General features: G+C 43.8%; 3 protein-coding genes across 10 annotated transcripts; all 3 read right to left on the minus strand.

The window, feature by feature from the left end:
• Positions 1-43294: 43294 nt before the first annotated feature.
• ccser2b (coiled-coil serine-rich protein 2b) lies at positions 43295-106886 on the minus strand. 7 transcript variants are annotated; one of them, XM_046872660.1, is made up of 13 exons: positions 106685-106886; positions 95934-97278; positions 94750-94952; positions 85943-86042; positions 73743-73836; positions 73452-73608; positions 70675-70752; positions 66891-66977; positions 65606-65707; positions 50442-50518; positions 49314-49353; positions 46641-46965; positions 43295-46598 (listed from the first exon to the last, which is right to left on the minus strand). In XM_046872660.1, the coding sequence occupies exons 2-13, from the start codon at positions 97240-97242 to the stop codon at positions 46270-46272; spliced, it is 2901 nt and encodes a 966-aa protein (XP_046728616.1). In that variant the 5' UTR covers positions 97243-97278; positions 106685-106886; the 3' UTR covers positions 43295-46269. The 7 variants fall into 7 exon arrangements, with proteins under 7 accessions (XP_046728616.1, XP_046728614.1, XP_046728615.1 ...); XM_046872658.1 differs by having other exon boundaries at positions 43295-46965; XM_046872659.1 differs by lacking the exon at positions 106685-106886 and adding an exon at positions 103211-103248 and having other exon boundaries at positions 43295-46965.
• A 365-nt stretch (positions 106887-107251) lies between these two features.
• On the minus strand, positions 107252-118751 carry si:ch211-207i20.2 (uncharacterized protein LOC568537 homolog). Its single transcript, XM_046872683.1, has 5 exons — positions 118092-118751; positions 117493-117661; positions 112730-112788; positions 111716-111818; positions 107252-108428 (listed from the first exon to the last, which is right to left on the minus strand). The coding sequence occupies exons 1-5, from the start codon at positions 118281-118283 to the stop codon at positions 107425-107427; spliced, it is 1527 nt and encodes a 508-aa protein (XP_046728639.1). The 5' UTR covers positions 118284-118751; the 3' UTR covers positions 107252-107424.
• Positions 118752-119084: 333 nt separating this feature from the next.
• LOC124400866 (phenylethanolamine N-methyltransferase) lies at positions 119085-121258 on the minus strand. 2 transcript variants are annotated; one of them, XM_046872693.1, is made up of 4 exons: positions 121136-121258; positions 120779-120985; positions 120297-120504; positions 119085-119726 (listed from the first exon to the last, which is right to left on the minus strand). In XM_046872693.1, the coding sequence occupies exons 2-4, from the start codon at positions 120951-120953 to the stop codon at positions 119288-119290; spliced, it is 822 nt and encodes a 273-aa protein (XP_046728649.1). In that variant the 5' UTR covers positions 120954-120985; positions 121136-121258; the 3' UTR covers positions 119085-119287. The 2 variants fall into 2 exon arrangements, with proteins under 2 accessions (XP_046728649.1, XP_046728648.1); XM_046872692.1 differs by having other exon boundaries at positions 120779-121252.
• Positions 121259-133806: the final 12548 nt, after the last annotated feature.

The raw sequence follows: 133806 nt of genomic DNA on the forward strand, positions 1-133806 counted from the left end.
GGGTTACTGAGTGTTACTGAGTTACAGTGTTACTGAGTTACAGTGTTACTGAGTTACAGGGTTACTGAGTGTTACTGAGGTACAGTGTTACTGAGTTACAGGGTTACTGAGTGTTACTAAGTTACAGTGTTTCTGAGTTACAATGTTTCTGAGTTACAGTGTTATTGAGTGTTACTGAGTTACAGTGTTTCTGAGTTACAGGGTTACTAAATGTTACTAAGTTACAGTGTAACTGATTTACAGTGTTTCTGAGTTACAGGGTTACTGAGTATTACTGAGTTACAGTGTTTCTGAGTTACAGGGTTACTAAATGTTACTAAGTTACAGTGTAACTGATTTACAGTGTTTCTGAGTTACAGGGTTACTGAGTGTTACTGAGTTTAAGTGTTTCTGAGTTACAGTGTTTCTGAGTTACAGTGTTACTGAGTGTTACTGAGTTAAAATTTTACAGAGTTACAGTGTTACTGAGTTACAGTGTTAAGGTTTCTGTGGCTCACCCTGTGAGCGGAGATCCCAACAGGGACAGGGCTTTCCTTCTAAACGGGGCTCTCATAGGGCTGCGCCCGCCGAGCATCCATAAACAAAATCTAGGCCCAAATCGATGGTGCCGGCCAACCTGAGGGTGGTCCTCTCCTGGAACAAACTGGCGGTGGTGAAGCGGCTCTGTCAACCAGAGCACCCTGCATCAAAGGGGGCGTCTACACCTTGTGCGGTGCCCGTACCTCCTCATCACCACCAGGAGGCCAGGCTGTTAGCTCTGCCACGGGATGTGCTTTGGAGCGCAGCCTCCTTCTGTCGGGTGCTTCCCACCATTTCCGCCCAAGAAATCGCTGGGGATGTCGGGACCCGCCACCTCTCTCCAAAGGCTCCTACAGCTGCGGGGCACTGCCCCAGCCGTTTTGAGAGGGTTAGTTACGACCCTGATCAGGTGTCTTGACTCGGGAGGCCAGGTTGGTAGCCCTGCCACAGGACGTGCTTTGGGGCACAACCTCCCTCCATCCCGCCCGAGAGATCGCTGCAGATGGAGGAGACCCGCTGCCTCTCACGAGGCCCTAAGCGGCTGCAGGGCACTGCTCCAGCTGCACTAAGAAGGTCTGGGGACAGCCCCGAGGGTTTGGTTCCCCGAACGGATGCCTTGGCACAGGAGGCCATGCTGTTAGCCCTGCCACAAGATGTGCTTTGGGGCACAGCCTCAGTCCAGTGGATGTCTCCCTCCATTCCCACCCGAGCAATTGGAGCAGTTGGAGGAGACCCGGACCTCTCAGAAGGTTCCATTGGCTGCAGGGCACTGCTCCAGCCACTCTGCGAGGGTCAGAGGCCAGCTTTGAGAGGCTGGTTCCCTTGAGGGATTTCCTGGCAGCTTGGGAAGAGCTGCCAGATGCATCTCAGTGGGTCCTCAGAAGCTAATGTCGCTACCATCGCTCAGCCGTTTTGTAGCTTCCTGGTTTATGCGACATCGCACACCGATGACGTTAAGACTTGCCTATTAGCCGGATTTTACACGTGATTCAGAGCGTGGACAATGCTGGGGCATTCCCAAAGCATTTTGATGCAGCTTGAGTTCCTGAAAGGGAACTGAGTGTTACTAAGTTACAGTGTTTTTGAGTGTTACTGAGTTATAGTGTTACTGAGTTACAGTGTTTTTGAGTGTAACTGAGTTATAGTGTTACTGAGTTACAGTGTTTCTGAGTGTTACTGAGTTACAGTGTTACTGTGTTACTGAGTTAATGGTGCTATAGTTTTACTGAGTATTGTAATTACATTGTACATTGTAAATTCAAGTACATTGTTATTACACTGTTAACAGTGTTACACTAATACAGCAACAGAATACAGGGATACAGTGTTACAATGTTAAAGTGTTATGGTAGTCTGAAAGAAAAATGAATGAATCTCTCAGCATGAATATCACTGAAAAAATGGAAAATAATATCCTACAAAATATTCAGAAAAATAATTGTCAAATTTCTTATTAAAGCACCACATTCACATCATTCAAAATATTTAAAAAGTATTATAAGTATAATAAAAAAATTATTTATATACTGATGATTGTTTATCTACTCCAACATCTTTAGATCTTGGTGTTTTTGATCATTTAAAATCATGTACATTGTGTTTTTGTTTTTTTTTGTCTGTGTAAACATCTGGAAATAGTAACAAACTAAATCTTTAGAAATTTGAAGATGTTTTGTGGAATTTATTTACAAGCCCTAGGTTACAGGAGTTAACTAAACTGGACCTGACTGGACTGAATGGTAGATGGATTGTGTCTGAGAGATTTGTGAGAACAGATTGTCAAAATGTCCAGGTCCAGATATAGTTTCAGTGAGGAAAATCCCAGTAAGACAGAAGTTCATAAAGACTTCACCAGGAGCTTCTTCTGTATCTATTTATTTATTGCACTGCAGTTATTTTACAATTACGAACCTCCTCAGCATTTTTCAACCAGTTACTGTGACAACACTAAACCCAACATCATTTTTCCCACAATATGAGTTCAAGCGAAGATCAGCAGAGCTCTAATGTACTTTGTGTTTTTTTGTTCTCATACACAGTGAGTTTTAGTTCTTTAGGTTACATAAATTCCAGGTGACTGTACTACCTGAAGAGTTTCATACTAAAAGAAGAACTAATTGTAAAAAAGGTTTTTCCAACACTTGTTCCACGTATTGTGCAGAAGAAACCCCTCCTTCTCCTTCTGCACCTCTGACAGCTCAATTCTCACTTGAAGTCATTTTCGATTTCTTTCACCTTCTTTTACCTGTGAAGTGTAAGCATGGGTTTCAGCTTCTTTCTGATCGACCATCCTGACCCCATCAGGTCTGGAGTACACAATTCATTGTACATTATCAGAGGTATGAATATTATTAAGCAAACTATAAAGAGAGAAAAAAAGTAATAAAGAGAGAAAATACTGAGGTTGAACTGATAATTACATTTAAAATGGATTTATTAATAAGGCTGAGTGTAATAATAATCAGAGGGAGAAGAGGAATGTGTGTGTGTGTGTGTGTGTGTGTGTGTGTGTGTGTCTGTGTGTGTTTTAAATATTGGTAGTTGAATTCTAACTTGATTTTATGTCATGATGATTTGGGGTCATAATTTGCGTCATTGCACAGAAATGAAAAGCTTTTTGGAGGAAATGAATGTTGATGCTTTTACGCACACGCTGTAATAATCATCTGATTCAATTAACAAATCAAAATTGATTTTCAGCTCTTTTAATATGTCATTACATAATTTAATCATTGTCTCATTTAACTTCAACTGACCCCTATACTTACACTTTAAAAAAGGATGTGTGTGTGTGTGTGTGTGTGTGTGTGTGTGTGTGTGTGTGTGTGTGTGTGTGTGTGTTGGGGAGGAGAAGAGGTAGTAAGTGGTGTTTTGGGGTAGGGGTTTGTTTGTTTGGGGAGGAGTGTTGGGGTAAGGAGAGGTATGTTTGTGTGGAGGAGCTGGTATAAATGGGTTGTTGGGGTATAAATAGCAGTGTTGGGGTATAAGGGGGTGTTGGTATAGAAATGGGGTTGTTGTGGTATAAAGGGGGTGTTGTGGTAGAAATGGGGTGTTGGGGTGTTGGTGCTGATTTCGGGTAATATAGAAAACAATAGTGAACTTGAGGGGAACAAATGTCAAACTTGTGAGAAAATAATCCAAAACTGTAACAAACTGCTGCCATGAATAAAATCCAACCATGAAACTTTTCTACTTTTCTTTTGAATTGTGCAGGAAATTTTTGGGTGACTCGGTTTCAGGGTCAGTATTTTAAATTAAAGGTCTGATCTGCTGGTGATGGAGTTCCTCTAAACTTCTTTATAAACCAAGTGTAAAAAGAAGAGTGTGAAAGTGAAACTTCAATAAAAAAAATTAAATAATATTTATATAAAAAAAGGATCTTTAGGAAAAAAAAAATCTATAGGAAAAAATGTATGCAGCTGAAATCCAAACAGCAGCAGTTTTGGGGAAACATCTCAATCCTGTAAACACACAGCACTGTGTTTTTAAAAAAAAACAAGAGAAAATGTCAGCACACATCTGAGCTGATACTCAAACTCTAATCAGCGTCTTTTAATGCAGTCAGGATGAATTTGACCTCCCGGGTGGCTCAGAGCCCTCGCGCAGGGCAACCTGACGCATTTATATTATAATTGCATCCAATTGAAATCGTGTCTTTCTGTGCTGTTCATTCAAGCGGCTGAAAAATTGTAAAGGTCAGTTTTAATTCTAAATCAGAGGAAACACTGTGTTTGAACTTTCCCAGGCCTCTGACCAACCTGGTGACCTGCAGGGGTGAGTGCTGCCGATGGTTTACATTGAAAATAGATTTTTATTTAAAATATATATCACCTTGGAAATTGCATTGTTTTTATTTTAAACTTATTTCTAACGTTTCCTTGTGTCTTCCTGTGAAGGTCATGTGTAAGGAGGTGATCAGGAGGTTATAGAGCTACATCTACATCACAGATAAATCCTGATCATGCCAGTAATTCATTTCAGCACCATGTTCCTGTGGGATTACCTTCTAGTTTGGATAATTTTAAAAAATGACAGAATTGAATCAGTTGAATGATGTTTTTTTTTACTACTGATGTGTTTCTCTCATTTACTCATGATGATGTTTTATGATGTTGTCATTCTTATTCATGTTTTTTTCTCCTTTTTTAGTCTTGAGTGTTTTCTACTATATATATGACCTTGAGCATGTCCTTTAAAACTCACAGATCGGAGACCCCCGTGGCGGTTGATGTACAAGACCACCGATGTGTTGTCCACATGGTCCAGCACGTGGTGACCTCTCATGTTTTGTAGGAAGTGTTTGAGTGTCGTAAGCACAGCCATCATCTCTAGGCAGTTTATGTGCCATGAACAATGTAGCTTGTCCCACCGACCTTGGGCGGAGTGGCCAGTCATGACTGCTCCCCACCCCGTGAGGGATGCGTCTTTCGCTAGCGTTACGTGACGGCATGGCGCTCCCAGGATGAGACAGGAACACGTGTTCCCTCCATATATCCAAGGTTCAAAGAGCTTGCCTTTATAATTTTGATAGTACAGAGTGGGCTGCCCCCTAGAGAGAACCTTCTGTCCCTGAGCCACCACTGGAGGGGGCTCATATGGAGGAAGCCAAGCGGAATCACGTTGGATGCTGCCGCCATGAGACCCAGCAGCCTCTGTAACTGCCTTACAGTGAGTGGTTGGCCTTCTCTCACTCTCCCGACTGCTGTGAGAATGGCTGCAATCCGGGCGGGAGACAATACTGCCCACAGCACGGCCAAGTCGCATACCATGCCCAAAAAGGTGGCATCTGAGGTGATCACCTGAAGCTCTGATCCAGCTAATACCAACCAATTGTTGATATAGTTCACAATGCGGATGCCCTGAAGCCGAAGCAGGGCTAGAGCCACATTCATGCACTTTGTGAATGTGTGGGGAAGAGTGCCAAGCCAAAGGAAAGGACCTGAGTTTGGTAAGATTCGCCCCCGAAAGCAAACCTCGGGAACCTCCTGTGAGCAGGAAGGATGGCTATGTGGAAATCGGCGTTCCTTCGATCTATCGTGACAAACCATTCCTCTGACATGATCTGTGACACGCCAAGTGGGGGGTAAGAATCCTTAACCAGAGCCTCATGAGTGAGCGAGTTCAAGGAGCGTGGATCTAGGATCGGCCTCAATCCGCCATCCTTCTTCAGAACAACGAAGCACTGGCCATATTAGCCCGATTCTCTGACTGACGAAGGAACCAATTCGATGGCCTCTTGCCTCAGGAAGGTGTGTACTACTTGCTCCTGGACCAGAGCCTTCTCGGGTCCCACCAGGGTGGGACACAACCCGTTGAACCGGGAAGGAAAGGACCCAAACTGAATCAAGCAGTTCCTTTCTATCGTATGCAGGACCCACCAAGATGCGTCTTTCTCGAGGCTGAAGCGGTGCCTTGCAGCAGCTGAGGCCTCCTGAGAGGCGGAGGGTGTCCTCTGTCCGCAGCGATCTGTTGGGTGGGATAGAGGGAGACACCTGCCTTAGGAGAGGTTGTGCCAAAGCACGTCCTGTGACAGGGCTGACAACCTGGCCTCCCGAGCCAAGACACCTGATCGGGTAACCAACCTCTCCAAAGCCGGTTACTAACCCTCTCAGAACGGCTGGAGTGGTGCCCTGCAGCAGTTGGAGCCTCCGGAGAGGCAGCGGGTCACTGCCATCCGCAGCGAACTCTCAGGTGGAGATGGGGGGAAGCACCCACCGGAGAAAGGCTGCGGTCCAAGGCATATCCCTTGGCGGAGCTAACAGCCTGGCCTCCTGGTGTTGACAAGGAGGTACGGGCACCACTCAAGGTGTAGACCATCCCCCTCGATGCAGGGTGCTTTTGTTGACAGGGCCACTTCACCAATGCCCATTTGTTCGAGGAAAGAACCACTATCAGGTTGGCTGACACAATCAATTTGGGCCTAGATTTCTGTTTCTGAGATTCGCGACGCCCAGCCCCAGCCCCAGCTGAGGCTGTGCCCACCGAGCAGCCCCATGAGAGCGATGGGGAAGTACCACTTAAACGCCACCGTGGTCTCCTGAACCTGTCGGCAAATGCCCTTACCTACAGCACCACCTGAACAGGCCAGGAGGGAGCATTTAGAAGGAAAGCCCTGACCCTGTCTTAGCAACCCTTAGCGTTAGGTTGTAACCCTAATCTTCAGGCCCAGAGCTGAATCCCATGCCATCTTGTCATAGCAGGTCAGCCTGTTATGCCTGCAACACATTAATTGTGAACTGACCTGTCGCCATGTAAGCCCTACCTACTAGAGCCAAAGTGTCATTCGTAGGCAAAACCAGAGTGTTTTGCAATGCCTTACATGGGAAGAGATGCCTTACCTCTGCCATTGTCTATTCAATCCTGGGCATCTCCCTATAGCCGCACTCTCTGAACTCTAGCATAGTCACATATAGCGATGCGGGGGCAGGTACAGGCCGCATATGGGGTCTCCAAGGACCTAGACACCTCGGTGTGTAGGCCGGGAAAAAAGCAGTAGGCCCTGGGGTGAAGGCTGTGCCACGGGATGCAGGAAACGCTCATCCAGCTTGCTGGGAACGCGTTGCTTTCGCTACTATTCGGCTAAGCTATCTCTAGCTTACTACCCGCATCACTACCTTCAGGAGCTCCTCGAACAGCACAGGCTGTGAGGAGTCCGTGGGCTCACTAGCATCCGAAAAGGAAGAAATCCGGACCACCGCGTTACACACGGAGGAAGAAGGAACCGCCAAAGCGGTGCTTTCCCTGGGAGCTCGGCCCAGCAGGAGAGGTTGAAGAGGAGTCATCCATCTCTATGCCTTCTGCTAGGTTAGCCTACGAGCCACACAACCTTTGGTGCCACTTCACCTTGGCAAAAGCGGGACCTGAGCCTCAAGGGAGAGCGCTCACTTGGGAGGGCGCTCTCTGGGAGAGAAAAATCCTAACAGTTGACTCTCGAGAGAGCCGACTAAGCAGACTGATTTCTACATTTAAAATATAAATGTGTCATTTAAATATTTCTGTAAGGCTGATTTGGGAAAATGTCCATAAGAGATAATGTGAGAATGAACAGAGGTCAGTGGAGTAAAGAGATGAGACAGATGTGAACAGATGTAGATACATAGATGTTGTTGAAGTTCAGAATCAAAGTGAGAACTAATTTCCTGTTCTAAAAGTAGAAGATGTCACTTTTAGTCCTCTGATATTTAAAGTTATCAGATATATAAAGTTATCTGATTTACTACAGTGGAGGTCTCAATTTTATCAGACACAGCAACAGTGAAGAAGCAGCCAATTTCACAAGATGGCGGCTGAAGGCAGGAGTGGGTCATTGGGCTTCACTCATGCCCTTTGTATTTTACAGTTTTTTTTTATGCTATTAAGTGCTTGGATCTACAACTTTTCTGTGCATAATAAGGGCAATTTGGTTGGTCCGAATGATGGTGAACACACTAAACATTATTATTTTGGACATGGACATGCCATGTCTTCATTTTATCTGGGCATTTAAAAGTCTGTGCAGGAATGACAGAAACAGCACTATCAGGTCAATATTACGTCAAGATAGAGCGCACGCATCCAAAGTAATAATGGTGCTGATACTTTTGGCTGGAGATGTGCATCTGAACCCAGGCCCCATGCTTGATCGCTGGGCTAGCTCTGTGGAGGTAACGCCTGACCCAGGTGAATACGTGCAGGTGATACCGCCCCTGATTGCATCAGCGCCTCACGCAGCGGAGCTGGAGGAAATGTTGACTCAGTGCCAGGAGCTGCCGGAGCAGCGTCATGCAGGGAAGCGGAGTGCATCCGAGCCCCGTATGAGGACATCGGGCTGTGTACACACCGGTGAGTCACCCTGCCTGACAGATACCCATCCGAGGACTGAACCGGGGGATTCTACGGGTGTTGGGTCCGGTGAGAGTTTTCTCATTCGCCCAGGTGACAGAGCAGCGGCGTTAGTTACAGCGGAGCGTGTAAACCTTTGTGAATCTGGGGAAACAATCAACATACTGCAAACATGCTCGGGTGGCTCAGAAAGTCGTGCTGCACAGAAAATTAAGATTTATCCACTCTTTCAATCTGTTAATCATGCCCAGGTGCTTTGGGATGTTAAATGCAAGCCTAAGGGAATATTAGGCGGGCAGTTAAACATACGCAGCCTGATCCCTAAACGTGATCAGGTCTCAGCACTTCTTCTGGATTCAAACTTGGATTACCTCTGTTTAACGGAATCGTGGCTTCATAGTAACATTCCAACTAATATGATTGACATCGCTGGGTATCAATGTTTTAGAAAGGACAGAATAACAGGCAAGGGGGGGGAGTATTAATATACATCAAAGACTAATTTAAATGTCACTTAATTGAACTGAATACCCCTCTGGAAAGTTTAGCCCTAAATGTAATCCTTTCGCCTACTATGAATTTTAATATCTCTGTCCTCTATAATCCACCTTCTCATAATGTTAAGTTTTATGATGAATTAAATGTTATAGTTAAACAACTGGACTTTTATAGAGAGACAGTATGGTATGGTGACTATAATATTAACTGGTCTGATAAAAACTGTAAACATAAACTCAAAGCACTTATGACAAAATACAACTATCAACAAATATTTGTAGGACCCACAAGAATAACAAGGCACACCAAGACCCTCATTGATTTAGCATTTACAAATAGACTTGAACGAATAATGAAGATTTATAATTTGATTACTGGACTCTCGGACCACAACATGACTTTGACTGTTAGGAAACTGACGAAGAAGCGCCTGCAGTACTTTGGTAAACCTGTTCATGAAAAAATACAGTTTATTGTTCCGAAAAGTAGAATTATGCAATTTGAAAGAGAGCTTAAAAATATAAACTGGGAACTAATTATGTCACTAGATGATGTAGAGGAGTGTTGTAATTCTATGACCACATCTATTACAAATCTAATGGAAAAATTTACAAAGCAAATAAAACCTAAACAAAAAGATTTTACGGTGCCCTGGATAAATAATGAAATACATAACCTTATGAAAAAATGAGATTTAGCTCTGAAAACATCTTTAAGATCTAAACTTAATACCGATCTCCTGACTTACAGAAGTTTTAGGAACAAGGTTGTATCTGAGCTGCGAAAAGCAAAAGTGACATATTACACTCATTTAATTTATAGTGCTAAAGGCAACAATAATTCACTTTGGAGGCATTTAAATAATCTGACTAATAAATCAAATAAACACAAAAAGATTACAGAACTTACCATTAATAGAAATAGTATAACCGATTGTGCCACTATGGCTGATGAATTTAATTCATATTTTTTACAATCTGTTGAAGAACTAACAAAAGAATTCCAGCTTGTCAATCCTCTCAATTATCCATTGAGAGCAACCTCAACAGATTCCTTTTATATTAAAGAGGTTTTGGATATAAAAGTTGCAGAAATAATTAATAAACTTCCAAATTCTAAGTCTGATGACATTTTTAGGATGAACAGTTGTTTTCTTAAAAAGTATAAGGATGTTCTTGTCAAACCATTGACCCACCTTGTTAATATTTCTATAAGAAACAGTACATTTTCCAGTGCATGGAAACAAGGTATAATTATTCCTGTGTTCAAAAGTGGTAGCCAAGACTCAATGAGTAACTATCGCCCTATATCGATTTTACCAGTCTTATCTAAAATTATTGAAAACGTTGTAGTAGTGCAACTGAGTGACCATTTAGAAGCCAGACAGCTACTCCATCCTCACCAGTTTTGGTTTAGACCAGGTTATTCAACAGAAATAGCAAACTGCTGTTTAATTGAAAAAGTAAAAAACAAGGGTCATGTGGTGGGGGTGTCAGAAAGTTAGGGTTATAGGATCCAAGGCAGATGCAAAAGGAGCAGGGGAGAAAGGCTGTGCAGAGCTGAATCGGGAAGCCGATTCAGGAGTCGATTCAGGAGTCGATTCCGGAGCCGATTCAGAGCCGATTCAGAGAGCCGATTCAGAGAGCCGATTCAGAGAGCCGATGTGCGCGAAGGGTGAGGATTCCGAGCCGGAAACCAGAGCGCGTTCAGCGCGAGCCGAACCGGAACACGCCCAGCGCGAGCAGAGCAGAGCAGAGCAGAGCCGAGCCGGAAACCGGAACACGCCCAGCGCGAGCAGAGCAGAGCAGAGCCGAGCCGAGCCGAGCCGAGCCGAACCGGAAACCGGAGCGCGTTCAGCGCGAGCAGAGCAGAGCAGAGCCGAGCCGAACCGGAAACCGGAGCGCGTTCAGCGCGAGCCGGAAACCGAAGGACAGAATGTTCAGGTCAGAGACAACGAAACAAACAAAAGAACAAACAAACAAAACAGAATACGCTGGAGAGTGCTCAGGGCAAGCCTAAAGACAATCTGGCACTGACTGGAGGATTCAGGCGTCCTTATAAGTGCCAGAAAATCATACACCAAATCCGTGCAGCTGGTTGGGAGTGGGCGTTTCCTCTGTGGTTGAGGCGGTAATACCTGAAGTGCTCAAGCGGGCTGACAGTACCCCCCCGCCCAGGGCGGCCCCGGACGCCCCAACAGGCTGCCCCGGGTGGGCCCGATGAAAGCCAGCAATCAGGTCAGGGTCCAGGATAAAGCGGGAGGGGACCCAGGAGCGCTCCTCAGGACCATAGCCCTCCCAATCCACAAGGTACTGAAGGCCCCGCCACGACGACGGGAGCGGAGCAGGCGGCGACGGTGTAGGCAGGACCCCAGCAATGACCCGGGCGGGCGGAGGGGCCTGGCGGAGGGCACCAGGAGCAGGCCTGAACGGGTCGAACCCTAGACACATGAAACGTAGGGTGGACCCGAGCGCCCTGGGGAGCCTGAGCCGGAGGGCCACGGATTAATAACCTTGGAAATGGGGAAGGGGCCGATAAAGCGCGGGCGAGCTTCCGACAGGTGGCCTTAAGGGAAGGTCCCAGTGAGAGCCACACACGTTGCCCGGCACGGTAGCGGGGCTAGGCACCGCCACGGTTGGCCCCTGGCAAAGCCTTATGCCATTCTTGAGCAGGGCTGCTCGGGCCGTCCTCCAGCCTCGACGGCAGCGACGAAAGAAAAGGCGGCAGAAGGAACGGCGGACCGGGGTTCCTGGTTGGAGAAAATCGGCGGCAGAAAACCGTGGACCACCTGGAAGGCGCAAGTCCTGTGGCAGCAGTGGGAAGAGTGTTATGGGCATACTCAATCCATAAAAGTTTGTCCGACCAGGAGGAGGGTTCCCGACTGCAAAGGAGGCGGAGACCGGTCTCAAGATCCTGGTTGAGCCTCTCGGTCTGTCCGTTCGTCTGGGGGTGAAACCCAGATGAGAGGCTGGTCGAGATGCCCAGGAGGCGGCAGAACTCCCTCCAAAACTGCGCCGAGAATTGGGGTCCGCGGTCCGAGACGATATCTCTGGGGAAACCATGGAGGCGGAATATGTGCTGGAGGGCCAGCTTGGCGGTTTCCTTGGCAGACGGCAGCTTGGGCAGAGCGATGAAGTGGCCCATCTTAGAAAATCGATCAATGACCGTCATGACAACCGTGTTGCCACTGGAAATGGGCAGCCCGGTAGCGAAGTCCATGGCGATGTGCGACCACGGGCGTTTCGGGATAGGAAGGGGCGAAGAAGACCATGGGGCGGCCACGAGGGTTCTTGTGTTGGGCACAGTCGGGGCAGGCGCGACAAAGTCCCGGTGTCCTTTACTACAGAAGGCCACCAGAAGCGTGCCTTGACCAGAGACAAGGTGCGAGGCTGACCGGGTGACAGAAGAACAGGGAGTTGTGACACCACTGAAGAACTCCAGGCGGAGACCCTCGGGGACGAACAGGAGACCAGTAGGGCAACCCTCAGGGACAGGGCCCCTGTCTTGGGCATTCTTGACCCGCTCCTCCAAAGCGAGACTAAGGGTGTGGACCGACACAGACTTGGCAAGGATGGTCTCTGGGCATGGCTCCTCCTCCTCCAGGGCATGAACCCTAGAGGCGCATCAGGCTTGACATTCCGGCTCCCAGGCCGGTACGAAGAGAGAACCGGAAGCGGCCAAAGAAAAGGCCCCATCTAGCCTGTCGGGGGTTGAGTCGTTTAGCCGATTGGAGGTACTCAAGGTTGCGATGATCCGTCCAGACCAGAAAGGGACCTCCGCACCCTCCAACCAATGGCGCCATTCCTCCAAGGCCAGTTTGACAGCCAGGAGCTCCCTCTCACCCACCGGGTAGTTACGTTCAGAGGAGCTAAGGCGCCTGGAAAAAAAAGCGCAAGGATGCAGGCGGTTATCCTCAGGGCAGACCTGGGAGAGCACTGCCCCCACCCCCACACCGGAGGCGTCAACTTCAACCACGAACTGCCGAGCCGGGTCAGGAAAGATGAGGATGGGCGCCTCCGTGAATCGCCGCTTAAGCTCCAGAAAAGCCTCCTCAGCCTCAGGGCCCCAGAAGAACGAGCGGAGGGAAGACGTCAGGAGGTGGAGGGGCGCCGCCACCGAACTATAGCCCTTTACGAAGCGGCGATAAAAATTGGCGAAGCCAAGAACCTTTGTAAATGGCGGCGGAGGTGGGGTCGGCCAGTCCCGGATAGCCTGGACCCTGGCAGGGTCCATCCGGATATTACCGGCGGAAAGCAGGTATCCCAGGAACGAGGTTTGTGAGGTGTGGAACTCACATTTCTCAGGTTTAACATAAAGCCCGTTCTTGAGAAGTCTCTCCAAGACCTGACGCACCTGCGGATGTGTTCGTCCATGGAACGGGAGAAGATCAGGATATCATCCAGGTAGACAAACACAAACGTATTAAGCATGTCACGGAGGACCTCGTTGACCAGAGCCTGAAAGACGGCCGGAGCGTTGGTTAGGCGAGCGGCATGACGAGGTACTCGTAATGACCAGCTGGGGTATTGAAGGCGGTCTTCCATTCATCCCCTCCTGATACGCACCAGGTGGTATGCGTTGCGTAGATCCAGCTTAGTGAAGATCGTGGCACCATGCAGGAGTTCGAACGCCGAGGCCATAAGCGGCAAGGGTAACGGTTCCGGATAGTGATCGCATTAAGACCCGGTAGTCAATACATGGGCGTAGGGACTTATCCTTCTTTTCGACAAAGAAGAAACCCGCACCAGCCGGGGAGGAGGATGGTCGGATGATCCCTGCTGCCAGAGACTCCTGGATATACTGGTTCATGCTAGTCCTCTCCGGGGCCGATAACTGATACAGGCGCCCCTAGGGGACTGGCTCCGGGATGCAGGTCGATGGCACAGTCGGTGCCGGTGGGGAGGCAGGGAGGTAGCCAAGGCCTTACTGAACACGCGCGCAAGGCCATGATAGACCTCAGGAACCGACGCCATATCGGAGTGCTCGGGAGTGACAGCCGGCAGTGGCTTGGGTGGAGGAAGAGCAAGACAGTGGCCGAAGCAATGCACACCCCAATCAAGAATACGCCTGTCATCCAATCAACACGTGGGTTGTGTTTCCGAAGCCAAGGGAACCCGAGCATAATGGGGGCTTGGGGAGAGGAGATGACCAGGAAGGAAAGCCACTCCCGATGTTGTTCCCCCACTGACATGAGCAGAGGCCTAGTGCGGTGCGTGGCCCGGCCCAAAAGGCTGCCGTCCAGGGCTCTGATCAGCAGAGCTTCAGGCAGGGGCTCCATGGGAACCAGCAGCTGCTGGGCAAGCTTGAGGTCGATGAACTCGGCATCAGCCCCGGAGTCGACGAAGGCAGCCAACTCCGTGCCATCGGGGCCAACCTGGAGGTGGACCAAGATAGTGGGTTTGGAGGGAGCGGGGGAAGCGCGGCTCGTGGGTGCTCCCTCCATTACCGACGAGCCTTGCCTTTTACTGGGCAGGATGCGGCCATGTGCCCTTTACCTCCGCAGTAGAGGCAAAGACCTAGAGACCGACGTTTTTCCTTCTCAGCGGGGGTCAGGTGGTGGCGTCCTATCTCCATGGCCTGTGGCGGAGAGAAAGAACGGGTGCCAGAACCCGAAACACGAGGAGGGGAACCGCTCGCAGTTAAAGGACTGTGAGGACCTAGGCTCTGAGTTGGGTAACCACGCTCCCGGCGGCGTTCCCTTATGCGCCGATCGATGCGTGTAGCCAGGGAGATCAGCGAGTCCAGATCCCGGGGTGGATCACGAGCGGCAAGTTCGTCCTTAACAGCAGAGGAGAGGCCCTGGAGGAAAGTGTCATAAAGCGCGATGCGATCCCATCCGCTGTCAGTGGCCTGGGTCCGAACTCAGCCGCGTACTCCGCAACAGGCGTTGCCCTGTGCGGCCGAGACCAGGGAGCGGGCGGCATCTTGGCGTGGCGTAGACGTGCCGAAGACCTTCCGGAGTTCCGCAGAAAAGCCGGCGAACGATCCGCAGTTGGGTGATCGGCTTTCCCACTCCGCAGTGGCCCACCTTAGGGCTCGGCCTGACAGGAGGGAAATGACGTAGGCCACCTTGGAGCGCTCTGTACCGAATTGAGAGGGTTGCATGCTAAAAATCAGGTCGCACTGCATAATAAATGAACGGCAGGAGTCAGGGTCGCCCGAAAACCGGGCTGGCTGCGCGAGCTGAGGCTCACGCATGGCTGAAGGGACGATAGGAGGAGCAGGGGCCTGCCGGGCCGGAGCAGCAGATGATGATGGCGGCAAAGCACCTGTGGTGAGCCGGTCGCCAAAACGCAGCGCAAAAATCCCATGATTTCCTGCACGCCAGTAGAGAGGTTCTGGATTTGTTGCTCCTGCGCCGCTTGTTGGCGAGCCAAGGCCGTTAAAGCGGCGCTAGAGGCAGGTACATCCACGGGATCCATGTTGGCCAGATTGTTCTGTCAGAAAGTTAGGGTTATAGGATCCAAGGCAGATGCAAAAGGAGCAGGGAGAAAGGCTGTGCAGAGCTGAATCGGGAAGCCGATTCAGGAGTCGATTCAGGAGTCGATTCCGGGAGCCGATTCGGGAGCCGATTCAGAGAGCCGATTCAGAGAGCCGATTCAGAGAGCCGATGTGCGCGAAGGGTGAGGATTCGAGCGGAAACCAGAGCGCGTTCAGCGCGAGCCGGAAACCAGAGCGCGTTCAGCGCGAGCAGAGCAGAGCAGAGCAGAGCCGAGCCGAAACCGGAACACGTCCAGCGCGAGCAGAGCAGAGCAGAGCCGAGCCGAGCCGAGCCGAGCCGGGAACCGAAGCGCGTTCAGCGCGAGCAGAGCAGAGCAGAGCAGAGCCGAGCCGGAAACCAGAGCGCGTTCAGCGCGAGCCGGAAACCGAAGGACAGAATGTTCAGGTCAGAGACAACGAAACAAACAAAAGAACAAACAAACAAAACAGAATACGCTGGAGAGTGCTCAGGGCAAGCCTAAAGACAATCTGGCACTGACTGGAGGATTCAGGCGTCCTTATAAGTGCCAGAAAATCATACACCAAATCCGTGCAGCTGGTTGGGAGTGGGCGTTTCCTCTGTGGTTGAGGCGGTAATACCTGAAGTGCTCAAGCGGGCTGACAGGGGGCTGTATTTATTGACCTTAAAAAGGCATTTGATATGGTCAATCATAGTTTGCTTTTATCTAAAATGTTAAATTTTAATTTTTCAAATGAGGCAGTGTTGTGGTTTACATCTTACCTCCAGTCTAGAGTACAGTGTGTTAAAGTTGATCAAAACATATCCACACTCTCAAACATAAAAATGGGCATTCCGCAGGGTTCTATACTTGGCCCCATGCTGTTTAGTCTTTTTATAAATGACTTGCCCCTGCACTGCGGATGATGCAGTTATTTATGCACCTGCCAAGTCACCTGAGCAGGCTGCAGCTGTATTGTCTACTAGTATGTTTGACATCCAACAATGGCTCATCCAAAATCAACTAGTTTAAAATCTCACAAAAACAGTTTCTATGTGCTTTTCCATTAAAAAACTCGATTTAAAAGGAAGATTTAATATTAATATACAAAATAAAGAAATTAATCCAGTTACAGAATTCAAATATCTAGGGTTGGTTTTAGATCCTCAACTAAAATTTGATAAGCGCATAAAGAACATTTTAAAAACAATACAAAGTAATCTCAATTGTTTTAAATGAATTAGAAGTTTTATACGGCACCAGGCAGCCCTGCTGTACATGCATGCTATGAATTTTTCTCATATATCTTACTGCATGACAGCATGGGCTCAAGCCCTCCTACTGCAACCAAATGCATACGTTCTGTATACAACAGAGCAATAAAAATTATGGACAAAAAACCAATTCGACACCATCACTGTACCATAAGAAATATAAGAAATTAAGAAATATAAATTAATGAATTTTGAGAGTTTTAGCAGTTTTTTGCTTTCTTAAATTAATTTACAAGTGCATTAATCATTTAGTACCTGAGCCACTAAGTTCATTTATTGAGAGACAGAGCAGCACTCGAGTCACTAGGGTTTTACAAATCATGACTGTAAAATCCCATACTGTAGGACCAGTTTTGGTCAGACTACCTTCTCTGTGAAGAGCTCCAAACTCTGGAACTCATTACCATCTGACATTAAGACTATACCAAAGAGGAAAGATTTCAGCAATTATCTTAGAGAAGCAATTATTACTGCTCATCAGTCTGGGAAGGATTATAAACCATTTCCAAACCATTTAAAGTCCATCATTCTACAGTGAGGAACATTAAAGAACATTAAACACATGTACAGCTGATATCTGGAATTCTGTCAGCCAGGAGACTGTTACATTGAAGAATTAATGGTTTTCTCTCAAAACAAATCAAAATATCATAAATAAAAATTCCCATTCTCAAACTCACAACAATGCAGCTGCGAAACAAGTTAGAATCCAGATGAACTGCTGCTCTTCCTCCTGCCTCGGAGACTTCAGGCTTTTACTCCTTACTACAGTTACTAATGATTTTCTCTGGTGGCCTTGATGTACTGATTAGACCTTAAAGTTCAAAACAAACAGGTTCACACATTTGCTGGTTCTTTGGGACCAAACAGTCACACAGGACAGTGTGAGATTCCCCGAGTTCACCTGGAGTCCTCGTCGCTTTAAAACTTCCACATTTACACTTACTCTCAAGATTTCTGGCTTTGATCCCATTCAGCAGTCTAATAATAGACCTCAACTAATCTTACATTATCATGCAGATCTCCATTCATGCAGAATTAAATCAGCACTAAAAAGCTGTGTGAAGTCTCAGTCTTAAGCTCATTTCACAGCATCATGTAGCTATGTGGTCATGTGACTGTGCTGTAATTCAACATGGGCATGTCAGAGGCACATCGAACTTCAGATCCTGCATCGTACTGCATCAGTGTGTGTTTTACTTCTCTAACATTAAACACAGTTGTCAGTCTTCCCAGGAGTGGATACATCAGACTGCTCTGTTCAGTCTATTTATAATTGTATTATCGTGAACCTTTACATTATCCAATGAAACAGAGGCCTGTAGAGTCTGAAATGTGGGTTTTTTTTGCAATTTCTCTGAACATTAAACATTGACTTTACTGATTGATCCACACCTGGAAATATTTACCATGTATTTTATTAATCTTGAATGTTTTCCTCTGGTGAATAATGTACAGTACATTTACAGACTTTAGATTTCCCCATTTGATGGGCAGCAACAATTGTTTCTGTAAGATCATTTCTAATGTGTTTCCTCTTTGGTATTGTATTAACACACACCTGAATGCTTCAGAACAGCAAACTACTAAAAGTTAGTTTTTTCTTGAGGTGGTCACAGCTGCTAATGATCACTTACTCAAGGGCATTTGGAGAACCTGGCTGATACTTAAGACTCTTAAACCCTATAGAAGCAATAAAAGTGTAGAGTTTTTCACACATGGTTTCTAGATTTTGGGTTTATTTTGTAAAATAAATAATGTAATGTAAGATGTGATGTGTTGTTAATCTGAGGTTGTGACCTAATTTGAAGACCTGCTAATAATTTGGTTTAACTGTTTTTTTTAATTATTTTATTTATTTATTTATATCTGATGAGAAACACTGCTGTATCGCCTCTTTAAATAATAAATATATTACTAATGTAACGTGGAATTGAACAAATCTGCTTTTTAACTTTTTTATAATAAATGAAAAACTTTACCACAGTTTCTGGAGTTTAAATTGTTGGTTTCTCAGCAGACCACCGAGCTTCATCCCTGATCCTCCCAGTGTGTTCCCACTCAGATCCAGCTCTCTCAGCTGTGAGGGGTTTAAACTCAGAGCTGATGCCAGAGCAGCACAACCTTCACTTCTCATCCTGCTCTTATTTAACCTGGAAACAGAGAGAGAGAAAACAAGTAAGCTTTTGTTTTAACATTGTATTTGTTATTTTGAATAAAAGCTGTACAGGTAAATCTCATGGGTAAATTTTATTGTGTATGACTAGGGACAGGAATTGTCCATATCATGTTATTTGTTTAAATTGAAGTAGTTTGTATGTAAATTGTATTGTGTTTAGAGCCCAACCAGGGACAGGAGTTAAAAATTAGCATTTGCTATAAACTTTTTATGCAGCATTTCAGTGACAAGTTTGCTTTGACACTATGTATGTTTGCATTGTCCCTGTCAAATAAATAAAATGAAATGAAATGAAATGAAGTTGAATGATTTATTTTACTTAAAAAAATTATAGAATGTCTCCCTTCTGACACACACACACACACACAAACAAACAATAGTGATTCTCCTTCTAGAAAAAGCTGAAATCCTGCTGAAATGTCATAAAGTAGATGATTACTGCTGCAGAATAAAACTCCAATTATCTGTATATTCTTTATTTCCCTAAAGAGTTGTAAGAGTGGGAATATCATAAAGTCAGTCAGTATTACTGTAATTCCTCTCTCTAACTGTGGAGATAAAGCACTTGGCTCCAGGTGGCCATGTTCATGCTGCTTTGGGTAACAAGCTCCATATGGAAGCGTAGGTGTGCTGGAGCTCTGAGCACGAGCTTTTATAGACCTTAAAGTTCAAAACAAACAGGTTCACACATTTGCTGGTTCTTTGGGACCAAACAGTCACACAGGACAGTGTGAGATTCCCCGAGTTCACCTGGAGTCCTCGTCGCTTTAAAACTTCCACATTTACACTTACTCTCAAGATTTCTGGCTTTGATCCCATTCAGCAGTCTAATAATAGACCTCAACTAATCTTACATTATCATGCAGATCTCCATTCATGCAGAATTAAATCAGCACTAAAAAGCTGTGTGAAGTCTCAGTCTTAAGCTCATTTCACAGCATCATGTAGCTATGTGGTCATGTGACTGTGCTGTAATTCAACATGGGCATGTCAGAGGCACATCGAACTTCAGATCCTGCATCGTACTGCATCAGTGTGTGTTTTACTTCTCTAACATTAAACACATGTACAGCTGATATCTGGAATTCTGTCAGCCAGGGAGACTGTTACATTGAAGAATTAATGGTTTTCTCTCAAAACAAATCAAAATATCATAAATAAAAATTCCCATTCTCAAACTCACAACAATGCAGCTGCCGAAACAAGTTAGAATCCAGATGAACTGCTGCTCTTCCTCCTGCCTCGGAGACTTCAGGCTTTTACTCCTTACTACAGTTACTAATGATTTTCTCTGGTGGCCTTGATGTACTGATTAGACCTTAAAGCTGAACCTGATACACTAATCTCTTCTCTTCTCTTGGTATTTCTCACTCTTATTGTACGTTTCCACCACTACTGCACAATGTGTCCATCAGTCCTCAGACCTCTTAGCCACACATAATCTCTCCTTCATGGTCAGAAGGTTCAGTAACATGTGCAGCTCTTCATTCAGCTGCGTGTGTACAGATATCAGCACAAAGCAGCTTTACACAGATCCGAATGTAGACTTAGATCCTCACTGAACAAGCTGCAGGCGACTTGATGAGAAGATACGAGGATGACACCGTGACTTAAAAGCAACCTTCCACTTCTGGGTAAATCGTTACAGTGTACAGGTGTAGAGAAGGAAAGGAGGACTAAGTGGGTTTACAGAATGTTCTTCAGTTTTCTGAGGAGATTATGTTTATATAAAGTGTTTTGGAGAAGTGTGCATTTTAGGGCATCATGTGGAACTATCCACTGCAGCAGAGAGTTAAGGATGGAGAAGTACCATCTGGATGGATCTGATCTGAAGAGTGAAAGAAGCATCAGCAGAACACATAGAACTTAACCGAGTGTAGATTCTGAACATCTCTAATAGCGTTAATATCATGTAGTCATGTTTTTAAAATTAGGAAAGAACTGGGTTTTATTTATGACGTTAGTCAGAAAATCTTATAAAAATGTTTTTTCTTCTTCTCAGACTACATCTTCTTTTGAGTGGTCAATAAAAATTCTCCAATTTAAATCTGTACTTGTTTTAAAGATGCTAAACCCTTTGTTGTAACTTTACAACCCTGGACCAGACTATGTGTGTGAGAAGAGCTCAGCTTCAGTTTTGAATTTCATTCAACTCTTATTTGACAATAAGTATATTTTCTCTGATTTTATATTTATTTGTGTAATACACTCTGGAGTTATAAATGTCTTATATAACATTTTGTTTTTGAGTTTTTTGATTATTGTTAAATTTTAAATAAAATTGATGTATTATGTGAATGACTGTGTGCTGTGTCTAAATATTGCACCAGTGCTCCTGGAACTAGAACCTTTAAAAACTTGACTTAGACAGAATCTGAGACATGCACAAACATGGAGGACAAACATGGAGGCAGTAGGACATGACTGAAAGGTAAAGAAGTGTGTTTTCACACGTATCTGAATACTCAAGTCAGCATGTAGATAGGTTGTGGGATTGTTTGGGGCGGGGCTTATAATCACAGGTTTGTTGTCACATTGATTTTCTCCGGAGCTTTTGCGTACATCCATACGCCTTTTTCAGAATATGGTCAACGCTATAGTAGATTTTTGTGTTACAGGTACACTGTTGAAAAACAACTCTTTTTGGATGCTCAGTATGTGCTGGAAATCCTGAAGATCATCTTGTATGAGTTTTAGCTACGAAGACTAGAGAGATGTGCATTTTTCATGATGTTTTTCACGCCAAGCTCTCGTACCACAAACTGAGCCAGTGCCGGAGCTCCAGTGCTGCAAAGATTTAGTTTTATGTAACACACACCATCTCAGCCATTTCTCCAGCATCATGAACATAGAAACATAGTAGTAATTTACTTCTTTACTTTTATGAGTTGAGACAAAAAGAAACATTTGAAAGATAGTTCCGGGAAATAAAAATGTTTTTAGAAAAGAGTCAAATTAACAAATGTATTTCTGAGCGATCATTATGGATCTTCCTCATCTAATAATATATATCCATATATTTACCGGTTACTAGTGTAACTGTTGCCACGGTAGCAGCATATGTAGGGTGGGGGACAGGGGGGAAGGGTTGGGGGTTCTTACCTTCCTCCTTTGCTTTCTTCCTTCTTTGCTTTTTTCTGACTCCCTCACTCCTGTACATGGTGTGTGACCCTCCAGCTCCCCCTAGTGAGTCTGCAGCACTCTGAAACACAGACCTTTAGAAGGATTAGAAAATGTCACTGCATTTGTAATGAGTTTAGAGAATTAGGCCTTGTCGTCCATTCGCAGGTTGGTTACCACGGCAACTCCAGTTTCTGTGTAATCACAACATCAAGACCTTCTGCTGGAGAGAAGTGCGACGTCAGGAGAAGGATTTAATGATGAAGTAACCACATTTCTACTATAAATAGTGACTCAAAAATACAATATTAAATAAAACTCATGACTTTATAAAGCATTAATAATCAAATGTATATTTCTTTAAAATGATAAACACTGCTATATATAAGTTACATGGAAAGTTTTATCTAGAGTATATTTTTATATTTATTTATAGATATTTTTATCCTGCATTTCATTTACAGACTTCTAAATAAATGTGTTATAAATTAACCTTCTCCTTATGAGGTTTCAAGTCTGACTTTATTTTTGAATAATGTTTATATGTGTCAGGGAGCACCCTGCGTCTTCGCCCGCACCAGCCCCACCCGCATGGAGCTGCTCGCCTGATTACTAACGCGGTGCACCTGATCTCCATCAACCACGCACATATAAGCAGCCTATCTTCACTTCCACTTCGTCCGTTATTGTTTTCTCACGTCACGCTGTCTGCATCGCCATTCTCCAGCTGCTGCCAGCGCCCCGTGGATTTACTATACACAGACTGCTATTATATTCACAGGACTGCACCGCTTCATTGTATGTATGGTTTTTTCCTGAGATCTTCATTAAAGACTTGTAGTGCATCTACTTCGGCTTCCCCCTCATTCTCCGCATCACAATATGATTATTGATATATGATTTATAGGATTTTCCACATTTATCCTCCTCTTTCTGTTCTCACTCACACAGACAGAACACACAGGCTGATGTGTACAGAAGAAAGTTTAAAGTTCTCCATGCTGAGAATGAGCATTACCTCTGACACTGGAGACTCCTTTCACACATATTAAAAATCTCTTTATTGAAGAAATGACAGAACGTGTTGCAGCTGCACTTCTCTATAATAAAGAATTAATGAAGACCATTCTACAGATGTGTGCATGTAACAGACAGATGTGTGATGATATGTGAGTCTCCAAATCTGGGATCTTCCTCCTAATCCCCATCCTCCAAAAACTCATAACCTCCACTTGGTTCTTTCTCTCACGTACCAGGTATCTGATGTTGGTCGTTGGGGTTGCTTGGCAACAGCACACAACACTTAGAAGCATTGGCTTGTGTGCTGTGTGGAGAAGAGTTTGTGTTAGCGGGTTCCTCTGTGGCCAGACCTTGAGGCCAAGGATCCTCTCCTTGCTAATGACCACTTCTCAATAGAGCCTTCAAGCTCAGCCCTGGAGTCTCACTGTGTTCACCATAATTGCACCATTATGCTCTGGCATGCTGTGGATGAAAAAATGCCAAATCAAAGACTAAACCTGCTGAAGATACCTGAAGATCATCTGTGTGCATGAGATCTATTTTTCATCAGACCCAAAAAAACACAAATCCCCAAAACATCACAAGAAATATTTATAGATTATAATCCCACAGACAGCTTTAGGATGAACAGGTTTTTGGACACGGATATATTCAGTATATACAGTATATTTGTTTATTGCCCAGCAAACAAAAAAAATAAACACTGAATGTTCATATTATCAGCTGCTGTGATAATACACATCAGTGTGTAATAACCCGAACCCTAACCATTAAATCATTTTTGTGTTTTAAAAATTCCACTTTTTCCATCGCAGGTGAAATATTTCAATGTACTTTCTCTAAAAAATTTAAAAAATGTTGTTTCAGCCTGACAATGTTCCTGTACACAAATCACAAAAATGAATACATGATGTGCTGAGGTTGGAGTGAAAGATCTTGAGTCCTGACCTTCTCAACACCTAAACACCTTCTAGATGAACTGGAACCCTGACTGAACCCCAGAGCTCCTCAGAGAGGCCTGATCTATACAAGATCTTCATCCTCATTCAGTTCATTCCCTCTTACACCTCAAATCCCCCAAAATCCTCAAATAGACATTTTAATATTTACAAAAAGTCTTCAGATTGTTATCAGATACACAAAATTCATTTCTTCTGTGTGTTTTCTTTCTCACGCTGGTGTCTGTCTGATGTATGGTTGAAACTGTGCTTTAATTATCTGCCATTTATTTTCCCTCAGCTTTCATAACTCTCACCCAGAGAAAGGTCGAGGCTCTTCATCTGAGCTGCCTTTAAAGCAAATCACTGATACATGAGACGACAAACAAGGTGAAGTTAAATTCCAGCCTTTTATTCAGCGCCAATCTCACTGCTGTCACTCAGGACTAATCTGAAACCTGCACACACACACACACACACACACACACACACACACTCACAAACACACACACAAACACACACAAACACACACAAACACACACACACACACACACACACACACACACACACACACACACACACGCTGCAGTAAAACCTCAAAGTTCTGTTCACAAGTACAGTATAAATTGTAAGACTATAATTTTCATCCCAGACAGTAATAAATATTTCTGAATGTAGTAATAAAAGTAATACATTTTTCTGAATCCTGAACATGTGCTGAAACACTGACAAATGATTATTCAAAGTTAAAGGTACTGAATGGTGTCAGTCAGAAGTCAGACAGAAGTCAGTGTAGCAGTGAACAGTTCACCTGTACAGGTTTCTGCAGGGGTAGAGAGAGAGAGAGAGAGAGAGAGAGAGATGCAGATCCACAGGTTTTAGTGTCCAAAATATAATAATTATAACCTGAAATTGACACTTTTAAGTACCTTTAGTTCCTGTTCAGTAGAACTCTGATCTACAGGACTGTAATGAGAGTACCTGTAGTTCAGTACTTTTCTTCCCTGCGGCTGTTTGAGACACCTCCATCACAGAGAGGCCTACAGCTTCTATCAGTGAGGTGTGTGTGTGTGTGTGTGTGTGTGTGTGTGTGTGTGTGTGTGTGTGAGAGAGAGAGATAGAGAGAGAGGTTATATTTTATGAGAATGCAGGTGGATGCTGCTGCATTGCGTTAATGGCGTCAGCTGCTGTTTGTGCTGTAGATCTAATCATGGATGAGACTCTGATTCAAATCAGACTCTATTATATCAGTGGTTATATATTATCAGACATTTCTATAGACATGTTTAGTTAAAAAGCAAGATCAAATCCTTTTAGTAGCAAAGAGAGAGAGAGAGAGAGAGAGAGAGAGAGAGAGAGCAGGTGTTAAGGAGACGCAGGAGGAGATGATGGAGGTGTGAATGTTAATGTATGTCTCTCTTTATGGTGCACCATCTGGTCCGAGTCGCATGTTACGTCCTTCTCTACAAACATCCCAGACCTGCTGTCACTTTATACAGCTTATTTTGTTCTCCATGTACTTGCTCTCTCTCTCTCTCTCTCTCTCTCTCTCTCACACACACACACACACACACACACACACACACACACACACACACATATATATAAAGTAATAAATAAAACATGCTCCACTTTAGTATGAAAATATAAAAAATAAGATGTAATAAACACTGCTGTGCTGTTAAATGAAACTAATGAGTTTCTTCTGGTTACCATCCTAAAGTGAATTATTTTCTCAACACAGCAGGTTGAATGTTGTGTTTTTGAAGGTGCTGAAACACTGATGCTGCAGAACATCAGTATGTGGACAACTTTGCATGTGACCTTGAGCTGCTGTGGGATCTGCTGGAGTCTGATCTGTAACAGCTTTGTTTTCAGGTAAAGTTCATGGATAACTATGAAGTGGAGCTCATGGGAAAAAGGTTTAAAAACATCTGCTTTACAAAAAACTTTACTATACAATGAATTTTACATGTAAACCAGTTCCTGTAAATGAGTCGTTACTATAGCAACAGTAACATTTTAGATGAGTCCATTAAAATAAATCTGTCAGAGCTGCTGCTAGAGAATTATTCAAAACCTTCTGACGAATCACAATCCAGGATTCTGTGGAATGTCCTGCAGATCCTACACAGGTCACACATTTTGCTGAAACCCAACACTGCAGCAGCTTTGTAAACTTCCTCAACAAATATCAGAGCTATAATTCCTCCTCAGCAGGTCCTTCAGGCTCCACAGCGCTCTGCTTCTGAACCAAAGCTTCTGTTGTGTTGTGTTGCATTCTAATCCTCATTAACACACAGACAGAGTGTGTGTTAACTGATACACAGTGGAGAGTGTAGGAGCTGGCCAGCCCTGATTAAACCGTGTCCAAACCTGACCATGCTGGTGATGAGGAACAAGAGGAACTGGAGGAGCAGGAGGAACAGACGCCTGTCTGAAGGCCACAAGTCCGTCACTGTGGACTCTAACTGTGTGAACACCTGGACCTCTCTCATCACACTGCCAAGTCTGTAAGTGAACCTCTTTAATAACTCCAGCAGAGGTCCATGTTACAAATAAGCTGTCACCTTCTGACCAGCAGGATCACAGTTTGCCTTCTCCATCAGAAAAGCGCTCATGTGACACACTCGTTTATCACCTCGCATGATAATGCGCTTAGTGAACACCTTCACTCCGCCCAAGTCCACCAGATAATCACCCAAATACTATAATCAATGATATCAATCACCATTAGTTTCCACTCTCTCACACACACATGCATACACACACAACACACACACACACACACACACACACACACACACACACACACACACAACAACATACACACAGCAAAAAAACACTAACAACTCAAATTGATAATCATATCTGTTTCATCTTCTAAATGTCTGTGTATTAAGTAATGATCATTACATATTGTGTGTACTGTATCACTGTGTGTATTACTGTGTGTATCACTGTGTGTATTACTGTATCACTGTGTGTATTACTGTGTGTATCACTGTGTGTATTACTGTGTGTATTACTGTGTGTATCACTGTGTGTATTACTGTATCACTGTGTGTATTACTGTGTGTATCACTGTGTGTATTACTGTGTGTATTACTGTGTGTATTACTGTGTGTATTACTGTATCACTGTGTGTATTACTGTGTGTATTACTGTGTATCACTGTGTATCACTGTGTGTATTACTGTATCACTGTGTGTATTACTGTGTGTATCACTGTGTGTATTACTGTATCACTGTGTGTATTACTGTGTGTATTACTGTGTGTATTACTGTATCACTGTGTGTATTACTGTGTGTATTACTGTGTGTATCACTGTGTGTATTACTGTGTGTATCACTGTGTGTATTACTGTATCACTGTGTGTATTACTGTATCACTGTGTGTATTACTGTGTGTATTACTGTATCACTGTGTGTATTACTGTATCACTGTGTGTATCACTGTGTGTATCACTGTGTGTATTACTGTATCACTGTGTGTATTACTGTATCACTGTGTGTATTACTGTATCACTGTGTGTATTACTGTGTGTATCACTGTGTGTATTACTGTGTGTATTACTGTGTGTATCACTGTGTGTATCACTGTGTGTATTACTGTGTGTATCACTGTGTGTATTACTGTATCACTGTGTGTATTACTGTGTGTATTACTGTGTGTATTACTGTATCACTGTGTGTATCACTGTGTGTGTATTACTGTGTATCACTGTGTGTATTACTGTGTGTATCACTGTGTGTATTACTGTGTGTTTCACTGTGTGTATTACTGTATCACTGTGTGTATTACTGTGTGTATTACTGTATCACTGTGTGTATCACTGTGTGCATTACTGTGTGTATCACTGTGTGTATTACTGTATCACTGTGTGTTTTACTGTGTGTATCACTGTGTGTATCACTGTGTGTATCACTGTGTGTACTGTATCACTGTGTATTACTGTATCACTGTGTGTATTACTGTATCACTGTGTGTATTACTGTGTGTATCACTGTGTGTACTGTATCACTGTGTGTATTACTGTATCACTGTGTGTATTACTGTATCACTGTGTGTATTACTGTGTGTATCACTGTGTGTACTGTATCACTGTGTGCCTGAACAACTACCGCCCTGTAGCACTGACACCCATTGTCATGAAGTGCTTTGAGCGGCTGGTCCTGGCACACCTGAAGGACTCTCTGCCAACCACATTTGACTCCCACCAGTTTGCCTACCGAAGCAATAGAAGCACAGAAGATGCAGTTTCCATGGCATTGCACTCTGTGCTCACACACTTGGACAATAAGAACACCTATGCACGTATGCTGTTTGTTGACTTCAGCTCAGCATTCAATACCATCATTCCATCCAAGCTAATATGCAAACTCCTAGATCTGGGCATTAACACCTCCACCTGCAACTGGGTCATGGACTTTCTGACCAAAAGACCCCAGCAGGTTCGATCTGGCTCCATTTGCTCCAACACCATCACACTCAACACTGGTGTACCACAGGGCTGTGTGCTGAGCCCTTCCTCTACTCCCTCTTCACCTCCGACTGCAGGCCTGTGAATGGATCTAAGTCCATCATCAAGTTTGCAGATGACACTACCGTGATTGGTCTCATCACCAACAATGATGAGACTGCCTACAGGGAGGAGATCCAGCACCTAGCCACATGGTGCAACAACAATAACCTGCTCCTTAACACCTCCAAGACAAAGGAGCTTATTGTGGACTTCAGGAAGGAGGCAAGAGGTACACATGACACCACCCACATCAACGGGATGGCTGTTGAGCGTGTCTCCAGTTTCAAGTTCCTGGGGATCCACATCTCGGCAGACCTGTCTTGGAACATCAACACCTCCAGCCTGGTCAAGAAGGCTCACCAGCGTCTCTTTTTCCTGAGGACACTTAAAAAAAATCAGCTCTCCTCGGATATCCTGGTGAACTTCTACCGCTGCGCAGTAGAGAGCATCCTGACCAGCTGTGTCACAGTCTGGTATGGAGCTGCTCTGCTGCAGAGCGTAAGGCACTGCAGCGGGTGGTGAAAACTGCCCAGCGCATCACAGGGACTCCACTCCCAGCCATGGAGGACATCCAAAAGAAACGCTGTCTGCGTCGAGCTCGCAGCATTCTTAAGGACTCCTCTCATCCCGCCCACAGACTGTTCACTCTTCTGCCCTCTGGCAGGCGTTTCAGGTGCCTCCGGACCAGGACCAGCAGACTAAAGAACAGCTTTTTTCCTAGAGCTGTCTCTTTAGTGAACTCTGACACTCACTGATACACTACTACATTCCCCCCACACCTCACACTCTTTGCTAATGGACTCTGAACAAAAACTTATGCTCACCAAGACACTGATCATTTCTCACCTCACACTTTGTTGTTGCATGGACTGTTTACACAAACCTTGCTCATTTGCACACTGCTCTTTTTTTTTATTGCTGCTCACCATAAACTTATCACCACTGTACATATACCTGTCCTCTGTTTATAGTTACAGCAATATTATTATGTCCACCGCTCACATCCTTCTGTAAATCTCTGTGTATAGTAATAGGCATCTGTATAGCATGTTCATAATACATTTATATATATACATCTGTATATTATTGTTCATAGTACATATATACTCATCTGTAATTATATTTATATTTATAGTACATATATATATATACACTACTCTGTATATTGTGTTTTACATATATAACATATATTCATCTGTATACAACATTTATAGTACATATTCATCTTTTAATTACTGTTTATAGTCTTTATTTTATTTAACTGTAAATTCATGTTAAATCTATATATCCTGCACTTGCTGTTATTGCACTCTGGTTAGACCCAAACTGCATTTCATTGCATTGTACTTGTACATGTGTAATGACAATAAAGTTGAATCTAATCTAATCTAATTACTGTGTGTATCACTGTGTGTGTATCACTGTGTGTATTACTGTATCACTGTGTGTATTACTGTGTGTATCACTGTGTGTGTATTACTGTGTGTATTACTGTATCACTGTGTGTATTACTGTGTGTATCACTGTGTGTGTATTAGTGTGTGTATTACTGAATCACTGTGTGTATTACTGTGTGTATCACTGTGTGTGTATTAATGTGTATTACTGTATCACTGTGTGTATCACTGTGTGTATCACGGTGTGTATCACTGTGTGTATTACTGTGTGTATCACTGTGTGTGTATTAGTGTGTATTACTGTGTGTATTACTGTATCACTGTGTGTATTACTGTGTGTATCACTGTGTGTGTATTACTGTGTGTATTACTGTATCACTGTGTGTATTACTGTATCACTGTGTGTATTACTGTGTGTATCACTGTGTGTGTATTAATGTGTATTACTGTATCACTGTGTGTATCACTGTGTGTATCACTGTGTGTATCACTGTGTGTATCACTGTGAGTGTATTAGTGTGTATTACTGTGTGTATTACTGTATCACTGTGTGTATCACTGTGTGTATCAGTGTATCACTGTGTGTATTACTGTGTGTATCACTGTGTGTGTATTACTGTGTGTATTACTGTGTGTATTACTGTATCACTGTGTGTATTACTGTGTGTATTAATGTATTACTGTATCACTGTGTATTACTGTGTATCACTGTGTGTGTATTACTGTGTGTATTACTGTATCACTGTGTGTATTACTGTGTGTATCACTGTGTGTATTAGTGTGTATTACTGTATCACTGTGTGTATCACGGTGTGTGTATTAATGTGTGTATTACTGTATCACTGTGTATTACTGTGTGTATCACTGTGTGTATTACTGTGTGTATTACTGTATCACTGTGTGTATTACTGTGTGTATCACTGTGTGTGTATTACTGTGTGTATTACTGTATCACTGTGTGTATTACTGTGTGTATCACTGTGTGTGTATTAATGTGTATTACTGTATCACTGTGTGTATCACTGTGTGTATGACTGTGTGTATGACTGTGTGTATCACTGTGTGTATTAGTGTATTACTGTATCACTGTGTGTATCACGGTGTGTATCACTGTGTGTATTAGTGTATCACTGTACGTATTACTGTGTGTATCACTGTGTGTATATTACTGTGTGTATTACTGTATCACTGTGTGTATTACTGTGTATCACTTTGTGTATTACTGTGTGTATTACTGTATCACTGTGTGTATTACTGTGTATCACTGTGTGTGTATTACTGTGTATTACTGTATCACTGTGTGTATCACTGTGTGTATGACTGTGTGTATGACTGTGTGTATCACTGTGTGTGTATTAGTGTGTATTACTGTATCACTGTGTGTATCACGGTGTGTATCACTGTGTGTATTAGTGTATCACTGCACGTATTACTGTGTATCACTGTGTGTATATTACTGTGTGTATTACTGTATCACTGTGTGTATTACTGTGTATCACTTTGTGTATTACTGTATTACTGTGTATTACTGTATCACTGTGTGTATTACTGTGTATCACTGTGTGTGTATTACTGTGTATTACTGTATCACTGTGTGTATCACTGTGTGTATTACTGTGTGTATCACTGTGTGTGTATTAGTGTGTATTACTGTATCACTGTGTGTATCATGGTGTGTGTATTACTGTGTGTATTACTGTATCACTGTGTGTATCACTGTGTGTATATTACTGTGTGTATTACTGTATCACTGTGTGTATTACTGTGTGTATCACTGTGTGTATTACTGTGTGTATTACTGTATCACTGTGTGTATTACTGTGTGTATCACTGTGTGTATTACTGTATCACTGTGTGTATCACTGTGTGTATCACTGTGTGTATCACTGTGTGTATTACTGTGTGTATTACTGTATCACTGTGTGTATTACTGTGTGTATTACTGTATCACTGTGTGTATTACTGTATCACTGTGTGTATTACTGTGTGTATCACTGTGTGTATTAGTGTGTATTACTGTATCACTGTGTGTATTACTGTATCACTGTGTGTATCACTGTGTGTATTACTGTGTGTATTACTGTGTGTATCACTGTGTGTGTATTATGGTGTGTATTACTGTATCACTGTGTGTATTACTGTGTGTGTATTACTGTGTGTATTACTGTGTATCACTGTGTGTGTATCACTGTGTGTATTACTGTGTGTATCACTTTGTGTATTACTGTGTGTATTACTGTATCACTGTGTGTATTACTGTATCACTGTGTGTGTATTCCTGTGTATTACTGTATCACTGTGTGTATCACTGTGTGTATTACTGTGTGTATCACTGTGTGTGTATTAGTGTGTATTACTGTATCACTGTGTGTATCACTGTGTGTGTATTACTGTGTGTATTACTGTATCACTGTGTGTATTACTGTGTGTATCACTGTGTGTGTATTTTGGGGTGTATTACTGTATCACTGTGTGTATTACTGTGTGTATCACTGTGTGTGTATTACTGTGTGTATTACTGTATTACTGTGTGTATTACTGTGTATCACTGTGTGTGTATCACTGTGTGTATTACTGTGTGTATTACTGTCTGTGTGTATTACTGTGTATCACTGTGTATTAGTGTATTACTGTATCACTGTGTGTATCACTGTGTGTATTACTGTGTATCACTGTGTGTGTATTAGTGTGTATTACTGTATCACTGTGTATCACTGTGTGTATTACTGTGTGTATTACTGTATCACTGTGTGTATTACTGTGTGTATCACTGTGTGTATTTTGGGGTGTATTACTGTATCACTGTGTATTACTGTGTGTATCACTGTGTATTACTGTGTGTATTACTGTATTACTGTGTGTATTACTGTATCACTGTGTGTGTATCACTGTGTGTGTGTGTATTACTGTGTATCACTGTGTGTATTAGTGTGGATATTCCACTGTGTGTACTGTATTACTGTGTGTGTATTACTGTGTGTAACTATGTGTGTGTATCACTGTGGGTATTCCACTGTGTGTACTGTATCACTGTGTGTATTACTGTGTGTAGCTCTGTGTGTGTATCACTGTGTGTGTGTGTGTGTGTATCACTGTGTGTGTATTACTGTGTGTACTGTATCACTGTGTGTACTATATCACTGTGTGTGGATAACTGTGTACTGTACCACTGTGTGTATCACTGTGATAGTGTATTATGTGTGCATCACTGCATGTGTATTAGTGTGTATTACTGTGTGTATTACTGTATCACTGTGTGTATCACTGTATTACTGTATCAGTGTATCACTGTGTGTATTACTGTGTGTATTACTGTGTGTATTACTGTATCACTGTGTGTATTACTGTGTGTATTATTGTATCACTGTGTGTATTACTGTGTGTATCACTGTGTGTGTATTACTGTATCACTGTGTGTATTACTGTGTGTATCACTGTGTGTGTATTAGTGTGTATTACTGTATCACTGTGTGTATCACTGTGTGTAGTACTGTGTATTACTGTATCACTGTGTGTATTACTGTGTGTATCACTGTGTGTGTATTACTGTGTGTATTACTGTATCACTGTGTGTATTACTGTGTGTAGCACTGTGTGTGTATTACTGTGTGTATTACTGTATCACTGTGTGTATTACTGTGTGTATCACTGTGTGTGTATTAATGTGTATTACTGTATCACTGTGTGTATCACTGTGTGTATCACTGTGTGTATCACTGTGTGTGTATTAGTGTGTATTACTGTATCACTGTGTGTATCACGGTGTGTGTATTACTGTGTGTATTACTGTATCACTGTGTGTATTACTGTGTGTATCACTTTGTGTATTACTGTGTGTATTACTGTATCACTGTGTGTATCACTGTGTGTATATTACTGTGTGTATTACTGTATCACTGTGTGTATTACTGTGTGTATCACTTTGTGTATTACTGTGTGTATTACTGTATCACTGTGTGTATCACTGTGTATATTACTGTGTGTGTATTACTGTATCACTGTGTGTGTATCACTGTGTGTATCACTGTGTGTATTAGTGTGTATTACTGTATCACTGTGTGTATCACTGTGTGTATTACTGTGTGTATTACTGTATCACTGTGTGTATTACTGTGTGTATCACTGTGTGTATTACTGTGTGTATTACTGTATCACTTCATGTGTATTACTGTGTGTATCACTGTGTGTGTGTATCACTGCATGTTTATTACTGTGTGTATCAATGCATGTGTATTACTGTGTGTATTACTGTGTGTATCACTGTGTATCAATGTGTGTATCACTGTGTGTTTATCACTGTGTGTGTATTACTGTGAGTATCACTTAATGTGTATTACTGTGTGTATCACTGTGTGTGTATCACTGCATGTGTATTACTGTGTATCACTGTGTGTGTATTATAGTGTGTATTACAGTGTGTATTACAGTGTGTATCACTGTGTGTGTATTACTGAGTGTGTGTATTACAGTGTGTGTTATAGTGTGTATTATAATGTGTGCTATAGTGCATATTGTATTGTGTGTATTATATTGTGTATTAAAGTGTGTGTATTATAATGTGTATTATAGTGTGTGTATTGTATTGTGTATTAAAGTGTCTGTATTATAGTGGGAATTATATTGTGTGTATTACAGTGTGTATTATAGTGTGTGTATTACAGTGTGTATTGTAGCGTGTGTATTATAGTGTGTATTACAGTGTGTATTACAGTGTGTATTATAGTGTGTGTATTACAGTGTATTATAGTGTGTGCATTACAGTGTGTATTATAGTATGTGTATTACAGTGTGTATTATATTGTGTGTATTATAGTGTGTATTATAGTGTGTGTATTGTAGTGTGTGTATTACAATGTGTGTTATAGTGTGTATTATAGTGTGTATTATAGTGTGTGTATTACAGTGTGTATTATAGTGTGTGCATTACATTGTGTATTATAGTTTGTGTATTATAGTGTGTATTATAGTGTGTGTAATCGTGTAATTTTTGTGATTTTGTAGCAAAAGAAGATCAGCTGCTGGATAAGCAAACAGTATAAATATTAATAACCTGTTATTTGTGCTAGTTACTAAAAAATAGTAACTAGTTACAGTTACTCGTTACTTCATTCAAAAAGTCACTCCATTACTTTGTTGATTATTTACACTAAAAAGTAATGCGTTACTGTTAAAAGTACCTTTTTAGTTCCTTTTTTAAAGAACGTTCTTTATTGTTCCCATTAAAGCCCTTTTATGCGTTATGATCTACAAACACAAAACTGACTTAAACACAGAGTCATTTTTAAACACTATTTTATTAAAGTCAGAGCAGCACACACTGAATATATCACAAGGATTTCTGAAATAAATAACAAAACAAGCTGAATAATATATTCACAATCAAACACTAAAGTGGCTTCTGCTGTTGTGTTGAGCTCTTAAACATGTTCCTTTCACAGCTGAAGTATGAAAACTATCAACAATGTAGAACAGAACACCGGGTTAGCGCATAGCTTCTAGCTTCTCAGGCATGGAGTTCCTGGAGGAGCTTCAACAGATTGGAGTTGATGTTTATTGCAGTAGATACGAGCTTCGAACCAGAAAGACACAGCTTACATTTGACTGAAAATTTTTTGTCTTTATACTCAACTAAAGTGAAATAATTAACATATTTCCACTTTGAGAAACTCGTCTTGCTCTTGCCTCGACTCGCCATTACTGCCGCACAGACCTGAATAAACGGAGACACGCCCACAGTGCGTCTTCTTCGTGTTTACAGAGGGTAATCCGGTAATCCACCAATCCTACAATGCGTCTCTGCTGTAAGCAGGTCAGACTGTGATCTACACTTCAGCCCAAATTCATTCATTTAAAAAAGTAACGGGTAACGCACCATATGGTAACAGTAACGAAGTTACTTTATTTTTAAAAGTAACGCATTACAGTATTAGCTACTGTAAAAAGTAACGCGTTACCGGTAACGCGTGCGTTACTGCCCAACACTGCCTGTTAGTATAAAATCTTTTGTTCTGACATCCTGAAAGTTTTACTGATAACATCAACTGAAGTTATTATGATTATGATTATTATTATTATTGTTATTACTATTATATTGTTTAGAAATTAATTGTTTATAGTAATAATGAACTATAATTAAACTTTTGTCACATGTATGATTTCTCTCTTCACAACGATGAACGATGATGTGACGCAATCACTGGAAGAGCCGTTCATGTTTTTAGCACAATTTCCTTTTCTCGAAATGCTGCATGTCATTATTATATGTGTGTTTCAGAGCGATTGAGCTGAACGTAAGCTACGTGATTAGACTTGATTAGATTAGGCTTTGCAATGGAGAGAGAAACTGGTCATTTTCACTTTTCATGCTCTGAGGATGAACTCCACGGATCTGCTATTAGCTAAAACAGATAGTCCTGTTACTCTCGCACACACACACACACACACACACACACACACACACACACACACACACACACATCATACAATTTCACACAGTATCACAGATTGCTTCCAGATTTTAAAGGAAAATGTGTTTGAGTTGTTTTTTTTCCTGATAGTAATCATTATTATTATTAGTATTATTATTGATATTAATATTATTATTATTACTGTTATTATTATCCACTGAACATCAGCCTCTGAGCCACATAAATATAAAATACTCCAGATGGAATTTACATTTACATTCTCTCTTACTGCTGCAGATCTATTTACAAATCTCACAAAGTTCCTGTTGTCTCATGACGTGTAAGAACCTACAGAAAGTCTAAAATAATCCATGTGTGTGATGTGTATAATAGTGTGATGTTTGAGGATCATATAAACGTGTGGAAGTTTTTTAATCTTTCTGTTTTACTTCCCTTATTCATATTTATGTTCTCTTCCATTGTTTCTTTTTTTGTTAATTTTGTATTTTCTTTTCTTATTTATTTGTATATTTAATTTTCCTGTGTGTGTGTGTGTGTGTGTGTGTGTGTGTGTGTGTGTGTGTGTGTGTGTGCGTATTTTAAAGTTGATTACAGCTTGATTTTCACTTCATAGTTAAAGAACAAAAAAGTTGTTTATAGCATGTTTATGTCAGGTTTATGTCAGTTTTCTGAATGTAATCTCACACTGCTCTTAATGTGAGTGAACATCAGTCACGAGTGAAATCTGTAGATGTTTGATATAAATAATCTGCAGGGATGCAGAATGATGGAGCAGATCTGTCAGGAAATCCTGTGGAAAGATTACAACATCTGCTCTGCATGCTCAGGTTTCCAGCTGCAAAAATAAATAAATAAATAAATAAATAAATAAATAAATAAATAAATAAATAAAAAACAGGACTAGTAGCTGCAGAAATATGATGTTGGACAGACAAACAATCATTCTGTGAAAAATCACAGTTCAGTTCATGATTACGGATGCACAGCATATGTACCAATCATCAAGTGTACTTGACAAGAAAATGGAATCTTCACCAGGTAGTATGTTTTAATTCAAATATCAGTGATGATGATTCACATCATCTCCTGGAGTTTTTTTTTTTTTTTAGAACCAGCTGAAGATCCAGAGTTTTCATCGCCATCCTGTGAATTTTACACTTTTATAAACTCAAGCAGAAAAAGTGTCAAGTTTTTCGGCTACATAGACTTTGGAGTTTGGAGAAGACGCCACAGGCTGCACTCTTTCATGGATATAAGGTGTTTTTCCTCTGCTCACTTTAATCAAACACTGACTCTCCTTCTCCAGATAAAGTATTATTTTAGCAGGCATGCTGGATTTCAGCATGTTGAAGTTACTGTTTGCCTTTTGAACCACACATTGTCACTTTTTATTTTACTGCGTGTTCTGCTTGTGTGAAAGACGGAATACTGGTGGTAAAGAAATGTTCCAATTTTACACTTGGCATGGCTCTTTGACCTGCTGATTGATGTTCCTGCAGCTACAGAGAACAGGAATTATTTATGTCAGATTGGATGACCAGCAGTGATCTCACCCTGAAACTGTTAGAGCAGCTCAGTACAGGCTACAAATCAGGAGCAAAATGTTCCGGCAGGACTGAAGTCATCATGGAGCACAATGTCATCACTGAACAACGCATGGTGTGTGTGTGTGTGTGTGTGTGTGTGTGTGTGTGTGTGTGTGTGTGTAAATATAAGTGTATGTGTGTGTGTGTGTGTATATGTGTGTGTGTGTGTGTGTGTGTGTGTGTGTGTGTGTGTGTGTGTGTGTGTGTGTGTGTGTGTGTGCATGTGAGTGTGTATATGTATCTGAGTGTGTGTGTATGTGTGTGTGTGTATGTGAGTGTGTGTGTGTATATGTGTGTGTGTATATATGTATGTGAGTGTGTGTATATGTGTGTGTGTGTGTGTGTGTGTGTGTGTGTGTGTGTGTGTGTGTATAGCTTTGTGAGTTACACTCAGAAGCTCAGAAATGGTCACTAAAATGTGACTAATTGGGATGTTTTTCGAGAATAATTATCAGTAGGTCTTCAGAGGATCCTCTTGATGAATGAGAATGAATTTAAAACAGGCGAGTTCTGTATTAATGTATGAACATCGATGCAGGCGCCATCATCTGCATCATTAGCCTCAGTAATTTTGGCTTAAAGTAGAGCACAGTGTTGAATTTTTTATTTATTTCATGGAGCTGGACGTCTGCACTTGTTATTATAGTGCACAGTTTTGTGTCTTTATCTGATTCAACTGCAGGCTGAATAATTATTTTCCTACTCACACACAATTATACTGCATCAGCTGCACCTGAGCCAGTTTCAGTTATATATTAATACCTACAAGGGCTTTGCTTCAGGCAGATGCAGCATCAGATGAAGGATGAGAACTTTCAGGACTCAGAAATTGTGTATGGTTTAGACACAGAATCATTAATTGAAATGAAATTAATGCTTCCAGGGTGGAAAAGCTGGAGTATAGGTTGACAAAGATCTCCAGAACCAGACAGAATTCCCCCAGAAGTTAGCTGTGAATTGGGGTCCCGGTCTATTATATGTCCAGGGGGAGAGGACAGATAGTTACGGCAGGTGAGAGAATGTGCTCAGGTTGGGGAGGTCCCCTCCACCAGGGGAGTGTAGTCGGGAGAGGGTATTCGGTTTGATGCTCTTGGACCCTGGACAGTAGGCTAAGGAAAAGTTGAAACGGCCAAAGAAAAACCCAGAGTGGGCCTGATGGAGGTTCAGGTGTTTGGCCGACTGCAGAGACTCCAGATTGCCGCGATCCGTCCAAAACAAACCATGAATGGCACCTTGGTCCTCTCAAGCCAATGACGCCACTCCTTCAAGGCCAGCTTGACTGTCAGGAAAAAGGAGGTAGTGGTGACGTGAAATTCGCATTTCATAAGCCTGGCATACAGGCCGTCCCAAAGAAGGCATTGGATCAGGTTCCGGACATGGTGGACATGTTCTTCCTGGGTGCAAAAGAAAATGAAGATTTTATCAAGGCATACGAATTAAAAGCAGATGAGCATCTCCCATAAAATATCACTGACCAGAGCCTGGAACACTGCCGGAGCATTTGGTCAGACCGAACGGCATTACCAAATACTCATAATGTCCGGACAAGGTGTTAAATGCAGTCTTCCACTCATCTCCCTCCCGAATGCAAACAAGTTGGTAGGCATTCCTCAGGTCCAACTTCGTGGAAATTGAGACCCACTGGAGGAGCTCGAATGCAAAAGCCACGCGTGGGAGGGTATAGCAGTTCTTTACAGTAATGGTGTCTTCTCCATGTTAAAGAACCCAGCCTCAGCAGGGGAGGAAGAAGGGCAAATAATACCAGCAGAGAGAGACTCCTAAATATACTGGTTCACGGTCTCCTGCTCAAGTCCAGACAAATAGTACAAAATGTCCACAGGGGGGAGAGGTTCCAGGCAGTAAGCCAGTGGCCAGTGTGGTGGCAGGGAGGATGTTTTGACCTTGCTACAGATGGCACTCAGGTCATGGTAGACCCCAGGGGATAGAGCTGAGATCAGGTTGAGGCTCATTATGTGGTGTGACAGATGCAGGGCCTGTTGGGGAGAGGCAGTGGGTCTGGCAGGGCACCCCCATTCTAAGACTCGCCCATTGTTCCAATCTAGAGGGGGGTTGTGTTTCCGGGGGCAGGAAAAATTAAGCATGACACGAGCATGGGGTGAGGGGATGAGCAGGAATAAGACTCTTTTGGTGTTTGGAGATGGTAACAAGCACTGGCTTGGTATGGCAAAACGCCTGGTAGCGGGTGTGCCTGTCTAAGGCTCAGACCTGCAGGGGGATAGGCAGCAGCTCAGTCTCGATGCTGTGCATTTTGGCCAGATTATTCTGTCAGGGACTGGTTGGAGGGACCCAAATGCAGGACACAGACTGAGAGCTTAATAAGAGTCTTTAATAAGCCAACTGGGGAAAAACCAGGTGAATAGATTCAGAACACAAGCCAAAAACAACAGTGCAGATCCCAACAAACAATTCCAGAACAAAAACCCAAAAAGTTTAAAAACACAGTTAAATAGTCCGAACATGCAGCATAGGAGACCAGGCAAAAACACAGCACAAAAAAAGGCACAAAACTGAAAAAAATGGCAGAGCAAGTAAAAAGAGAGTCTCAAGCCAGAAAAAAACGTCCTTAAAGCCAAGCAGGGAACAGGGAAAAAAGGCTGGAAAATCTCAGCAACAATCTGAGCAGACTGATGAGATAATCTGGTAGAGAGGGAAAGTTTTTCGAGTCCTTAAATACCGGACAGCGTGAGAAAAAAATCAAAATGGCTCCGACCTGGAAGTGCACGCTGTGAACCCAGAAGACCGTGACAGAAGAAGAACGTATGCACCATTCTGTCAGAAAAACACCACGGGCATCGTAGATCACATGAGAAACCTCTCAAACCTGTTCGGCATGATAAAAATCTAACATTGCATTTTTATACATATAAAAACTGTTATTACTCATGACAGTTTCATAACTGCTAAAGCATCTGTTCTTTTTCCTGTGAAGGGTTTTAAGATGATTGACTGCTAGCCACGCCCACTTATATACTGGAAGTTGAATTTAAACTAGAACAGAACAATACAGTCCAAACAATACAGAATTCACACTTTTGATCCAAATCGTATTTGATGCTTAGTTTATCATTCTGTAGTCCGGGAACATCTGCTGGAGTTTAAGTGTTGTTCCTCAGTGCACCTGTGTAACTCCAGCTGAGGTGATGAATTCATCAATAAAGCAGTTCTGGACTGATTGAATGCACATCTATGAGGCAGCTGAAGCTGCTGCATGACTGAACTCCAGAATGAGTGGAATCATGGAAGACTGAAGTTCAGATTAGATGAAGAAGCTCAACAATAGAACATTGTTTACAGACTGGACATCAGAAGAAGACTGCAGACTCACCAACACCAAGCATTCAGGCTAATTATAAATGATTTATTTTTCATCTTTTGATTCATCATTTGAACTTTTCTGGAGTTTTATCTTCTGTGGTCTTCAGATAGAATTCAATAAAATCATTTTATTAATAGTTTCAGAGATCAGAAGGTGGATTCCATTCAACATCTGCAAGTTTGTGCATGAAAGAAAGAGGGATGGGAATGAAAGAAAGAGGGATGGGAATGGGCATTTAATCACACACACACACACACACTGCAGACCTCTCATTAAACACAGAGACTGTTACACACTCATACACACTGATTCATATCAACTTTTTTAAGGACTTGTAGTGTGTAGGAAAAATTCTGGTGTAGAAGGTGAACGTAGAAATGAAAGATTGGTGATTGGAGCAGACTTTAATGGGCATGTAGGTGAAGGGAACAGAGGTGATGAGGAGGTGATGGTAGGTATGGCTTTAAGGAGAGGAATGTGGAAGGGCAGATGGTGGTAGATTTTGCTAAAAGGATGGAAATGGCAGTGGTGAACACGTATTTTAAGAAGAAGGAGGATCATAGGGTGACGTATAGGAGTGGAGGAAGGTGCAAACAGGTGGATTATGTTCTGTGTAGGAGATGCAACCTGAAGGAGATTGGATACTGTAAGTTGTTGGCTGGGGACAGTGTAGCTAGACAGAATCGGATGGTGGGCTGTAGGATGGTTTTGGAGGTGAAGAAGAAGAGGAGGAGGAGAGTGAGGACTGAAAGAAGAATAAGATGGTGGAATCTGAAGGAGGAAGACTGTAGTGTGAGGTTCAGGGAAGAGGTGCTGGATGATTGGAAAACTACTGCAGGAGTGATGAGGAAGACAGATAGAAAAGTACTTGGTGTGACATCTGGAAATAGAAAGGAAGACAAGGAGACATGGTGGTGGAATGAGGAAGTGCAGGAGAGCAGAAGAAGAAAGAGATGCGGCAGCAGGTGAAGAGGGATGTGGCGAAAGCCAAGGAAAAGGCAAACCAGGAGCTGTATGAGAAGTTAAACACTGAGGAAGGAGAAAAGGATTTGTAGCAATTGGCCAGGCAGAGGAACCGAGCTGGGAAGGATGTGCTGCAAGTTAGAGCAATAAAGGATGGAGAGGAAATGTGTTGACTAGTGAGGAGAGTGTGTTGAGAAGATGGAGGGAGTATTTTGAGCAGCTGATGAATGAAGAAAATGAGAGAGAGAAGGTTGGATGGTGTGGAGATAGTAAAGCAGGAAGTGGATAGGATCATTAAGGAGGAAGTAAGAGCAGCGATTAAGAGGATGAAGAGTGGAAAGTCGGTTGGACCAGATGACATACCAGTAGAAGCGTGGAGATGTTTATTAGAGATGCAGTGGAGTTTTTAACCAGATTGTTTAACAGGATTTTGGAAGGTGAGAAGATGCCTGAGGAATGAAGAAGGAGTGTGCTGGTACTGATCTTTAAGAATAAGGGAGATGTGCAGACCTGCAGTAACTACAGGGGAATTAAGTTGATCAGTCACACCATGAAGTTCTGGGAAAGAGTAGTGGAAGCCAGGCTGAGAGAAGAGGTGTCCATCTGTGAGCAACAGTATGGTTTCATGCCGAGGAAGAGCACCACAGACGCATTATTATCTTTGAGGATGTTGATGGAGAAGTATAGAGAAGGACAGAAGGAGTTGCATTGTGTGTTTGTGGATTTAGAGAAAGCGTACGACAGGGTGGAGAGAGGAGTTGTGGTATTGTATGAGGAAGTCTGGTGTGTCAGAGAAGTATGTGAGGGTGGTGCAGGACATGTATGAGGACAGTGTGACAGCAGTGAAGTGTGCAGTAGGTACAACAGACTGGTTCAAGGTGGAGGTTGGACTGCATCAAGGATCGGCTCTGATAATGAGCAGGAGGATGAGGAGAAGTCAGTAGGAAGGTCAAGGTTGAATTTTGATCAACTTCATGGTAAAGTTCCAGCACTTTTAACGCTTTAGAAGAGAAAAAAAATCTTGCAGTTGATGTACAGAAAAAAAATAAGCTTGTGAGTTTCCAATGGCAACGATTGACCTCGAGCCCTGCTGGAGAAGGTGCTGATGAAGGTTCATGTGACCTTCACATGTGGGTTCCTGTGATTACACACACTTCACATGTCTCCAACACACACACGCACACGCACACACACACACACACACACACACACACACACACACAAAAGAAGCATGTCTGAATCCGAAAGTTTTGTTTCTGTCTTTATTCGGAGACAGGGATCAGGACACAGAAGCAAAAAGAAAAAAAGCGCTTTGTTTCTCATCCATCTCTGGGTGTGATGATGATGAGTACCTAAAGTACCGCTTTCATCCCGGATCTTCCCTCATTTAGCACACAGCAATAATGAGACTTAATTAACATTTAATAAATTAAGTACAATTCATCCATCGTACATTACAGTGCAAATTCATCTGGTTTGTAGATCTGCATGTTCTATTATTGCACAAAGTTCAGCTCCAGTGTAAAAAAACCAAAACCAAAACAAAACAATCAACACAAAGAAACACAAAAACATTCTAAAGGTTATAAAGAAGACGTGGTTCTGATGATGATGAAATATTGACCAGGGAATTTTAACACTCAGACAAGCTGAAGGAATCACGACCCAAACATCAGACGAGCTTCAGAGGGAAACATGAGCAACTTTTCAGATTCATAACCAAAACCTTTATAATTCAGTCTGTGCACACACACACACACACACACAGAGGAGAGACCACACCTTTATGTCCTGCTCTCAGACAGTAGAAATCAGATGACACTAATACTGACTCATGGTTTTGCGGTTGTGCGTATTTGTTGAAATTAGGTGTTATAAGTGTGTAATAAGTGTGTTATAAGTGTGTAATGAGTGTGTTATGAGTGTGTATGAGACAGTACAGTGAGGAGTTAGTGTGCGATATGAACACGGTTGTACAGCGCAGTGTTCCTCACGATTGCAGCCAACAAACACGCGATGCAAAAATGATAAAAAGTCCACATACAGGATTCTTCATATTCATCTGCGTGTGTGTTGGTTTTCTAAAACTTCGTTTAATTTTCATATGAAAAAATGAAGAGAACCAAACACCTGATCAGCAGCTGAGACACACGAGTCCTCTCACACACACACACACACACACACACACACACACACGGATCTGTGGGCGGAGCTGAACTCAGAAGCGAATGATGAAATGCAGAGTTCGTTAGTGACGTCGTCTGAAATATTTTCTCTCCAAAATCAGCAGTTTCTGATACACAGACTCCAAAATGTGAAACATCCAAACATTAATGAGGAACTTTTACTCGACGCTCTTCTACACCTCACACGTTAATAACCATCTCAAGGGTGTGCAGTTTGAGAAAGTTAATCTGTGACAGGGCTGCGTGATGTGACCTTCCTGAAGGTCACCAGTTCCCCAAACAGCATGGTCCAGTTTTATTCCTCCTGTAACTCGTTTATACTCAACCACATGCTGGAATTTATTCAGGAACATTACATTTCTTATCCATTTCTACGTTAAACGTGGCACATCGGCAAAATGTCAGTTACGTTATAGCAGCTATAAACGCTCATTTCCTCTCCAGGTCTCAAAATAATTTAATAAGAAAAAAAATAGCATCAGATTCTCATGTAAGTGAAAAACTGTAAACACTCCTCTGTCCTGAGGTCCTACAGAACAACCAGACAAAATCATTTAGCAGCAGCATCACGATAATAAACTTAAAAAAAAGGTTTGAAATGAAAATTAGAATAAAAATCATCGTTTATGTTTTCAGTCAGTTAGAAATCTCACTGAATTGCTTCCTCTAAATCTTCAAACTGACTGTGTCTGTGTGTGTGTGCTTACTTACTGTAGTTCTACAATTCACTTATTCACTCTGAATACACACACACACACACACACACACACACACAGTGCTGTAGTGTTACACATATCATGTACTCCAGGAAGCTCTAAGTACTAAATAAAATTTTGCATAGAAACTTGGAAGTTGTGTGTAGTGTGTGTATAAAGAGAGAGAAAGAGAGAGAAAGAGTGTGTGTGTGTGTGTGTGTGTGTGAGGGGGCGCAGTTCAGTTCAGCTCCACTGTGAATCATTAAACAGATCGCATATGGTGGGCGTGGCCTCAAAGATGATGGCTCGGCCCCTCCCACAGGTCATTAGAGGTGACTGAATAAATTATAAAGGGTCAAAAAGATGATCTGGCTTTTACACACACACACACACACACACACACACACACACACACACACACACACACACACACACACAGCTCTGAAGCTGATCTGAAAGAACCTCTCCTCTCATCCATTCTGAATAAACTACAGATGAAGAAACATCTGATGTTATGATGAAGAAGGTGGACATTTTGGAATAGATCATGTGCATCACTAAGATCATAATGAAGCAACAATCTGAGTGAACACACACTCGTTTAAAAAACGAAAGGAGTGAAAGTTTCTGCAGAACAAAACAAAAACTATGCTGATTTATCACTCACTCATTACACACTTCGTCTTGCTTTCCTCCACTAGACTGAGAAACACACACACACACACACACACACACACACACACACACACACACACAGCAGGTATATATTAGATTAATTTGGAAGTTGAAGCGCTCCGCCCGTCTGCATGGTGCTGCTGCGTGGTGATGAAAGAGCAGCATTGTGTTATGGAAAATTTTGGAATCTTCTGGATTGTCATCAGGGTCTTCTTCCTTTTCTACAGGAATCAGAACTGTAATTTACTTTATTACTGCTGTGAAGATTTCAAGGCAATAACAGGATTGTCATCACCAAGAGGAAATCTGCCCTTTATGAGCTCATGATTGGACAGTGTCACGGTGATTGACAGGTCATTGTTTAAAGCCCCTCCCACTCGAACTCCAACAGCCAATTACACTCTCTAGACTCCAGAACACATCAAGACCTGAACTTGTGATTCCCCTACTTTAGAGTATGTAGAGGAACTGCTAATGCAGAGGGATTTGCCCTCGCCGGTGTGTTTGTGTGTAGAATCTAGAGTCACACACACGTCAGGTAAATCTGAGCTCAGAGATCAGCAGTGTTTGGAGCGAATCCCATGTGAGAAACACCATGGAGTGTGGAGCCTAGTGTTCTGAACTGATCTGTAAAGGAGGAGAAGTCGAGCAGAAAAAATGGAAAGGGTTAATGGCTCTTTGGCTTTGGGAGGCGAGAGTTACAGGCATTGGATGGATCTTTAGATCGGCCTGAGCTGATCTCATCTCTAGGAGCTGAGCTGGTTCTGAAGCCAGAGCTGTGTGGTGATGGAGTTAAGCTAGACTGAGATACTGAGCTGATGCAGGGCAGGCCACGGGATGGAGGGGGCAGATGTCTGGTCTTAGATGGACCACTGAAACCTGGGTTAGAAACAAATGCCCCTTGAACTCCTCTACCTAAGCTGACCTGCTCACCTCCTCTCGTTTTTATGAGAACAGGAGCTTTTTTGTCTCTGCTGAATGTCTGAAGGTCCCTGGACTGTGGATTCGTCCTCCTCAGCGGGACACAGTTACTAAACTGAACCCTGGGGTTGTGTGGTTCATTAATTTGGAGACGGGTGTTTAGAAGGAGGAGAAGATTATCTGAATTCAGAGTGTTGGAGGATAAAGAGGCAGCAGTGGCACTAACAGCAGGTGCAGTCGAGGGCACAGAGGGAGGAAGCGTGGCATTACAGGAGGCAGAATCGGGTAAAACTACAGTGCAGGACTGGGGCTTCACTGGACCATCACCAGGCTGGACGTCCACACTGGGGTCACTGAGGGCCTCTGAAAGGGTTTGGTGGGAAGATCTTGCCAACTTGTAGTGATTGCTGGCCTTGGGCTGGAAAGGCTGTAGTATCTGAGGCTAATGGAGAGGAAAAAACAGAAGTATTATGAATAGAAATGTTTATTTTATATTGAAATTATTAAATCACAACATTATTTCTTAGCAGATTCAATTTCAGAATAAAGTCTTTACAGAAAACCAAAACATTCATCTAAAGAAAAAGCTGTTCCTGTTTGATCTTTTTTTTCTTGCACTGGGAAATAAACCCCCCATTAAATCTAAACAGTATCTTAGCAAAATGGCTAAAAGAAGAAGTGTTTAGTGTTTTGGTGTAACTGCAGACACTGTGCTTCAGATCGTGACCAGGACATGAGCTCTGTGCTGCCATGTTTATTCTGCAGTTTATTTACAACAAATAGCAGATTTCTCTTACACACTTCTACTTACATTTTATTAATGCGTACAGCACCGAGAGATTTGTACAAAAAGCAATAACACGTCACTCCTGATTTCACAGAGACTTCAAAGAAGAAGCACAATCCACAAAACGGCCGATTCCCAGAGAGAAACTCAAAAACGCCGCAGCTACTAACAGTGATGTGGGTTTTCACGTGAGGGTACGAGGTCGCAATGAAAAGCTCTGCACTCAGCTCACCTCTACTGCTGAAACGTTACGAATACGACACCAGTTTCGAGCTATGGCAGTTTGACGGAGCGAGGGAATGAGCGAGGGTTGAGAGAGAGACTGAAGGAAGACTGGTGCTCTTGCACAAAGATACACCAGCAGCAGTTCAGGAGCCGAGCACATGCGCAGGCGTGAGTCCATCTGTCATGGAGCCTCAAAGAGAATTATTCTGTGTGATGCTCTGGTCGGCGGTGGATGGCTCTCCGGGTGCTATTGTGGAGTGGCGCTTTTGATGCGAGTTCTGCTTTTCACACAGCCTTTCTTTAAGGTCTGCCTGATGTCTAAAGAGACCCTGTTTCACTCTCTACTACACCGAGAGACATTCGAGCGTGAAATGGCACTGAACTGAATCGGAATGATATCATATCATGATCTTAGTGGACTGTTGGACAGTCAAGTTGAGGTTTCTGGCTCCCAAGTGGCAGAAGAACAGACAGAGCAGACCAGAGAAGTGGAGTTTTTCAGCTCACAGCGCCACCTGCTGGATTTTACCTGCATTAACGTCTTCCATATAAACAACACAATGGTATTTTAACAATGCGCAACCCCATTTATTTTTCTCACCCTCCTCTCCAACAGTCAATATTTGTCTCTGACCTTAGGCTAGAACCTTATCTATTCTATATCCACAAACAAAGATTCAAAACATCAGGGATTTGTTCACATAGAGAGTCTGAGACTCCTCACAGAACGTTTTTACTTCCAGGACTCAAAGCAATGAAGCAAAGACCACCTCATAGTAGAACCTCTTAAATGATGAATGAAGTTGTGTAATTTTAGGAGTGATCAAGAGAGAGAGAGACAGAGAGAGAGAGAGAGAGAGAGATGTGAAGAAGGAAGTTTAATAGAGAAACTCATTGATATCTTCCAAAATTCAACCTTCTCCATGCGGTATATTCAGGGACACACCCACCTGACAGCTGCATGTTAATCTCCATTTAAATCATTATGATACAAACTGACAGAGAAACTTGAATAATGACCATGTGGTCTCTCAGGAAATCTCCACACACTTTCAGTAATAATTAGAATAAGAATACAAATGCAGAATCGGGTCCCAGTTCACGGTGTGTGTTTGAGGTGTGTTTTAGCAGAGCGAGACCTCATTATTAACACACAGAAACAAAATGAAGATACTGGGATGAGAACAGAATCTCTCTCAGTTTCTACTATTAGATGTCTACAGACCACATTTACACACACGTCTAATCACGTCTCCACACATCCACGTTAGAATACAGAGATAATATCCGCACGTGCAAAATTATCCGACAAGTCACACAATGAACACAATGAACACAATGAACACACACACACACACACACACACACACACACACACACACACACAGACACACAGACACACACACATCACACTGCTCCTGTGACTGCCAGCCTCAGGGTTTATACAGTGTTAATGTTAGGACTAAAGACAAAAGAGAAAGAAACAAGAAAGAAGTCAGAAAAAGAAATACAAGTTACAAATACAGAGAGAGAGAGAGAGAGAGAGAGAGAGAGAGAGAGAGAGAGAGAGACACAGACAGAATGGCAGACAGACAGGGAGGTACTGGGAAAAAGAACTAACAGAGAGACAGACAGACAGACAGACAGACAGACAGACAGACAGACAGAGAGACAATAAGACAGAGAGACAATAAGACAGAGAGACAGACAGACAGATGGTGAGACAGACAGACAATGAGACAGACAGGGAGGGGGTATTTTAGAGTAAAGTACTGTACCACGCTGTATCTGTGAAGTAATGCACTAACTCCTCCACTCCTGAGCCAGGGGCAGTGTGGGAGAGGCAAAAGGAGAGACAAGGAGAGGAGAGCTCAGTCAGTCTCTCTCACACACACACACACACACACACACACACACACACACACACACACACACACACCAAACCGTGAGGATTTAGTGGAGCTCGAGGCGTCGCTTACAAACTCAGAGGCTTCATGCACTTCATGCCAGCGAGGAAAACACAAACATCACAACAGATGCAGAGAAACAGGCAGAAGGTTAACCAGACTCTCACATCCCAGCTCCAGTGTGTGGGAAGATCTAACACACTGAGATAATGTGTGTGTGTGTGTGTGTGTGTGTGTGTGTGTGTGTGTGTGTGTATTGGGCCACAGGAAATGAGAACACTTCCATCCTCACAGACAGAATCATACATGAGAGCTGATATCAGGTTTAGTGTTCCTGCTACTGCTGTTGCTCTTAAACATGAACACACAGTCTGTAATGAGTGTGTGTGTGTGTGTGTGTGTGTGTGTGTGTGTGTGTGTGTGTGTGAGCTCCTTCTGTCTCACATCATGTTACTCTTATCCCAGACAGAGATGAAGGATGATGTGAGTTTTTATTCATGTCTCCAATTATTATTTTATAAAAGCTGTCATGGCTGCCATTTTTCTCTGTTTACTTTCTGACAAAGAAATGATGTCTGGTCACAGGTGATAATGGAAGGTGCAGGTAAAATAATCCAGGTGTGTATCAGAGAGATAGAGAGAACGAGAGTGAGAGAGAGAGAGAGAGAGAAGAGAGTAAATGTGTTTCAGTAAGAATGAGGATAAAAGTTAAATAATCACTGCATTATTAACAAAGGTGTGTGTCCTCATTATACTGAGCCGAGAGACGACGACAGAAAATAAACAAAGTAAGGCATTAGAGATGGAGTGATAAGAGAAAATGAGAGCTGGAAAAGGGGAGAGAGGGAGAGAGGGAAAGGTGTTGAGAGATGGAGAGAAAGAAAAGGGGAGAAAGATAAAGGTGGAGCGGGGGAGCGAGGGAGCAGGCGTGGTCATGTGAATCTTTGAGATGGGGCAGATGCAGGGGCAGTTCGGTGAGAGGGTTTGAGTCAGACTCACTCCGTTTGTAGTGGAGCGGCACACACACTCGACCCGTCCCCTGCTGCATCCGCCTCGGAGAGAGGAGGAGGAAAATCCTGTACAGAGATACAGAGATACACACTGACCCACTTTCTCTCTCTCACACACACACACACACACACACACACACACACGACCCGTCCCCTGCTGCATCCGCCTCAGAGAGAGAGGAGGAGGAAAATCCTGTACAGAGATACAGAGATACACACTGACCCACTATCTCTCACACACACACACACACACACACACACACATACACACACACACACACACACACGGACACACACTCGACCCATCCCCTGCTGCATCCGCCTCGGAGAGAGAGGAGAAAAATCCTGTACAGGGATACAGAGATACACACTGACCCACTATCTCTCTCACACACACACACACACACCTGTACAGAGATACACACTGACCCACTTTCTCTCTCTCTCACATACACACACACACACACACACACACACACACACACACACACACACACAGCTCTCTCCACTGTAATGTGTTGCATTAATGAGAACTGAGTTCCTGTTATCAGTTACATTACAGCAGATATAAACTCTCATCCCCTCAGCGTCTCCTCACTCTCACTACTGAAGTTAAGAAGAAACCCAATGTGACGGCACTGATGTAACATCAGGGTTAAAGTTGTAAGGAGTTAAAGCTTATGATTGCAACACTATCAGCACGGCATTGTGGGTAATGTGTAGAACTGTGAACATGAAAAATTAATTATAAATAAACCTATAATGCTGCTGAAGGTTCAGGAGGGATCATTGCATTTAATCCAGTAGGTTTATTCATCTACAATAAACACTTGATCCTGATCAGGATCTCGGAGGATCTGGAGTCTATCCTGGGAACCTTACACATGGAGGCTTCAGGACTGTGTTCCATGTTCTTCATGCACAGTGAGATTATTATCATCCAGTGCAAAACAAAATCAGTTTCAGCCACTTCAACCTCATAATTCCCATAATGTATTTATATATATATATATATATATATTTATATATAAAATACTATAATAATATTTATAATTTCACCATTTATTTTTATTAATTAACAAAATGGAAAGTAAATAAACAGAAGTTAAATCCAGAATCAAATCAATATTTTGTTTTACACTTTACCTGCTAAACAGCATCAGTTCCTCTATCTACACTTACACACAGTTTTGATGGAACTCAGCAGGCAGGTTGAGATCAGAACTTTGTGAAGGCCAAAACAATCACTTCCTGGATACCTTGTTCTTCTCTGCACTGAAGATCGTTCTTAATAAGTATTAAATTAGCTGTATGTTTGAGGTCATTGTCCTGCTGCAGAATGAATTCGGGGCTAATCAGACACCTCACTGATAGCACTGCAGGCAATCACTTCTGGGCAGACCTCTCCAAACATGATGGGTGTACCTGATGGCTCTGCTGGACATCTTCTGAAGTGAACACATGTTTTTCATCTGCTACATAAACCACACCACACCTGGTCCTACAGAATCCCTGACTTTGTGCAAGTGTTCAGTGTCTGTGTACTGTGTGTGTGTCAGTGTACAGCGCATGTGTGTGTAGAGTGTTTGTGCATGCGTGCAGGTGCGTGAAAGTGTCAGTGTACAAAGCGTGTGTGTGCATGCGTGTGTGTAAGTGTACAGTGTGTGTCAGTGTACAGAGCGCGTGTGCATGCGTGTGTGTAAGTGTACAGTGTGTGTCAGTGTACAGAGCGTGTGTGTGTATGCGTGTGTGTCAGTGTACAGTGTGTGTGTCAGTGTACAGAGCATGTGTGTGTAGAGTGTACAGTGTGTGTCAGTGTACAGAGCGTGTGTGTGCATGCGTGTGTGTAAGTGTAGTGTGTGTCAGTGTACAGAGAGTGTGTGTGCATGCGTGTGTGTAAGTGTACAGTGTGTGTCAGTGTACAGAGCGTGTGTGTGCATGCGTGTGTAAGTGTACAGTGTGTGTCAGTGTACAGGCGTGTGTGTGCATGTGTGTAAGTGTACAGTGTGTGTGTCAGTGTACAGAGCATGTGTGTGTAAGTGTACAGTGTGTGTGTCAGTGTACAGAGCGTGTGTGTGCATGCGTGTGTGTAAGTGTAGTGTGTGTCAGTGTACAGAGCGTGTGTGTGCATGCGTGTGTGTAAGTGTACAGTGTGTGTCAGTGTACAGAGCGTGTGTGTGCATGCGTGTGTGTAAGTGTACAGTGTGTGTCAGTGTACAGAGTGTGTGTGTGTGCATGCGTGTGTGTAAGTGTACAGTGTGTGTGTCAGTGTACAGAGCATGTGTGTGTAGAGTGTTTGTGCGTGCATGTGCGTGTAAGTGTACAGTGTGTGTCAGTGTACAGAGCGTGTGTGCATGCGTGTGTGTAAGTGTACAGTGTATGTCAGTGTACAGAGCGTGTGTGTGCATGCGTGTGTGTAAGTGTACAGTGTGTGTCAGTGTACAGAGCGTGTGCATGCGTGTGTGTAAGTGTAGAGAGCGTGTGTGTGCATGCGTGTGTGTAAGTGTACAGTGTGTGTCAGTGTACAGAGCGTGTGTGTGCATGCGTGTGTGTAAGTGTACAGTGTGTGTCAGTGTACAGAGCGTGTCTGTGCATGCGTGTGTATAAGTGTACAGTGTGTGTCAGTGTACAGAGCGTGTGTGCATGCATGTGTGTAAGTGTACAGTGTACAGTGTGTGTGTGCGTGTGTGTGTAAGAGTACAGTGTGTGTGTGCGTGCATGTGCGTGTAAGTGTAGTGTGTGTCAGTGTACAGAGCGTGTGTGTGCGTGCGTGCGTGTGTGTAAGTGTACAGTGTGTGTTTCAGTGTACAGAGCGTGTGTATAGTGCAGTGTAGAGTGTAGACTGTGTGTGAGTGTAGTGTGTGTGTATGTGTGTGCGCAAGTGTACAGTGTGTGTGTACTGTGTGTGCCAGTGTACAGAGCGTGTTTGTGCGTGCATGTGTGTGTAAGTGTACAGTGTGTGTGTCAGTGTACAGAGCATGTGTGTGTGTGCGTGCGTGTAAGTGTACAGTGTGTGTACTGTGTGTGTGTCAGTGTACAGAGCGTGTGTGTGAGTGTACAGAGCATGTGTACTGTGTGTGTGTGTGTGTGTGTAAGAGTACAGTGTGTGTGCGTGCGTGTGTCTGTAAGTGTACAGTGTATGTGTAAGTGTACAGTGTGTGTGTACTGTGTGTGTATCAGTGTACAGAGCGTGTGTGTGAGTGTACAGTGTGTGTGTGTGTCAGTGTACAGAGCGTGTGTGTGTGTGTACAGTGTGTGTGTAAGTGTACAGTGTGTGTGCAAGTGTACAGTGTGTAGTTTATTTCTATTGCGCTTTTCACAACAGACATTGTCTCAAAGCAGCTTTTCAGAGTTTAACAGTTAAGATGAATGGTGTGTGTTTATCCCTGATGAGCACCATGTAGACTGTGGCGAGGAAAAACTCCCTTAGATGTTATGAGGAAGAAACCTTGTGTTTGTGTGTGTGTAAGTGTACAGTGTGTGTGTGTAAGTGTACAGTGTGTGTGTGTGTCTGTGTGTAAGTGTACAGTGTGTGTGTGTGTGTGTGTGTATGTGCAAGTGTACAGTGTGTGTGTGTGTGAGTGTGTGTGTGTGTATGTGTGTGGGGACCTCCTTGGGAAATCTTCCCAGGAGGGATCTCCTCTTACAGGCAGGGGAAACCCTGGTCCATGTGCCTCAGGTGCCTGCGGCTCCCTCATGACCTGTCGTTGTGCAGGCATTCTGCCCTTCTTCTTTCCTAGCCCCCAAACCAGGAGAAGCAAAATCGACATAATTCCACAGGAGTTCGTGGAGGGAGTCGGAGCAGCTGTTTGTTTGCTATGGCCCTCATAGGAAAGGTTTTCTGGCTAATAAGCAGACGCTCAGCAGATGGATTGTGGATGCCATTTCTTCGTGTTATGAGTCCTCTGGTCTTCCCCACTTCCTTCGGAGTCAAGGCTCATTCCATGGGGTATAGCGGCCTCTACGGCCTGGTCCGTTGGAGTTTCGCTCCAGGACATTGTAACGCTGTGAGCTGGTCCACGCTTAGACTTTGTCAGGTTCTATCTCGACATCAGAGCCACTCCCGGCTCCTCTGTCCTGCATGCCGGTTGTGCTCAGGCGTTTTTGATGCAGCTCGAGTTCCTGAAACGAAACCCTTACCTTCTCCTATTCCAGAAGCTAATGTCGCTACCATCACTCACCCATTTTATAGCATCCTTGTTTACGCGACGTCGCCCGCCAATGATGTCACAACTTGCCTATTGGCCAGATTTTACACGTGATTCAGAGCGTGAACAATGCAATCGTTCCCAAAGCATTTTCAATGCAGCTCTCATTCCCTCAGGGAACTAGAATGACATACGTAACCTAGTGACGTTCACAGAGATAATACCATGTAAAATCATCCACTGGAGGTCAGCAGCTCTTTTTGGTAACGGTGGTTTGTACAGTGTCTCCACTCTAGTTTAATATAAGCATTAAAACCCAAAATACTTCTCCATGTCTACCCTCCCATTCAGCTTTTTTTATTCAAAACCTTAACACAGCTTTCCCGACACTGACCCAAAGTCCATCTTCCCTTCGCCCCGGCACTCCAGGAGGGGGCCTTCACGCCTGTTGAGGTCAGGAGCGATGTTCAGCTGGGGAAAGGGTACATTCTCTGCAGGACCAGCCTCTGTGTGTTGATAGTCCATCTGCTGAACACGCTCCTCTGATGTTAGTGCAACTCTCCAGCAGTGTAGGAGCTGATTGACAACACGCAGGGACCTTAGTCTCATACGCGCTGCCAAGTCCTCTGCCCTGGTCAAGTCTGACCCTGTGATGTTCACAAGCTTCCGGAGCATCACAATGCCTGAGGAGATTAGAGTTCTGGACAGTGCAGAAACTGTCACACTGGAGATGTCCAGTCACCCGCCGTACACCAGAGGCTCCTCCAGAAACCAGTGTAGTGTTCGATAGCCTTCTGTTCTGTTTCTTAAAAACGTTCCAGATTTTAAAAAGTCCACGGTAAAACATTGGTAATCCAGAGATGTCCAGCATTTTTGTGTCCATTAAAAACAAGGCTCTGTCCAGCCCCAGTCCTTCTACTGTGCGTAATAATCCACTGGCTGCTGCTCTCCATACTAAGTCTCTGGGTCCAGTGAGAAGTCTCTGAATGAACTGGAGGCAGAACGCTGCAGCTCTGCTGGACAGCTGGACCAACCTGTGCCCTCCTTCCTCTTTCAGCAGATGGAGAACCCCCTGTAGGACATCTTTGGGACTAACCGTTTCCACCTGCTCAGTTTGCCTTTCACATGCTCTACAGAACCTTCCCAGTTTTTATGTAAAAACTCATTGCTCCCCAGGTAGACACCCAAATATTTAAAGCCACCTCTTTTCCATGCTGAGCCTCCTGGCAATGAAGGTCGCCCACCTCCCCACTCCCCAACTAAAATGGCTTCACTTTTACTCCAATTGGCCTTGGCAGAAGTCCTTTAAAATGTTTAAAAGAGGTTCAATCGCCAGAGAGTACAACATACCTGATAGGGAACAGCCAATTCCTCTATACACTGTAAAAGAAGCACAAAAACCACAGTTAACCTTGAACCCAAAGCTTTCCAGCACCTTCCACGAGTATTCATGCTCAACCCGGTCAAAAGCTTTTTCCTGGTCTAGGAAAATCAGACCAGTCTTAAAGCCCAATAGCCTGGAGATGTCCAAAATGTCCCGAATTAGGTATATGTTGTCAAATATCGACCTGCCAGGCACACAGTACATCTGGTCATGGTGAATGATCTCCATCACCGTTGTCAATCTCGATGCTAATGCTTTTGACAGCAGCTTGCGGTCAGTGCACAGTAGTGACACTGGGCGGCAGTTCTTCAGGTGGGTCAGGTCTCCCTTTTTTGTCAGCAGGGTCAGGAAGGCTCTCCTGCAGCTCACTGGTAGATGACCATCTCTGACACTGTCCTGTAGGACCTCCAGCACATCCTGCCCTATTACTGCCCAGAATGCCTTTAAAAACTCCACAGGGAGACCATCTATACCTGGTGCCTGCCCATTCTCCATGCCCTGGAGAGCCTTCTAAAGCTCAGACAGTGTCCCGTCCAGTGACCACATTTAAAACATTTTATTTCTGAATCAGTGGAAACAAAGATGTTGTAGTCAAGCCCATCGATCCTGAACTTAAAGGCCACATTTAGTTCCTCAAAACCCTCATTCAGAACCATAAACAACATCCGCCTAAAAGACTCCAAGTGCTTAACTAGTGAGGACTTACAGGCGAACGGGATTTTCTTTATGGGGGAGACGGTTTGCCCGTACTGAGACAGCTCTATAAGAATCGCCTCATCACTAATAAAAGGAGGGACATTTGACAGCAACACCTTTTTTTAGCAGAAGAACTGAGGGGAGAAACCAGTACACACTCATTATTAATAGCAATTCCTTTTGGATCAGTTTAATTACTTTCTCAATACTGTTGAACACACACACACACACACACACACACACACACACACACCTCTACACTCGCCCACACACCGTGCCAGCGAGTCAAACTCTCACACAGCCTCGTGATTGGAGAAGCCATGCTGAATACTCACTCTCACACACACACACACACACACACACACACACACACACACACACACACACACACATGCCCGCACACACAGGCACGAAAGTATACACTTACGCGCACAGACACACACACAAGATATTTCCTAAATGTTTAAGGAGAAAAATTGCGATTAAACATTGAAAAAGTGAAACATTTGGCAACACACCAACCGCTCTCGAGCAGAGAGAGAGAAAGAGAAAGAGAGAGAGAGAGAGAGAGAGAGAGAGAATGAGAGAGAGAGAGAGAGAGAGAGAGAGAGAGAGAGAGAGAGAGAGAGAGAGATATGACCAGGATATTGTATATTGTGTATTTGTGTGATTGATCCTCTGTGTGTGGAGGAATTAATTCAGTGTTCATTTATCTTCTAAGTTTATTTCTCAGAGCTGCAGTCTCACAACACATTGATGGACACAATGCCTCACACACACACACACACACACACACACACACACACATACACACACACACACACACACACACACACACACACACACACACACACAGAGCAGAAGTGTCTGTAAGAGGAGAAGTATTTGGATACAAGAGAATTATTAGGAAAAATCTGTGAGCAGGCGATAATAAACACTCCAGACCTTACCAGGTCAAGGACATGTGTGTGTGTGTGTCTGTGTGAGGAAGAGAGAGAGAAAGAGCGAGAGAGCGAGAGAGAAAAATAGTTTGCTTGTAAAATGAAGAGAACTTCTAGAGAAGAAGAAAAAACATCTTCGCTTGTTCAAAACAATGTGAACCACCCCATGGGTAAGGGTTATGGTAAGGTTAAGAGTTGGGTTTAGGGCTAAAGTCAGGGTTAGGTTTAAGGTTAGACTTAGGGTCAGGGTAAGGTTAAGAGTTGGGTTTAGGGTAAGGGTAAGGTTTGGGGTTAGGGTAAGGTTAAGAGTTGGGGTTAGGGTAAGGGTTAGGTTTAGGTTTGGGGTTAGGGTAAGGTTAAGAATTGGGGTTAGGGTAAGGTTAGGTTTAGGTGTTAGGGTAAGAGTTAGGTTTAGGGTTAGGGTAAGGGTAAGTTTAAGAGTTAGGGTTAGGGTAAGGTTAAAAGTTGGGGTTAGGGTAAGGGTTAGGTTTAGGTGTTAGGGTAAGAGTTAGGTTTAGGGTAAGGTTAAAAGTTAGGGTTAGGTTTAGGTTTGGGGTTAGGGTAAGGTTAAGAGTTGGGGTTAGGGTAAGGGTTAGGTTTAGGTTTGGGGTTAGGGTAAGGTTAAGAGTTGGGGTTTCGGTGAGGTTAGGTTTGGGGTTAGGGTAAGGTTAAGAGTTGGGGTTAGGGTAAGGGTTAGGTTTAGGTTTGGGGTTAGGTAAGGTTAAGAGTTGGGGTTAGGGTAAGGGTTAGGTTTGGGGTTAGGGTAAGGTTAAGAGTTGGGGTTAGGGTAAGGTTAAGAATTGGGGTTAGGGTAAGAGTTAGGTTTAGGGTAAGGTTAAGAGTTGGGGTTAGGGTAAGGTTAAGAGTTGGGGTTAGGGTAAGGGTTAGGTTTAGGTTTGGGGTTAGGGTAAGGTTAAGAGTTGGGGTTAGGGTAAAAGTTGGGTTTGGGGTCAGGGTAAGGTTAAGAGTTGGGGTTAGAGTAAGGGTTGGGTTTAGGGTTAGGTAAGGTTAAGAGTTGGGGTTAGATTTAGCGTAAGGGTTAGGTTTAGGGAAGGTTAAGAGTTGGTGTAAGGTTAGGTTTAGGGTAAGGGTAAGTTTAAGAGTTAGGGTTAGGTTTAGGGTTAGGTTCAGGGTAAGGTTAAGAGTTGGGGTTAGGGTAAGGGTTAGGTTTAGGGTAAGGTTAAGAGTTGGGGTTAGGGTAAGGGTAAGGTTAGGTTTGGGGTTAGGTAAGGTTAAGAATTGGGGTAAGGGTTAGGTTTAGGATAAGGTTTAGAGTAAGGTTAAGAGTTGGGGTAAGGGTTAGGTTTAGGTTAAGGGTTAGGTTTAGGGTTAGACTTAGAGTCAGGATAAGGTTAAGAGTTGGGATTAGGGTTAGGTTTAGGGTAAGGGTTAGGTTTAGGGTAAGGTTAAGAGTTTGGGTTAGGGTTAGGGTTCAGTAAAATGCAGAAGTCCAAAAGGTTCTGACTCTCCTTCACACCATGCTCTATACAGCAGAGTTCACTGAACTAACACACACACACACACACACACACACACACACACACACACAATATAATTAATTCAAAACACACACACGTTCAAACAATGATTTCGTTACCTCCAATTAAATATTTGTAGTTAAAGTAGTTCTAAAGGCAGAGTCAGAGCTCCATATAAACATTGAGATGAGACTGTGTGCTGATCAGCTGCTTTTCTGTTCTCTGTACTGAAGGACGAGTAAAACCACTAACCAGTAATAAATGTGATCATTACAGCTGAATCTATTCCTTCAGAAATCCATTAGTCGTGCTGATTTCTTTTAACACAGCATTTTCTCACTCATTATTTTAGTGCTTATTTCAATGATTTTATTTAGTGTATGTTTCATCATTTTCTATTCTAAAGGCGTTGGTCGGGACAATACTGAAAAACGATGGGTTACTTAACGTAATCCCGGGTTCTTTGATAACAGAGTGAGGTGTTTCACTATGGGAATCGCTTTGGGCGTGACCAACTACGGAAGCTCTTATGACACCACGTCTGTCTTGACAGACAGGTCGACCTGAGATCAGGCTCCGCCCCACCTTTATCCCTCAGGTCGACCCCTCCTAACATCATTGCAGCGAGATTTCTTCCGTCCCGTGCAAGGAGGAAGTGCTGGTGAAACACCTCACTCTGTTATCAAAGAACCGGGATTACGTTAAGTAACCCATCGTTCTTTTTCTAACTTCGCTCGGTGTTTCACTATGGGAGATATAGACTGCTCCCGGATTGCACAAGCCAATCACATGGGCTCAGAGCATCTGGCACTCAGCACCGCATGTGCCAAGGATGACTCAGACACATCTAGTCTATAAAACCGCACAAAGGTGTGTGGCGTAGCCCAGCCAGCCGCCGCACAAATTTCCTGAACAGAAACTCCCTTAAGTAGGGCCCATGATGTCGCCATCCCTCTAGTAGAGTGGGCCCTCAGACCCGCAGGTGCCTGAGAACCACAGCATACATACGCTATAGATATAGCCTCCACAATCCAGCGGGACAGCCGTTGTCGAGACAACGGCTTCCCTTTGTGAGGGGTAGCCCAAGACACAAACAGCTGGTCAGATTTTCTGAAACCCGCTGTTCTCTTGACATACGTATGGAGGGCCCGCACTGGGCACAAGGAACCCAATTCCTCCTCCTCCTGAGGTGGGTGGAAAGCCGAAAGTTCCGTAACGGGACATCTATAAGAAGAATCCACCACTTTAGGTACAAACGCCGGGTTAGGGCGAAAGGAAACTTTCGTGAGCCCAGGGGCAAACTGTAAACAGGACGGACTGACAGACAGGGCTTGCAGCTCGCTCACACGCTTAGCAGTCACTAGAGCCACAAGCAGCGCCGTTTTAAGAGAAAGAAATTTCAGCCCTATGCCATCCACCGGCTCGAAGGGGTGATGAGAAAGGGCTTCCAAAACCAAAGATAGGTCCCACTGAGGCACTAACCGCCGAGACACCGGCCTCTTACGGCGTGCACCTTTCATAAACCGGCTAATCAAAGGGTGCTGACCCGCAGGTTCGTTATTAAACCCGACATGACACGCAGCAATAGAAAAAGCTTTCCCTTTATCCAGCAAATCCTGGAGAAAGCACAAGATGTCCTTCACAGAACACTGGAAGGAGACAATATGACCACGGCCACACCACTCCTCAAAAACTCGCCATTTATTGTCATAAAGTGTGCGAGTAGACGAGGCTCTGGCACTCTGGATAGTGTGTATAACCGATTGGGGTAAACCTGCCACACTCAAGTTCCACCTCTCACGGGCCAGGCCCAGAGAGCAATCCTGTCCGGGTGCGGATGATGAATCTCTCCGCCCGCCTGGGACAGAAGGTCCCTCCGTGAAGGGAGCGGCCACGTTTGATCTGACAGTATCTGAACTATTTCTGCAATCCAGTGTCTGGACGCCCAAAGTGGAGCTATCAGAATCAGTGACAAGCTGAGTTCTCTGACCCTGGCCAGGGTGGGGGAAATCAAGCTCAGTGGAGGGAAAGCGTAGAGAAGAACGTTTGGCCACGGGTGGGCTAACGCATCCACACCCAACGGTGCATCCTCGTCTCTTAGAGAAAAGAACAGAGGACACTGAGCGTTTTCTCGCGGGCGTGAGATCTCGGCAGCCCGGCCGTATCTCTGCCATATCTGCTCCACCACCTGGGTGTGCAGTTTCCATTCCCCGTACAGGGGGTTTCCCCTGGACAACAGATCCGCACCCTTGTTCCATATGCCTGGAACATGAGTCGCTCTGATGGACAAAAACCTTGTGTCGCACCACATTATCAGTTTCCTCGCCAACTGATGCAGCTGGAGGGAGCGCACACCTCCCTGCCGGTTGATGTACGCGACCACTGTGGAATTGTCTGTTTTCACCAACACATGTCGGCCCTTTATGAAAGGCAGAAAATGTTTCAGCGCTAGAAATACTGCCAACAACTCCAAGTAGTTTATATGTCTCGGGATTAGCTGTGGAGGCCAAACGCCGTTCACAGCTCTGCCCATAAGGGTTGCACCCCAGCCCGCCAAAGACGCGTCCGTCGTCATAGTAACCCTCGACGACACCGCCCCCAAGGGAATCCCCGACCGAAGTGTCGCGGGGCATCCCCATTGGCGGAGCATGCGTTATTTTGACCAGCCGATTGAGATGACGTCGGGGACATAAGCGCAACCGCGCGAAATATCTCTGAAAATCTCTCGTCATGAGAAGTCCCAGACGCACCACAGAAATCACTGAAGCCATTAAACCCAGCATTCGTAGGCACACTCGGAACAGGACCATAGTCCCGCCCAGCAGGGCGACACTGAATGAGAGATGCGATTCTTCTCTCTGTCAGCGTGACTCGATAGGAGAGGGAATCTATACTGAGCCCTAGATATTCCGCGCACTGCGCGGGACAAAAGCAGCTCTTTTCCTGTTTATCCTGAAACACAGGTTGCAGAGATGTGTGACTACGCTCTCCGCATCTCTGATCGCCTGCTCTCTTGACGAGGAGCATATCAGATAATCGTCTATATAAGACAAAATCCGAATCGCGCTGTTTCTCAACGGCAAAAGTGCCACCTCCACACACTTGCTGAAAGTCCTCGGAGCGAGAGACAGTCCGAACGGAATGGTTTGAAACTCGTAGGCAGTGCTTCTGTGCGCAAACCTCAAATATTTTCTGTGTGACGGGTAAACGTCTATGTGAAAATACGCGTCTGATAGATCGATCGTCACAAACCAATCGTTTGGACGGATCGACCGACAGAGTGCTTTGTGTGTCAACATTCTGAATGAATATTTTCTCAGGTGCTTGTTTAACACACGCAAATCCAAGATCGGACGAAGAGATGCGCTTCCTCTCTTCGGGATCACAAAGTACCGGGAGTAAAAACCCTGACGGCTTTCTGCCTCCGGGACAACTCTGATTGCCCTTTGCTCAAAAGAGAGTCGATCTCGGTAGCTAGGACGCGAGCCGACTCCCCTTCGGCCACCGAGACCAACACACCGTTGAATCTGGGTGGTTTCATTGCAAATGGAAGCCTGTATCCCCGTGAAATCGTGCTTAAGACCCAGGAAAGGAACAGCGCATGCGCGCCACTTGACGAGGCGCGCCGAAAGAGAACCCCCGCGTACACAACTCCGGTCGCGCGTTGATGATGTCACAACCGTCGCCGCGTTGGGCTCCACTGGCAGAGCGAGCGCGCCCTCCAGTGGCAAAACTGGGGGGGTGCACGCTGAATTCTCGGGATTTTCGCACACTATCGCCCTCGGCTGAACGCCTGGATGCGAAAGTGCCACATTTATTGTGTTTTTTATTTTTGAACACATCGCCCTCAGCTCGTGGCTTGGATGCGATGATGCATTCTTTATTGCGCAATCGTCTGAACTGACGTGCGAGTGAACAAATGTCGGGAGTGCTTGGTGACACTGAACATTTTCCCTTATTCCTCGAAACCGAGGAAAAACTATAGAGGAAGCCCTTACGGAACTTAGAACCGGGCTGTGTTCTCTTCTACTTTTCTTCGCCAGCGGAGAAAGGAGGATAGGAGAACATTCACGTGTCAGGTCACACGCTTCTTCTTCCGCTCCTCGGGGTGGGGCGGACGGTTTTTAGCCGCCACGGCCGCAAATGAATGCTTTCCCCACGGTACCGAGCCATCCGATCTCGGACGTTGACCAGCTTGCTGTCCGCCGAGAGCCGATCTCGTGTTCCTCACGTTCATCGGTCTCCCTCGCAGCCGCGGCTTATGAGGCAAACAGAGGTTGAATGCTTCGTCCTCCTGTTTCCTGAGAGTGCTGGTTTCTCTCATCTTCTCTAGAGCTGGACCGAACAGACCTTTAGCGTGGTCGTAGGCAGCATCCATGACTTCCGCTTTCTGTGTGTCACCCAAGCCTGACAGGTTAAGCCACAACCTGACACAGCCAAGCCCATTACGCGGCCGCAGCCCTGAACTGCGCCTCGTGAAGAGCGGAGAATTAGGTCGTTCACCACACAGATCTCGTCCCAAAGTACCGGGTTAGGTACTCCCGTGTCGAGCTGTCGTCCCATTTCCTCTAAAATCTCCGCCTGGTACGCGGACAGCAAAGTCACCACGTTTAGCGAGCACACTGACTGCGCTGTGTATTTATACATCCTCTGATGGATGGACGCCGTCAATCTCTCGATTTTCCCAGGCAGCGCAATTTGAGAGGAGGCAGATATGGAACGCCGATTCGGATGGAGGTGATAAGCCACCGAAGGCTCCACAGCTGGGGGTCTGGCCAACCCCAGCTCCTCCATCCCTTGAATCTCCAGCTTGGAGCACCCTTTTGCGGGAAGCTTGCTCTTGAAGGGGCTAGACCAGTAACGAGACATCTCCTTCATGCAAGCTGGCACGGCGGGCAGGAGCTGTCTAGCGGCGGGTTGAGCAGGCGGCAGCCTTTTCCCGTCGTAAAGGTCTCTCACCGCTCCCTCCGCGTCCTGGGCAGCGGGCCAAGCTAGTCCTAGCTTCGCCGCGGCTCGTTTGCATACCTCGTGCAGGTTACCTTCAGCCTGTGAGGTTGCATCGCCCGCGCTCTGGGGTCTCGACTGTTGGGCCGGGAAGGGACCACTGTCGTCCTCATCCTCGTCCTCCATATCCAAGTCGAGGAGGTCTGAGTTCGCATCCGCGTCCTCGTCGCACGGTCGTTCCTCATCCTCCGCGAGGAGGTTATCAAACAGAGGCGGCATGACCGGCGATTCGGCCTCCATCAGGTCCGCCCAGCTCGTGGTAGCTCGCGGCTGATGTTCGACGGCCGTAGACCTCGCGGCGGCGCCGGACAGACACGGGTCCTGTTGGTTAGCCACCGCTACTCTCAGCCGTCTCTCCAAATGTTTCACCGGCATCTACGCGCAGTGAGCGCATGCTTGCGGGTCCGCGAGCGACGTTTGAGCGTGCTTCGGGCCCATGCACGTGATGCACATCGGGTGAGGGTCCCTGCCCGAGATGGTTGCTCCACATGATGATGGACACGGGCGGATACAACCTCCTGATCTTCGACTCATTCCCTTTGGTGGGGGGGATGATCGTCGACATGGCTGAGTACGGGGTTAATATTAGACTCGTCACAACACGTTAGTCTGCCGATGTTCGCAGGGTAGTTAGCCCTCTGAAGGCTTCACCTTGACGCGCTAAGCCTGTAATAGCCTGACGCTACTACGTCCCTACCGTGTAACTTAATACACAGCAGGTTGGAAATAGGAATAGCTCGCCTCGACGCGGACGCTATTCCGTGATGTCGCTCAGCACGATTCCGTACGACTGACCTCGCGTTCGGTGGCGGAATCCAATGACGGCCCGCAGGATGAACAGTTAAACGAAACCAGCCGAGAACTGGAAGTGCTGAGAGAGCTTAGTGTAGTCCCTCACGGGAAGAAAGCGCGAATGATGTTAGGAGGGGTCGACCTGAGGGATAAAGGTGGGGCGGAGCCTGATCTCAGGTCGACCTGTCTGTCAAGACAGACGTGGTGTCATAAGAGCTTCCGTAGTTGGTCACGCCCAAAGCAATTTCCATAGTGAAACACCGAGCGAAGTTAGAAAAAGAACCCAAATTCTTCTGCTAATAAAGTAAAGCTCAGAACCCGAGTCTGAACACCATGACCCTTCCTCACGTGATTCTGGGAGCTGTGTTTGTGTGTAGATTATTCATTTATATGATACACACAACATCTTCATATCAGTATATTCACAAGTCAGAATAAACTTCCATCCAGAAAATATTGTGCAGTGTTATAAAACATTTGATTTTTCACTCATCAGCATTTTCCATGGATCTATGACATGACGTGTCTGTGAACTGGGCGGAGCTTTTGGTCCTCTTCCATTGTGATAATTTGAGACCATGGGGGGAAATGCAGTGACACAATAATGTTATAGATATATTCTGAACATTCTGAAGCAATGTTCAGAGCAGTGAGCAGTGTGAAATCTCTCTCTGAGGGAAGTAAAGACGGTTTAGAAACGGTGGACTCACATTCTGCGCTCTCCATGGAGTCTGAGTGCTTTTATCCTGATGCTCTTGTCTCTGCAGCTCCCCCTGCTGGCAGATGCACGGAGTCACCTGCACTTTAGCTGCCTGGACACAAAGAAAAAAACATTAAAGGAGGGAATTTCCAGTGTCAGCACTTTATAACAGTCAGGTGTAAAGCAAAAATGTATTACATGTAAATATTATATTATTAATATTAAATAAATATATATATATATATATATATATATATATATATATATATATATATATATATATATATATATTTAATATTAAATAATAAATATATAAACACAAAAATCCAGTACATTTAAAAGTAACCATAAATGAAATAATAATACAAATCATGTCTCTGTAATAAATAGAAACTGTGAAATTGAGGATACATTGCTGTAAGATTTTTTATGCTGTTACAGGAAAAAAATGAACATGTTGAAAGTCACTAATTTTCTTGTGATACAAGTTTTTCCTCCCTCTCACCTCTCTCCCTCTCTCTCACTCACACACACACACACACACACACACACACACACACACACACTCTCACACACACACACATACACATATATGAGTGTGAGAGTGTGTGAGTGAGAGAGAGGGAGAGAGGAGAGAGAGAGAGAGAGAGAGAGAGAGAGAGAGAAAGAAATAGAGAGAGAAAGAGTGAGAGAGAGAGAGAGAGAGAGAGAGAGAGAGAGAGAGGGAAAATCAGACAGATCTACCTGAAGAGAGCGATGTGGCAGCACTTTAGTCTGTTCAGCTTTCTCACTTTATGACCTGTTCATACTCTTCAACCACATCAGCTTCCAAATATTCCACACTGATATCACAGTCAGCTCCATCACACCCATCACCTCAAACATCGTTACCTAGCTGAGCTGATCTGAGCTGAATTGCATTATGGGATGTGGAGTCCATTTGCTCCTGTCTCACTACATCTACATGGATTCATCATCATCATCATTATCATCATGATGGTGGAAAAGGAAAGCTGAGTAAGGGAAGACATTCTGCTGTTCAGAGCCTGAAGGTTGAATATTGAAATCAATTCTCTTTTTAAACTCCACTGCACTGCAAAAACAACATCCTCCTCAGACACCAGACACTCAACCACAAAGTTCTGACAGGAATAAGAGTACAAACCACCCACATCCACACCTGAACCTAGAAACCTTAACCCTGTTGTCAGAAATTCATTACTAACAAATAAATCGATCAATCAATCCTGATCATAAGTATGAGTCTGTTAGAGGTGAGAAGTGAAATCCCATACCAGCCGCTGAGTGAGTTTAGAAATCAGTACATCTTTCCCTCTGAGCTCTTCTCTTAGCTTCTGCACCTCCTTCAAGAGCTCATTCACCTGGAACACCATCACACACACAGTTAGTTTGCCTTCACAAAATCCACACATTTATCATTGTGAGTTAGATCTTTAATGCTCCTCACTTCTTCACACCATTTTTTTCCATTAGCACCTGATGGTGGTGCTTTTAAACTCAAATACACACATGGCCAAAAGAATCAGATAATAAATCATCAAAACCAAACAGAATTCAATTGAAATGTAAAGTGTTCAGAAGAGAGATGGGTTAGGGTTAGGGTAATGCTTAAACAATTAAAACACCATCATTACGATTATGACCTGATCTGAACTCTGATTAGTACAGAGCAGTGTAAAGGGCAGTGTAAAGGGCAGTGTGAAGGGCAGTTTAAAGGGCAGTGTGAAGGGCAATGTGAAAGGCAATGTGAAAGGCAGTGTAAAGGGGAAGTGTAGAGGGCAGTGTAAAGAGCAGTGTAGAGGGCAGTGTAGAGGGCAGTGTGAAAGGCAGTGTAGATGGCAGTGTAAAAGGCAGTGTGAAAGGCAGTGTAGGGGGCAGTGTGAAGGGCAGTGTAGAGGGCAGTGTAAAGGGAAGTGTAAAGAGCAGTGTGAAATGAGTGTGAAAGGCAGTGTAGAGGGCAGTGTGAAGGGAAGTGTAGAGGGCAGTGAAGGGCAGTGTAGAGGGCAGTGTAGAGGGCAGTGTGAAGGAAGTGTAAAGAGCAGTGTGAAATGAGTGTGAAAGGCAGTGTAGGGGCAGTGTGAAGGGAAGTGTAGAGGGCAGTGTAAAGGGCAGTGTGAAGGGAAGTGTAAAGGGAAGTGTAAAGGGAAGTGTAAAGAGCAGTGTAGAGGCAGTGTGAAGGGCAGTGTAAAGGGCAGTGTAAAGGGCAGTGTAAGTCAAGTCAAGTCAAGTCAAGTGGCTTTTATTGTCATTTTTACTATACACAGTGGTACACAGTACACAGTAAAAACGAAACAACGTTCCTCCGAAACCCTGGTGCTACACTAAACAACAAAACAACATAAAGTGCATCGAGTGCAGCCTGGTGCAAACAGTGCAAACAAAAGAACAGTACAGACAGACAGAGTGCAGACAGACAACAAAAGACAAGACAAAAGACAAAAACCAAGTATAGCGCCGACTAGTAAACCTACTGTATACTTAAATATACAGTACTGTGTGAGGAGAATGTAAAATACTATACCCAGGAGAAAGTACAAACAGAACAGAGCAATGTAGTGCAAAAAAACAGCAGCAAGGAGGTGCAAAGACAGCATGTAAACATTATACTGTAGTATAAAAGGTGCAAAAACAGCATGTAAACATTATACTGAATATAAGGTGCGAGTATAAATAATAATAAATAGATAAATGGTGGTGGAGTGGATCGAGATGAGTGATGATTGTGTTTAGTCCAGGTTGTACAGTTCAGTAACAGTAACACACAGTGAGTGTGTGTGTGTGTGTGTGTGTGTGTAAGTGAGTGTGTGTGAGTTCTGTTCAGTTCTTTGTGTTGAGAAGCCTGATGGCTTGTGGAAAGAAACTGTTACACAGTCTTGTTGTGACGGCCGAATGCTTGAACCGTTTTCCTGATGGTAGGAGGGTGAAGTATGTGTGTGAGGTGTGTGTGATCGTCCACAATGCTGTGTGCTTTGCGGATGCAGCGTGTGGTGTAAATGTCCATGATAGAGGGGAGAGAGACTCCGATGATCTTCTCAGCTGTCCTCACTATCCTCTGTAGGGTCTTGCGATCCGAGACGGTGCAATTCCCAAACCAGGCAGTGATGCAGCTGCTCAGGATGCTCTCAATGGTCCCTCTGTAGAACATGGACAGGATGGGGGAGGAGATGGGCTTTCCTCAGCCTTCTCAGGAAGTAGAGACGCTGCTGGGCTTTCTTGGTGATGGAGCTGGTGTTAAGTGACCAGGTGAGGTTGTCCGCCAGATGAACACCAAGGAATTTGGTGCTCTTGACGATCTCCACAGAGGATCCATCGATAATCAGTGGAGATTGGTCGCTCTGTGCTCGCCTGAAGTCCACAACCATCTCTTTCGTTTTGTCCACGTTCAGAGACAGGTTGTTTGCTCCACACCAGGCAGTTAACCGTTGCACCTCTTCTCTATATGCTGACTCATCGTTCTTGCTGATTAGACCCACCACGGTCGTGTCATCAGCAAACTTGATGATATGATTGAGCTGTGCGTTGGTGCACAGTCGTGAGTCAGCAGAGTGAACAGCAGTGGACTGAGCACACAGCCTGAGGGGCTCCAGTGCTCAGTGTGGTGGTGCTGGAGATGCTGTTCCCGATCCGGACTGCCTGAGGTCTCCCAGTCAGGAAATCCAGGATCCAGTTGCAGAGAGAGGTGTTCAGGCCCAGAAGGTTCAGCTTCTCGATCAGGTGCTGAGGAATGATTGTGTTGAATGCTGAGCTGAAATCAATGAACAGCATTCGTACATATGAGTCCTTGTTATCCAGGTGGGTGAGGGCCAGATGGAGGGTTGTGGAGATGGCATCGTCCGTGGAACGGTTTGGACGACACGCAAACTGCATGGGTCCAGGGAGGGTGGAAGCTGTGTCTTGATGTGCCTCATGACAAGCCTCTCGAAGCACTTCATCACGATGGGAGTGAGCGACGGGACGATAGTCATTGAGGCAGGAGACAGTCGATTTCTTTGGCACAGGAACGATGGTCGTTGTCTTGAGGCACGTGGGAACAACATTACTGCTCAGGGAGATGTTGAAGATGTCAGGGAAGACATCTGCTAGTTGTTCTGCACATTCCCTGAGCACTCTGCCAGGAATGTTGTCAGGTCCAGCAGACTTCCGTGGGTTAACTCTGCATAGAGTTTTCCTCACTTCAGCTGTGGTTAGACAGAGCACCTGGTCAGTGGGAGGAGGGATGGTCTTCCTCGCCACCACATTGTTCTGTACCTCAAACCGGGCGTAGAAGTCGTTCAGCGCATCTGGGAGGGAGGCGTCACGGTCACAAGCAGGTGATGTGATCTTGTAATTCGTGATCGCCTGGATGCCCTGCCACATGCGCCGGGTGTCTCCACTGTCCTGGAAGTGGTCGTGGATTTTCTTCGCGTGCGCGCGCTTTGCCTCTTTGATAGCACGAGACAGTTTGGCCCTTGCTGTTTTTAAAGCCGCCTTGTCCCCTGTTCTGAAGGCAGAGTCTCTTTGTTTCAACAGCGCACGCACAGGGCAGTGTGAAGGGCAGTGAGAAGGGAAGTGAGAAGGGAAGTGTAAAGGGTAGTGTAAAGGGCAGTGTAAAGGGAAGTGTTAGGGGAAGTGTGAAGGGCAGTGTGAAGGGCAGTGTAAAGGGAAGTGAAAAGGGCAGTGCGAAGGGAAGTGTAAAGGGCAGTGCGAAGGGTAAAGGGCAGTGCGAAGGGCAGTGTAAAGGGCAGTGTAACACAAAGGACACTCTTCTCCCTCAGTGTTGAAGAGAGTGTCTCAGTTTGGAGATATTCTTATATAATTCATCACCCCTGGGTGTGTTGATGTTAGCAGTAAAAATGAAATGTCAGTGTGTTTTTTTTTACACACACACACACCCACACACACACCCACACACACACACACACACACACACACACTATTCCCTTCCGGGTGGAGCTTATCCATGTAAAAGAGGATGGGGAATATTGCTCCTAAAGCTCCTGTATGTAAACACTCAATATTTACACTTTATATTTATGTTTTAAATATTCAGCACAGAATTATTCAAACCCAAACACTTACTTGTTGATCGCTCGGCTCTTCAGAGGACGGACTGGACACTGACGGCTCAGTTTCACCAACTGATCCATCTTCTTCAATCTACAAAGACCAGAATGAACACACCCACACACACACACACACACAATATGAGCGTAATTCTGCAAAACAATTCACCCTGAACACTTCCAGTCGAACCTGCAGCAACTCTCACTTGGGATGTAATTAAACCTTCTCCAGCAGTTGTTTATGGTGCAATAAAGGAACTAAATAACAAAATGGAAATAAACAGTGCAAGAAACAATGCAGCACAGCTCTTGCCTTAATTATGACATGCAAATAAAGAGTCGATTCTTCACCCTGCTTAATTAAGGAATTAATCTGGCCGAGAAAGCGGAACATTAACAAGCTCACACATTGCTGCCCAAATCAGTATTCTGGTCTTTCTGAAGTCTCGAGTCCTAATCATAACCATCATGCCACACAATAACAAAATGACCTGACCACTCAATGTTTGAGGAAGCAGCTGCCTGTGCAGAATGCTGATGAGAAAATTCAGAGGCTTTTTGTAAATGAGGAGAAAATACCATCTATCCCAACAGTCCTGAATGGCTTTAGGTAGATTTTTTTTTAAATCCAAGATGAAATCTGTCAACGTGTATTTAGCTCTTGCTTCTGGTAATTTAATGAAACATACATTAACTACATTATAAACAGATGTCAGGAATTTATGCTCCCAGGTAGCGTTTCATAGTATTCTATAACCCCAATTCCAAAAAAGGAACACTGTAAAATGTAAATGTGGTAAAAAAGGTCAAATTTAATATTGGATGTTTGTGATCTTCTGCATTTATAACAGTCATGATTCTGTAAGGAAAATCCCTGCATGGGCTCATTAACACCTCAGAATTCATGTCATCAATGCAGGTTAAATCTCTATCATGCAAAGAAGAAGACATGCGTGAACATGATCCAGAAACACCGTTATCTTCTCTGGGCCAAAACTCATTTCAAATGTACTGAGCCAAAGTGGAAATTGGTAAGATTGTACAACAAGACAAAGAGCCGAAGCGCACGTCTGAGTTCTGTAAGTGTTATTTACAAACACACATCTGGAGTGTCATCTTAAATATAAAGTTATATCTATAATATAAAGTTTACGTGCTTCCACACTTTTTACAGTCAGTGCTATTATTATTATTATTATTGATATTATTATTATTATTATTAATATTATTATAAATTATGTAGGTGAGGAATCTTTTAAATGTCGTCTAAAACTAATTCTGGCAAAAAAAAAAAGGAAACGATTATTTAGATCAAAATGTTAAATTATTTGAAATGGCTCTTTAATACAATGTAGCAGTTGATATTCGATTGTTCACAGAGAGACATTTTTCACAAGGTGCTGCACATTAAACCACAGAGCAGAACTAAAGCAACATCGTCTCTCTAATTACACAGTGTCTAGAACTTGCGTCTGCAACAAAGAGATATTAGCATGTTGTCTTTCGGCGCACAGCGTCTCGTCTCTTTAAGGAAATAGGCAGCTTTTCTATCACAGATATTGACTTTTCCCTGTAATAGGATGGGAGGATGATGTGTTACTATGTACCTGGTTTGAAAATTGTCCCCGTGATTGCTGAGCTTTGAGGAGAGCCAACATGATTTGTGTTTTGTTGCAGCTCTTTCTCTGATGTGTGCTGGAAATGAGAGTTTTACACAGACTCACTGAGCCTGAAAAGCCACATTGTACTTTGAAGGCATGTAAAAAACATGAATGACAGATGTAGAAAAAGCTCCAAACCCTAAATTGTAAATCAAAACAGATGTGTAGGAGATGTGAAGAACAGAATTCTGAATATGAAAAACAATGCAGAAGTGAATAAAGATCATTAATTCTGAATTCTGATCCTAATCACTGAATCCAAAACAAAGGTGAGAAGTGTCTGCTGTGTGATTTTACTAACAAGCTGATGGCACTGGTGAACCTTCGTAATATATACAGAAACAACAAGAAAAGAACTAGAAGAAATTTGGAGGTGTTAGTGGAGATGTGGACGGTAAGGAGAAATGTGGAGGTGGTAGTGGAGATGTGGCTCTTCTCTGTTCTGGCAACGAGGTGGTGGAATGAACTTCCCCTAGATGTCCGTACAGCAGAGTCCCTGACTATTTTCAAACGACGACTGAAAACCTACCTCTTCCTGAAATACCTAAATTAGCACTTTCCAAGTTTGTAGAATTCGATTTATATTTATATTAAGTTTGTAATCTTGCGTACCAGTGTAGATTTATTAATTACTAGAGACTCAAAGCACTTTTGTACGTCGCTCTGGATAAGGGCGTCTGCTAAATGCCACAAATGTAAATGTAAATGTAAATGGACAGTGAGGAGAAATGTGGAGGTGGTAGTGGAGATGTGGACGGTGAGGAGAAATGTGGAGGTGGTAGTGGAGATGTGGACAGTGAGGAGAAATGTGGAGGTGGTAGTGGAGATGTGGACAGTGAGGAGAAATGTGGAGGTGGTAGTGGAGATGTGGACAGTGAGGAGACTCTGCTCTGGAGCTTAACTAAAAGTGAACTCTGAACGCAACACTGAAGACTCCTTCCTTTACACATCCTGTGAGGGAGCTGTTGCTATAGAAACGATAACATATCGGGAGAAGTGCATTAATATAAACCTGCAGGACAGTCAGAGCTGATGTTCGAGAAAATTAATCAACACCTTCTGAACAATCACATCTGTGTGTGTGTGTGTGTGTGTGTGTGTGTGTGTGTGTGTGTGTGTGTAAGAGAGAGACCTGCAGTAGTGTCCTCAGATGAAACAGCTGTTCTTTGACAGATGTACAGTCCTGGGTCATGTGCCTCAGTATCAGCTCATCCAAAAACAAGTGTCCCGATTCTCTCACACTCAAACCCAGTGTGTGACTGTTACCATACACCCCTAGATCTCCGTCTCTGTCCATCAAACACAGACACACACACACACACACACACACACGCACACATACACACAGTGAGTGAGATAGCGAGGGTGAGAGGGAGAGAGAGAGAGAGAGAGAGAGAGAGAGAGAGAGAGAAAATAAATTTACCTTTCCCTTTCCTCACAGTGTAGCTGCTCTGTTCTTCCTCTGCACTGCTGTCTCTTTATCCACGGCCAGAAATTACGTTCCGATTGATCAACATCTGTAATGCAGAGAGCAGCTGTATAAACAGTGTGTGAGAAGAAGAGACTAACACCTACATCACGACACCACCTACACATCACATCACTACACCACCTACACATCACATCACTACACCACCTACACATCACTGAACTACACATCACTACACCACTTACACATCACTACACCACCTACACATCACATCACTACACCACCTACACATCGCTACACCACCTACATCAATACACCACCTACACACCACTACACATCACTACACCACTTACACATCACTACACCACTACACATCACTGCACCACCTACACATCACTACACCACCTACACATCACTACACCACCTACACATCACTACACTACACATCACTACACCACCTACACATCACTACACCACCTACACATCACTGCAAACCCTACATCACTACACCACCTACACATCACTACACCACCTACACATCACTACACTACACATCACTACCACCTACACATCACATCACTACACCACCTACACATCACTACACATCACTGCAAACCCTACATCACTACACCACCTACACATCACTACACTACACATCGCTACACCACCTACACATCACTACACTACACATCACTACACTACACATCACTACACTACACATCACTGCACCACCTACACATCACTGCACCACCTACACATCACTACACCACCTACACATCTCTACACTACACATCACTACACCACCTACACATCGCTACACCACCTACACATCACTACACCACCTACACATCGCTACACCACCTACATCAATACACCACCTACACACCACTACACATTACTACACCACCTACACACCACTACACATTACTACACCACCTACATCACTACACCACCTACATCAATACACCACCTACATCACATCACTACACCACCTACACATCACTACACTACACATCACTACACCACCTACACATCACTACACCACCTACACATCACTACACATCACTACACTACACATCACTACACCTACACATCACTACACTACACATCACTACACCACCTACACATCACTACACCACACATCACTACACCACCTACACATCACTACACCACTTACACATCACTACACCACCTACACATCACTACACCACCTACACATCACTACACCACCTACATCACTACACTACACATCACTACACCACCTACATCACTACACCACCTACACATCACTACACCACCTACACATCACTACACCACTACATCACTACACATCACATCACTACACACCTACACATCAGTGCAAACCCTACATCACTACACCACCTACACATCATCACTACACCACCTACACATCACTACACCACCTACACATCACATCACTACACCACCTACACATCACATCACTACACCACACTACACATCACTACACCACCTACATCACTACACCACCTACACATCACTACACCACCTACACATCACTACACCACTTACACATCACTACACCACCTACACATCACTACACCACCTACACACCACTACATTACTACACCACCTACACATTACTACACCACATACACATCACTACACCACCTACATCAATACACCACACATCACTACACCACACATCACTACACTACACATCACTGCACCACCTACATCACTGCACCACCTACACATCACTGCACCACCTACATCACTACACCACCTGCACATCACTACACACCTACACATCACTACACCACCTACACACATCACTACACCTACATCAATACACCACCTACACACCACTACACATTACTACACCACATACAAATCACTACACCACCTAAACATTAAGACACCACACATCGCTACACCACCTACATCACTACACCACCTGCACATCACTACACACCTACATCACTACACCACCTGCACATCACTACACCACTACACATCACACCACCTACATCACTACACACCACCTACACATCACTGCAAACCCTACATCACTACCACCTACACATCTCTACACCACCTACACATCACTACACTACACATCACTGCACCACCTACACATCACTACACCACCTACACTACACATCACTGCACCACCTACACATCACTACACCACCTACACATCACTACACCACCTGCACATCACTACACCACTACACATCACTACACCACCTACACATCACTACACTACACATCACTACACCACACATCACTGCACCACCTACACATCACTACACCACCTACACATCACTACACCACCTGCACATCACTACACTACACATCACTGCAAACCCTACATCACTACACCACCTACACATCACTACACCACCTACACATCTCTACACCACACATCACTACACCACCTACACATCACTACACCACCTACACATCACTACACCACCTACACACTACACATCACTACACCACACTACACATCACTACCACCTACACATCACCACACCACCTACATCACTACACTACACATCGCTACACCACCTACACATCACTACACCACCTACACATCATCACTACACCACACATCACTACACTACACATCACTGCAAACCTACATCACTACACTACACCACCTACACATCTCTACACTACACATCACTACACCACCTACACATCACTACACCACCTACACATCACTACACCACATCACTACACCACATACACATCACTACACCACCTACACATCACATCACTACACCTACACATCATCACTACACCACTACACATTACTACACCACATCACTACACCACACACATCACTACACCACCTACATCACATCACTACACCTACACATCACTACACCACATCACTACACCACTACATCACTACACCACCCACACATCACTACACCATCTACACATCTCTACACTACACATCACTACACCACCACATCACTACACCACCTACATCAATACACCACCCACACATCACTACATCACTACACCACATACACATCACTACACTACACATCGCTACACCACCTACACATCACTACACCACCTACACATCTCTACACTACATCACTACACCACCTACATCACTACACCACTACACATCACTACACCACCTACATCAATACACCACCTACACATCACATCACTACACCACATACAAATCACTACACCACACATCGCTACACCACCTACACATCACTACACCACCTAAACATCAATACACATCACTACACTACAATACACATCACTACACCACCTACACATCACTACACCACCCACACATCACTACACTACACATCACTACACCACCTACACATCACTACACCACCTACACATCACTACACCACCTACATCACTACACCACTACATCACTACACCACCTACACATCACTACACCTACATCACTACACATCGCTACACCACCTACACACATCACTACACCTACACATCAGTACACCACCTACATCACTACACACATCACTACACACCTACATCACTGCAAACCCTACATCACTACACATCACTACACCACCTACACATCACTACACTACACATCACTACACCACCTACACATCACTACACCACCTACACATCGCTACACCACCTACACATCACTACACCACCTACACACTACACCACCTACACATTACTACACCACATACAAATCACTACACCACACTACACATCACTACACCACCTCACATCACTACACCACCTACATCAATACACATCACTACACCTACACATCACTACATCACTACACCACTACACACACATCACTACACTACACATCACTGCACCACCTACACATCACTACACCACCTACACATCACTACACCACATCACTACACCACCTACACATCACTACACATCACTACATCACTACACCACTACACATCACTGCAAACCCTACATCACTACACCACCTACACACATCACTACCACCTACACATCACTACACCACCTACACATCACTACACCACCTACACACTACACCACACTACACATCACTACACCACCTACACATCACTACACTACACATCACTGCACTACATCACTACACCACCTACACATCACTGCACCACCTACATCAATACACCACCTACACCACTACATCACTACACCACCTACATCACTACACTACACATCACACCACACATCACTACACCACCTACATCACTACACCACCTACACATCACCACCTACATCACTGCACCACCTACACATCACTACACCACCTAAACATCAATACACATCACTACACTACAATACACATCAGTACACCACCTACATCACACCACCTACACTACACCACATACACATCACTACACCACCTACACATCACTACAACACCTACATCACTACACATCACTACACCACCTACACATCACTACAACACCTACATCATCACTACACCACCTAAACATCAATACACATCACTACACCACCTACACATCACTACACCACCACACATCACTACACCACACACATCACTACTACACATCACTACACTACACACACCACCTACACATCACTACACTACACACATCACTACACCACCTACATCACTACACCATACACCACCTACACACCACTACACACCACACATCACTACACACCACCTACACCTCACTACACCACCACATCACTACACCACCTACACATCACTACACACACATCACTACACCACCTACATCACTACACCACCTACACATCACTGCACCACCTACATCACTACACCACCTACACATCACAACACCAACTTCACATCACTACACCACACCACCTACATCACTACACCACCTACACATCACTACACCACCTACATCATACACCACCTACACATCACTACACCACCTACACATCACTACACCACACATCACTACACCACACACATCACTACACCACACCACCTACACTACACCACCTACACCACTACACCACCTACATATCACTACACCACCTAAACATCAATACACATCACTACACCACACACATCACTACATCACCACACCACCTACACATCACTACACCACCACACATCACTACACTACACATCACTACACTACACCACCTACACCACCTACACATCACCTACACATCACTACACTACACATCACTGCAAACCCTACATCACTACACCACCTACACATCTCTACACTACACATCACACTACACCACCACCACATCACTACACCACCTACATCACTACACCACCTACACCTCACTACACCACCTACACATCCCTACACCACCTACACATCACTACACACACATCACTACACCACCTACACCTCACTACACCACCTACACACATCACTACACCACCTACATCACTACACCACCACACATCACTACACCACCTACACATCACAACACCAACTTCACATCACTACACCACACATCACTACACCACCTACACATCACTACACCACATCACACATCACTACACTACACACCTACACATCACTACACCACCTACACATCACTACACCACCTCACATCACTACACTACACCACCACACATCACTACTACACCACCTACACATCACTACACACACATCACTACACCACCTACACATCACTACACCACCTACACATCTCTACACTACACATCACTACACCACCTACACATCACTACACCACCTACACATCACTACACCACCTACACATACACTACACATCACTACATCACTACACCACACATCACTACACCACCTACATCATCACTACACCACCACCTACACATCACTACACTACACATCACATCACTACACACCTACATCACTACACCACCTACACATCACTACATCACTACACCTACACATCACATCACTACACCACCTACATCAATACACCACCTACATCAATACACCACCTACACACCACTACACATCGCTACACCACCACATCAATACACCACCTACATCACTACACCACCTACACATCACTACACCACCTACACATCACTACACTACAACACCTACATCACTACACCACCTACACCTCACTACACCACCACACATCACTACACCACCACACATCACTACACCACCTACACCACCACACACATCACTACACCACCACACATCACTACACCACCTACACATCCTACACCACCTACACATCACTACACCACCTACATCGCTACACCACCTACATCAATACACCACCTACACTACACATTACTACACCACATACAAATCCTACACTACACATCACTACACCACCTACATCACTACACCACCTACACATCTCTACACTACACATCACTACACCACCTACACATCACTACACCACCTACATCGCTACACCACCTACATCAATACACCACCTACACACCACTACACATTACTACACCACATACAAATCCCTACACTACACATTACTACACCACCCACACATCACTACACCACCTAAACATCAATACACATCACTACACTACACACATCACTACACCACCTACACATCGCTACACCACCTACATCAATACACCACCTACACCACCACTACACATTACTACACCACATACAAATCACTACACCACACATCACTGCACCACCTACACATCACTACACCACCTACATCACTGCACCACCTACATCATCACTACACTACACACATCACTGCAAACCCTACATCACTACACCACCTGCACATCACTACAATACACATCAGTACACCACCTACACATCACTGCACCACCTACACCACTACACTACACACTACACCACACCACACATCACTACACCACCCACACATCACTACACATCACTGCAAACCTACATCACTACACACTACACCACCTACATCACTACACCACCTACACATCACACCACCACCTACATCACTACACCACACATCACTACACCACCTACACATCACTACACCACCTACATCGCTACACCACCTACACTACATCACTACACCACCCACACATCACTACACTACACACATCACTACACACTACACATCACTACACTACACACCTACATCACTACACACATCACTACACATCACTACACATCACTACACCACCTACACATCACTACACCTACACATCATCACTACACCACCTACACATCACTACACCACCTACACATCACCACACCACACATCACACCACTACACCACACATCACTACACCACCTACACATCACACTACACCACCTACACATCACTACACCACTACACATCACTACACCACCTACACATTACTACACCACATCACTACACATCACACTACACATCACTACACCACCTACATCACTACACCACCTACACATCACTACACATCACACCACCACACACATCACTACACCACCTACACATCACTACACCATCTACACATCTCTACACTACACATCACTACACCACCCACACATCACTACACTACACATCGCTACACCACCTACACATCACACATCACTACACACATCACTACATCACTACACCACCTACACATCACTACACCACTACACCACATCGCTACACCACCTACATCAATACACCACCTACACATCACCACCTACACATTACTACACCACATACACATCACTACATCACTACACTACACCACACATCACACACCACCTACACATCACTACACCACCTACATCAATACACATCACTACACTACAATACACATCACTACAATACACATCACTACACTACACATCACTACACCACCTACATCAATACACCACCTACACACCACTACACATTACTACACCACATACAAATCCTACACTACACATCGCTACACCACCTACACATCACTACACCACCTACACATCAATACACCACCTACACATCACTACACTACACATCACTGCAAACCCTACATCACTACACCACCTACACATCACTACAATACACATCAGTACACCACCTACACATCACTACACCACCTACACATCACTACACCACATCACTGCAAACCCTACATCACTACACCACCCACACATCACTACACCACACAACACTACAACACCTACACCTCACTACACCACCTACATCACTACACCACACTACACACCACATCACTACCACCTACACACCACCACATCACTACACCACACATTACTACACCACACATCACTACACCACCACACATCACTACACCACCTACACATCTCTACACTACATCACTACACCACCACCTACACATCACTACACCACCTACACATCACTACACCACCACATCAATACACCACTACACATTACTACACCACATACAAATCCCTACACTACACACATCACACCACCTACACATCACTACACCACCTACATCAATACACATCACTACACACACATCACTACACCACCCACATCACTACACCACCCACACATCACTACACCACATCACTACCACCTACACATCACTACACCACCTCACATCACTACACCACCTACACATCTACACCACCTACACATCATACACCACCTACACACCACTACATTACTACACCACATACAAATCCTACACTACACATCACTACACACACATCACTACATCACTACACCACCTACACACCACTACACCACATCACTACACCACACATCGCTACACCACCTACACATCACTACACCACCTACACATCACTACACTACACATCACTACACCTACATCACTACACCACCACATCACTACACACACACCTACATCACTACACCACCCACATCACTACACCACCACACATCACTACACTACACATCACTGCAAACCCTACATCACTACACCACCACATCACTACACCACCTACATCATCACTACACCACCTACATCAATACACATCACTACACCACACACATCACTACACCACCACACATCACTACACCACCACACATCACTACACCACCCACACATCACTACACACCTACATCACTACACCACCACACATCACACACCACCTACATCAATACACATCACTACATCACCTACATCACTACACCACCTACACATCAATACACCACCACATCACTACATCACTACACCACACATCACTACACCACCACCACATCACTACACCACCTACATCACACCACCTACACACACTACACCACTACACCACACTACACTACACATCACACTACACCACATCACTACACCACACTACACATCACCACACCACCTACATCGCTACACCACCTACACATCACTACACACCACACATCACTACACCACCTACATCACTACACCACCTACATCACTACACTACACATCACTACACATCACATCACTACACACCACTACATCACTACACCACCTACACATCTCTACACCACCTACACTACACATCACTACACCACCTACACATCACTACACCACCTACACATCGCTACACCACCTACATCAATACACCACCTACACACATCACTACACACATCACTACACCATCACTACACCACCTACACATCACACATCACTACACCACCTACACATCACTACACTACAATACACATCACTACACATCACTACACCACACATCACACACCACCTACACATCACTACACCACCTACACATCACTACACCACTACATCACTGCAAACCCTACATCACTACACCACCTACACATCACTACACCACTACACATCACTACACCACCTACACATCACTACACCACCCACACATCACTACACACACACCTACATCACTACACTACACATCACTACACCACCTACACATCACTACACCACCTACATCAATACACCACCTACACATCACTACACCACATCACTACACCACTACACCACCACCTACACATCACTACACCACCTACATCACTACACCACATCGCTACACCACCTACACATCACTACACCACCTACACACATCACTACATCACTACACATCACTACACCACCTACACATCACTACACCACCTACACATCGCTACATCACCTACATCAATACACCACCTACATCACTACACTACACATTACACCACCTACACATCACTACACTACACATCACTACACCACCCACATCACTACACTACACCACACATCACTACACCACCTACACATCACTACACCACCACCACACATCACTACACACCTACATCACTACACCACCTACACACCACTACACACACATCACTACACCACATACACATCACTACACCACACATCGCTACACCACCTACATCATCACTACACCACCTACACATCAATACACATCACTACACTACAATACACATCACTACACCACCTACACATCACTACACCACCTACACACATCACTACACCACACCACCTACACCACCACATCACTACACCACACATCACTACACCACCCACACATCACTACACCACATCACTACACATCACTACACCACCACTACACCACATCGCTACACCACCTACACATCGCTACACCACCTACATCAATACACACCACCTACATCACTACACCACCTGCATCACTACACCACCTACACATCACTACACCACACATCACTACACCACCCACATCACTACACTACACACACACACACACACATCACTACACCACCTACACATCACTACATCACCTACATCAATACACCACCTACTTATCACTACACTACACATCACTACACCACCTACACATCACTACACCACCTACACATCGCTACACTACACATCACTACACCACCTACACATCACTACACCACCTACACTACACCACCACACATCACTACCACACATCACTACACCACATACACCACCTACACACACTACACCACACTACACCACCTACACATCACACTACACATCGCTACACCACCTACACATCACACACCACCTACACATCGCTACACCACACATCACTACACCACCTACTTATCACTACACCACACATTACTACACCACCTACACACATCACTACACCACCTACACATAACTACACCACCTACACACATCACTACACCACCTACATCACTACACCACCTACACATCACTACACTACACACATCACTACACACCACCTACACTCACTACACCACACATCACTACACCACACTACACATCACTACACCACCTACATCAATACACCACCTACTTATCACTACACCACACATCACTACACCACCCACACATCACTACACATCACACCACCTACACTACACATCACTACACCACCCACACATCACTACACCACCTACACATCGCTACATCACCTACATCAATACACCACCTACACATCACTACACACATCACTACACCACCTACACATCACTACACCACCTACATCACTACACTACACACATCGCTACACCACCACACATCACTACACCACCTACATCACTACACCACCTACACATCACTACACTGCACACCACTACACCACCTACACATCACTACACCACCTACACATCACTACACTACACATCGCTACACCACCTACACATCATACACCACCTACATCACTACACCACCTAACACATCACTACACTACACATCACTACACCACCTACACCTCACTACACCACCTACACCTCACTACACCACACATCGCTACACCACCAGCTACATCACTACACCACCTACATCATCACTACACCACCTACATCACTACACCACCTACATCACTACCACCTACATCACTACACATCACTACACTACACACCACTACACATCACTACACCACCTACACATCACTACACCACCACATCACTACATCACTACACCACCCACACATCACTACACCACCTACACATCACTACACCACCTACACATTACTACACCACCTACACATAACTACACCACCTACACATCACTACACCACCTACACATCACTACACCACCTACACATCACTACACTACACATCACTACACCACCTACACATCACTACACTACCTACACATCACTACACTACACATCACTACACCACCTACACATCACTACACCACCTACACATCACTACACTACACATTACTACACCACCTACATCGCTACACCACCTACACCACCTACACATCACTACACCACCTAAACATCACTACACTACACATCGCTACACCACCAGCTACATCACTACACCACCTACACATCACTACACCACCTACATCACTACACCACCTACACATGCAGGATCACAGCTGGCCTTCTGAGCTGATCTGCACTACACCTGAGGAGGATCCCAGCTAAATCTGCAGACAGTTGTATGATGGAACCTACCACTCTGGAGAGAGACATCTTCAGGCAAGTCCACATCCAGCATGAGATCATCCTCCTCCAGATCACAAGAGTCTAAGTTGTCCAAATTATTGAGAATGTCCTGGTGGAAAAGAAAAGAGAATGAGACGAGTGAAAAAATGGATCTCCCTCTGTGCTCCTTCAGATCTGTACAGCTCTAAATGTGCACACAAAAGCCACATCAAAGTTTTATTACTCCAACAAAAAGAAATACAGTGGAACCTCGGGTTACGAACGCCCCGGCATACGTATAATTCAGGTTACGAATCGCAGTTCATCAAAATTTTTGCCCCTGGTTACGAACAATATATCGATACGAACGCCGCCACCAAAAATCGCAGGCAAGTTGGTTGTTTTTGCTCTATCCACGCAGCTCGTCACATCAGTTAGCGTCCTGTGTCCCTAGCGAGAGCATCGTGTTACTTATCCGCTTGAACTTTTCCCGGCAGCAGCGTAACAACTCGTTAGTTGATGCTCGTGGAATGATGAGATGGACAACATTAGCCGATGCATAACCACTTTACTTGTTTTTATGAAGATAGATTAGCAGGGTTACAGTCTTTTCCGAAGTACAATACCCATAATGAATTTCACTCTGGACTTCAATACCAACTGATAGTAGCCTTAAAGAAACAGCTCTCATTTTCCCTCTAATGCAACAATTGTCTCAGCGTTCGTGTTAATAACACTGTCTTTAATATTCTATAATATAATATATAATAATATATAATAATATAATATAATAAGATTCTCCTTCCAAACAATAACTCTCCCTCCTCCCCTTCTACGAACGCCGCCTCCTGCAGCGAGTCTTCTCAAAGGAAAGTACCGGTAAAGATCTTTTCCTCTTTTGTATGTTTTTATGTGGTATGATTTTAATATAACATGTTAAAAGTAAATAATATTAGTGAATATTGGCTTTATTTTTATTTAAGTAATATTTTGGTTGTCCAGAACGAATTGCCGAAGTTTCTGTTCATTATTATGGGGAAATTTGTATCGGGATACAAACTTTTCAGGTTACGAATAAAGTACCGGAACGAATTAAATTCGTAACCAGAGGTTCCACTGTACATATATACAGTTTTGTTCAACAATAATAATTAATGCAAAGCCTCTTTATAAATGCTGCACCTATGCTGAGGAGCCCATGGTGTTTAAGAAAGATGTTTAGACTCGGAGAGAGCGAGTACTCGAGCCGTGCTGAGGAACCCGCTGTAGGTTTGACTGGAGTGCAGTAAAGCATGGAGATGGAGCAGCAGCTGCTCCTCCCTGAGAGAGCTTAGTCCCAGCTGAGCAGCTCAGAGAAATGACTTTTCCTCATGAGCAGCTTCTGTTCCACAAAAAGCACTGAGAGTTCCACACTCAGTAGAAAGCAAGATGTGTGTGACTGAGGGTCACTGATTTCAGAAGGTTTATGAACACAGATGTTGCACAGTTGTGGGTCTTCAACTCTACACTTCCTGTCTACAGTCTGTACAGGAGCAGAAGTACAGGGAGAATCAATATTTCAGTAAGATGGTTTCACCACAAGCATGTGACAGAGTGTCTATAACACACCAAGAGAACCTTCATGCTAGCACACAGATAGCAAGGGTTTTTCCCGGCTGAAACAGGAAGAGATAAAAAAAACACTGAACACCATATCTGCAGGAGTTTGCCCAGGGGTCTGGTAGTGACCTGGTTGTGATCTGATGTGGATTAGCAAAATATTTTATCAGATAAATTGAGAGAAGACAAAAGAGGAAAGACAGGGAGGAAGTATAAAGATAAATAAAGCCATTGTGCAGTGCTGAAGCTCTCTTTTTCTAGTCATTGTGAAAATGCAGCATAATCTCACCACCACTTTAAAACTATACTGCCCCCTGGTGGACACACACACACACACACACACACACACACACACACACACACACACACACACACACACACACACACACACACACACACACACACACACAGGTTTCCTGTTCCAGTTTAAATCTCTGTCCATATTAGAATTATGAATATATTATATATCTTCTTAATTCTTTACTCAAAAGAGGTAGTGAATATTTAATATAAATATAAATATGTATGGAGTTCTGCATTAGAACTTTATGAAGATTAATAGTTCTTGATGGTGGAACTGGATGAGGTGTGTGTTGAGATGAGGATGGATGAGGTGTCTTCATTCTGCTAATAAACACAATCCACTGGGCCACTGAACATTACACTGATTACAATGTTAAATACATGTAAATAAATGGTTTTTAATCTAATGTTTATTGATAAAAGCCAGTGTAAAGATCATCATAATCATCAGCAGACCAGATGTTCATGAGTCACAAAGTCTCCTCTGAACAGTGGCTGTTGAAATATATCTGCTACTTGAGTTCGGAAAAGTGTTTATGTAAATCAGTAAATTTTTAGGTGTAACTGAGTGTTTCCTGCTATAATCTGGATTTGTACAGTAGTTGTAGCAGCACTAATAGTGATATTGAATCTTTACTCACACTTTCCTCTGCACAACACAACTGATGCTTTAAAGCACATTAAGAAGGTAAGAAATGTCACAAATGAACTCGTGTCCAACCTTTTGAGTCCCACTGTAAATCTGTGTGATCTTAAATAAATAATAAACGGATAATAAAATGCTAGCATGTCTAAACTGTTGTGATTTAAGAAAAATAAAGCAGTAATAAAAATAATCTACTTTTAGGTAATTACTTTTCAATAACAGCACATCCCCGTTTTATTCTTTTTTACACTGAACTTTAGATATCGCACACAATTACACTTATATCCAGCTACAATATCAGCTACTGCATTGTCTCATGTAGGTTTTGTACTGCAGACAATAATCTCTGAATAACTACACAATTGTGTAATGTTTGTTTCATACCTACAATTCTTACCAAATGACTGCAGTATCTGCGACACATCCTGTAAAATAACGCCAATATTCCACTCTCAGAACCTTAAAGCTCCAGCAAAGCGGTACACTGTTCATCATGACCTGATTATTTAATACTGTTAAACACCACGAGAGGGCTCTCTCTCTCTCTCTCTCTCTCACACTCACACACACACACACACACACACACACACACACACACACACACACACACACAAAACAGTTCTTCTAAACATGAAGATCTCTCTCCAACACTAACCCTCGATTACAACCTTAACACTAAATAAAACATCTAAAGAAAAGTTGGTGTAACCTGAAGAGAAACCTCACTACAAGTGCACCCAAAGTTTATGCATATTTCATAACGATGGCCTGATTAAAATACTCTAAAGAATACTTTAAAGATCATATAAAAGAATAAAGAGAAGCAGATCAGATAATTAATCAGACCTTGAGTCCCAGTGTCTGGAGGAAAAGCTTGCTGGATTTCTAGAGCTTTACTTTATAACTTACTCAAAATAACCAAGTTAGAAATATGTCAATACTGTCTTTTTGATTCTTAATATGAACACAATGGATTTAAAATAAAGATGTGGTTGAAGTTTACATTTTCAGTTCAAATCCAAAAGGTTCAATAAAAATATTGTATTATCCAGTTATAAATTACAGCCATGTTTTACATGTTTCCTTCATTTAAAGCAACTGGACACGTCTGATAAGTAGTTTGATGGCCAGCTGTGGTCTGTTTCCTCCTTATCTTGTGATGAATTTAGGAGCTAGAGATAATCCTAGGTGCTGAATTAAATTTGATGTGTGTTCATGTGAGCTCTCACTATGAGGTCCTCAGACGAGTGGATGTGAATGAAGGAGACTGAAATAATAAAGCAGACTCTATCCAGCTGTTTGAAGGACGAACTTCTGCCGGAAGTAATAGCAGCGTTCACTGACATGCGCTGACGGCAAAAGGTTTTATTTATGTGCAGTTTGTTTTCAGGTGAGAGAAGGTTACGTTGGTATTTGTAGCTTAACGTTATTAAACCTAACGTTAGAGTGGACTTCTGGACAATAGTGAGAGTGATGACATGCCTGTCTTTCTTACCTGACTGCATTCTCTACGTTTATAGAAGAATTACCGTATTTTTTGGACTATAAGCCGCTACTTTTTTCCCACGTTTTGAACCCCGCGGCTTAAACAACAAAACAGCTTATATATATGAAATTTCCGAACGGAAACAAAAAAACGCACCTCACCTGTGTTCTGAGCTGCACGGCTTCGGGAGAAAAAACGTTTTTTTTAAATGCACGACGATGCCAAAAGATAAACTCCCAAGATAAATAGTTGTGAAAGGAAGGAGGAAAACAGTGAACAATGACTTTCTTGGTAGGCTACTGTTTAGATACCAGCCGTTGTAACGCGTTGAGTCTGGGTGAAGGGAGAGCTCGCTAACTCCAGTTACAACAGAAATCATATAAGCACAGACAGGTTTATTTTTCTTGGCAACAGCGTTACGGGTTAGTCAAAGAAACTTAGAAATGAGCATCAGAAAATAATAAGGACATATTCCTCAGTCTTGCACACATGCAGTAATAGCGGAAAAATGCAGTGGCATGCTATTCCCAAAATACCGCTCTGCTCTTTAAGGAAGCGCAACATATTTCACCCGTTACAGCGTGTAACGTGTCTTTCGTTAAAGTGTAAGTTCATTAGTTTCAGTGTAGACTGAAACTAACTAATGGCTTATAGACAGGTGCGGCTTATTTATGTTAAAAATAAATATCTTTGTCAAATTCAGTGGGTGCGGCTTATATATGGGTGCACTTTATAGTCCGGAAATTACGTTAATCATCTTTATTTCTTACAGCTTTAGCTTTTAGATGTAATGCACAATTGTTAGTGCTCAGGTCATTAGCCTAATGCTAACTGTAATATTAATAATATAATCCGTCCCTCTCTCTCTCTCTCTCTCTCTCTTCTCTCTCTCTCTCTCTCTCTCTCTCTATATATATATATATATATATATATATATATATATATATATATATATAGATAGATAGATAGATAGATAGATAGATAGATAGATAGATAGATAGATAACCCAGCCATTAGGGAGGCACAAGCCAGTGCATTCTTAGTGCCGGTCCCAAGCCCGGGTAAATGGGGAGGGTTGCGTTAGGAAGGGCATCCAGCGAAAACATGTGCCAAATCAAATATGCGGATCACAAATGAGAATTTCATACCGGATCGGTCGAGGCCGGGTTAACAACGACCGCCACAGGTATCATTAGCCGACAGGGTACCGTGGAAATTGGGCTACTGTTGGTCAAGGAGGAGAAGGAGAGGAGGAAGACGTCTACAGAGACGGCAGGGAAAGGAGCAGTGTAGGAGAGTGGAGGTTAGGGTTGGTACTTTAAATGTTGGTACTATGACGGGGAAAGGGAGAGATAGCTGATATGATGGAGAGGAGAAAGGTAGATATGCTGTGTGTTCAGGAGACCAAGTGGAAAGGGAGTAAGGCCAGGAACATTGGAGGTGGATTTAAACTGTTTTATCATGGTGTGGATGGAAAGAGAAATGGTGTAGGGGTGATTCTGAAGGAAGAGTACAGTAAGAGTGTAGTGGAGGTGAAGAGAGTTTCTGATAGGGTGATGATCGTGAAGGTGGAAGTTGAAGGATGATGATAAATGTCATCAGTGCCTATGCTCCACAAGTTGGCTGTGAGATGGAGGAGAAGGAAAGATTCTGGAGTGAATTAGATGAAGTGGTAGATGGTGTACCTAGGAAAGAACGGTTGGTGATTGGGGCAGACTTTAATGGGCATGTAGGTGAAGGGAACAGAGGTGATGAGGAGGTGATGGGTAGGTATGGTTTTAAGGAGAGGAATGTGGAAGGGCAGATGGTGGTAGATTTTGCTAAAAGGATGGAAATGGCAGTGGTGAACACTTATTTTAAGAAGAAGGAGGATCATAGGGTGACGATAAGAGTGGAGGAAGGTGCACACAGGTGGACTATGTGCTATGCAGGAGATGCAACCTGAAGGAGATTGGAGACTGTAAGGTGTTGGCAGGGGACAGTGTAGCTAGACAGCATCGGATGGTGGTCTGTAGGATGGTTTTGGAGGCGAAGAAGAAGAGGAGGAGAGTGAGGACTGAAAGAAGAATAAGATGGTGGAAACTGAAGGAGGAAGAGTGTAGTGAGGTTCAGGGAAGAGGTCAGAGAGAGGCTCAGTGGTGTTAAGGAGGTGTTGGATGATTGGGCAACTACTGCAGGAGTGATGAGGGAGGCAGCTAGAAAAGTACTTGGTGTGACATCTGGAAATAGAAAGGAAGACAAGGAGACGTGGTGGTGGAATGAGGAAGTGCAGGAGAGCATAAGGAGAAAGAGGTTGGCAAAACAGAAGTGGGATAGACAGAGTGATGAGAAAAGTAGGCAGGAGTACAAGGAGATGCGGCAGCAGGTTAAGAGGATGTGGCGAAAGCCAAGGAAAAGGCATATGAGGAGCTGTATGAGAGGTTGGACACTAAGGAAGGAGAAAAGGATTTATACAGATTGGCCAGGCAGAGGGACCGAGCTGGAAAGGATGTACTGCAAGTTAGAGCAGTAAAGGATGGAGAGGAAATGTGTTGACTAGTGAGGAGAGTGTGTTGAGAAGGTGGAGGGAGTATTTTGAGCAGCTGATGAATGAGGAAAATCAGAGAGAGAGAAGGTTGGATGATGTGGAGTTGGTGAAGCAGGATGTAGATAGGATTAGTAAGGAGGAAGTGAGAGCAGCGATTAAGAGGATGAAGAGTGGAAAGTCGGTTGGACCAGATGACATACCGGTAGAAGCGTGGAGATGTTTAGGAGAGATGGCAGTGGAGTTTTGACCAGATTGTTTAACAGGATTTTGGAAGGTGAGAAGATGCCTGAGGAATGGAGAAGAGTGTGCTGGTACCGATCTTTAAGCATAAAGGAGATGTGCAGACCTGCAGTAACTACAGGGGAATTAAGTTGATCAGTCACACCATGAAGTTATGGGAAAGAGTAGTGGAAGCCAGGCTGAGAGAAGAGGTGACCATCTGTGAGCAACAGTATGGTTTCATGCCGAGGAAGAGCACCACAGATGCCTTATTTGCTTTGAGAATGTTGATGGAGAAGTATAGAGAAGGACAGAAGGAATTGCATTGTGTATTTGTGGATTTAGAGAAAGCCTACGACAGAGTGCCAAGAGAGGAGTTGTGGTATTGTATGAGGAAGTCAGGTGTGTCAGAGAAGTATGTGAGGGTGGTGCAGGACATGTATGAGGACAGTGTGACAGCAGTGAAGTGTGCAGTAGGTACGACAGACTGGTTTAGGGTGAAGGTTGGACTGCATCAAGGATCGGCCCTGAGCCCTTTCCTGTTTGCAGTGGTGATGGACAGGTTGACGGACGAGGTCAGACAGGAGTCTCCCTGGACTATGATGTTTGCGGATGATATTGTGATTTGTTGTGAGAGTAGGGAGCAGGTTGAGAAGAGCCTGGAGAGGTGGAGATATGCACTGGAGAGAAGGGGAATGAAACTCAGTAGGAGTAAGACAGAATACATGTGTGTGAATGAGAGGGAGGGCAGTGGAGTGGTGCGGTTGCAGGAGAAGAGCTTCAGAAGGTGGAGGAATTCAGGTACCTGGGGTCAACAGTGCAAAGTAATGGAGAGTGTGTTAGAAGTGAAGAAAAGAGTGCAGGCAGGGTGGAGTGGGTGGAGAAGAGTGACAGGAGTGATTTGTGATAGTAGGGTATCTGCAAAATTGAAAGGGAAAGTTTATAGGACTGTGGTGAGACCTGCGATGTTGTATGGATTAGAGACAGTGGCATTGAGTAAAAGACAGGAGGTGGAGCTGGAGGTAGCAGAGCTGAAGATGTTGAGGTTTTCGTTGGGAGTGACGAGGATGGATAAGATTAGAAATGAGTTTATTAGAGGGACAGCGCATGTAGGATGTTTTGGTGACAAGGTGAGGGAGGCGAGATTGAGATGGTTTGGACATGTGCAGAGGAGGGACATAAATTATATTGGTAGAAGAATGCTGAGGATGGAGCCACCAGGTAGGAGGAAAAGAGGGAGGCCAAGAAGGAGGTTCATGGATGTGGTGAGGGAAGACATGCAGGTAGTTGGTGTAAAAGAGGCAGATGTAGAGGACAGGGTGGTATGGAGACGGATGATCCGCTGTGGCGACCCCTAATGGGAGCAGCCGAAAGAAGAAGAAGAAGATATATATATATAGATCAGATATATAGATCAGATATATATACAGTACAGACCAAAAGTTTGGACACACCTTCTCAAAAAGTTTTCTTTTTTTTCATGACTATGAAAATTGTAGAGTCACACTGAAGGCATCAAAACTATGAATTAACACATGTGGAATTATATACATAACAAAAAAGAGTGAAACAACTGAAAATGTCATATTGTAGGTTCTTCAAAGTAGCCACCTTTTGCTTTGATTACTGCTTTGCACACTGATGTGATGTGATTAGAACGCTGACTGCACCCCAGATCTCCTCACGTCAGTACCTGATTTTACTAACACCCTTGTAGCTGACTGATTCATTGACACAAAATCCGGTGGAACACCTTCTCGGAAGAGTGGAGATAATTATAACAGCAAGTGGAGACAAAATGTGGAATGGGACATTTTAAAAGTATATACTAACTTTTTGCACAGGTTTCCACAAACTTTGGCCATATAGTGTAGATCTACAACTAACGACATTTTCATAAATACCACATAAAAGGCTCCTGTAAATGATTTAAAGATGGTTTTTTTTTACACCAGTTTAAAAAACGAGGTCCAGCATGAGGTCTATGGAACACATTCTGCTGCTGCAACTAATTATTTGTTTACAATTACATACACTGTCTAAGGCACACAACTTACCATGCTGTTAAGGTTGGAATCAAAGCTCCCACAGAGTTGTGTGGGTCGTCCAATCGGTTCCAGAACTTCCTCATCCCACATATAGGTTCCACCAGAGCTGTCTGAAGGGGAAAGTTCCAGGGAGGAGCCGTGCGGTAAATCACTCTCTGCACACAGTGCCTGAGTTCCACAGCGATCTAAAGCATCAGCTACTGCATTGCTTCCTAAACAAAACAACCAACATGACTGAAGGTCATTTCTGAGTGTGTACAATTTCCCATCTATTAGATAAAACCAAAACTCCAATGAATTTTCAACTGACAAAAAAAAAACAGAAGGAACAAAAATTCCAATCATGTTAAGAATTTGTGTTTTTAAATGTTTATTTTTTTTTTATTTTAAAACTGTAGAGTTTATGTGTGAGTTTACTGTAGAGTTAACTGTAGAGTTAATATGTGAGTTTACTGTAGGGTTAATAATGGGTTAACTGTAGAGTTAATAATGTGAGTTAACTGTAGCGTTAATTTGTAAGTTAACTGTAGAGTTAATATGTGAGTTAACTGTAGCGTTAATATGAGTTAACTGTAGAGTTAATATTTGAGTTAACTGTAGAGTTCATATTTGAGTTAACTGTAGAGTTAATATGTGAGTTAACTGTAGAGTTCATATTTGAGTTAACTGTAGAGTTAATATGTGAGTTAACTGTAGAGTTCATATTTGAGTTAACTGTAGAGTTAATAATGTGAGTTAACTGTAGCGTTAATATGAGTTAACTGTAGAGTTAATATGTGAGTTAACTGTAGAGTTCATATTTGAGTTAACTGTAGAGTTAATATTTGAGTTAACTGTAGAGTTAATATGTGAGTTAACTGTAGCGTTAATATGAGTTAACTGTAGAGTTAATATGTGAGTTAACTGTAGAGTTAATATTTGAGTTAACTGTAGAGTTAATATGTGAGTTAACTGTAGAGTTAATATTTGAGTTAACTGTAGAGTTAATATGTGAGTTAACTGTAGAGTTAATATTTGAGTTAACTGTAGAGTTAATATGTGAGTTTACTGTAGAGTTAAAAATGAGTTAACTGTAGAGTTAATAATGTGAGTTAACTAGAGTTAATATGTAAGTTTACTGTAGAGTTAATAATCTGAATTAACTGTACAGTTAATAATGAACCCAGTCAGGATGTACACATAACTAGACTTACCATCGAGGCCTATATCGTCCCAGTCTACTGTCTCAGACACAAAGCTGTGAAGACTTCTCTCCTGGCACTGACCAATAAGAGTGTTATGCTCCTTGAAGAGCCCTATATGAGCATTTTTCCCCTCATGAACAGGCAAGAAAAGGATTCCACCTCCATTGCCAAGGTCATCAAAGTCATCCATGTATTCTTCGCTCACATCATTACGTTCCAGAGAGGATGTGGAAGATAAAGACATGTCCTCCAAAATCTCCAGAGATTGACCTCGGCTGGTACTTGCCTCCATGTTGGAAAATGGTTCCTCAGGAGTAGTCCCAGCACTGTGTGTGTTTCTGGATGGTTCAGAAACATTATTAGATTTTTCTTGACACTCTTGAACCCTTTCTGATAAATCCATCTTCCCTTGGACTTTAACTGGTAGAACTTGCCGGGGTTGTTTAATGAGTGATGGCCGCATTAGCTTATAGCTGACTGATGAAGGTTTTCCATCAGTGCAGTTAGGCAGAAGAGATTTCTTCATAGTTGAAGATGGCATGGAGGAGATGGTACATGTTGCTATAGTAGTCTTTGCTACACGATCCAACACCATTGAGGCCTGAGTAACAGGAGACTTAGCTATAGGAGACTGTGCCAGTGGCCTGGGCAGCTCTTTCGCTAGCTCTGTTGCCCGGTTAAATGAGAAGGAACGTGTGAGAGGTGGGTCAGTGGCAGCTGCAGGCCTCTTTAAATACGAGAAGCTTTGAGAGCGCACAGCATTCTCCATAGAGAGGGATTTGAGACTGTCACTGGAGTGAGAAAGACTTCCCTGCAGAGACGAGGGAGACCCCTGGCAAGCAGCAGCTGCATTCACACCAAGCTTGCTGCAGAGAGGTTTTATTGGTGGGGGCTGTTTGGGGGCAGAATGGCATGGGTTTGTTTTTATGGTCTGAGTAATAGTCCTAGGAATGGTACTTGGTATATTGGGGATAGAACTTTGGGTTTTACCTAATGGGGAAGCTGAGGGCTTTCTAATTTGTCTAACAGTCACTGCAGAGCGTGGCTGTTGCTGAGAATGAAGAACTGCTCGAGTCTCGTCTCCAGAATCTGAAACCTTCTCTCCACATTCCTCCCTTCCCTTCCTCCCTTTCACAGGAAAGGTGGCAGCGACCCTAATGATGCCGTTCGGCTTTCCTGCAGGTGCTGCTTTAGCCCATCCAGCAGAAACGTTATTGGATGAGCCATTGGTTATGGGTCCAGCAGCAGGTGTAGCACGTGAGCCAAATTTTGGTAGTCTGGAAACCATAGTGGGCTGTTTGAGGGTGGTGTCCTCCATTGACTGCTTCCCCCACCATGGGTATGAGCACAAGGTCTGAGTTAAGGGCAGAAAAATGGAGAGTAAGTTAGATGCATCAGACACTGGTGCAAAATAAAAATGTAATGCAACTTTCAAGCAATTCTTTCACGTTATCAGAGATTAACACATTAATAATCTATACCACAATGCCATGCGAATCCACACACACTTTAGAATTCATCTGAAAGGTGATATACGCTGTCCTGACTAATTTAATAGATCTAAAGATCAACACGGAATGTTCTGTATGTTAACCAGAACTAAAGGATGCAATGCAATACATTGATTTGTAAACTCTGGTGATAGAATCTTGAGTAGACACAAATAAGGGCACCTAAAACCATCACCACCAATATATTCCAGCAACTGTATCACAAGAGAATAGTATTTTCTTTGTGTTGAAGTGAACCATAAGGGACTCTGACACAAAGGCAAAAGGTCCCTTGGTGATTTGCAGTGGATGAAGGTCCAAGCCATCATTCGTACTCATCACATTTACATTTCAATTAGCTCATTCATATAATATATAAATATAAGGTTGCGGGTAGAGGACCTTGCTCAAGCCCAGCAGTAGCAGCTTAGAGGGTGTGGGATATGAACTCATGACCTTCTGATCAAAACCCCAACCACTGAGCTACCCCTTTCCCGATTCACAGTATTGTGATGCCTGCTGAAGGCCAACAAAAAGCAAAAAAACTAAAAAAAAAAACAAAACTGCGTTGAATCCAGTCAACGAGGTTCACACCATTCAGTCTTTTCTGCTTCCAGTTACTGAACTGGTACATAAATATCTCGTCACAGTGACAAGAAAATTAAAGTAACAAGATCAGTAACGAGCCCTGATAAGCTTTTTAAGCTTTGCTTAATGCAACAAATAGGCATGTTTTTGACTCTCTGGTGGTGGTGGTAATATTTCTGGTTGCAGAAGATGAATAAGGTCTCGTACATGTCTGATGGTGTGCCTAGATGATCGAGGTCTGCAAATTGGTAAAGATTTTCTAAAGATACATTTAAAATACACATAGCACCAGTGAACTTACATAACCAGTGTCTGCTCTGAAGTTCTGAATAAAACGTTTACACAGTGGAATAGAGCTACTCTGAGACCATCCTGTGGGTTGTAGAGACCGTCTCAGACAGACTGCTGTGAGTTATGAGCTGTTTAGGTTTAAGGTTTTAGGCCTAAGACAAATACAGATTCAGAGGACACCATGTTGCCATCGGCTTGCTGGTGATGTTCGAGCCTTAAGCCTGTGTACATATAACTGCTGCCTGTCTTCAACTGCTATGACATTCAGACACCAGCTGCAGGAGTCTTCAGTCTTGCAGCATGGTCACCACTCTGTCAGGATCAATTGAAAAATCTGAACCAAGTAAATAAGTAACAAGAAGCGTGTGAAGGGAAACTCAAGCTCAGTCCTAGAGCTGCATGTGAGGAAAATCAGTCTAACCCTAGCAAAATGAACAGCAAACAGTATGAAGTATGGAAAGAGAAAACTATTCAATGATTCAGTGATACAAGATTGTAGGTACGGGACTGCTAATGAGCTAAACGAAAGAAGGTGTGGGAAAACTCTAAGCAGAATAACACAGAGGAAGAAAAGTGCATGTAGTGAGTGCAGATTACTGAGGAACAATATAGAAGGTTAGGAGATACCACGGGGTGAACAATGCTATAAGAGATGATGATAACAGTGCTAACACAAAGCATTTCACTAGAAAGCATGTGACCAGCTTCAGAGGATGGCTACAGGTGAGGTCACAAGCTGATACACTGAAAGCTGCATGTGGTGTACATGTGGTTCATGGTGAATGGAGTTGAAGACAAAAAGAAGAAACTAAAGGACAGCTATATACAGAGGTGTCTCTTCTAAAGTTTGTTCTACAGTGCTTCCTGTCTTTAGTGAATGGTCTCATTATGAGAAGGTCTCCTGGTGCTTCTTACTGGTGGTTAGCAGCAACAACATTTAACAAGACCTTCATTCAGTGTAAAAACAGAAGACGCATCCTGTGATTACACCTTAGAACCGATTACTGCTTGAAGCTACAGATGCACCGATGATAAACAATCACGAGTTCATCATTTGCATGCCTCCATGAAGCTCAGGCCTCCGTGAAGCTTAGGCCTTCATGCGGCCAAACAAAACTATATAAATATAAGTAACTGCAAAAGGCTCATTTGTAAACCTTATTTTTTCAAGATGTCTGTTACCGAGATTCATTATTAAACATCAATTAATTACTTTCTAAACGTAAACAATAAGTTTAAAGATCAAAATTCAAAATTAAAGTTTATATTTAAACACTGTGTCTGCAGGCCCTCTTAACTATTTCTGTTTCTGTTTTTAAGCACTACAATATGACAACAAATTAATACAGTCTGTATTGAATACATCTCAAACGGTGACTTTCAAAACATTTACAACACACACACACACACACACACACACACACACACACACAAATAACCAAGTAGAGTACAGAATGTTTTACTCTCCTGTAAGACACAGAGCAAATTTCACTAATTTTCTGGTCAGAATCATCAGCTGCATTAGATCCTGTACCTACACTTTCAGATTATTCCAGAAGCTTCCAAATCTCTTAAATAATCTGGTTTTAAAAAAGTAGTAAAAAAAAAAAAAAAAACCCTGCCCTGACCATGCCAGCTGTTCATACCATAGGCTGTGATATTCTAGATCTTTATGATCCTACTTGTTTAAGAATAACATTCATGATGATGTCTGGACTATGATCAGGGTTTGGTCCCCTCGCTGGTGTTGCTCGACCTCAGTGCAGCTTTTCACACCATTGATTATAATCTCCTGCTTGCTAAACTTAAATATGTTGTTGGAATAAAGGGAACAGCTCTCTCCTGGCTAACCCTGGCTCATCTCTTATTTGACTGATCGCTATCAGTTTGTTTATGTAAATAGTGAGTTCTCCACACAATCTGAGGTAAAGTTTGTTGTTCAACAAGGATCTGTCTTAGGCCCACTGCTTTTCTCTTTATATCTGCTGCCCCTGGGTGAAATAATTCTGAAGTTTCACACTTTTTCACCTTAGAAATATTGCTAAAATTAGAAATATGATGTCATTACAGGATGCAGAAAAACTAGTTGATGCTTTTGTAACATCTAGATTAGACTACTGTAACGCTTTACTGTCTGGGTGTTGGAGTAAGTGCAGAAATAAGCTTCAGTTAGTTCAGAATGCAGCAGCAAGAGTCCTCACTAGCTCTAGAACATATGAGCACATCACCCTGTTTTAATCATCTACACTGCTCCCAATTACATCTCACACTGATTATAAAATACTACTACTGACGTATAAAGCACTTAACGCTCTCACGCCACAGTATCTGAGTGAACTTCTGTACCAGGATGATCCTTCACACATACTTAGATCAAAAGGTGCAAGCTATTTGTTGGTACCTCAAATAATGAAGACTCCAGCAGGGGGCAGATGTTTCTCGTATAAACCCCACAGTTATCGAACAACCTTCCAATCAGTGTTCGGGACTCAGACACAGTCTCAGTGTTCAAGTCGAGGCTGAAAACGTATTTATTTAGTGGAGTCTTTAGTCAGTAGGAGTTTGTGAGGTAAAGGAGCAGAGTTTACTCTGGTTTGTTAATAGAGGAGTAGGCAGATCTTTTGATTTTCTCTTTTAGTTATGGGGTAATAGCTAGTTTTGCTGGAGTCCCTGCCGGTATTCTGAACAAACTGTACAATGTCTTTACTATTACAAGTCAAGAGCATAATAATCTGTGTTCTTTTTCTTACAATCCACTCTCATTTGTCTCCATCTGTACCGGTTATTCCTCTTTTACCATTAATAGTTTCGCCCCTGGACTTGCCTGATCCATCCTGATGTTCTTATCCTGCTTGGAGCATAAAATTACTCACTTCTGCTGAAGAGGTCTCCATGTGGACACTCTACAGTTCATTAGTGAGTTTACTGTGGATGATACCACACTGATACCGAAAAGATAGTTGTGGGTGTTCTGATCTGTGGATCACCTAAAGACAGCAATCTTCATCATTGACCCTGACCTGAGAAATAACACTGAAATTCTATATCTGGACTTTGCTATTTTGTGACAGACTATTGTTAAATTTTTCAATCAAACCAAATTGAATTTTGTTGTAAAGGTCCAGAAACACCCACTGACTGCTGGAAATGTGTTTATTTTGGCGAAAAAACCCAGGTTTGGGACTAAGTGTATTTTAGTGTGGACCTCTCCAGATGAAGTAATGTAATGTGAGTGGTACAGTGAGACGGATTCACTGTGAGTAAAGGATTCACTGTGTGTAGCAGAACAAAGCTGAAACAGCCATTATCTAACCATCACCACTGCATGGCACGACAACTGCATTACAACTCAGGTCTGAACATTTCTATCCGATTCGGATTTACAGACAAAGAAAACCAAATAAACCACAAAAATGTACCCAATCTTATCGTCCCTACATTGGCTTCTGGTTAAGTTTTGAATAGACTACAAACTACTGCTACTCACTTATAAAGCACTAAATGGTTTATCTCCATGTTTCTCTCCAGTCTTCTAACACGCTACAATCCGTCACGCTCCCTGAGATCTCAAAACTCTGGGCTTCTAGTATTTTCTAGAATAGCAAAGTCCACTAAAGGTGGTAGAGCATTTTTACATTTAGCTCCTAAACTCTGGAATAGTCTTCCTGACAGTGTTCGGGGCTCAGACACACTCTCCCAGTTTAAGTGTAGATTAAAGACGCATGTTTTTAGAGAGTTCTACACATAACACACATCACATCATAACCTTGTGCTCCAGAACATCTGATCACATGCACATTATCAACTTGTGCTGTTAATATCATGAACAGCAGCTACGCTAATTCCTCTCCACTGCTTCTCTTTCTCTCCCCATCCTGAGGCTTCCTGAGGTTGCTCCAGCTCCAGTCACGTCCCACCTCATGAAGATTATGGACTTTAAAGAAGTAGATGCCGAACTCACAAACATCCCGAACCATCTAGAGACGTACCAGCGCCAATTGGATCCCACTGCATGTGTGGAGTTTTGACATTGGACCTCCTGGAGTGTTTAAAGGCTCTGGCATGGAGAAGCTGATGCTGGATCTGTGATGATCACAAATGTTGAGCTCAGTAGCTCCTACTTTTATACCAAAGACTGTAGAAAGAACATTTACTCATTATCTTATACTCCAGTGCTCATGTTAGTTCTCACTCTACAGTGTTCTGTATTGTTGAAAGATTTATGATCAAACTCTTGATGTCACCCAAATGAGGATGGGTTCCCCTTTTGAGTCTGGTTCCTCTCAAGGTTTCTTCCTCATAACATCTAAGGGAGTTTTCCTTGCCAGAGTCACCATGGTGCTCATCAGGGATAAACACACACCAGTCACCTTCACTGTTGATTTCTGTAAAGCTGCTTTGAGACAATGTCTGTTGTGAAAAGCGCAATAGAAATAAACTTGACTTGACAACAAAGTCTTTTTAAGGCATTAAAAATTGCTTGTTGACGTTTTTGTTCATGTAACCGTAAAAAAAAACTATGACTATTACACTTTAATTCAAGTGCAATGTACATATACATACATGTCTCTATGGCAACACATTTGAACATCTCTTTAAGCATGTAGCGTGTTCCTCGGGGAACTGACCAAGACCCGAACCCCAAATATTTATTTACTGTTTAAACTAAAACACAGTGTAATATTCAACTTTATAACCACATAATATCAGGATCAGAGTGGATAATTATCACTTTACACATCTAATTACTTTTACCACATTAACAATTAAACTTTTCAGGCTTACTGACATCAAACATGAGACACCTTTTATATCAAATCCAGCAGAGTGAAAAATCTTTTCAGTAACCGGATCTAATAAAACGTCTCTGAAGAAAAGTAAACCTACACACTGAAAGAAAAAAAGTAATGTACTGACCTCCTGTGTCTTGAAAGTGTGTGTAGTGTGTTTGTGTGTGTGTGTGTGTGTGTGTTGAGGACAGTGTTTACTGCACAAATTTAACGAAAACAGAGACACACCTGCATCCTGCCTGAACTCATTTGACTAAGGTGTGCTCTTCTGTTTGTCTCTAGAGTAAAACCACAGACACACCCGAGTACTAAATAACACACACACACACACACACACACACACACACACACACACACACACACACAGTGAAGAGAGAAATCCATAGGAGAAAGTTGTAGTTAATTCTGATGAAGAAACACTACAGGATTGAGAGATGAATGTGATGATCAGTTCTGTGTGAAGAATGTTGTAAAGTACAAAAACTTTCAGAAATATATTTAAGCTGTTTATTTCTTTTTCTTTAACAAGACACCAGGCAGTTCTACTCATGAAGGTCTCTCCCAGGCAAAGATCTCAAAGCAGATTGGGTTCTTCAAGATTTTCTAAAGAAGAATAAAGAAACATGAGATGTTGAGAAGTGTAGTGCAGTGGTCAGCCAAGGAAACTTAATGCAGCAGATGAAAGGCATATCATGCTCTAACCGCACCCTCCATCCGCACTGATCCAACCGCATCCTCCTCCCGCACGGCTCCTCCCACACCCTCCACCCGCACTGCTCTATCCACACCCTCCGCCCGTACTGCTCTATCCACACCCTCCACCCGCACTGCTCCTCCCACCCTCCACCTGCACTGCTCCTCCCACACCCTCCACCCGCACTGCTCTATCCACACCCTCCACCCACACTGCTCCTCCCACACCCTCCACCCGCACTGCTCTATCCACACCCTCCACCCGCACTGCTCCTCCCACACCCTCCACCCGCACTGCTCCTCCCACACCTCCACCCGCTGCTCCTCCCACACCCTCCACCCGCACTGCTCTATCCACACCCTCCACCCGCACTGCTCCTCCCACACCCTCCACCCGCACTGCTCTGGCCACACCCTCCAACCACACCCTCCACGCGCACTGCTCTAGCCACACCCTCCAACCACACCCTCCACCCGCTGCTCCTCCCACACCATCCACCCGCTGCTCCTCCCACACCTCCACCCGCACTGCTCTATCCACACCTCCACCCGCACTGCTCCTCCCACACCTCCACCTGCACTGCTCTAGCCACACCCTCCACCCACACCCTACACCCGCACTGCTCCTCCCACACCCTCTTCCCACATACTCCACCCACACTCTCAATTTTTTATGTAGGTAGAAGATTTTGACTTTAAAAGTTTTACTATTCCTCTTGGTAAATGAAATTAAGTCATTATAAATGGTAAGAAGGTTTCTCTTAATTTTGCTATCCTCCTCCCACACCCTCCACTGCACTGCCCTAAGCACACCCTCCAAGCACACCCTCCACCAACACCCTCCGCCCGCACTGCTCCACCCACCCACTCCACCAGCACTGTTCCACCCACCCACTCCACCAGCATTGTTCCACCCACCCACTCCACCAGCACTGTTCCAACCGCATCCTTCTCCCACACCCTCCACCCGCACTGCTCCTCCCACACCTCCACCCGCACTGCTCCACCCACACTGCTCCACCCACACTGCTCCAACCGCATCCTCCATCCGCACTGCTCCTCCCACACCCTCCTCCCGCACAGCTCTATCCGCACTCTCCATCCGCACTGCTCAAACCGCATCCTCCTCCGCACAGCTCCTCCCACACCCTCCAACCGCATTCTCCTCCCACACCCTCCACCCACACTGCACTGCATCCTCCTCCCACACCCTCCACCTGCACTGCACCGCATCCTCCTCCCACACCTCCACCCACACTGCACTGCATCCTCCTCCCACACTGCACAGTATCCTCCTCCCACACCTCCACCTGCACTGCACCGCATCCTCCTCCCACCCTCCACCTGCACCTCCACCCGCACTGCTCTAAGCACACCCTCCAAGCACACCCTTCACCAACACCCTCCGCCCGCACTCACTCCACCCGCACTGTTCCAACCGCATCCTCCTCCCACACCCTCCACCTGCACTGCTTCAACCGCATCCTCCTCCTACACCCCCAACCCGCACTGCTATAACCGCACCCTCCACCCGCACTGCTCCTCCCGCACAGCTCTAACTGCACCCTCCATCCGCACTGCTCCAACCGCATCCTCCTCCCACCCTCCACCCGCTGCTCCTCCCACACCCTCCACCGCACTGCTCTAACCGCACCTCCATCCACACTGCTCCTCCGACACCCTCCTCCCGCACAGCTCTAACCGCACCCTCCATCCGCACTGCTCAAACCGCATCATCCTCCCGCACAGCTCCTCCCACACCCTCCAACTGCATCCTCCTCCCACACCCTTCACCAGCACTGCTCCTCTCACACCCTCCACCCACACTGCTCCACCCACACTGCTCCTCCCACACCCTCCTCCCACACAGCTCCAACCACACCCTCTATCCGCACTGCTCCAACTGCATCCTCCTTCCGCACGGCTCCTCCCACACCCTCCAACTGCATCCTCCTCCCACACCCTCCAACCGCACTGCTCTAACCGCACCCTCCATCTGCACTGCTACAACCGCATCCTCCACCCGCACTTTTAAAACTTTAAAAGTTTTTACTATTCCTCTTGGCAAATTAAATTAAAGTCATTATAAATGGTAAGAAGGTTTCTCTTAATTTTGCTATTTCAGCACTTTTAGGAGACTGCTTTTCCCATATCTTCAGAGTTTTTAGCTCCTTACAGATCCTCAGTAAGACGACACACTGGGATTTACTGACTCATCTTCTTCATTATAGAGAGGAGAGGCTGTGAGAGGAGCGCGTGTTTATAGCTGCTATAAAGTCAGAGCACGACCTCGATTCCTGAAGTCCAGGAAATGTTATAATGGATAAAAAAAGATGTTTAATTAAATAAAAATAAAATGTTTACTTCAAAATAAAAAAACTAAACTGTGCTTTTTGGCCGTATTTACTTTCTATTCTTAATAAATAGCTTAGTTTTTTTACGATAATTAAATTATGATGATGCAATTAATATGTAAATGAGCAACTAACGTCACGATGAGACTACTTCTCTTTGTACGCATGCGTGAGCTGCTAAATCTCTTTAGGGTAACATTAACGTCAGTCCTGCGATGTGACACAGCAATTTCACAATCAGATTCATCATCAGTGTCTCATCAACAGCTAACAAGCGCTTTAACATGGAACAAGACTTTGTAAACTGCTATACAGCGCTAATAACGCGTTAATAACTGAGGAGTTCACTCTATCATGCTAATAATGCTAACTCTTCCAGCTTAGCTCTCAGCTAGCTACTGTCCTAATGTAAACAAGGTGCGGATTAGCTTTAACAAACCAACACACACACACACACACACACACACACACACACACACACACACTCACTCACTCCTGTACAGGGTGTGTCTCTAAAGCCGGGACAGAGAGACAGGTATAAGGACATGTCTCACCTTCACTCGGTGACTCGGCGGAAATTCTCCGCAGCGGTGGTGTGACTGCAGCACAAGCCGGTCCTTTAGCCTCTATAGAACCCTTTATATATGATTACATTCTTTTATTACTATTATTATTATTATTATTTATAGATAAATATTCCTGCTCTGGTGCGCGCGCTGAGCTCCAGCCGTATGACTGAGGAGTGATTTTTTTTTATCCCCCGAATCAGAGCACAGCTGATGGTGACGTCATTCGTCGCAGCTCTACAGCGCCTCCTGCTACAGCTCGGAGTAATGACACGCTGGAACAGGGGCCGAGCACATCCCTGCATAAATCTAATGATTACAAAACCAAATCATTAAAATTAATACATTTTAGAGAAATTGTAACCTGAAGGTTTGACCGTTTCTTTTAATCATTGATTTATTTAAGACAATTGTAATTATTAGAATGGGAGACATTGCATTAAATTTTATTTTACCTTAAAATTCCCCCCCCCACATACATACAGTGGAAAGAAGCTTCATACAGCATATTGCACAGTGTAGTCACATATTAGACCAGAAAAGACTACACATGACTGTAGGGTCAGAAAAGTTTTTATTAGTTGAGCTGTATCGTGTTTATTGGAGAATTCCAACACGTTCGAGTCTTGAGAAGGATCCCAGAAGCAATAAAGTTGAAATAAGGTGAAATAAAGTGACCAGCTTTTTTTCTTTTGTAAACGTCGTTATATTTAAAGCAGAAGCGGCGACTACATTGACGCGTACACACACTTGTGCATTTTGAGATTGCGTGGATCGGAGTAGCGTTTTCCACACTTGTCACATATGTACTGTTTGCCCCCCCCGTGGATGTGGCGCTTGTGTGTGCGCAGGTGACTACCCTGACTGAAGCATTTCCCACAAACTTCACAGCTGTATGGTTTCTCGCCCGTGTGTGTGCGTTCATGCAGCTTCAGGCTGTTGGTGTTGTTGAAGCGCTTGGTGCAGTAGCTACAGCCGTACGGTTTCAGGTCTGAATGCGTGCGGCTGTGAGAGACCAGGCTGCTCTGCTGGCTGAAGCTCTTTCCGCACTCTTTGCAGGTGAACGGCTTCTCGCCGGTATGAATGCGCTTATGGATCTTGAGGTTCACCGTGTGGCGGAACGTCTTCCCGCACAGGTCGCAGGAGTATGGCCGCAGATCCGTGTGAATGCGCTCGTGGTTGCGCAGGTTCACCAGGTGTCTAAAGGCTCGTCCACATTCCATGCAAGAGTGCGGCTTCTGGCCGGTGTGGATGAGCTGGTGCGTGATCAGCGTCTTCGCTCGGGTGAAGCTCTTGCCACAGACGGCACAAGGGAAGTTCTTCTGACCCGTGTGAGTGTGCTGGTGCCGGGTCAGGTTTTGCGAAATGCTGAACTTCTTGCCACAAACGTCACAGACGAAGGGCTTCTCACCGCTGTGCACGGCCGCATGCGTCCTAAGGTGTGCCGCCTTCCCGAAGCATTTACCGCACTCTTCGCATCGAAATGATTTTTCTGCGGTGTGAACGCGTTGGTGATCTACCAAGCTCTGCTTGTGAGAGAAGTTTTTTTCACAGAGCACGCAGCTGAACGGTTTCTCTCCACTATGAACCTGCTGGTGTGACCTGAGGCCGCTCCTGGACAGAAACGTTCTACCACACACACTACAAACAAACGAATGTTCACCAAAGCTACAGGATCCCTGATGATCTTCTCCGAGCTCTGCTTCAGTTCTCACTTCCTCAGACGACACGTCTAGGTGATATGTAAAAACATAGACAGACTTGTGTTTTATTTCATTATAAAAAAAACAACAAACTTATCTATACAGCATTTACTTTATTCTTTATTCTTCTTCTTCTTCTTCTTCGGCTGCTCCCATTAGGGGTCGCCACAGCAGATCATCCGTCTCCATACCACCCTGTCCTCTACATCTGCCTCTTTCACACCAACTACCTGCATGTCTTCCCTCACCACATCCATGAACCTCCTCCTTGGCCTTCCTCTTTTCCTCCTACCTGGTGGCTCCATCCTCAGCATTCTTCTACCAATATAATTCATGTCCCTCCTCTGCACATGTCCAAACCATCTCAATCTCGCCTCCTCACCTTGTCACCAAAACATCCTACATGCGCTGTCCTCTAATAAACTCATTTCTAATCTTGTCCATCCTTGTCACTCCCAACGAAAACCTTAACATCTTCAGCTCTGCTACCTCCAGCTCCGCCTCCTGTCTTTTACTCAATGCCACTGTCTCTAATCCATACAACATCGCAGGTCTCACCACAGTCCTATAAACTTTCCTTTCATTCTTGCAGATACCCTACTATCACAAATCACTCCTGTCACTCTTCTCCACCCACTCCACCCTGCCTGCACTCTTTCTTTACTTCTAACACACTCTCCATTACTTTGCACTGTTGACCCCAGGTACCTGAACTCCTCCACCTTCTCCACCTCTTCTCCTGCAACCGCATCACCCACTGCCCTCCCTCTCATTCACACACATGTACTCTGTCTTACTCCTACTGACTTTCATTCCCCTTCTCTCCAGCGCATATCTCCACCTCTCCAGGCTCTTCTCAACCTGCTCCCTACTCACCACAAATCACAATATCATCGCAAACATCATAGTCCAGGGAGACTCCTGTCTGACCTCGTCCGTCAACCTGTCCATCACCACTGCAAACAGGAAAGGGCTCAGGGCCGATCCTTGATGCAGTCCAACCTTCACCCTGAACCAGTCTGTTGTACCTACTGCACACTTCACTGCTGTCACACTGTCCTCATACATGTCCTGCACCACCCTCACATACTTCTCTGACACACCTGACTTCCTCATACAATACCACAACTCCTCTCTTGGCACTCTGTCGACGCTTTCTAAATCCACAAATACACAATGCAATTCCTTCTGTCCTTCTCTATACTTCTCCATCAACATCCTCAAAGCAAATAAGGCATCTGTGGTGCTCTTCCTCGCATGAAACCATACTGTTGCTCACAGATGGTCACCTCTTCTCTCAGCCTGGCTTCCACTACTCTTTCCCATAACTTCATGGTGTGACTGATCAACTTAATTCCCCTGTAGTTACTGCAGGTCTGCACATCTCCTTTATGCTTAAAGATCGGTACCAGCACACTCCTTCATTCCTCAGGCATCTTCTCACCTTCCAAAATCCTGTTAAACAATCTGGTCAAAACTCCACTGCCATCTCTCCTAAACATCTCCACGCTTCTACCGGTATGTCATCTGGTCCAACCGACTTTCCACTCTTCATCCTCTTAATCGCTGCTCACTTCCTCCTTACTAATCCTATCTACATCCTGCTTCACCAACTCCACATCATCCAACCTTCTCTCTCTGATTTTCCTCATTCATCAGCTGCTCAAAATACTCCTCCACCTTCTCAACACACTCTCCTCACTAGTCAACACATTTCCTCTCCATCCTTTATTGCTCTAACTTGCAGTACATCCTTCCCAGCTCGGTCCCTCTGCCTGGCCAATCGGTATAAATCCTTTTCTCCTTCCTTAGTGTCCAACCTCATACAGCTCCTCATATGCCTTTTCCTTGGCTTTCGCCACATCCTCTTCACCTGCTGCCGCATCTCCTTGTACTCCTGCCTACTTTTCTCATCACTCTGTCTATCCCACTTGTTTTGCCAACCTCTTTCTCCTTATGCTCTCCTGCACTTCCTCATTCCACCACCACGTCTCCTTGTCTTGCTTTCTATTTCCAGATGTCACACCAAGTACTTTTCTAGCTGCCTCCTCATCACTCCTGCAGTAGTTGCCCAATCATCCAGCACCTCTTCAACACCACCGAGCCTCTGTCTGACCTCTTCCCTGAACCTCACACTACACTCTTCCTCCTTAAGTTTCCACCATCTTATTCTTCTTTCAGTCCTCACTCTCCTCCTCCTCTTCTTCTTCGCCTCCAAAACCATCCTACAGACCACCATCCGATGCTGTCTAGCTACACTGTCCCCCGCCAAAACCTTACAGTCTCCAATCTCCTTCAGGTTGCATCTCCTGCATAGCACATAGTCCACCTGTGTGCACCTTCCTCCACTCTTATACGCCACCCTATGATCCTCCTTCTTCTTAAAATAAGTGTTCACCACTGCCATTTCCATCCTTTTAGCAAAATCTACCACCATCTGCCCTTCCACATTCCTCTCCTTAAAACCATACCTACCCATCACCTCCTCATCACCTCTGTTCCTTCACCTACATGCCCATTAAAGTCTGCCCCAATCACCAATCGTTCTTTCCTAGGTACACCATCTACCACTTCATCTAATTCACTCCAGAATCTTTCCTTCTCCTCCATCTCACAGCCAACTTGTGGAGCATAGGCACTGATGACATTTATCATCATCCCTTCAACTTCCACCTTCACGATCATCACCCTATCAGAAACTCTCTTCACCTCCACTACACTCTTACTGTACTCTTCCTTCAGAATCACCCCTACACCATTTCTCTTCCATCCACACCATGATAAAACAGTTTAAATCCACCTCCAATGTTCCTGGCCTTACTCCCTTTCCACTTGGTCTCCTGAACACACAGCATATCTACCTTTCTCCTCTCCATCATATCAGCTATCTCTCTCCCTTTACCCGTCCTAGTACCAACATTTAAAGTACCAACCCGAACCTCCACTCTCCTACACTGCTCCTTTCCCTGCCGTCTCTGTAGAAGTCTTCCTCCTCTCCTTCTCCTCCTTCGGCCAACAGTAGCCCAATTTCCACCGGTACCCTGTTGGCTAACGATACCTGTGGCGGTCGTTGTTAACCCGGGCCTCGACCGATCCGGTATGAAATTCTCATTTGTGATCCGCATATTTGATTTGGCACATGTTTTACGCTGGATGCCCTTCCTAACGCAACCCTCCACATTTCCCCGGGCTTGGGACCGGCGCTAAGAGTGCACTGGCTTGTGCAACCCTAATGGCTGGGTTCTTTATTATTATTATTACTACCACAAATAAATGTGCTTCGGTGTGTTTGAGGAGAAACTCTGAGAAATCTCACCTGAGATAATGGAGTTCAGGTTAATGTTCCCGAGTTCGTCTTTAATCGTCACAGCGAGTGTAAGAGGAGATTCAGGACGCTGAGGTTCCACCGGTTCTGCAGCCTGAGACAAACAATTACAGGCACATACACACTCACTGTTGTTGCTCAGCTACTCATCTCATGATCTGGAGAACATGGAGACTGCACACACACACACACGTGCACACACACACACATATGCACAAGCACACACAGAGGGTATGTCGCCAGTGAGCTCGTTGTGTGCATGAGAAAAAGCAGATGGTGATGGAAGAATATGTTCTCCTCATGATGTTTGTGTAAATATTTGCATGAACTTTATTTGAAGTGAAATATCTGATGAAGCAGTTGGATTTCTGAGAGGAACTGATATGACTGTTACAGATCCTGTAATCTACACACTTTACTTCTCTCTCATCTGTGGAACATTGTGTGGAGCTGAAACTGTTTATGACGTTACAGCATTTAGCAGATGTGCTGATCCTGAAACACATCCTCATGTAGATCTCAAGATCAGGGCTCTAGAACACCAACCAGAACTTTCAGTCAAAACCAATTCCTTTATTTCACTCAATTTAATGACAATAGAAAGAAAGAAAACGAGTCAACATGCATTTAAGGTATTTGGCAGAGATCCTTATCCAGAGCCACTCACATTTACCTCATTCATACAACTGACCAGCAATGAGCTTAAGGGCCTTGCTTAGGGGCCCGGGAGCAGCAGCCTGACCCTGGTGTGGCCTTCTGATCCTAAGTCCAATGCCTTAACCACTAGAACTCAGATCACGTCTTACTTGAATTACTAGGGTACACTCTTGTGGGTGTAAATGTGTGTGGGTGTGAATTTCATCATGTACACGAGAATGAAGATGACCAGTGTTCCTGGAACTTCAGTAAATTTGGTAGAAGATTTTGGTTCAGTTTGATTATGTTAATATTCTTATATACTTCACTAAAAGAGATGTTTTAATATTTACTTATAACATCACCTACCCCAAGTCTTCCTTGTCTCTCAGAGCTTCTACCACAGCCGTCATAGGAATGTTCCTCTTCTGAAATTTGAAGAAATACAATTATAAATCACTGAATGGAACTGATCAGAAACATGATACAGAGGGAAACTCTACTCAGCTGCTGGCTATTGTGTACATTTACACTGATCTAGTCAACATCCAGACCAAATCCCAGCCAGGAACCCTTTTCATGGGAACTCTAATGATGTAATAAGGCAAATTACAGCGTTACAGTGATTTACTGTTATAAAGACAGCTGCAGAAATAATACACTCCAGAGATCAGAATCTCACACACACACACACACACACACACGAGCACATACTCCAGACTGAACAGTAGCTCAAACTCAAATTCACAGTGGGCCAAAATAAAAACTGGGACTAAGTCACAGGCCAAACTCAATATTTATTAAAAAATTGACTGCAATTGTGCATGTTTTCCGTCTCTCCAGATGTGTAATGTTGAACCTTTTCATATGGAAACAAACTTTAGTTTTGCATTAACATTGAATCTGGAACAACCAAAGTTTAATATTATAAACACATGAGAAATTAAATTAGAAATAACACACATCAGTGGTATTTGTTTCTTATCTCTCTCTCTCTCTCTCTCTCGACTTTCGAATTCCTTTATAATGTAAAACGTTTTTTCACAGGCCAACAACAAAACCAAAAATTAATAATAATTTTCTTCAATTAAAAAAGGCAATCTTTCAAATCTTTTTTAAAGAGGTTGGACACTGAGGAAGGAGAAAAGGATTTGTAGCGATTGGCCAGGCAGAGGAACCGAGCTGTGAAGGATGTGTTGCAGGTTAGAGCAATAGAGGATGGAGATGGAAATGTGTTGACTAGTGAGGAGAGTGTGTTGAAAAGATGGAGGGAGTATTTTGAGCAGCTGATGAATGAGGAAAATGAGAGAGAGAAGGTTGGATGATGTTGAGTTAATAAAGCAGGAAGTGGATAGGATTAGTAAGGAGGAAGTGTGAGCAGTGATTAAGAGGATGAAGAGTGGAAAGTCGGTTGTACCAGATGACATACCGGTAGAAGCGTGGAGATGTTTAGGAGAGATGCAGTGGAGTTTTTAACCAGATTGTTTAACAAGATTCTGGAAGATGAGAGGACGCCTGAGGAATGGGGAAGGAGTGTGCTGGTACTGATCTTTAAGAATAAGGGAGATGTGCAGACCTGCAGTAACTACAGGGGAATAAAGTTGATCAGTCACACCATGAAGTTATGGGAAAGAGTAGTGGAAGCCAGGCTGAGAGAAGAGGTAACCATCTGTGAGCAGCAGTATGGTTTTTTGCAGAGGAAGATCACCACAGATGCATTATTTGCTTTGAGAATGTTGATGGAGAAGTATAGAGAAGGACAGAAGGAGCTGCATTGTGTGTTTGTGGATTTAGAGAAAGCCTACGACAGAGTGCCAAGAGAGGAGTTGTGGTATTGTATGAGGAAGTCAGGTGTGTCTGAGAAGTATGTGAGGGTGGTGCAGGACATGTATGAGGACAGTGTGACAGCAGTGAAGTGTGCAGTAGGAACGACAGACTGGTTCAGGGTGGAGATTGGACTGCATCAAGGATCGGCTCTGAGCCCTTTCCTGTTTGCAGTGGTGATGGACAGGTGGACGGACGAGGTCAGACAGGAGTCTCTGTGGACTATGATGTTTGTGAATGATATTGTGATTTGTGGTGAGAGTAGGGAGCAGGTGTTGAAGAGCCTGGAGAGGTGGAGATATGCGCTGGAGAGAAGGGGAATGAAAGTCAGTAGGAGTAAGACAGAGTACATGTGTGTGAATGAGAGGGAGGGCAGTGGAGGGGTGCGGTTGCAGGGAGAAGAGGTGGAGAAGGTGGAGGAGTTCAGGTACCTGGGGTCAACAGTGCAAAGTAATGGAGAGTGTGTTAGAGAAGTGAAGAAAAGAGTGCAGGCAGGGTGGAGTGGGTGGAGAAGAGTGACAGGAGTGATTTGTGATCGAAGAGTATCTGTGAGAGTGAAAGGGAAAGTTTATAGGACTGTGGTGAGACCTGAGATGATGTATGGATTAGAGACAGTGGCATTGAGTAAAAGACAGGAGGTGGAGCTGGAGGTAGCAGAGCTGAACATGTTAAGGTTTTCACTGAGAGTGATGACGATGGACAGGATTAGAAATGAGTTTATTAGAGGGACAGTTTTGGAGGCAAGTTCGACGTTTTGGAGACAAGGTGAGGGTATGGGCGTAAATCCCGGGGGGGACAGAGGGGACGGAGGGGACATGCGCCCCCATCCGAGGATTGTCCCCCCAAAAAAAGTTATTTAAAAACTATCGCACTCTATTGTGAAAAATATATGTATGTATACCTAAATAATTGTGCAAGTAGAAAAAAAACGCTAAAAATGCATTTAGAAACAGTTGAGTTCCCCCATCCCCTTCCTCACAGTGGTTTGACCCACTGCCTGCTTTCTCTGCATCTCACCTTCACTACACACGAGTCAGGTGTGTGTTCATCTCACCTTCTCTACACACGAGTCAGGTGTGTTCATCTCACCTTCACACACACACACACACACACACACACACACACACACGAGTCAGGTGTGCGGTTCATCTCACCTTCTCCACACACACACACACACACACACACACACACACAGAGTCAGGTGTGCGGTTCATCTCACCTTCTCACACACACACACACACACACACACACACACACACACACACACACACACACAGAGTCAGGTGTGCGGTTCATCTCACCTTCTCTACACACACACACACACACACACACACACACACACACACACACACACACACACAGAGTCAGGTGTGCGGTTCATCTCACCTTCTCACACACACACACACAGTCAGGTGTGTTCATCTCACCTTCTCTACACACACGAGTCAGGTGTGTGTTCATCTCACCTTCTACACACACACGAGTCAGGTGTGTTCATCTCACCTTCTACACACACACACACACGAGTCAGGATTTGCGGTTCATCTCACCTTCTCTACACACACGAGTCAGGTGTGCGGTTCATCTCACCTTCTCTACACACACGAGTCAGGTGTGCGGTTCATCTCACCTTCTCTACACACACGAGTCAGGTGTGTGTCTGCGGCTTAATTAATGTTCAACTCCATTAACTAGTGTATTTTATTCACTTTAAATAAAGCGATTCTCTTTAATGTAGTTGATTCAGACTCATTCATAAATTTGGGTGCACCAAAAATGCTGATTAATGATGTAATTTTCCATGAATCTGCTCTATTAGTGATTAAAATATCACTTATCTAGTGAACGTTAGCTTGTGTACATTAGCGTGTAGCATAGTGCACTGACACTAACACACCAAAGCTGTTTCCCATGCAGTGTTTTATTTGGGATGAATTGGTATAATGTTAATTTAACATTAAAGGCCACAATTAGAATATTGTTTATCTGTGCATTTACTAAATGAGCACTGTGCTACGTCTGAACTGACCCCAGTGTATTTTTTTTTTGTATAATTAATTTCTATTCTGTTCTTAAGTGTCTTAATTAATTTTAAACAAAATGTTAAACCTTTTTTAATTCCTTGTTTTGCTTTGTCCTTAACCCTGAGAAAAACTTTGAAAATAACCATAATGACGCAGTCTCCATGCTACAATAATAATGATAAAAGCAAAGTGTTTCACTGTGGGGACACTGTGTCTTTATAAGTACAAATTAAATGTATTATTTGTGTCCCCTTCAAAAATTGCTAATGAGAAATTTTATATTTATTGTCCCCCCTACTGTTAAATGAAATGTATGCCCATGGGTGAGGGAGGTGAGATTGAGATGGTTTGGACATGTACAGAGGAGGGACATGGGGTATATCAGTAGGAGAATGCTGAGGATGGAGCTACCAGGTAGGAGGAAAAGAGGAAGACCAAGGAGGAGGTTTATGGATGTGGTGAGGGAAGACATGCAGGTAGTTGGTGTGAAAGAGGCAGATGTAGAGGACAGGGGGTATGGAGACGGATGATCCGCTGTGGCGCCCCCTAATGGGAGCAGCCGAAAGCAGAAGAAGAAGGTGGTTGAAGTCAGATTCCTGCATCTCTTCTTATATGCAAGTGCATCATGTCTGGGGTTTAAGCTCTGAGCTGAGGAGATCCTGAAGATGATGAAGATGAAGATGTTCATCAGTGAGACTCCTGAATGGTGTTTTTTTCATCTTCATTAAAGAGAACAGTTACACACACACAGATATGTGCTGCTGAACACAGAGAGGATTTGAGCAGCTTGGGCACGGAGTTGGAGCAGTGTGTCGGGGAGGAAACATGGAAACTGTGCAGCACACTGACTTGACTGACTGACTTGAGCGTGTCTCACACTGGAGTTCAATCAGCTCCATTTGGCGGTTGGTTAGTGTGATTTCCTCGTCAACCACAAACGGATTACTGAGCGGCTCAAATCTGCATTTCTGGGCTTCAAAGTCGGTAAATCATCGGATAAATGCAGCGCTGAGTTTCTCAGCGTTCTCGACTGACGAGCCAACACACAAACAAAGCATTCTGTTATTTGTAGTATTAGTGGTGTATATGCTGTATACTGGCGGGCAGCTCTAATACACATTAGATTTGGCCCACGGGCCTGAGTTTGACACCCCTGCTGTAGTTTAAAGGTTTAAATAATTGAAAATGTTTAAGGTTGCAGAGGGGTGTGTGTGGGTGTGTGTGTGTGTGTGTGTGTGTGTGTGTGTACGTGTACACAATACAAGTGCAGCAGCAAATACACACCCGGTCCTTCAGCTGAGAGAATGTTCAGGATGCTTCCTGGCCGCTTTGCTCTTTTCCCTGAGAATGTTTTGCACTCCAGGTCCAGCAGGAATTTCTTGTCCTCTACAAGTCTGATGATTTTACCCAAAGCCTCGTTCCCTAAAACTTCCATAACTAATGCAAACTGTTTCTGCCAAAAAAACAAACAAAAACTTGATGTAATGAGTGTGTTTTAATGAAGACTTAAAGTCGCACATTAACTGATAAAACAGTCATAAAGTGAGGATGATGATGATATCTCTAAAAGAGAACTCTGATATCAAGGTGGAATTCTGGGATTATTTTTTTATCTCAGTCTTTAACCCTTTAATTCTAGACTTTGCCAGGTTCTGGATCAGAACATTGAAGAGTTAAAACATGGTGAGATTTCTGTGTTTTATGAATAAATAATGCTTTAATATTACAATATTTATTTAAATGAAATCTTTAAAATTTTCTACTAAAGAGTGTCGATCTCTGAAGAATCACCATTATGAGTCGGTTCGTTGAATCGGTTCAACTGATTAGCGGCCATTTTGGTGTACTGAACATCATTTTCCACATTACAGAGAAAGTCTTACCATTTTCTGCTCAGTTTCCGTCTGAACCACTTTCTTCAGCTTCTGTTTCTCGCCCAGTTCCTGAGGAAGCCGCAGGTTCAGGATGAATTCGGATCTTTCTCGGAGCAGTTTGCACATTTCCGCAACTACGGTGTGAATTAAAGCCTGTAGCACGGAGGCTAATCGAGTCTGTAGAACTACACACTGGGACATGACCTGCACTTAAACACTATATAAACTCTATTATTATTAAATAATCAACAATACAGAAAGATCTGTTTCTAAAGAGCTAATAAAAATACTCCAACCCCAACCTGGACTGGAAACACGTGGTCACGTGACCGTTTAGATCCGGGTTATACCTATCAAAATAAAGTTCAGAAAGTAAAAAAAAAAAATGGTTTATTTTAGGTTGTTTTATGAGTAAACATTGGCATGGTTGTTGCGACGCTTAAATACAGCGGTTCAATACAGAAAAATAAACGTTTATGTATTCGTTTATACAGTATTGTAAGTCTAGTTATCCTGTAAGTAGAATATTATCTCAAGTGTGACGTCACAGCTTGTGAAGTTTAAAGATCTGAAGTCTAATTTACACAAACAGCACCTGCGAAAGTGACATTTATTTCAACAGAACATCAGAGATCTACGATAATGTCGTCACTCATTTCTGCTGTCATCCATAGGAGGCGGGGCTAAGATCATGACTCAATAACACTTCTTCCATCAACCAATCAGCTTTCAGCAGGAATCCACAGGTTAATAAACAACACCTGAATGTTAGGTTCAGGTTCAGCTCTAGGGTTATCTGCATGTAATCTGAACAGGACTGTACTATTGTGTATGATAGTTCATCAAGTTATAGATGATGATGATGATGATGATAAAGATGATGAAGTACAGGCCTGTCAGAAATCCGCAAGGAATTTTCATGAGCAAACAGGAATATTTCAAGATTTCTAAAGGAAACATGAAATAAAAATGTCTTTATCACTTAAAAAAAGAAAAGAAACATTTCAGGTTGAAGGCAAAATTTATTTAATGGCACAGAAATAACTTTTAGTTAATCAAAGCCAAAATACAAAAAATAGCCTCGTCAATCAAACCTGCAATTCTAAATGTAGATTTGACAATTTTTTTGGTTTATATCAGACATTTCAAAAGTTTATAATTTTTCACATCCAGTGCATAAATACATTTACTTAAAGCTGATTATTTTATGGTTTCCTGGCTTTAGCGAAGAACACGCCTTTGACATCATCCACTCCGACCAGCATATCTGGAGTTAATCGATACACACTGAGCTGCAAGAGATCGAATCCACTGGCGCTCAGACTGGAACAGACCTGAGCCTCATCAAGTGGCACAACAGGGATCCGAACATCAGGAGCTGCCATGTAAAAGCTCTCCCCCAGAGCTCCAATGAGCAGAAGATGACCCCCATTACGCAGGAGGCTGGACAGATTGCATAGTGCGTCAGTGAACGAGGAAATATCAGGACTTACACTTTCAAGGCAGAATGAGGACACGAGGCAGTCAGCGCCAGAGGCAGGCAGAGATCTGGGTGGAAATGGGTTCGGGTCGTGGACGTTAACAGGAAAAATGTCAGTCACCACTGAGCGAAGTCTTGCTGCTTTCACTTGCCACGCTGAGGAACTGCATCATAACATCAGGATTATTCATGTGATTGTGTGTTTTGTAACATTTACAGTTATTATTACAGCTACATAAAAACTGATCACAAAATATATTTACTAACTATAATCACCCTACTGACAAGAAATATTTATTTCAGGAACAAAAAAATGCTTGCTATAGATTTAGAAGCAAATTCTCTTTAGATGTCTTTAAATATAGTTGTATATATTTAAATGATACACAGCACATTAATTTAACTTCTTATTGAGAGACTCTGATCAGTGACGCCCCTTACTCACAAGTCCATGTAGTAATATAGAGTTAAAATAGAAGCTAAATTGTAATAAGGGTTAAATTTCAGTGTAAATACAGTTTTATGTTTTATTGAGCAGCTCTTTCTCATCGTCAGAAAACTAGTTAGAACATAAGATAACTTCTGAACTCAATATGTTATGAAATGATTGTTTAATGCTGTATATTTGATTAGTATCAGTATCATTGACCATCCTGAGAATTAATATTATTGAACACAAGCACATTAGATATAATGAGAGAGATGAGAAGAGACTAGCTCTGAGTTCGTCTCACCTGCGTCCCTCCAGCTCACACACATGTTGCAGGTATGGAGTCCAATCAAAGTTGCTCTCTCCATCTTTGATCCATTTGTTTAATTCATTTCGATTCACTTCCAAAAAATCAGATAATATGACTCGATTAAAATGCTCACAGCCACTCATCACCTGATATAGAGTTGGACCAGAACCAACGTCTACCAGAATGTCTCCTTTAATGGCATCTGGGAAGAATAAATACACAAGCTGTTTGTTCTATAATAAGTTTAACTCACATCTATTTCTGTAGTGTCTCATTTCACACAGTGAAAAGAGATATGTCTAAAGTTATAAACGTAACACCTGTATAATAAAATATAATATAATAAACAACACACTGTCCCTAATGGGTAAATTCAGATAAGAGATGTTCTTTGTGTTCTACTCCTTCTTTATTTTCTGTAAAGCAGAAGAGAATTTACAAATGATATATTTATAAATACACACACATCATCTCACCTTCATTAAAAGCCTTATGGAGGCAGTTTAGCTTCCACGGTACGATGCTGTCACTTCGGCTGAAGTCCGCTCGTGGAGGTGTGTAATTGTACTTAAGGTACTCTTTAGGATCAAACCCTCGGTAAAAAGCAGCAACTGCAGCCACTGCTTTCTCTCGTCTGTTCTCTCTTTCCATTCTTTCCTTTCCACTCTGGTTTGTCTACAGAACTGAACGTATATATATGTGGTTTCTGTTGAAAAAATTAACTTAAACAAGCCTTTATTCATCTGCTGATCTTTGCCAGTGGCCAGCTGTTCTCTATCCACCTCTTTATCTGTGTATTTCCAAAGGAGGAGAAATTGGATCCTATGTTTTACCTAAGAGCTTTCATGACCTTGGGCACTGATGACATCAAGAACTTTTACTGTGCTTTTGGTTTCCCTCTATCCATCCTCGCAGTGTGTCTCGGTTCAAACAGAGTAAGAGGTTTTTGGCAGTTTGCATTTCTGAAAACAATAAAATAAAATAAGTTAATTTGCAACTAAAAGTGCAATCAAAAATGAAAACAAGCACCTATCCATTTTCCTCTCTACTTTAGTTCCTGTATTTTACTTGTGAATAAACATTTGTCAGCAGGAGTATCTGAGCATGGGAACAAATTCAGGTAAATTTACATTTCTCTTGAGACTGCTTATATCAATTACTATGAAGAAAATCATAAAATACACTGAAATAAAAAATAAATAAATGTGTATTACCATAAAATCCTTTATTTAAAACACAACCCTAGGGGTTATGAAATTGCAACTGCATCTTCCACCTGACTTTAAATTACATTTTGAATATGGTGCCTTCATCATTAATTCAGCCTGCAGGCATCTCTGCTAGCTTTTAAGCTCTACAATGCTGCTGATATTTGTTCATTTAGATTATCATTGTGCCTGCCAGACATAGAAGTACTGGAAAAAAAAAAAATAATAAAAGATTTATCAGCAAATGAAATGTAACATTAGTCTATTGTATTTTTTAGGAAAAAATTTTAAATATGAATTTCTGTAGCAAATGTTCAGAGCCTGGTCAAGAGTTTTCATGATTCAAACTCCAATCAGCTCCAATATGGAGACTGAAGTTCTGTTCCAGACAACCCTAACCCTAACCCACACAAAATGCAATGCATATCATATACCATATTCAGGTCTGTTGATGTGTGTATAGTTGTGGTGAGATGTGTACAGGTCTGATGTGTGTAGAGTTGTGGTGAGATGTGTACAGGTCTGTTGATGTGTGTATAGTTGTGGTGAGTTGTGTACAGGTCTGTTGATGTGTGTATAGTTGTGGTGAGTTGTGTACAGGTATGTTGATGTGTGTATAGTTATGGTGAGATGTGTGCAGGTCTGTTGATGTGTAGAGTTGTGGTGAGATGTGTACAGGTCTGTTGATTTGTGTAGAGTTGTGGTGAGATGTACAGGTCTGTCGATGTGTGTAGAGTTGTGGTGAGTTGTGTACAGGTCTGTTGATGTGTGTAGAGTTGAGGTGAGATGTGTACAGGTCTGTTGATGTGTGTATAGTTGTGGTGAGTTGTGTACAGGTATGTTGATGTGTGTATAGTTATGGTGAGATGTGTGCAGGTCTGTTGATGTGTGTAGAGTTGTGGTGAGATGTGTACAGGTCTGTTGATTTGTGTAGAGTTGTGGTGAGATGTGTACAGGTCTGTCGATGTGTGTAGAGTTGTGGTGAGATGTGTACAGGTCTGTTGATGTGTGTAGAGTTGTGGTGAGGTCTGTACAGGTCTGTTGATGTGTGTAGAGTTGAGGTGAGATGTGTACAGGTCTGTTGATGTGTGTGTAGTTGTGGTGAGGTCTGTACAGGTCTGTTGATGTGTGTAGAGTTGAGGTGAGTTGTGTGCAGGTCTGTTGATGTGTGTAGAGTTGAGGTGAGTTGTGTGTAGGTCTGTTGATGTGTGTAGAGTTGTGGTGAGGTGTGTGCAGGTCTGTTGATGTGTGTGTAGAGTTGTGGTGAGGTGTGTGTGCAGGTCTGTTGATGTGTGTAGAGTTGTGGTGAGGTGTGTACAGGTCTGTTGATGTGTGTAGAGTTGAGGTGAGATGTGTACAGGTCTGTTGATGTGTGTAGAGTTATGGTGAGATGTGCAGGTCTGTTGATGTGTGTAGAGTTATGGTGAGATGTGCAGGTCTGTTGATGTGTGTATAGTTGTGGTGAGGTCTGTACAGGTTTGTTGATGTGTGTAGAGTTGAGGTGAGATGTGTACAGGTCTGTTGATGTGTGTAGTTGTGGTGAGGTCTGTACAGGTCTGTTGATGTGTGTAGAGTTGAGGTGAGTTGTGTGCAGGTCTGTTGATGTGTGTAGAGTTGAGGTGAGTTGTGTGTAGGTCTGTTGATGTGTGTAGAGTTGTGGTGAGGTGTGTGCAGGTCTGTTGATGTGTGTAGAGTTGTGGTGAGGTGTGTGCAGGTCTGTTGATGTGTGTAGAGTTGTGGTGAGGTGTACAGGTCTGTTGATGTGTGTAGAGTTGAGGTGAGTTGTGTGCAGGTCTGTTGATGTGTGTAGAGTTGAGGTGAGTTGTGTGTAGGTCTGTTGATGTGTGTAGAGTTGTGGTGAGTTGTGTACAGGTCTGTTGATGTGTGTATAGTTGTGGTGAGGTGTGTGCAGGTCTGTTGATGTGTGTAGAGTTGTGGTGAGGTGTGTGCAGGTCTGTTGATGTGTGTAGAGTTGTGGTGAGATGAGTACAGGTCTGTTGATGTGTGTAGAGTTGAGGTGAGATGTGTACAGGTCTGTTGATGTGTGTAGAGTTGTGGTGAGGTCTGTACAGGTCTGTTGATGTGTGTAGAGTTGAGGTGAGATGTGTACAGGTCTGAAGTGTGTAGAGTTGTGGTGAGATGTGTACAGGTCTGTTGATGTGTGTATAGTTGTGGTGAGTTGTGTACAGGTCTGTTGATGTGTGTAGAGTTGAGGTGAGATGTGTACAGGTCTGTTGATGTGTGTATAGTTGTGGTGAGTTGTGTACAGGTCTGTTGATGTGTGTATAGTTATGGTGAGATGTGTGCAGGTCTGTCGATGTGTGTAGAGTTGTGGTGAGATGTGTACAGGTCTGTTGATGTGTGTAGAGTTGTGGTGAGGTCTGTACAGGTCTGTTGATGTGTAGAGTTGTGGTGAGTTGTGTACAGGTCTGTTGATGTGTGTAGAGTTGTGGTGAGGTGTGTGCAGGTCTGTTGATGTGTGTAGAGTTGTGGTGAGATGTGTGTACAGGTCTGTTGATGTGTGTATAGTTGTGGTGAGATGTGTACAGGTCTGTTGATGTGTAGAGTTATGGTGAGATGTGCAGGTCTGTTGATGTGTGTAGAGTTGTGGTGAGATGTGTACAGGTCTGTTGATGTGTGTATAGTTGTGGTGAGTCTGTACAGGTCTGTTGATGTGTGTAGAGTTGAGGTGAGTTGTGTACAGGTCTGTTGATGTGTGTAGAGTTGAGTGAGTTGTGTACAGGTCTGTTGATGTGTGTAGAGTTGTGGTGAGTTGTGTACAGGTCTGTTGATGTGTGTAGAGTTGTGGTGATGTGTGCAGGTCTGTTGATGTGTGTAGAGTTGTGGTGAGGTGTGCAGGTCTGTTGATGTGTGTAGAGTTGTGGTGAGGTGTGTGCAGGTCTGTTGATGTGTGTAGAGTTGTGGTGAGGTGTGTACAGGTCTGTTGATGTGTGTAGAGTTGAGGTGAGTTGTGTAGGTCTGTTGATGTGTGTAGAGTTGTGGTGAGGTGTGTGCAGGTCTGTTGATGTGTGTAGAGTTGTGGTGAGGTGTGCAGGTCTGTTGATGTGTGTAGAGTTGTGGTGAGTGTGTACAGGTCTGTTGATGTGTGTAGAGTTGAGGTGAGATGTACAGGTCTGTTGATGTGTGTAGAGTTATGGTGAGATGTGTGCAGGTCTGTTGATGTGTGTAGAGTTATGGTGAGATGTGTACAGGTCTGTTGATGTGTGTATAGTTGTGGTGAGGTCTGTACAGGTCTGTTGATGTGTGTAGAGTTGAGGTGAGTTGTGTACAGGTCTGTTGATGTGTGTAGAGTTGAGGTGAGTTGTGTGTAGGTCTGTTGATGTGTGTAGAGTTGTGGTGAGTTGTGTACAGGTCTGTGATGTGTGTAGAGTTGTGGTGGGTTGTGTACAGGTCTGTTGATGTGTGTAGAGTTGTGGTGAGATCTGTACAGGTCTGTTGATGTGTGTAGAGTTATGGTGAGATGTGCAGGTCTGTTGATGTGTGTAGTTGTGGTGAGGTCTGTACAGGTCTGTTGATGTGTGTAGGTTGTGGTGAGGTTGTGTACAGGTCTGTTGATGTGTGTAGAGTTGAGGTGAGTTGTGTGCAGGTCTGTTGATGTGTGTGAGTTGTGGTGAGTTGTGTACAGGTCTGTTGATGTGTGTAGTTGTGGTGAGGTGTGTGCAGGTCTGATGTGTGTAGAGTTGTGGTGAGTGTGTACAGGTCTGTTGATGTAGAGTTGAGGTGAGATGTGTACAGGTCTGTTGATGTGTGTAGAGTTATGGTGAGATGTGTGCAGGTCTGTTGATGTGTGTAGAGTTATGGTGAGATGTGTGCAGGTCTGTTGATGTGTGTATAGTTGTGGTGAGGTCTGTACAGGTCTGTTGATGTGTGTAGAGTTGTGGTGAGTTGTGTACAGGTCTGTTGATGTGTAGAGTTGTGGTGAGGTGTGTGCAGGTCTGTTGATGTGTGTAGAGTTGTGGTGAGGTGTGCAGGTCTGTTGATGTGTATAGTTGTGGTGAGGTCTGTACAGGTCTGTTGATGTGTGTAGAGTTGAGGTGAGTTGTGTGCAGGTCTGTTGATGTGTGTAGAGTTGAGGTGAGTTGTGTGTAGGTCTGTTGATGTGTGTAGAGTTGTGGTGAGTTGTGTACAGGTCTGTTGATGTGTGTATAGTTGTGGTGAGGTGTGTGCAGGTCTGTTGATGTGTGTAGAGTTGTGGTGAGGTGTGTGCAGGTCTATTGATGTGTGTAGAGTTGTGGTGAGATCTGTACAGGTCTGTTGATGTGTGTAGAGTTGTGGTGAGTTGTGTACAGGTCTGTTGATGTGTGTATAGTTGTGGTGAGGTGTGTGCAGGTCTGTTGATGTGTGTAGAGTTGTGGTGAGGTGTGTACAGGTCTGTTGATGTGTGAGTTGAGGTGAGTTGTGTGTACAGGTCTGTTGATGTGTGTAGAGTTATGGTGAGATGTGTGCAGGTCTGTTGATGTGTAGAGTTATGGTGAGATGTGTGCAGGTCTGTTGATGTGTGTATAGTTGTGGTGAGTTGTGTACAGGTCTGTTGATGTGTGTAGAGTTGTGGTGAGGTGTGCAGGTCTGTTGATGTGTGTAGAGTTGTGGTGAGTTGTGTAGGTCTGTTGATGTGTAGAGTTGTGGTGAGTTGTGTACAGGTCTGTTGATGTGTATAGTTGTGGTGAGGTGTGTGCAGGTCTGTTGATGTGTGTAGAGTTGTGGTGAGGTGTGTGCAGGTCTGTTGTGTGTAGAGTTGTGGTGAGATGAGTACAGGTCTGTTGATGTGTGTAGAGTTGAGGTGAGATGTGTACAGGTCTGTTGATGTGTGTAGAGTTGTGGTGAGGTCTGTACAGGTCTGTTGATGTGTGTAGAGTTGAGGTGAGATGTGTACAGGTCTGAAGTGTGTAGAGTTGTGGTGAGATGTGTACAGGTCTGAAGTGTGTAGAGTTGTGGTGAGATGTACAGGTCTGTTGATGTGTATAGTTGTGGTGAGTTGTGTACAGGTCTGTTGATGTGTGTAGAGTTGTGGTGAGTGTACAGGTCTGTTGATGTGTGTATAGTTGTGGTGAGTTGTGTACAGGTCTGTTGATGTGTGTAGTTGTGGTGAGATGTGTGCAGGTCTGTTGATGTGTGTAGAGTTGTGGTGAGATGTGTACAGGTCTGTTGATGTGTAGAGTTGTGGTGAGGTCTGTACAGGTCTGTTGATGTGTGTAGAGTTGTGGTGAGTTGTGTACAGGTCTGTTGATGTGTGTAGAGTTGTGGTGAGGTGTGTGCAGGTCTGTTGATGTGTGTAGAGTTGTGGTGAGGTGTGTGCAGGTCTGTTGATGTGTGTATAGTTGTGGTGAGGTCTGTACAGGTCTGTTGATGTGTGTAGAGTTGAGGTGAGTTGTACAGGTCTGTTGATGTGTGTAGAGTTGTGGTGAGGTGTGTACAGGTCTGTTGATGTGTGTAGAGTTGTGGTGAGTGTGTACAGGTCTGTTGATGTGTGTATAGTTGTGGTGAGGTGTGTGCAGGTCTGTTGATGTGTGTAGAGTTGTGGTGAGGTGTGTGCAGGTCTGTTGATGTGTAGAGTTGTGGTGAGTTGTACAGGTCTGTTGATGTGTGTAGAGTTGTGGTGAGGTCTGTACAGGTCTGTTGATGTGTAAAGTTGTGGTGAGATGTGTACAGGTCTGTCAAATGTGTGTAGAGTTGTGGTGAGGTGTGTACAGGTCTGTCGAATGTGTGTAGAGTTGTGGTGAGGTGTGTACAGGTCTGTTGATGTGTAGAGTTGTGGTGAGGTCTGTACAGGTCTGTTGATGTGTGTAGAGTTGTGGTGAGATGTGTACAGGTCTGTCGATGTGTGTAGAGTTGTGGTGAGTTGTGTGCAGGTCTGTCGATGTGTGTGTAGAGTTGTGGTGAGATGTGTACAGGTCTGTTGATGTGTAGAGTTGTGGTGAGATGTGTACAGGTCTGTCGATGTGTGTAGAGTTGTGGTGAGGTGTGTACAGGTCTGTTGATGTGTGTAGAGTTGTGGTGAGATGTGTACAGGTCTGTTGATGTGTGTAGAGTTGTGGTGAGGTGTGTACAGGTCTGTTGATGTGTGTAGAGTTGTGGTGAGGTGTGTACAGGTCTGTTGATGTGTGTAGTTGTGGTGAGATGTGTACAGGTCTGTTGATTTGTGTAGAGTTGTGGTGAGATGTGTACAGGTCTGTTGATGTGTGTAGAGTTGTGGTGAGATGTGTACAGGTCTGTCGATGTGTGTAGAGTTGTGGTGAGGTGTGTACAGGTCTGTTGATGTGTGTAGAGTTGTGGTGAGATGTGTACAGGTCTGTCGATGTGTGTAGAGTTGTGGTGAGGTGTGTACAGGTCTGTTGATGTGTGTAGAGTTGTGGTGAGGTGTGTACAGGTCTGTTGATGTGTGTATAGTTGTGTTTATGTTGATGTAGGGATAGGGCACACAGACGCCCTGTTGCCACCTGCTACACTGAGATCCTGAGGCGTTCTAAAGAAATGTCAGCGTCTGAGGTAAATATGTTAACGTTTTATTCGTTAATTTTAGATTTTTTATACATTCACTTTATGCTATTAACCTGAGTATCATATATGATTAGTGTAGATATGTTTCAGAGTTCTTTTTACCTCAGAAATATTTTGGTGTTAATAGGTGGAAGGTAGGGGTCATGTTGAAGCAGGACACAGTGCTGGGCAGCAGTTGCAGACTCGCTTATTTTATTCTACAGTACTGTTATTTACCTCTATATTCCTGTTTACTTATACGGGTTTAAAAAATATAATCTATGTACTGTAGGTGAGGTAACGTCAGCATCTGAGGTTAACAACGTTAACTTGCAGTTTAATTGCACTGCACGCTAAAATGACTCATATCAGTGTAGATATGTTTCAGTGTGTCACCTTGTGATTATGTTCATTTTATCTTATAAATATTCAAGATAATGAGTGAAAGGAAGGGATTATTATTTCTCCTGAGTTACTGAGGAAACTTCAGCGTCTGGTGTAAATCACGGTAACCTTAACCCTGTACATTTTTGTAACGTTAACAGCATGTTATTAATTCGTAATAACTGTCTAATATAATTAGTGTAGATTTGTTTCAGTGTGCCACCTCGTGATTCGGTTAAATTTACCTCGGAAAAAGCTGAAAGGTCGTGGTCACAGTTTATTTTTCATCCAAAGTGGTTATTTTTATGAGTATATTGTCTGTTATATTTGTATGTGCATAATAATTTAGGTGTTTTGGTTTTGAACACTACATTTAAGAAAATATTTATCTTTAATTTCAAGCTTTTATTAACGTTTAGGGTTTCCTCCCCCGCCACTGCACACGCATGCGCACACGCGCAATAGCCACCTGCTAACCTGAGACACAGGCATTCTGAGGAAACTGCAGCATCTGAGGTAAAATAACGGTAACCTTAAACCCTAAACCTTTTATAAAAGAGCACGGTATTAATGCGACTGTCTCAGATCATTAATGTAGATCTGTTATATTTGTATCAGCATAAATAACTTAAGCATTTTGGTTTTTAACATTTTAAAATAAATCTTTTTTTGATTTTAAGCTTTTTATTGTTTGTTAAAACTTCCACGTCTGAGTTTAATAATGTTAAGCTTTTACCTGTTGTTAAATTTTCATTTTTTTAATACGTTCTCTGTATGCTGAAATTTTTAGGATCACTGTAGATATGTTTCAGAGAATGTGTTTAGGTTTATTTCACCTTAGAAATATTTCAGTGTTAATAGGTGAAAGATAGGAGGTCATTGTTTACTGCACGACGATGCAATCATTTTGTAATTCAAAATGTAAATTTTTACTAGTGTGTTTATATATAGTGTATATATATATATATATATATATATATATATATATATATATATATATATGATTAGGGTCAGGGTCAGGGTTGGGCTTAAGGTTAGCGGTTAGGGTTAGGGTTTAGGGTTAGGATCTAGGGTTAGGGCTAGAAATTAGGTTTTAGGGCTAGAAATTAGGGTTAAGGTTAGGTTTTAGGGTTAGGGTTGGGGTTAGGGTTAGAAATTAGGGTTAGGTTGGGGTTAGGATTTAGGGTTAGGGATAGAAATTAGGGTTGGGGTTGGGTTTTAGAATTAGGGTTAGGTTAGGTTAGGGTTAGGGTTAAGATTTAGGGTTAGAAATTAGGGTTAGGTTTTAGAATTAGGGTTAGGATTTAGGGTTAGGGATAGAAATTAGGGTTGGGGTTAGGTTTTAGAATTAGGGTTAGGTTTAGGTTAGTTAGGGTTAGGTTAGGGTTAGAAATTAGGGTTAGGTTTTAGAATTAGGGTTAGGATTTAGGGTTAGGATAGAAATTAGGGTTGGGGTTAGGTTTTAGAATTAGGGTTAGGTTTAGGTTAGGGTTAGGGTTGGGGTTAGGTTAGGTTTTAGGGTTAGAAATTAGGGTTAGGTTTTAGGATTAGGGTTAGGATTTAGGGTTAGGGATAGAAATTAGGGTTAGGGTTAGGTTTTAGGATTAGGGTTAGGTTTTAGGGTTAGGGGTAGAAATTAGGGTTAGGATTTAGGGTTAGGATTTAGGGTTGGGGTTAGGTTTTAGGGTTAGGGTTAGGATTTAGGGTTAGAAATTAGGGTTAGTTAGGGTTAGGGGTTAGTTAGGTTAGGGTTGGGATTTAGGGTTAGGGTTAGGGTTAGGTTTAGAGTCAGAGGAAGGTGCTAACCTGTTTGCACAGGCCATCAATGCCCCCTAAGAATATTTTATTCACCTCTCGTTGAGGCCTTGGGGATAAACAGTACTTAATTTCTGAATCCAAATTCTTTCTGCTCTTTTCCTCAGGGGTACAGACCATTGTGGGTTTGCCTGTGGGACCATGACCCTGAGAGCTTCCCATCCATGTTCCCGGAAGTGTTTGACCAGGTGAGTATCCATTTGTTTTTCTTTTAAAATGTTGTGTTTGTGTTGTGTCATCCTGATCAAGATGGTGTTGCCCGTCTCTCCGACATATTGGGCTCCACATTGTTTACAGGAAATGAGGTAGACACAATTTTTACTGTGCACTGTACTTGAGCGATGAGTGGTGAAGACTTCCTTGGTGAATTTGTTTTGAATGTGTTGTTTTTGTTCCAGATATTGTCCCTGATGTTTAGGTTTTCCCTGCTGGAGAGGATTAAGTTTGGCTCTGACCAGATAGTCTTGCAGGTTTTTGCTTTTCCTGAAAGCAGCAATGACTTTGTGGTCTCTGAATCTTGGTGTTTGTCCCAATATCTGAATAAAATTGGACCTTATCTCCCTGATGAGCTTCACAGAGACAGAGGAATATGTCAGGACGAGCGGCACGCTGGTGCCTTCCGCCCGGGTTCCTATTGTGAGGTATGATTTAAAAATCCTCCTCAAAAAGGACCTTTTATAACCTCTGTTCCTGAGTGCTCTAAAGAGGATTCGTGTCGCTTCCATGAAGTCCCGTTCTCGGGTACATATGCGACGAAACCTCAGGAGTTGTGATTTGACCAGGCCAGAGTAAGTGTGTTTAGGGTGAAAGCTCTCCTTGTGCAGTAGAGCGTGTGTGTCTGTTTCCTTAAAGAAGACCTTGATGTCCAATTTGTGTGTGGAGCTAAAATCCAGGCCCTTGTAAGTTGTGGTGTCCAAAAAATCCACCGAGAGCTGGCTGATGGAGGATTTCAGTTTTATGGATGGGTTATGGTTGTTAAGTGTTGTTAAAAACTCATCAAACTCCCTCTCTGTGTGTGTCCAAACTCCCCATATGTCATCAAGATATCGAAAATAATGAAGAGGCCGTTTATGGCATCGGGATAGGGCCGTGGTCTCCCATTCTGCCATAAATATATTGGCGTGGGCGGAGCAAACTTCTTCCCATCACTGTTCCCTTAATCTGCAGGAAGAATTCCCCATTGAACTCAAAGTCGTTCCTTTTTAGGTTTATTTCTAATAATTGGATGAGTTCTTTATCAGGCCTGGATTTGGAAAAATATTTTTTACGGCCTGTGTTCCTTCCTGAATGTCGATTAAAGGCTGTCAATGTCCATAGTGAACAGGACAGCCTCTTGGGGAATTTCAAGTCCTTTAACTTTCTGAATAAAGTCATACGTGTCTTTTAAATAGCTAGGGTGGCTCGTGGAAAGGGGATTTAAATAAAAGTCCAGGAATTCGGCCGTATAGTACGTTTCGCTTCCGCAATCCGACACTATAGGCCTTCCTGGAGGAATTTCGTTTGGTTTGCTCCATTTGGCCGGATCTTTGTGGATTTTAGGGAGCATGTAGAATCTCCTGCTCCTGGGCTCTGTGTCACCCAAGAGATAGGACTTCTGTTTGGCATTTATGTGCTTTTTTGTATATAGGATCTGAACTATTTCTTTGACTAGTGGTACGGTGTCCGGATAAATGGGTTTATCTAATTTTTGGTAATAAGTTCTATCCTGTAATTGTCTGTACCCTTCCCACAGATATTGCTCACGGTCCATAATAACCGTTGCACTGCCCTTGTCAGCGGGTTTGATAATAATATTTTGGTTAGGGTTAGGGTTAGTACGTTGTGCTTTTGGGGAGGCAGGAAGATCTAGGGTGATTTCGGACTGACTGTCCGAATCCTCTTCCCTATAAGGCGACCAATCGTTTGGTGGATCTGTCATTCTGGAAGTTGTTCTGGAAGATTTTGGTTCTGGTTGGGTGAACAAATCTGGTAGGGAGTGTGTCTCGGCCTCTGCGTGCACCGAGGCCTGCACCGCGATGGCACCGCCCGCTGTGTCAGGTGGCAGAGAAGAAGCAGCAGGGACACTTTGGGTCTCTGCTTCTTCCTCACCTCCCTACATCAGCAGTGGGTGTAGGGATCTTATATTTGTCCCCTACCAGTGTGTGAGCCTCCTGTATTGATTTGTATCTCAGCCTTTTACCAATCCCACGTTTTGCCCATAACACAGCACTGTTAAAACATTCTTCCCAGCCCCGGGAAGGATAGTGCTGCAGTTTGGTCACTTCTTCCACCAATGTGTCCTCATAATGGTTTTTGAGGATCAACATGGTGGTGTAAATGATTTTAGCATTTCCTTCCATAAGGGCTTGTGTTGTGGGGTTTGGCAGAGCTGGTTTAATGACCTCAGATAGATGTTTCTCCATCTTGGTCAATGCAGGAGGTTGTTCTTGGCTCACATTGTTTTGTGGTGTACAAGTTTAATAATTTTGAACATGGTACGGGTTTTTGTGACAAAATCCGGGTCATCTGATTGCTTTTGAACAACATTTTGTCTCTGCTGTGTGGTCTTTTTTTGTTGTTGTGGACGAGTTGCCCATGTTTGATTTGTTTTTGTGGGATCATTGTGACAGGTCCCCAATGGACCTGGGGTTCAAAAAATTGTGGTCTGAAAGACCGCTGATGTGATGCAGTACGGTAGGTATTTGGTGCCCTCGTGTGGCCTGAAAATTTTACTGCGTCTGCATAGAAGAGAGCTCTTTGTCCCTGTGCATGACGTTGGTTCTGGTTATCGCCATATTTAAACACGCCTGCATACTGTCGCCGGAGAAGCGAGCTGGGAAATCCATGACGTCACCACGGGGCGTGGCGCTGCCGAGCATGATCCGCGTGAAACGGCAGCTGGTTTCCGGTGGAGCTCGGCCGTCGTTTCATCGCGGCACAGCGAATCCTCCATCCGAGGTTGGGATCGCGCGGGACCACGGCAGCAACCCGATCATTTTTATTTTTTTATTTTTTTTATATCCTTTTCAGGAGGTTCGTTATTCTGTCACGGTGTGAGCGAAACAAAAGGCGGAAGCCGGAGTACAGCTCGCTCGGGTTTTAATGGCATGTGTGAGAGAGGTACACACACGCACACACACACACGCACACATACACACACGGCAGTCCTTAGGTTGAGAAAGACAGTCCGAGTAGCGCATTGGGAGAAGCGTAGCTGACCCAAGATGCACAGGGAGGGGAAGCGCAGCCAGTCCGGATGAAACGGATGACAGAAGTCCTGTATGAAAGCCGAACGACAGAACATGCAGTACGGGAAGTCCAACACAAACAATAACGAACGGGATAGGGAGTGAAAGAGGAGCTTATATAGAAGCGGGGTTGAGTGATGATAAACCCCAGGTGAGCGTGATTAAACCTGGGGCTTCAGAGAGAGTGGAGGCATGAGTGATGATGAGCTCCAGGTGTGCCTCGTTAAACCTGGAGCTCTATGGAGAGTGGAGGCATAGAGAGCCACCAAAGGGGCGTGGCAGGTGGATCCCTGACAAGAATATGGAAAGCTCAATGTAGTTACTTTTTTTTCCTTTTTTATTAATGTTGAAAGTAATGCTAGTGGAAACACA

This window comes from Silurus meridionalis, chromosome 18 (genome assembly GCF_014805685.1).
Source record: "Silurus meridionalis isolate SWU-2019-XX chromosome 18, ASM1480568v1, whole genome shotgun sequence".
In the NCBI taxonomy this organism is placed as follows: Eukaryota; Metazoa; Chordata; class Actinopteri; order Siluriformes; family Siluridae; genus Silurus; species Silurus meridionalis.

Bases quoted from the DNA above. Each gene is read 5' to 3' on its own strand.
- LOC124400866 (XM_046872693.1), bottom strand. From the start codon at position 120,953: ATGGAAAGAGAGAACAGACGAGAGAAAGCAGTGGCTGCAGTTGCTGCT. The intron at 120,505-120,778 runs GTGAGATGATGT...TATTCTTCCCAG, and splicing joins CCATAAGGCTTTTAATGAAG to ATGCCATTAAAGGAGACATT. The intron at 119,727-120,296 runs GTGAGACGAACT...GTTATGATGCAG, and splicing joins TGTGAGCTGGAGGGACGCAG to TTCCTCAGCGTGGCAAGTGA.
- si:ch211-207i20.2 (XM_046872683.1), bottom strand. From the start codon at position 118,283: ATGTCCCAGTGTGTAGTTCTACAGACTCGATTAGCCTCCGTGCTACAG. The intron at 111,819-112,729 runs GTAGGTGATGTT...TGTTTGTCTCAG, and splicing joins AGAGACAAGGAAGACTTGGG to GCTGCAGAACCGGTGGAACC. The intron at 108,429-111,715 runs GTGAGATTTCTC...CATATCACCTAG, and splicing joins CCTGAACTCCATTATCTCAG to ACGTGTCGTCTGAGGAAGTG.
- ccser2b (XM_046872658.1), bottom strand. From the start codon at position 97,242: ATGGAGGACACCACCCTCAAACAGCCCACTATGGTTTCCAGACTACCA. The intron at 70,753-73,451 runs GTCTCTCTCTTA...TGGTCTTTGTAG, and splicing joins ATCTGAGGACACTACTGCAG to ATTGAAGAAGATGGATCAGT. The intron at 46,966-49,313 runs GTACAGTACTTT...CCTCTCCATTAG, and splicing joins TACTTCACAGATACAGCGTG to CCTCAGATACTACAGCCTTT.